This window comes from Bubalus kerabau, chromosome 10 (genome assembly GCF_029407905.1).
Source record: "Bubalus kerabau isolate K-KA32 ecotype Philippines breed swamp buffalo chromosome 10, PCC_UOA_SB_1v2, whole genome shotgun sequence".
Lineage (NCBI taxonomy): Eukaryota > Metazoa > Chordata > Mammalia > Artiodactyla > Bovidae > Bubalus > Bubalus kerabau.
Window position 1 is genome coordinate 64,304,863 of NC_073633.1, and position 128,367 is coordinate 64,433,229.

Genomic DNA, 128,367 nt, shown 5'->3' on the forward strand with positions numbered 1-128,367 from the left:
CTAGGAAGCTGGAGAAATTATATAAAATTGTTACTTGTTGAGACATTGAAAACAACCAGCACAAAGCAAATTCTCCTAAGAGAAGGGAAACAAAAGCAAAGCAAGCCCCGTAATTGTTGCGCCTTACTATCTGGAAGCAGTTTTCAAAGCACAGGACAGGGAGGAAAAGTTCTAGTAGCTCAGGGAGGCCAGGAGGGCTAGATTTGGGGATGGAAAGAGTTTATGTTTCCACCAGCCAAAGTGCTCGCATGATACAGAAGTACAATCCTCAAAAAGGTGTTCCTTTAGGGGAGGATAATTTAACCCTAGACTAAAAACTGTTCTGGACGAAGCATAATAAGTCTTTAAGGCAGATCTTGAAAAGATCAATCTGATTCCAAGTACCTTAACAAAACACATCCCAACACCATGTAAAATAATACAGTAAAATCCAGCACTCAACAATGTCTAGCATCTAGTTAAAAAAAAAAAAAATATATATATATATACATACACACCAGACATGCAAAAAAGCAGACAAAATATGACCAATAACAGAAGAAAATACAATCAATAGAAACAGACACAGGCCCCATATACATTGGTTAGCACTCTGGACTCTGAAACAGACACAGAAATGACAGAGATGCCAGAATTATCTGACAAAGACATCACAACAGCTGTTAAAAATATGCTCCATATGTTCTAGAAGAAGAAAACCTGAGCATGATGAAGAAAACCTGAAGATATAAAAAAGACCCAAATGGCACCTCTATAGAGAAGCAAAATATTATGTCTGAATTTAAAAACACATTAGTAACATTTTAGACAAAGGTAAGTTAGATATAGGAAGGAGACAGAGACATGAACAAATACATAACAAATTCTTCTAGAAGTTGAGGAAAATTCTTCCTTTTAAAAAGACATAATTCTGAGGGATGGAATGGGGAGGGAGGAGGGAGGAGGGTTCAGGATGGGGAACACATGTATACCTGTGGCGGATTCATTTTGATATTTGGCAAAACTAATACAGTTATGTAAAGTTTAAAAATAAAATTTAAAAATAAAAAAAATAAAAAAATAAAAAGACATAATTCTCTTGGAATTGCCATCAAAGATTAAGAATAACAGATTTAATGTTAGGATTAGCAGCAAGGAAGAAACTATTACAGATTGTTTTTTCTAGATTAGACCTTTGTAGGTCTATAAATTGAGATCTTGGTTGAATGTTACTTCCAAGACAGCACTGTCCTATAGACAAATAATACAGTCACACATGTAAGTTTAAATTCTCTAGTAGCCACATTAAAAAGAAATATGTAAAATTAATTTTAGTAATATATTTTAGTTAGCCTAATATATTCAAATATTATTTCAATATTATTAATAAACAATTTTAATATTTTATATTTTTTGTACTAAATCTTTAAAATCCAATGCCCATTTTATACTTAAAATACATCTCAGTCCTGACTAGCCACATTTCAAGGGTGCAGTTACCACATGTGGCTACTGGCTACTATACTGGACGGCATAAGTTTAAGCAGTTGCATTAGTCAGGGTCATGCTAGGTATTGTAACAAACTCAAAAATCTCAATGGCTTAACACAATCCAAGGCTTATTTTCAATTCAGGTTACAGTCCAAGGAAGTTAAAAAGGAAAAGAACTCTACCTCATTTCAGGGACTCAAGTTTCTTATAGCCAGTGGTGCCATTGTCTCCTTTCTGGAGACTTTCACTGGATTCTCTTTATCTAGTCACCTAAAAAGCAAAGAGTAAGGGCATCCCACTAAAGCAGCAGCAGCTATGGGTGCAAACTCTCCCCACAGCAAATCACCATCATACAAGTCACATTTACACTTAAGACCTCCGTTTGTATTACATGTGCTAACATTCAGTTGGCCACACCAACAAGAATGGAAGGAGAAATGAGAAGGGCAATGAAATAGGCTGAACAAAGATCTATCACAATGTGAACGGTTCAATTTGAAAAGCCTCTGGAAGAGGAGAAATTAAAGCTGAGCAACTGATGTGTTTCCCTCTCCACTGGTAATGGTAGCCTTGCTGCTCCCATATTCTCTAAGATACAGCATACACTAATAATAACCAAAAATATGGTGTGAAAATATGGATCATTACAGAAAATGGCTCAGACTGCATTACTAGGGGCCTCTTAATGATCTTCCTTTGTTAGAAAACCCTGTTTTAAACTGTAAAATAAAACACAGACACAGAAAACCATACTATACAAATGGATAATTTCATACATTATTTTTTCAAATTTTATCGAAATACAGTTCATTTACAATGTTGTGTTAATTTCTGCTATATAAAGCAGATGTGATTCAGTTATACATATATATATATATTCATATTCTTTTCCATTAAGGTTTATCACAGGATATTGAATATAGTTACCTGTACTATACAATAGGACCTTGTTTATCCATTCTACATATAAATAGCTTGCATCTGCTAATCCCAAACCCAATCCTTCCCTTCCCCAACCCCCTCCTCTTTGGCAACCACAAGTCTGTTTTTTGTGTCTATGAGTCTGTTTCTATTTCACAGATAGGTTCATTTGTGTCATATTTTAGATTCCATGTATAAGTGATATTATATGGCATTTGTCTTTCTCTGACTTACTGTAATATGATCATCTCTATGTCTATCCATGTTGCTGCAAATGACATTGTTTCATTATTTTTCATAGCTGAGTAGTATTCCATCGTGTATATATACCACATCTTCTCTATCCATTCATCTGTCAATGGACATTTAGGTTGTTTCCATGTCTTGGTTACTGTAAACAGTGCTATGAACACTAGGGTGCATGTATCTTTTTGGATTATAGTGGGTTTGTTTTTTTTTTTTTTTTGCACACCAGGCTTCCCTGCTTGTTCTCTATTGCTAGATAGATCAATTTTCGTAACTTCCTCATGCATTGAAATGGGATGTGTAAAAATCCAGAGGGTCTTTCACAGTGGTGCATCTTCTCAGACTCTTGACCAACTGATACCACTTCTTCACAGCACTCAGTGAGCCTCACATGGGCAGGCAGAGTCGGCCGAGCCTTGGACCTCCTTCAGCTTCCTCTGGGGTTGACACCTTCTGCTTGTTCTCAGAAAAAATATTCATGAAGGACTATCACTAGTGCCAAGTACGAGGCCCACATTCAAAACAACCTTCAGACTAGTGATCTCTCTGGAAGAGCGTCCTGTCCACAGAGGCTTATAGGCCACTCCATGTCTGGAGTGAAGGGACCACTGAACCAAGTTTCCTGCTCTTGGATTGAAACAAGGGAAAGCAGACTCTTTCCCCTTCCCGGATGGGGAACATGAATGCCTTGAACAAGTCATTCCCAAAATCTAAGGACTGTTTCGATCATGTCCTTGGTAAGACAGAGAAGCCACTCACTTTCGTGTAGGAGGGGACTTTGGAGTCTGAGGTCAGACTCTGCGATGAGCGAGCAGAGCTATTGCTTTCAGTGTTCATGAATTATAGTTTTGTCTGGGTATATATCCAGGAGTGGGACTGCTGGATCATATGGCAACTCTATTTTTAGTTTTTTGAGGAACCTCCATACTGTTTTCCATAGAAGGTGCACCAATTTATACTCCCACCAACAGTGTTAAGAGGGTTCCTCTTTTCTCCACACCCTCTCCAGCATTAGTTATTAGTAGACTTTTTAATGATGGCCATTCTGACTGGTGTGAGGTGGTACCTCATTGTAGTTTTAACATTTCTCTAATAATTAGAGATATGAATGTCTTTTCATGTGCCTATTGGCCATTGTTTTGCATATCTTCTTTGGAGAAATATTTATTTAGGTCTTCTGATCATGTAGTCAATTGGGTTGTTGGTCTTTGTTACAGAATGGTATGAGCTGTTTGCATATTTTGGAAATTAAGCCCTTGTCAGTCACATCATTTGCAAATATTTTCTCCAGGTTCATAGGTTGTCATTTCCTTTTTTGTTTTTTTTCATGGTTTCCTTTGCAGTACACAAGCTTGTAAGTTTGATAAGGTCCCATTTATTTTTGCTTTTAACTTGAAAAAATGATTAACAATAACAGGGAAACTGTTACAATACCACCCAGGTCAAGAAACCACCACCACCAGGTCAAGTTTGCCAACCACCCCAAAAAGCCCCTGCATGCATGCTAATTCACTTCAGTAGCGTCTGATTCTTTGTAACCCTATGGACTGTAGCCCACCAGGCTCCTTTGTCCATAGGATTCTCCAGGCAAGAATACTGGAGTGGGTTGCCATGCCCTCCTCCAGGGGATCTTCCCAACCCAGGGACTGAACCCACGTCTCTTGGGTCTCCTGCAGTGGCATTGTGAGGCATGCTCTTTACCACTAGCACCACCTGGGAAGATACTCTCCCCCCAAAAAAGTCCCTCAGTGGGCCCAATTCCAATCACAATCTTCCCCCTGCCCCAGAGTAACATTTATTACAATCACTTCCTTGCATTTCTTTTAAATACCCAACTGTGCATCCCTAGACACTACAGTTTAGTCTAGCCCATTTTTAAGAAACTTGACATGTTTCTTTTAATGTGAAAACTCCATCCCATCCCTTTCTTTTCCTTATTTGTTGAAGGTCTCTAGAATTTTCCACAGTCGCAATTTTGCTGACTGCAAACATGTGATGCAGTTTAGCTTATTCCTCTCTCCTCTGTATTTTCAGTACCAAGCTGGCAACTTCATCCAAAGACTTGAACAAACTCAGATTATTCTATCACTTTGGTTAAGACTGTAGGTGATCTGTACTCTTTTATCGGGAGACACAAGTTAGCTACTGTGTCCTTTGTTGTGACTTTAGTGGTCTTTGATAGATTCTTTGCTATCTGGTATAAAAAATATTTCAGGCTCATCTTGTATAATTTCTGTCCCCGACCTGGAATCAATAATTTCTCCAAGAAGCCTTGGTTTCTTTTAGGGGAAAATCCAACTAAGCAACTAAAACCACCAAACCACCACAGTATAACATTCCAGGACCACATTCTAGGCAGCAGGGGCATATGTGTATGTGTGTATCCTCAACATAAAATGAGAACTACAGAAGTTATTCACCATCTTCTATATTATTTCTGTACTTACTTTCTTTCACTCTGAGACTCCTGGTCTCAAGGATACAGACAATGATAAAATTGGAATATCCCATCATTAATCTTTTGTTTTATCCTACATGGTATCAGATAATGCTACCACTACTGATATAATTACAAAAAATATTTTTGATTTTGCATATGCTTTTTCTATTTCCCCCACTTCTTTCAGCTGTACTGTATCTGCATTGTCAGTGTACACAGCCTTTACATACTCTTATCTTCTCCTTTTCACTTATTCCTAGTTCTACTAACAGCCATAGGTTTAATGCTTACAACCAGCCCTTATGAATCTCATTTCTAGTAGCTTCCTCAGGAAGAGTTCATAGGGCTCATAGGAACCCTATAGGATTCCTATAGGATTCCATAGGAACAATATTCCTTGACTACTTATATGTTGATAGCAGTTTGTGCTTGTTAAACTTGGGGATTAGTTTTACTGAGCATAAAATTCTTGGTTCACATCTTCGAGTATCTAAAATATATTATCCTATTTTCTTCTGGCATATAGCATTTGTCAAAGTTTGATGATAATCTATTTTCTTTATAAGTCACTTGCTATTTTTTCTTAGATGGTCAAGGAATTTTTCCAATTTTTATGAGCTTAGTAATCTTACTAGAACGTCTTGTCTTGGTATTTATCAGTTGAGTCTCAGGTACACAGTGTACTCTCTCGTTTCAAATTTTTTTTATTGTACTTTCGGGAATGTTCCCTTGAGTTACCACGTTCAGGATTTGTTTTGGTCCTGTTTTGGAATTTCTTCTTCAGGAGCTCCTATAATCCATATATTGAATCTTCTTTACCTATCTTCAATATTTGTTGCTTTCTCTTGAATATTCACCATATTTCATTTATTTAAAAAATATATCATCTTCATACTGCATTTCCCTAAAGCATTTTTGTGTGTGTTTATTCACACTTGTGATTCTTCTAGTTGCTTTTAGTTCTGAGTTTTTTAAAATTTTATTTCTTCCCTAATTTATCACTTCGTTTCAGAATTTCTACAGCACTAATATATGTTGTTTTCTCACATCTTAACTTTTAACATCTCATCTAGCTTGTTTTGCAACAGTAGGTTAACAGTTTTGATCTATTTTGTGAGCATGTTATACTAGTGTACTTTTATTTTCTATAGGGATATTATCCCACCTCTTAATATCACCCTCTCTCTCATAATAAGTTTATATGGGATTTGACCATAGTATTTTTCTGATGCCTACATTTCTATAAAATTATTTTCCTAAATATTTAGGGACATCATTGAAAACAGCTTTCCTAACTTCATGAAGCTTTCCTTTTTGTTTTTTTAATTATGTTAAAAAATTTGGCAATTCACCTTCTGATGTTTCCTGGTTCTGCTAAATTCTTCACTTTTATCTGAACTCCTTCTTTCATCTTTACTGCCCCCTCTTTTTTCTTTTTTCCATAATGATGTTAATAAACTCATACTCTAAGACACTGACAGATTATAACATGAACCACTATGTGTCTTACATCATCTCACAGTAATCCTACAAGAAAGGTATTATTATCCCCCTATACAGAAAAGAAACTGGGGCACAGAGTGTTAAGTATTATGCCCAAAAGCACAAGTTAGTAATTAGTGAAGCCAAGAATTAAAATTTGACAATCCAACTTCAATTCACATTACCTAACAATTTCTACAGTACTTTCCTGCTTGGATGTGAGGGACTCTCATTTCTCAAATCCCACCATGCTACCATTTTAAGAGCAAGCCTAAGCTTGCTAAATTCAAACACTAAGCTGCTACTGTCATAGAACCTACAACTTTTTATATATTCACACAAGATTCCTCCTGTGTACCTACCCCAATATTTCCAAATAATGCCATTACTTACCTTCCAAATACTCAATAGCTACTCTTAATCAGTCTCCATTGCAGGAAGGAGTGTGGGGAAAACATCACCAAAAATAATCCCATTGAGGAAAAGTAGGGTGAGACAGACAGCATTTAAAACAGTGGTTCTCAAACTTGACTGCATGTTGTAATTATCTATGGAGTTTAATAATAGCAGGAGCCTATGTCTGATCCCTCAGAGAATCTGATTATGGTCTAGGGTATGGGATTTTAAAGTGATCCCCAGTCTCGTGGATTGCACAGTGATTATATTTGTGTTGTGTTGTATATTAGTTGCTCAGTCATGTCCGACTCTTTGTGACCCCATGGACTACAGCCCACCAGGCTCCTCTGTCCATGGAATTCTCCAGGAAAGAATAGTGGAATGGGTTGCCATACCCTTCTTCAGGGAATCTTCCAGACCCAGGGATCAAACCTGGGTCTCCTGCATTTCAGGCAGATTCTTTACCATTTGAGCCACCAGGGAAGAATACCATATTGTATATTTGAAATCCGCTAAGACCCTAAGTGTTCTCACCACACACACAAAAGTAACTGTGTGAAGTGATGGATACATTTTAATTAATTTGACTGTGGTAATCATTTCACAATATATATTAAAACACCAAATTGGACAACTTGAAAAAAAATCACATTGCACAATCGAAATTTTTTTGTCAATTGATGCATTTTTTCCCCCATGCCACCAAGCAATTCTGAGTGGAGGCACACTGGCTTGTCCTACAAATTAATTCAATTCTGTCACTATATACCTGGAAACAGAATCAGATCTTATAAGTTAAAGGCTTAGTTCCACAAGACTGTTCCACTTTAGACACCAACCACAAGTCCAGGCTGTCAACTACACTGCTGATCCAATGACTGTAAACTGGAAGGTCCCACAAACCACTTCTCAGGTTCAATTAATTTGGAAGAGCAGCTCACAGAATCCAGAGAAACATTTACTTATGTTTACCAGTTTATTACAAAGGATACAAATGAAGACGTATAGAGGGTGAGCAACAGAAGGGTCCCAACCACAGGAATTTCTGTCCTCACTGGAACTGGGATGTGTCCCCTCCGAGAATGTGATGCATTCACCAACACATAAGCTCATCAAATTCCTTTGTTCAGTAAAAAATTTTTTGAGCTTAATCTCCAGCCCTCAAATCTTTCCCTTCCTTGAGGTCAGTGGGTAGGGTTGAAAGTTCTAACTCTCTAAGTACTTGGTCTCTCTGGTGACCAGCCCCTTTCTGAGACTATGGGTGAACCACAGGCCAAAGTCTTTTCATTACCATTAACTCAAGTGTGTTCAACAAGGCTTCATATAAATAAGAAAAGACACTCCTATTGCTTCTGGAGGTGAAGACTTGTCCGATGTTTGGGTTCAAATAATTTCACCTTTCTCTTCAAGGCTCAAAACTGTTCTACTTAACCCCACTAACCATCAACCAAGATGAAAAAACTAAATTCTTATACATTGATATCCATGATCAATGAGGACCAGTTTGTTCTAGTCACAGATACTGCCCTTAACTTCATTAAATTACAAGGCAGCAAATCAGACTAAATGCCTCTCCCTAAGAATATATATGCCTTGCCTCTGTTCCTATTTGTCATATAATATAAAGGGCAGAGTCAGCCACTAAGTATGCACACACTTAAAGTGTGGAGATGTGCAGTTAAACTTCTAATTACTTTTCTCTCATGGAAGCATGAATAATCTCTAGGCTCTAGTCTCTATCCATTTGGCCTAAGTCCTGTCAGACCCTGTCAGGGAAAAAACGTCCTGAGGTCAGCCATTTAGTCACAAAGGCAACTTAAAGTTTAAGAAAGGAAAAGCACTCATCCACTTAGGAAAATAGTTTAAACTAACTAAAGGAAATTGAGTCCTTCTCTTGGAGAAAAGCCCACAATCTAGCCACAATCAGTTATGAGGACCCACTAGTTTTCTAGCGTTATAAGTGTTCCAGTAAACTTGTTTGGACTTTCCACACACACAGGCCGATCCTCTCTGCATCCAGGCCACAATCTTTAAGTGCTCGTGGTTCTCTGGGATTCATTTCTGGGGGTATCCTCTTATCTTGGATCAGTGTACCTACCATAACATTTCCTGTGTGATGCAAATGAACATTTCCTTTTCTTGTGCCCTATCCCAGGCGGCCTGTTCTTTCCCAACTTTCCTGATGCTATTGACCTTTTTAATATCAATATAGTTGATATTAAACTATATTAACTCTCCCATTAATAACTATTAAACTCTCCCCTTACCATAGTTCTCACTTTTCTAAAAAAACAGGTGATACTAATTTAGCTGGTAAATCTGCCTTATACTCATTACCTCCCTATATTTAATTTCACTGACCAAATGTCTACCATTTTTCATCCTAGAAAAAGTTCTTCTAGACCAGTAAGAACTCATGAACATCTGACATATTATAGAACAGTACCCATTCTCCAAGTCATAATTTCTATCTGTAATCACATTTCCTTTGCAGAGAGATCTCTTAAATGACATGGCACATTTTCATGGGACTGAGGCTGGTAAGGGTCTTTTCAAGTGGTCATATTTCTCCTCTCCTACCTGGTACAAACTGGCACAAGTTATTTCCATTGGAACCCTTTTCTGCTGACTTCTATCTATAAGCCAGATCAGTCCCTTTTCTTTATTTCTAGGACAGCCACAGGATTACTAAAATCAATCCCTGGATATTACCTGGTCTCAGATAGCTCAGTTGGTAAAGAATCTGCCTGCAATGCAGGAGACCCCAGTTCGATTCCTGGGTCAGGAAGACACCCTGGAGAAGGGATAGGCTACCCACTCCAGTATTCTTGGGCTTCCCTTGTGGCTCAGCTGGTAAAGAATTCCCCTGCAATGCAGGAGACCTGGGTTTGATCCCTGGGTTTGGAAGATCCCCTGGAGAAGGGAAAGGCTACCCACTCCAGTATTCTGGCCTGGAGAATTCCATGGACTGTATAGTCCATGGGGTTGCAAAGAGCTGGACACAACTGAGTAACTTTCACTTCAGATTACTTATTTTTAGGGAACAGGTCTTTTTAGTCATTCATTCAATACAATGTTAGGTACCAGGCAAAAGGGACATAAAAATATACACCTGGTTCCTAGCTCTAAAAAGCTCACAGCCTCTTATTATGCACACACATAACAAGTAAATTTCATATAATCATTACCCCTGGCCCATTTGGCTGCAGGCCATCCTTCTTTTTAATTATTGCAATGGGTGTGAGGCATTTAAACCTCCTTTACCTTCTGTGCCCCAAATATCAGTTTCAAGCCCCAGAACATTTTTCCTACTATGCATTATAGCCAACAAGAGGCATCTGTAAGTGAGATTTAAATATCACTTCGTTGTGTCTTAGGATACACAATGCAGAGATGGCCAGGAGATTCAGAGTCTTTAGATAAGAAGTCACCACCTGACTTACCATGTTTCTTGCATCTTGAGGAGAGGCAATATGGAAACAAAACACTGCTTTGAATGCTCTGGTAAGGCTAGGATGAAAGCAGGGGATACGGACAAGTTCCTAAGGATCAATGCATGCTCTAATCTGTCAGAAGCCCATAAAGTTTTCTCTGAACATCATACAGAAAGAGCAGTGTCTTTACTTTTAACCAATTATATGACATGCTTTGGGGCTATAATAAGTAAATCACTTTTTTCATCCCATTCCAGTTGCTTCTGCTCTTTTTAGCTAATGCCTATCAAATTACTGAATAGTATTACTTTTAGATGATAAAGAATTTATAGACTGAAGAACAACAACATAGATCACTTTGCATTTATTACATGTTAAACTGAATTTTTTCAAATTACAGAATTCAATTCCAAAATAAGGCAACTAATGCCTGGTAAGCTGTTATTCACTTGCATTTTTCCCTCCTAACATTTTAAAACAAATGAAAACAACACCTTAAAAGACATGTGAATAGGTTCAGTGCACTTTCAGTGGCTCACAAACATGAGATAAAGACCACATTAATCCATAAAAAAAAATTGCTCGATATTTTAAAACACAAATGACATGAACTAAAATAAAGGAAAAAATAAAACACTGCATTTTAACCAAAATTGTTTCCATAGATTATAGAATATTTTTTTAAAATACTGCTCCTCTGCAGAGCACATGCTGTGCTTGGCATGCTTGGCACATTAGCACTTGGTAACTGTTCAGCTTCCATCTGCAGTTTTTTTCAGAAGGACCCATTCTCAGGGCCCACACTCCCCTGCGACTAATCTACTCCTCTGGTGGAAGCCTGCTCCTTCTTCCTCCACTGTCTCTTAAGGCTTTCCTGTCTTCCCTTTATTCTCCCGATTCACACTCATTGCCACCTGTGTTCTCAGCAAAGATGCCCAGCAGAGAACTCACCAGCTGCATCTCCCCTCCACAAGAGCTCTCACTCCAGATGTCGCCCCTTTACTTGACTGAACTATAAGATAAAGAGACAATCTTGCCCCCAAAAAGTTTGTTCTTCCTACTTCATCGTCACATCTCCTACAATGCAGAAAAGGCTGGCGATGCCTCATCTAGAACTTAAAACATTCATTAGTTTAGGCAGAATTTATACTGCTCTGAAGTTCTTTAAAATCTACTCCTTCCTATTATTTTTAAAAACCATAAAAATATAAAAATGTAAACATTCTATTAAACATTCAGCAGAAATCCTTTTATCCTACTTTATGCAGTGGGTTCAGAAAGAACAAAAGTGACAGCATGTTCCCTCTGACAGACCCAAAATCATACTCCCAGCCCTAGCCTACCATTACACATTTCCCACCATTAGCACTGTGGGCCAAGCGTGTCTCTCATGACAACTGCTGCTGCCACCCATGAACACCCTGTAACAAAGCAGCACAACAGCTACCTGTGATCTCTCCCAGCTAGCTGTCCACCTGCTTGCTGGGAACCTTACATCCACTGCTCCACACTCCACCCAGCCGTGGTGACCACACAAACTAATGGAAGCAGGGACACAAAAATATGAAGCACCTCTTTTGCTACACTTTACATTCCTTTGCCAAGTGCGAGGGCACTTCCTATCTCTTTGTCAGAGTATCAACAGAACTAGGTGGGGTGGGAAGGTGCTGCTGACAGAGGCAGCACTAAAGAGAAAGCCAACGGTGTCCACACTCGCCCAACATTCATATTCCTGTCGTCATGACACTGCTGGGAGCTTGAGGATGAATCTGGTATTCTATTCAAAAGGAAAAACCTACTCAGGAAATTCTAACCACTTCTCATTGCTCTTGTAGCAAGGTTTTACTGCATGCTTTTTAGAAGTATGAAATTAACAAGGTATTTTTTTAATGAGTAACTTAAAAATCAATTTCTTAATGTGGCTTTTGTTTTTAGGGAGAGATATGCTAAACACAATAACTAGTGAAGCCTATCAGCTTTGGGGAATTCCCTATAAGTTATGACTAATGAGACAACCTAAAACCACAATTCCACACCCGGGTGATAAACAGTACCAATTAACCAGAGTATTAACTACAATGACTTAAAACTATATTACCTGAATAGTTTCTACCATGAAGTATCAGAAAAAGTGAAATAATAAATATTTTCCACAGCACCATAAGGTTTTATAAAATACTCTGTTTTTAACATAAATGTATAATCATAAGATTCTGGTCTATCATTCATATTAGGCTTAACCTCTTTTACTGATAATAGTTCTCACAGAGGTCATATAGGCACAACTGTAACATGAAAATCATATATTTTACTCAAGATTCTGTATGGTAAACTTAGACTATCACTCTTCTCGTTGCATCCATTGAGTACTAGTGGATTCAAAGGCCAGGAAAGATGGTTTTGCCATTTGTACTCTATTCACATATTTTAATGTGCCAAAAAAATCTAAGTGGTAACTACGATATTTGCCGTTAACTGAAAAGTCCTTTTATACCTGTTTACTTTAGTACTGTGTGCTCTTAACAGGTTTTGTTTCTAAATGATAATATTATGTAAATGGCTCTGAGTTTTTAAAACAAGAATACAGTAATTCATTTTGAATTTTAAAAATTAATGCAAGTGGAAAACAAATTTTGTAGCCAAATTGTTTGCAATTATGTGTATCAAGTTATAATAAAAACTCTACCATAGATTGTGGTGGTTTAGTCGCTAAGTCGTGTCTGACTCTTTGCGAGTCCATGGACTGTAGCCCACCAGGCTCCTCTGTCCATGGGATTTTCCAGGCAAGAATACTGGAGTCGATTGCCATTTCCTTCTCCAGGGGATCTTCCCAACCCAGGAATTGAACCCAGGTCTCCTGCATTGCAGGTAGATTCTTTACTGACTGAGCTGTGAGGGAAGTCCATCTACCATAGATTGGACCCCCCCAAAATCCAACGTGCTTATGGGTCTCCTGAAGTATTAGTGTGTGCTGTGCCAACTTAGCTCAGTACTGATCTAAGCAAACATTATTGAAAGTAATGACTTGCTGACCAAAAAGCATATACTGCATTCCAAAGCCAAATATGAATTTGATTTAGGATTATTAAGTCCATGTCTCCCCTCCATTAACGCAGAAAACTGAGACCTGGCTTTACTATAAATCAGCTTTAACACTAGAGTAAATCTGCTATAAAATTATTTATAACAAAATAAATTATTTTCAGACCCTCTACACTAAGTGATATATATAAATCTTTAGCAGTTTATAACATTAGCTTAGGCCACTTTTTTAGGACCCAAACCTACTGTACAATCCTGAGTAAAAGGTTAGGGGTACAGTTTCTTGGGGATCTTTCTTGACCATGAACCATAAAGAAAACACATAAAACCATAACCTGTAATAATCCCCATTTTCATTAGAAGTACCATTAATTCTTTTTACTTTGGTAAATAAGTTTATCTATGTAAACCATTTATTCTGATGGAGTAAAATATAAGCAGAGCTTTTGCTAGGATCCCTCCATCACTTTTTGACACTGATAAAGTAAATAGTCAGGAAGAGTAGAACAGGAGGATCTGAACCACAGGGCTAACGTGTCACCATGAACTCGGAAATGCAGCAAGCAGGGGATGGATGGGAGCAGTTGACAGGCCAACAGCCCTTCATTACCTACAACAAAACAAAATCAGAAATTCTTTAATACAAAAAGACTTCAACAGACAGTTCTACAAAGAAGATATACAAATATCCAATAAGCATGTGAAAAGATACTCAACATCACTGATCATTAAGGAAATGCAAATCAAAACTAAAATGACACACTACTCATACCCGTTAAAACAGCAATTATCAAAATTCTACTTTGGGGTATATAACTAAAAGAACTGAAAGCAGGGACTCAAACACAGATTATTTGTATATCCATGTTCAAAGCAGCATTATTCAGAACAGCCAAAAGGTGGAAGCAAACCAAATGCCCATCAAAAGATTAACTGACAAATAAAATATGGTGTACTCATAAAATGTGACTGTATTTAGGCTTACAAGCAAGGAAATTTTGACACATAACATGGATGAACCTTGAAGACATTAAAGTGAAATAAGCCAGTCACAAAAGGACGAATACTGTATGAGTCTACTTAGATGAGGTACCTAGAGTAGTCAAATTCAGAGACAGAAAATAGGATGGTGGCTGCCAAGGGCTGCAGAGGAGAGGCAATGGAAAGTTAGTGCTTAATGGGTACAGTTTCAGTTAAGAAAGAGGAAAAGGTTCTGAAAATGACAGTGGCAATGGCCGCACAACAAAATGAAATATATTTAATGCCACTCACCAATACACTTTATGATCAAAATGGTAAAATTATGCTACATATACTTTACCACAGAAAAAAATTCTTTAATAAAGTCTGCACAACACACTTATCAAAAAGATGTTCATAAAAAAAAAATGCTCATAACAGCATATACATCCCTAAGAAATTAGATATTTTTAAGAGTTTGCCTTCTGATTGTAAGAAAGGCCCCATAAACACAGACTGCCTTCTCAAAAACTCTACAAACCTATAATGTCAACAACATGAAGTCTTAGTTCCTGTTGCAGGGCCTTTAAGGTAGAACGCAGAGCAGCTTGAGATTCTGACATCTTTACATTTTGTTTCACATCATTTGCAAAGGATAACCAGAGTTTACCAAAGTCTTCAGTCGAGACTTTTAATGGCCTGAAAATAATTGTGAAAATTAGATTTATGTCCATAAGAATGAAATGATTCTAAACAAATACATTTCAACTGATTCATGGGAATAAAAAAAAAAAATCATTACAAATCTAAATCCTATGAAATCTATGTTTTTTAAACCAGACATGACCAGAATGCTGACCATCCTCTAACTTGAAGACAATGCTGAAAACAGATGTTATTACAGAACAACTGTCTTTTCAATAAATCACCCAGTTCTTTTTCTGCACATTAGTCATTACAGTAAAATTTCACCAAATAATTTCATGAATCATTCAAATATAAAACTTTTCTTTCATGTATACTTTAGACTGGGGATTCCCAGGTGGCTCAGTGGGTAAAGAACCTGCCTGCAATGCCAGAGATGCCAGAGATATGGGTTCAATTCCTGGGTCGGGAAGATCCCCTGGAGAAGAGCACGGCAACCCACTCCAGTAGTCTGGCCTGGAGAATTCCATGGAAAGAGGAGTCTGGCATGCTTCAGACCATGAGGTCACAAAGAGTCAAACATGACTGAAGCAACTGAGCACACATACTTTAGATTTGGGGACGAGATACTCTATCAGAGTCATATACAGAAGTACGAATACAAAGATCCAGCACCTTAAGCAAAATGGACCAAGAAAGAATTTTAATAAATACAGTTTTTAAATGGTTCAAGCAGCTAAAGATCAAATAGTTAACACTGGGAAATCTCCGGGGGAATGGGAAATTTTTATATTCTACTTACATTTTTCTATAACATTTAAATTCTTATAATAAGTACTGATTTTATAATAAGAAAAAAATTTTTTAAGATACAGAGGATTTTACTCATAAGAACAGAATTGTTTGTGGCACATATGCTGTGCTTCTTCAAGTTACTAATGTTCACCATGGGACATAACCTTCATAGTCACAGAATGTAAGTTTTTTGAAGGCTGGATTTTATCTTTTCAGCACAGCAGGCATAAATACATACTCTTTGACAGACTGATAAACATGTTCTTACTAGAAGACTTTGAAGAATGGGCAAAAATTATAGATGGATATGGAAGGTTAAAAAATTTTTTTTACAGATATTCATTGGTATTCTACATTCTTGCTTCAGGCATGCTTCATTTTAAAAAATGTTTTAACACAGTACAATATATTCATAATACTAAATGAGAGCAGAAGGGTTAAAAGATTGTTTTCAATTATGCGGGTAGCACTGCACAATGCTAGTACAATAACTAAATACTGTATGTCTAATAAAAGCTTAATAACTTTACTGGTCATAGCAAATACCTCTTCCAACAACACAAGAGAAGACTCTACACATGGACATCACCAGATGGCCAACACCGAAATCAGACTGATCATACTCTTTGCAGCCAAAGACGAAGAAGCTCTATACAGTCAGCAAAAACAAGACCGGGAGCTGACTGTGGCTCAGATCACGAACTCCTTATTGCCAAATTCAGACTTAAATTGAAGAAAGTGGGGAAAACCACTAGACCATTCAGGTATGACCTAAATCAAATCCCTTATGATTATACAGTGGAAGTGAGAAATAGATTTAAGGGACTAGATCTGATAGACAGAGTGCCTGATGAACGATGGATGGAGGTTTGTGACACTGTACAGGAGACAGGGATCAAGACCATCCCCAAGAAAAAGAAATGCAAAAAAGCAAAGTGGCTGTCTGAGGAGGCCTTACAAATAGCTGTGAAGAGAAGAGAAGTGAAAAGCAAAGGAGAAAAGGAAAGATATAAGCATCTGAATGCAGAGTTCCAAAGAATAGCAAGGAGAGATAAGAAAGCCTTCCTCAGTGATCAATGCAAAGAAATAGAGGAAAACAACAGAATGGGAAAGACTAGAGATCTCTTCAAGATGATTAGAGATACCAAGGGAACATTTCATGCAAAGATGGGCACAATAAAGGACAGAAATGGCATGCACCTAAACAGAAACTGAACATATTAAGAAGAGGTGGCAAGAATACACAGAAGAACTGTGGAAAAAAAGAGCTTCATGACCAAGATAATCACAACGGTGTGATCACTCACCTAGAGCCAGACATCCTGGAATGTGAAGTCAAGTGGGCCTTAGGAAGATTCACTACGAACAAAGCTACTGGAGGTGATGGAATTCCAGTGGAGCTATTTCAAATCCTAAAAGATGATGCTGTGAAAGTGCTGCACTCAATATGCCAGCAAATTTGGAAAACTCAGCAGGGGCCACAGGACTGGAAAAGGTCAGTTTCCATTCCAATCCCAAAGAAAGGCAATGTCAAAGAATGCTTAAAATATCACACAATTGCACTTATCTCACATGTTAGTAAAGTAATGCTCAAAATTCTCCAAGCCAGACTTCAGCAATACATGAACCGTGAACTTCCAGATGTTCAAGCTGGTTTTAGAAAAGGCAGAGGAACCAGAAATCAAATTGCCAACATCTGCTGGATCACTGAAAAAGCAAGAGAGTTCCAGAAAAACATCTAATTCTGCTTTATTAACTATGCCAAAGCCTTTGACTGTGTGGATCACAATAAACTGCGGAAAATTCTGAAACAGATGGGAACCAGACCACCTGACCTGCCTCTTGAGAAATCTGTATGCAGGTCAGGAAGCAACAGTTAGAACTGAACATGGAACAACAGACTGGTTCCAAATTGGGAAAGGAGTACGTCAAGGCTGTATATTGTCACCCTGCTTATTTACCTTATATGCAGAGTACATCATGAGAAATGCTGGGCTGGAACAAGCACAAGCTGGAATCAAGATTGCCGGGAGAAATATCAATCACCTCAGATATGCAGATGACACCACCCTTATGGCAGAAAGTGAAAAAGAACTAAAGAGCCTCTTGATAAAAGTAAGAGGAGAGTGAAAAAGTTGGCTTAAAGCTCAACACTCAGAAGACTAACATCATGGCATCTGGTCCCATCACTTCATGGCAAACAGATGGGCAAACAGTGGAAACAGTGGCTGACTTTAATTTTTTGGGCTCCAAAATCACTGCAGATGGTGACTGCAGCCATGAAATTAAAAGACACATACTCCTTGGAAGGAAAGTTATGACCAACCTAGACAGCATATTAAAAAGCAGAGACATTACTTTGCCGACAAAGGTCCATCTAGTCAAAGCTATGATTTTTCCAGTGGTCATGTATGGATGTGAGAGTTGGACTATAAAGAAAGCTGAGCGCCAAAGAATTGATGCTTTTGAACTGAGGTGTTGGAGAAGACTCTTGAGAGTCTTTTGGACTGCAAGGAGATCCAACCAGTCCATCCTAAAGGAGATCACTCCTAAGTGTTCATTGGAAGGACTGATGAAACTGAAACTCCAATACTTTGGCCATCTGATGCAAAGAACTAACTCATTTGAAAAGACCATGATGCTGGGAAAAACTGAAGGCGAGTAAAGGGATAACAGAGGATGAGATGGTTGGATGGCATCACCGATTCAATGGACATGAGTTTGAGTAAACTCCGGGAGTTGGTGATGGACAGGGAGGCCTGGTATGCAGCAGTCTATGTGGTCGCAAAGAGATGGACATGACTGAGCGACTGAACTGAACTGAAACATTAACATTAGTTTCTCTCAGAAGTTTTCCATAGGTTAGCCAACCCCAACCTATACAGGGTCCCCCACACTATAATCATCCATCACACCATTTACTTCCTGTTCATAGCACAATTCACAGTTATACATGCATCTGTATGACTGTTCAATGTCTCTCCCTAGAATGAACCCTCTCCTCCCTTTGCGGTGTTATACTCCCTAGCACCTAGTACAGTGCTCTGTCCAGAGAAGAGCCTAGTAAATACTTGCTGAATGAATGAACAACTTGAATTAATATTCCAAAAAATATTTACCTAATGAAATCTAACAGTGATAAGTTTACTGAAAATTCAAGCTGAACAGAGTGAGTATCCATCACTTGATAAGTTATAAAACCAGACAGATTTCCTTCTGTAAATGGTTTTTCCATCTGCACACTATATTGAAAATTTTTGGTGCTTTCTGCTTCTATTATGGGCAAACAGCATCCAGGATGCTCAGTGATCTGTAAATAAAAGTAAAGTAAGTACTGAAGAAGGTATCAATACAGACTATCACATGAATACCAATATTCTATTTAACTGAATTGGTACAAAAGCATACTATAGTGAGATATCAATAACAAGCCACAACACTAGGATAACTGACAACTTCACTTGAGAAAAATTCACTAGCATAGATAATTAAGAAATAACAACACATAGGTCAGAATTATGCAACAAACAGCATTACAATGAAAATGTCTGTGTGGTTTAACAACAACCAAAAAAAAAAAAAAGACAACAGTCCTGTGGCTCTCAATACTAACTAGTAGCAGGTTTTTAAAGCTAGGAGAATTTAAAGAAAAACAAAAAAAGCAGGTCTATCTTTCCCTCTCATTCTCCACCCTTACTCAAATCAAGTTCTGGTGGTAAAGCTCAGACAACTGAATTGGGTTTTGGTTTGTGTTTTTAGGTTTTTAGAATTAGGTGATTCTAATGCATATCTATGGGCTTCTCTGGTGGCTTAGCAGTAAAGAATCCACCTACAATGAAGGAGCCGCAGGAGACATGGGTTTGATCTCTAGGTCAGGAAGATGCCCTGGAGGAGGGCACGGCAACCCACTACAGTATTCTTGCCTGGAGAATCCCATGGACAGGGGAGCAGGGCAGGCAACAGTCCATAGGGTCACAAAGAGTCAGACACAACTGAAGCGACTTAACACAGCATGGCAGCACAATGCACACATCTGCATTAGGAATTTCTGCCAGGTCAGGCCCAGGTAATATCCCACTCAATGCATTCTAGCTCAGAGAAGAAATTGGACCAGTTTTCTCAGTCTTCTCTAATACAATCTTTATTATGTTCCCTTGTCTCCTTTGAATGATTTGTCCCACTTAAAATAATTTTAAAAATCTGTCACACCTTTCACTGTTTTTGCTAAAGAAGAAACAAGGATGTGGGAGAAATTTATAAGCCATCAGAAGCATCAACAGTAGAAACACTAAGGAAGCACTGTCCATTTAAGGCAGAAAAAATAAACCATTCATTGTCTTACCTTGAAATTTTCTGCAGGAGCAATTTCTAAGTTAGCACTTTTCAGTTCCAAACCACTCTTATTAAAAACTGACCAGACCACCAGCAAACAATCATCTTTCCAAATTTTGTAAGAAGACACAGATATGGCTTCATTATTACAGACCTCCATAAGATCTGAATGTATGTGTTCAGTAGTTTCTTCCAACAAAGAAGAAGCTAAAGAGATTTCACTGGCAACTGAGGCTGGAGTGGCTTGAGGAGGATGAAAAACTTCCATGTTGTTATCAGCAAACAAAGAGGGTATAGACAGCCTGCAATTTGAGATTTTCTCAACCAAGGGCAGTTCTGTCAGTGACTCAGAATCCAAAAGTTCTGAACTGAGAGAAAATTTCTTTAATTCTTTATCTCCTCTATCCTGCAAATTATCCAAACAATAATCTTCTTCATAAGTCACATTTGATGAAGAACTAAAGGAAGAACGGATTATATTTTGATCAGTGGTTGTTTCCTCACTTTTGGTTTCTTTGATTTTTGATTTCCTTCTAAACTTGTGAGAAATGGTATCCGCTTTTCCGAGCTGCAAAGATAAAACATAATAATATAAAAAGAAACCATTCTACTACATCATGAGTCAAACTTTTTTTTAATCATTTCAAATGAACAATGTAGTAACTAGCTAAGGTTCTACCTATTAGAGATGAATAAAATGTTAAGCCCTAAAATTCTGAAAGCTACATAAGCTAAATCTACTATTAAGCTAAATCTACTTCTCATTAAAAACACGTAAAACCAGAAAAAGAAATAAGGTGAAAAAGTCAACAATGAACAATTCTAAATCTTGTTAGACTTCAGAATGCTAGAGTACAGAATTGCACAAATTAAAAACAGTGAGAAAGTTAGCAATTTTTTGTTTCCAGAGTTGTCCTGTAGAAGCTAAAATACCCTTAAACATAGGGATGGCTCAAACTTTGGTTCAGTAATCTATAATAGTCCTATTTTTATGGCCTGTGAGTCAATAAACAGGGAAGAAAAACTGACTTTACCTTAATAATCAACTAGCACTGGCTAACTAGAACTCACAGAAGGAAAGAATTCTAAAAGTGACTAGTGAAGTATGTTACAGACTCAGGGGATGGGAACAGCAAATTTGCTATTCTTGAGCTAAGCCTCCCAAGGAAATGGCTGCGAATTCATGCAAGAAGATTGATGGCTCAAGCGCCCTCTTGCCTCACAAAGAGATGACTGGATGGCATCACCAATGCAATGCACATAAATTTGGGCAAACTTTGGGAGATGGTGAGGGACAGAGAGGCCTAGAATGCTATGGTCCATGGGGTTGCAAAGAGTCAGACACAACTGAGCAACTGAACAACATTATTACATGTATTATTAAAAAACAATACATGCTAATTTTACGTAATTATTTGCTTCCCCTCCTTTCTGCAAGATGCCATCTGAGTTATAACACAGTTCCTCACATAATTCAGAACCCCCCGAAACAAGGAAATACACTCTTTTTACACTTTTTCCAACTAATCTAGTGACAGCTGAAGAAAAAAGAAAAGTGTGAGGGGTAATGCAGAAAGGATTTAACCTAACTTAAATAGAGAAACATCCTACTTACATTTCTTATTTCGAGCCCACCGAAAAAAAAGAAAAGTCTAATTAATTTATCACCCTGAATGTTCTCCTGAGAAATACTCTGAAAGCTATGTACTTTGTTGAGAAGGTAGAAATCCTTCAACACCAGGAAAAAGGCTGACCAATCAGGGCTTCGTAAGCCTTGGAGCACCCTGACCCTGATGCTCTCTGACCACTGAGAACTTGCCCTATTAGTGACAGATCATTCAATGGAAACCACCACAGCCTGCTGGAACAGCCCACGGACTCAAGATCAGTCACTCTGCTGCTGAACTACACATGCTGAGACAACATTAAGATACATTAATTACCTACTAATACTTTTAGGATGAATTCAATTCACTTTTTCTGATTATCAAGTCTGACAAAAATAAGCTCTGGAAAAGAAAGAGATACAGGCAAAGAATGTAGCCTAGAGACTTGACTAGTGTTGACAGAGATGGAGGGAAAATTGCACCAAGGGAGGTGAAGGATGAAAAAAACTGTGATATAAAACTGAAGAAAATATAGCTCTAATCATAATTTTGCACTAGGTGGGATCATTTGCCCATCAAATGGAAAATTACATATGGAATACGCAGACACTCAAAAATAGCACCTGTCCTTCACTCCACAGTTTATTCTTTTACTAAGAGAATAATATATCAGCATAAAAATTTTTGCAAATCATAATCAAAATTTCTGAATATAATTATTACTTTTGTATAATTCCTTTCAATCTCAATACACGTTTATCTTAACAGTTACAAGCAATATAAAAAATTAATATTCTGGGGTTTTTTTGCTTGATATACGTAAGTATTTTTAAATTTTACAATGCAGTATTTATCATTTTTAATGACAAAGTCATATTCAGTGCTAATATAATTTATGTACCCATTCTCTTAAGACATCTAAATCGATTCCTATTTTTCACTATTAAAAATAACCATTTTAAGAAGTACTTTTTCCACAGACACATCAATATTGTTAACTATTACTATTTTTAATTTCCATCAAGTCCCCTTTCCACTGAAGCCTGTCCTTTCCACCCAAGGGGGTGATAATACACATGGTCATATTTGCAACTTAATCTGGACTCTGACCCTTGCACTGAGTAAAGAGAACACCTGACTGAAACTGAGCCAGTAAGATTTTCTCCTTCAGGAATATAAAAGGTATGTCACTGATGGCTTTGGAGCTGCGGGAGCCATTCCCACAATGTGTATAGATTAACAGTCATGAGCTTTTATAGAGCCAGTTTTTTTGTTCAAAACAGGAGACATAAGATTCTCAGAGGAATATAACTGACTACTTACCAAATTGATTGTATTTTCTGATCCTAGCCCAACAAACAATGATGATGCCAGCAGCCGCTTTTCTTTCTCCTCTTTAGATTGGGTAAGGACTTGAGATGGATCCTTTTTTGTTACAGTTTGATCTCCATTCTCCACCATTATACTCTCCTGAGAAACTGGTGGAGCTTCTGTTTCATCACCAGTTTTGCTTTCTTTCTTGGGAAGATAGCCCTCTTTCCCCCACAATTTCTTTATACCTTCCAGCTTCAAGCCATTTGTCCTAAGGAGATTTATAATGAAATCAAGTCAGTTTAAATAACTGCTAAACAGTTACCTTCATGAGGCATTTTTTTAAAAACACATCTTTGTTGTCATCTTTTAGAAATAGCTTTCAGATTATATTCTATATGCCAGAAATAAAATTGAGATCTGCAGTTTTTATTTTAGTTAAAGCCAACCTTCACCAACCCTCCAGCCAAAATATTTAATGCAACAGAACTCAAGGCTTAGTTTAAAATTTCAGATCATTTAATTTTCATTTAATTGTTTGAATAAGATGTCCAAAAACAGAAATACTATAAATCAGTTCCTTTCAATGTATGACTTTTCAAAATTATCCTTACTTCTGATGGGTTAAAGATCAGAAATGACATAGTTTCATGGCTATAATCACTTAACGAAGGAATTAACACTCTATAAATTTACTACATAAAATCCTGTGGAAAGCAAAAAAAAAATTCATTCAAATCTACTCATATGTGTAAATTTACCTTTAATCCAAAAGACTTTATTAATGTGAACACAATCTACATTTTCACCTATTATTGCTGTTGTTTAGTCACTAAGTCGTGTCCAACTCTTTTGAGACCCAGGGGACTGTAGCCCACCCAGCTCCTCTGTCCAAGGGATTTCTCAGGTAAGAACAATGGAGTGGTTGCCATTTCCTTCTCCAGGGTTCTTCCTGACCCACAGATTGAACCCACATTCCTGCACTGGCAGGCAGATTCCTTACCACTGAACCACCAGAAAAGCCCCGTTAACTATTATAATGTACATTAATAAAAATGAATGAGGTTTGATCTATAAAAGAAAAAAGTATTAATGATACTTTTGGAAAAAGCATGAAAGTTAGGAGTTAATACCTGAGGTGAAGAAGAATAAAGCAGTGATTAGGATTAAGACTCATCTACTGTTGTCCCAAAAGCTACAGCTGCAAATCATAAGTGTAGGCTCAAACAACCAAAGACTGCCTCTATTGTTTTCATTTAAGAACCATGTGTCCTTGGCACCAACTCATGTAAGTATCTCTGCCATGATCTAAAACTGCATTTTTAAAATTTGTGCTACAATACAAGATAGGCAGATCATGAAATGACTCTAAAATAAGATTTCAGAAATATCTGTACTGATTGTTATTCTACTTCATTCTACTTAATGATTTGTTGGAATCACAGTCAGTTTGATTTTCTGTAGTACTCCAGGAACAAAAAAAGATCATTATACTTCATACTGAGTGAAGAATTAATGCTATTAAGTACCAATTGTCTAAAAGAAAGTCTAACACTAATAAAGAACGCCCTACAGGAAATCAGTCCATTCAACAAATGTTGAATGTTCCTTTATAAATATCTTCATTTCTCTCTTTCAGATACCAAAGAGTTTTCTTAAAAGTTAAAAAACAAAATCCTGTTATTTATCTATCAAACGTTGCAGAAGAAAACTGGTTGATCTTGTGTGAGCAGATAAAAAAGTCATCATGGGAGCCACTAAAATGACCCTAGCATCTCTAGGATGCGCAACAGCAACAAGGGATTCATGAATCCCCCAGGAGAATGACAGTGTGTTTTTTAACCTTGTTTACCAAAACATATCCTTTAATTATTAAGGGGTAGTTTAAAAAAAAGAGAGAGAAACTCTCCAAATGATTCAAATATTAATTTAATAAAAAAAAAGAAAAGTAAGCGTAGTAGATCCTGGGATGTTCCATCCAGATCCCCCTTCAATGAAGGAGTCACTGGTGCAGCTGCTGGGAGTGTAGAACCCTTAGGGATTTGAATCAGTTGCAGAGTCACATCAGTTGCAGAAAATGCCCTTTTCCCAGGCCACCCACATCCAATAATTAATGAGCAGACATATAGAGTCCTGGCCACCCATTTCAGCCCAACTCAGGACAGCTCTGATGGGCCATTCTAGCTCCAAAGCTTCCAAGCGAGTTGGCAGACACTGTTGTTGGCAACAACCCACAATAATGGGCAAAAATGAGAAAGGGAAGGAAAATGGAGCCTGCATTATTGTTGTTCAGTTGCTAAGTCGTGTCCAAATCTTTGTGACCCCATGAACTGCAGCATGCCAGGCTTTCCTGTGCTTCACTATCTCCCGGAGTCTGATCAAACTCATGTCCATTGGGTCAGTGATGCCATCCAACTATCTCATCCTCTGTAACAGGCACACACACCTATCAGTTCAGTTCAGTCACTCAGTCATGTCCAACTCTTTGTGACCCCATGAATTGCAGCACGCCAGGCCTCCCTGTCCATCACCAACTCCCGGAGTTCACTCAAACTCATGTCCATCGAGTCAGTGATGCCATCCAGCCATCTCATCCTCCGTCCTCCCCTTCTCCTCCTGCCCCCAATCCCTCCCAGCATCAGAGTCTTTTCCAATGAGTCAACTCTTCACAAATCTCAGCTTTAGCATCATTCCTTCCAAAGAACACCCAGGACTAGTCTCCTTTAGAATGGACTGGTTGGATCTCCTTGCAGTCCAAGGGACTCTCAGGAGTCTTCTCCAACACCACAGTTCAAAAGCATCAATTCTTCGGCGCTCAGCTTTCTTCACAGTCCAACTCTTATATCCATACGTGACTACTGGAAAAACCATAGCCTTGAATAGATGGACCTTTGTTGGCAAAGTAATGTCTCTGCTTTTGAATATGCTATCTAGGTTGGTCATAACTTTCCTTCCAAGGAGTAAGTGTCTTTTAATTTCATGGCTGCAATCACCATCTGCAGTGATTTTGGAGCCCAAAAAAATAAAGTCTGACATTGTTTCCACTGTTTCCCCATCTATTTCCCATGAAGTGATGCCATGATCTTCGTTTTCTGAATGTTGAGCTTTAAGCCAACTTTTTCACTCTCCTCTTTCATTTTCATCAAGAGGCTTTTTAGTTCCTCTTCACTTTCTGCCATAAGGGTGGTGTCATCTGCATATCAAAGATTATTGATATTTCTCCCGGCAATCTTGATTCCAGCTTGTGCTTCTTCCAGCCCAGCATTTCTCATGATGTACTCTGCATATAAGCTAAATAAGCAGGGTGACAATATACAGCCTTGACATACTCCTTTTCCTATTTGGAACCAGTCTGCTGTTCCATGTCCAGTTCTAACTGTTGCCTCCTGACCTGCATACAGGCTTCTCAAGAGGCAGGTCAGGTGGTCTGCTATTCCCATCTCTTTCAGAATTTTCCACAGTTTACTGTGATCCACACAGTCAAAGGCTTTGGGATAGTCAATAAAGCAGAAATAGATGTTTTTCTGGAACTCTCTTGCTTTTTCTATGATCCAGCGGATGTTGGCAATTTGATCTCTGGTTCCTCTACCTTTTCTAAAACCAGCTTGAACATCTGGAAGTTCACAGTTCACATATTGCTGAAGCCTGGCTTGCAGAATTTTGAGCATTACTTTACTAGCATGTGAGATGAGTGCAATTGTGTGGTAGTTTGGGCATTCTTTGGCATTGTCATTCTTTGGGAGTGGAATGAAAACTGACCTTTTCCAGTCCTGTGGCCACTGCTGAGTTTTCCAAATTTGCTGGCATATTGAGTGCAACACTTTCACAGCATCATCTTTTAGGATTTGAAATAGCTCAACTGGAATTCCATCACCTCCACTAGCTTTGTTTGTAGTGATGCTTCCTAAGGCCCACTTGACTTCACATTCCAGGATGTCTGGCTCTAGGTGAGTGATGACACCATCGTGATTATCTTGGTCGTGAAGCTCTTTTTTGTACAGTCTTCTGTGTATTCTTGCCACCTCTTCTTAATATCTTCTGCTTCTGTTAGGTCCATACCATTTCTGTCCTTTATCGAGCCCATCTTTGTATGAAACGTTCCCTTGGTATCTCTAATTTTCTTGAAGAGATCTCTAGTCTTTCCCATTCTGTTGTTTTCCTCTATTTCTTTGCATTGATCACTGAGGAAGGCTTTCTTATCTCTCCTTGCTATTCTTTGGAACTCTGCATTCAGATGCTTATATCTTTCCTTTTCTCCTTTGCTTTTCGCTTCTCTTCTCTTCACAGCTATTTGTAAGGTCTCCTCAGACAGCCATTTTGCTTTTTTGCATTTCTTTTCCATGGGGATGATCTTGATCCCTGCCTCTTGTACAATGTCACGAACCTCATTCCATAGTTCATCAGGTACTCTATCTATCAGATCGAGTCCCTTAAATCTATTTCTCACTTCCACTGTATAATCATAAGGGATTTGATTTAGGTCATACCTGAATGGTCTAGTGGTTTTCCCTACTTTCTTCAATTTAAGTCTGAATTTGGCAATAAGGAGTTCATGATCTGAGCCACAAAAATTTTCACTATCATGCATTACATATAGAAAGTCTAAATAGGAAGTATATGAGAGCAGCATAAAACCATTTCACACACAAAGTATGCTTCTTTCTGATACGAAACATTGTAAAAAATTTTAAACGTCAGTCATCTTTGCCTGGATTTTGACAATAATAATATTAATATAATACATAGTTTTATATGGTATACCTTTTGTGCTATTTTTAATTAGGCCATTCAAAGACAGATGTAAATTATGGCCAAACAATCTTCAAAACTGCTGCCTGCCAGGCTCCTCTGTCCACGGAATTCTCTAGGCAAGAATACTGGAGTGGGTAGCTGTTGCCTTCTTCAGGGGCTCTTCTCAACCCAGGGATCAAATCCAGGTCTCTCACATTACAGGTGAATCCTTTACAATCTGAGCCACCAGTGAAGCCCAATGAAGCAATCTTTAGAAGGGGATTCCCTGGTACCTCAGCTGGTAAAGAATCCGCCTGTAATGCAGGAGACCCTGGTTTGATTCCTGGGTCAGAAAGATCCGCAGAAGAAGGGATAGGCTACCCACTCCAGTATTCTTGGGCTTCCCTGGTGGCTCAGCTGGTAAAGAATCCACCTGCAATGCGGGAGACCTGGGTTTGATCCTTGGTTTGGGACAATCCCCTGGAGAAGGGAAAGGCTACCCACTCCAGTATTTTGGCCTGGAGAATTCCATGGACTGTATAGTTCATGGGGTCAAAGAGAGTTGGACACGACTGAGCGAGTTTCACTCACTCACTCAACATTCAAAGACTGGGAATATACTTTGAGCTCCAGAAATTCCCATTCGAGCTATGGTGCTGCTCTACAATAGGACTTAAGGTAAGAAATTCTAAATTGGCTTGCTATACTTTATTCTGGCTCAGACGGTAAAGTGTCTGCCTACAATGCGGGAGATCCAGGTTCAATCCCTGGGTCAGGAAGATCTTATGGAGAAGGAAATGGCAACCCATTCCAGTATTCTTGCCTGGAAAATCCCATGGACAGTGGAACCTGGTAGGCTACAGTCCATGGGGTCGCAAAGAGTCGGACACGACTGAGCAACTTCACTTTCACTTCACTTTATTCTCAGCTTGCCAGAGACCGAAGAAGAACCATCATCTCCTCTCTAAAGCTGATTCACCTTGCCAATTACCACACAGGTTCCTAATCTGAAATAATGTGTGAGCTGTGGTCCTCTTTAGATAGAAATTTTAAATTCACCCCTCACACTGCATTTCATGATAATACGGCATATGTATAATTCCTTAGCAGCTTTGCCAAATGTCTTTTCTCTGTGTGCAGTACATGTATACATATAGGATTCACAAGGTCCTGTCAAGTCCCCCAGACCCTAGTTCCAATACTAAAAAAGCAGGTGCCATCATCTGTTGTTCAGTAAAAGGGACTACATTTCCTCCCTGGATTGGGAGGGTTTGGGTTTTCTGTTTCTCCTTGCCTTGCCTCTCTATTCGCTGTCTAAGGTACTTAAATGCTATCACCACCACCACCATCATATGTTCATGGACCATATCTGCACCCCATGCTTGTAATGCTGACATTAAATGTCTGGGAAAGAAAAGGGTGTCAACAGAGCAGGGGAAAAAAAGGCTAGGAAAGAGGTTTTGAACTTATGCCTTTTCACTCAGCATATCATTCTATGTTTCTCATATTCTGTCATTCTTCTGATAAATCCTTCTTATAACCATCTCACTGGAAGGCTGACAAATACAAAGATAAACATAAAATAAGGTCACTGAGTCAATTCAAATGTCACCTTTCATATGAGATTTTATCATTTATTTCAACAATGCTGACATTACACAAAATATTTTTGAATTCTTTTAGAAGAAGCTCCTTCACAAACAAGAATGCCATTTTCATTATTTTATGTCACATTGGTATACCGACCAGTTATCCAGATTGACTACTACTTTTATGTAGTAAATTCAGCTTTTAGTTAATAACAATAATGACAGCAATGACAATTATTAATTATATTAGCTACCATTTATCAATCATTTATTATGTATTGGGTTGTACAAGGCACTTTGCATACATTATCTCATTTTATTAACTTGATCATAATTTCTAATTTAGTCATATTTCAAAAATAAAAATTACCTAAAAAGGATGGAGATTTGGTTCCATGTTTAGACGTTTAGACAAATGTATCACCAAATTTCAAGGTGGCTGTAAAGAGGCTCTGAAAGCATTCTGAACAAAATATACAGCTTTATCAAGTGAAGTCTGTCACCTGTCACCTTATTTTATGTTCATCTATGTTTGTCAATTTCCAATGAGATGGTTTTAAGAAATAGATTATGAAGAATGTGGAATGATATGTTAAATACTCACCTGGGTATAGAAGTTCTGATACACTACTTTAAAAATGTGTTTGTGTATACATGGTATATAGTAATAACATACACAAAGCATGTATACTTTCTGTACTGTCTTGGAAGCAAGCTCTCTTAAAGTATAACGACAGTCTGTACACTATCAGTACTTTGAAAGCAATAAATAGAAACAACAACCCATGCAGAATTTAGCTTTCAGGAACCCTTCAACATTTAAAGACATTTAAATACTCCCATGTTCTCAATTTTAATAAGAAAGGAACTTACTCTTTTAGTCCGATCTCTGTACTATTCCCAGATATATCTGAACCAAGAGAAATGCCAGCAGGAGACTGCCGTCCAGTGAAGCCAGATGAAGAAAAAGAGAGTCCATATGGTTCAAAATTGAGAACTAGAATTTTAAAACAAAAACAGAGGTTCAAAGCAAAAATTATGAAAAAAGCAAAAATTATCAAAGGCACCATTTAATACTGAAATAAAATAACTGAATACTAGGATTCAGTGACAATTTTTAAACTGAAAAGCGTCTGGGAAATAATCTAATCAAATATTTATAGTAATAATAATAACAAAGCAGCTATTATTTATTGAATCTCTACTACAGTTTTCAGACAATTAATTTATCAAAGACAAACAGTCTTTCATTTTTTTAGCTCCCTTCAAAGCTAAAAACAATTCAACCAGGAAAGACAACTGATAAGTCAGGTCTACTGAAAAGTTGTTCTTCTCATGCAAAAATGTTTAATGAACTATGAATGAAGATCTCACTGTGTTTTTGTTTCACAAAATGCTCTTAGGCACATTCCTGTACCAACTGGACTGATGGAACCTTCAATGTAAAATCTCCCTTACTGTCAAAGAACAAGGTTTACCCAGGTTCAGATTCCTTTGAGTCTGTATACCCAAATGACTCATCCAGAGCCACAAAATTCATATTGTGATTGTGGCAGAGCACAGATCGATATCCACTCTCCTCTTCTTTATAAGTTATAGAACCCTCCATTCTTAACTAGGTAAATAGCCACCCAGAAAAGAGATAACATTTCCAGACTCTTCTCCCATGTGACTGAATTCTGACCAATGAAATTATATGCACATTTTGTGCACAACTTCTGGAAGGAATCCTCCTGGAAGAAAAAAATCTTCCTCTCTTCCTTCCTCTTTTATGTTCATAAAGCCATCATCAATAGTAGGCTGCCTATTTCCAGATTTCTTTAATGGGAAAAAGCAATACCCTGTGCCTTGCATAAGGCCCTGTTTTCTAATATGCTATTTAACTAAATTTAATCCTAAATGGCACATTAACTCTTTGGATTGCCTATTTACAATACAAAGTGAAGCTGCTCAGTCGTGTCTGACTCTGCGATCCATGGTCTGTAGACTGCCAAGCTCCTCCATTCATCGGATTTTCCAGGCAAGAATACCAGAGTGCTTTGCCATTAAAAACCTTCTTAAATAATAAAAAGTATCTCAGAAAATAAAATGTAAACTTCTGCAACTAGTATTCTCTTTTACAAATGACGAAACTGCAGTCAAGAGCCTACAATGAAGACACCCAGAGTACCAAGACAAGAAATGAAAAAGGCAGATTCAACATCAGATACTCTGGTTCCAGAACTGCACCCTCAGTCATATTACACACTGGCTCCTTCAAAGGAAACACCACCTAAAGTGTACTAAATAAATCAGGCTGTTTGCTAGCTAAATGAAAGCTACAGAAGAGAACTACTTCTCAGTAGAAAATAATAGTGGGCTCATTAATAGTAGTCAAGAGAACCAGTTCTTGATGTAGATTGTGAAAAAGAACTTTCTTTTGTCTGTAAAGTGAAGATCAGCAGTTTCCAAGATAACCAAGAATAAGCTGACTTCACAGAATCTACAAATCTTTTTATACCTACAACCAGGCTTTCAGAGACACAGATACAAAAGGTACAGGAGTAAGACTCAAAAATCTGTATCATTTTTTCAGAACTCTCTTTGTGTTTCTGATTCTTAATCATGTTTGGAAACCACTTGTCTAAGTCTTTCTAAGGTGCTTTTCAGCTAGAATATCCTCTCATTTTAAGCTTTCAAATCATCTGTTTAACCTTCTATTCCATATTGGCCTCTTTTAAATAGCATCTGTGACAGTCAGCCATCCAGCCTCTGCACTGACACTTCAGTAATAGCAGAGCTCAAGAAATGTTTCAAGAGTTTAAGACAAAGAGCACATTAAGATAATGTTTAAGCAAAGACCAGAAAGAATTCAAAATTAGAGGTAAAAAGTTGAAAATAGAGGGGAAGAAAAGACTAGACATGAAAGAGGACAATATCTGGAGAACAGTCAGATAAAATTCTGATTGTGATACAGAAGAATTAAAGACTGTCATCTAAGAAAGGCTAAGAAAGGCTTAACATTGAGAATAACATTCAAACCACATTATTTTCATTAAGTGAAAATTTCCCAAGATTCTTACAGAGATAAATGACTAGAGAGACAAAAATTAGAGAGAGTTAACTAGATGAATATGTGCAAACTGAGGAGCAGGAAGAGAATAATGCTATACAGAGAGTCAGGAGAAGACAGAAGATGGCTGAATTGAAACTTAAAAGATATGTAGAAGTTAACCAGATGAAGGGCAATTCATACAGAAGAGAAAGCATGAGCCAGAAGCAGAGAGAGTCCTTGGGAGTTGGGAGCTACCAAGAGTAATCCAGGTGAGAAATAAAAATATAAACTATCCTGGGCATAAGTAATTCAATATTTAACTTGTTTGTATCCTTCACAACTTTAGAGGCCTTGACTATATGCACATTCCTTCTTTATCATTTGGCTATACTTCTGTGACTACCCCCAGATCTTATTAATTTTATTTTTGGAGAGACCAACATTCTCAACTTGATGTGGTTTTCAAAAATCCTTAATTTTGTAGACAGGAGTTGCTGCTGCTGCTGTTCAGTTACTAAGTGGCATCCAACTCTTTGTGACCCCATGGACTGCATGCAGCATGCCAGGCTTCCTTGTCCTCCACTATCTGCTGGAGTTTGCTCAAACTCATTGAGTCGGTGATGCTCTCTAACCAGCCCATCTTCTGCTGCCCCCTTCTCCTTTTATCTTCAATCTTTTCCAGTATCGGAGTCTTTTCCAATGACTCAGCTTTTCACATCAGATGGTCAAAGTACTGGAGCTTCAGCATCAGTCCTTCCAATGAATATTCAGGGTAGAATTCCTTTAGGATTGACTGGTTTGATCTACTTGCTGTACAGGGGACTCTCAAGAGTCTTCTCCAGCACAATTCAAAACCATCAATTCTTCAGTGCTCAGCCTTCTTTAAGGTCCAACTCTCACATCTGTACAGGACTACTGGAAAAACCATAGCTTTGACTACATGGACCTTTGTTGGCAAAGTGATATCTCTGCTTTTTAATATGTCGTCTAGGTTTATCATAGCTTTCCTTCCAAGGAGCAAGTGTCTTTTAATTTCATGGCTGCAGTCACTGTCCACAGTGATTTTGGAGTTCAAGAAAATAAAATCACTGCTTTCACTTTTTTTCCTATCTATTTGCCATGAAGTGATAGGACTGGATGCCATTATCTTTTTTTTTTAACAGAATAATCCACACTGATTCTTCAGTGTTTCTCTTGGGTACAAACTGGTAGTAAGTTTGTTCCTCACTATCCCACCTATTTTTGCCAATTCTTAGTATCTTACAGTATTTTCCTGAAATTTGTTAATATGCTTGGCATTTTTCTACTCAAGAGAGTGAAGTACTGTATCCCTCATAAAAGTGAAATTTAACTATAAATTATTTACAAAAATTTCAAACAAGGTCAGCATCAGAACCAATTGACACTTGAAAGATTCCAGAATTAACAACTTTTTAGGCTGAAAATACCTATTTTTCACCAACTTTTTACCTCCTGTCATTGCCAACAAATCATAAGATACATGATTTTATAACTTACCCCTCAAGTACTTACTAAGGCACTTACTATGTTCTGTCTTGTAACTGATTCCCTTTCCATGATGTCGAGGCTCATGAAATTTTAATTCTACCTTAGAGAACTTTTAAGAAATAGATTTGGAAGGAGAGGGGAAGAGCCTAATTTGACAGTTTAACTCCATTTATAATGATGAATCTATGATTAAAAATGTACTTGGCAAATTAATACACTAGCTTGGGGAGTTTCAGGGCTATTATATTTGTCTCAGCCGCTTAACTTATTTTAAGAAAGAAGTCAGGGAGTACCAGAAATTAGGCTCCTTGTCCTACCTCCCCTTCCCTATTCTAGCCTTGAATTGCAGTAATAAGAGCAACTGATGGGGAATTCCTGGTGGTCCAGTGGCTAGGGCTGCACGTTTCTGCTGCAGGGAGCACAAATTCAATCCCTGATGGGGAATTAAGATTCCATATGCCACAAGGCACAGCCAAAAAAAAGAGCAACTTAAAACCCCCAAACATTTGAAAATAAGGAAATATGGCAACTGGACCGTGTTTCCCACTCTGGAACTCTGCATTTTTCATCCTGTGCCTCGGATATCATAAGACATGCACTCGAGTCAGAGGTTGGGCAATTATAATGTAAAATTTTTATTTCCCCCTCTATATATTCTGTCAATATATGAGAGTTAAATAAGAAGGAAACTGATTACCCTTTGACAGAAAATTGAACTTTCTACGCCATTAGGTATCATTGTACCAAATAATGTATTAAACTATAAAGAGAGCTGAGTGCTGAAGAATTGATGCTTTTGAACTGTGGTGTTGGAGAAGACCCTTGAGAGTCCCTGGGACTGCATGGAGATCCAACCAGTCCATCCTAAAGATCAGTCCTGGGTGTTCATTGGAAGGACTGATGTTGAAGCTGAAACTCCAATACTTTGGCCACCTGATGCGAAGAGCTGATTCATTGGAAAAGACCCTGATGCTGGGAAAGATTGAGGGCAGGAGGAGAAGGGGATGACAGAAGATGAGATGGTTGGATGGCATCACCGACTCAATGCACATGGGTTTGGGTGGACTCAGGGAGTTGGTGATGGACAGGGAGGCCTGGCGTGCTGTGGTTCATGGGTCACAAAGAGTTGGACACAACTGAGTGACTGAACTGAACTGAAACCTTAAAAGAGAAAATACTTCTACTTCTGCAAAAAAATACCATCAAGCCGATTATATAAATGTTTATACTTTTTGGTTTCATTGTAGGATCATCCATTTACTTGAACTTATATGCCTAGCACAGAGCCTGAATTAACAAGTACTCAACAAATCATTAAAGAATGAATAGAAGGCAATGGCACCCCACTCCAGTACTCTTGCCTGGAAAATCCCATGGATGGAGGAGCCTGGTAGGCTGCAGTCCATGGGGTCGCTAAGAGTCGGACACGGCTGAGCGACTTCACTTTGACTTTTCACTTTCATGCGTTGGAGAAGGAAATGGCAACCCACTCCAGGGTTCTTGCCTGGAGAATCCCAGGGATGGGGGAGCCTGGTGGGCTGCCGTCTATGGGGTTGCACAGAGTCGGACATGACTGAAGCGACTTAGCAGCAGCAGCAGCTGAACAAAAAAAGGACTTTCAGCATTAAACTTTTTAGTATTAACATTCTGAATTCCTATATATATAAGTCAATGGTCTCCCTTTATTCATATCCCATCCACCATCAAATATTTCTATAATCTCCTCTTGACTAAAACCATGAAAGAAGTCTTTCCCTGAAACCCTGCATTTTTAAAATATAAGTTATTATTTCCTTTCTTGGCCATTACTAAACTCACTGATTAGATATACAAGATTGTTCAGAATGAAAATGAAACTCACTAGTCCATAGTAACCAGCATTTTTTTTCTGAAGCTTTTCTGCAGGTATGCTGACAGGAACATCTGTCAGCCCTTTAGCACAGTGACCAACATGATAATTCTACCTTCAAGTTCTTTTAAAATTATAAGATGATCTGAGGCACTTATGTACATGAAACCTACGACTTTTGGAACTCCTCTTTTTTTTTTTTTTCTGTTTACCCCAAATAAGGCCAGGGTGAACAAGTCACAGGCAGATTTAAAGAGGGATAATAAATCTTCTCAGTTATATACTTACATGACTATGATACCAATTGCATGAAAAAGTGATGTCCCTACAATGTAACTTATTATAAACTCATGAAAAATTACCTTTTTCCTGAGAAAGCTTTTCCTCCTGCCGTTGGTGGTGAGGTTTGTAAGGCGCTGCCCCCTGTGTTAGTTCTTCAGCCACAAAACCATCCAGAAAAGATAAGGAAGCATCTACCTAAGTAAAGCAAAAATTAGGAATTAAAATACTTACCCTACACAGTAGACTGCACAATCATATAAGTAATTTTAGCCCACATTTCCTAAAAATAATTTTTAAGTGAAAAACAGAACTTCAATTCTAAAATTGCTACTCAACTCTCTAGCTTTTTAAAACATCAATAATCAAATCCCTCAGCTCTAAGAATCTAACAATATAAGTCATTTGCACTTATTATTAATTCACTGCACTGCAGAATACATTTTTGAGCATCCAGTATATTAAAGAATCATGTTGGATGCTAATCGTTCAGAAAAGGGAAGACACAAGACCTGCCCTCATAAGACTTGTAACTTACTAGAGGAGAAGACATATACACTACGAGCTATGCTGTCTTCATTAGTTTCCTCCTGCTGGGGGCTAAAAACAACGTGGTGGCAAAGGCTAGTTCCTTCTGGAGGCTCCAGGAGAGAGCAGGTTCCTTGTCTCTTTCTAGAGGCATTCCTCGGCTTGTGGCTATATCACTCCAATCTCTGCTTCTATGGTTACTTTGCCTTCTCCTCTCTGACCTCTTGCCTCACTTTTATAAGGACACTTCATGATTATATCATGCCTACTCAGATGATCCACATTTATCTCCCCATTACAAAATTCTTAATCAAACCTACAAAGTCCCTTTTACCACATAAAGTAACATATGCATAGGCTCTGGGCTTCTCAGGTGGCACTAGTGGTAAAGAACCCATCTGAGAATGGAGTTGTAAGAGACACGGGTTTGATCCCTAGGTCAGGAAGATGCCCTGGAGGAGGGCATGGCAACCCACTCCAGAATTCTTGCCTGGAGAATTCCATGGACAGAGGAGCCTGGTGGGCTACAGTCCATGGGGTTGCAGTCAGACACAACTGAAGAGCCTTAGCACACACACACACATGCACAGGCTCCAGGGATTAAGATGTGAATATCTTGAGGAGGGCTGTTATCCAGCCTCCCACACTGATTTCACTATCCTGTTCCTTTCAACAGCAACAGTTCAATAGCAACAGTTAGAACTGGACATGGAACAACAGACTGGTTCCAAATAGGAAAAGGAGTACGTCAAGGCTGTATATTTTCACCCTGCTTATTTACCTTATATGCAGAGTACATCATGAGAAACGCTGGGCTAGAGGAAGCACAAACTGGAATCAAGATTGCAAGGAGAAATATCAATAACCTTAGATATGCAGATGATACCACCCTTATGGCATAAAGTGAAGAGGAACTAAAAAGCCTCTTGATGAAAGTGAAAGAGGAGTGAAAAAGTTGGCTTAAAGCTCAACATTTAGAAAACTAAGATCATGGCATCCGGTCCCATCACTTCATGGCAAATAGAGGGAGAAACAGTGGAAACAGTGGCTGATTTTATTTTTCTGGGCTCCAAAATCACTGCCAATGGTGACTGCAACCATGAAATTAAAACACGCTTACTCCTTGGAAGGAAAGTTATGACCAACCTAGATAGCATATTAAAAAGCAGAGACATTACTTTGCCAACAAAGGTCCATCTAGTCAAGGCTATGGTTTTCCAGTGGTCATGTATGGATGGGAGAGTTGGACTATAAAGAAAGCTGAGCACAGAAGAATTGACACTCTTGAACTGTGGTGTTGGAGAAGACTCTTGAAGTCCCTTGGATTGCAAGGAGATCCAACCAGTCCATCTTAAAGGAGATCAGTCCTGGGTGTTCATTGGAAGGACTGATGTTGAAGCTGAAACTCCAATACTTTGGCCACCTGATGTGAAGAGCTGACTCACTGGAAAAGACCCTGATGCTGGGAAAGCATTGAGGGCAGGAGGAGAAGGGGACGACAGAGGATAAGATAGTTGGATGGCATCACCAACTCAATGCACATGGGTTTGGGTAGACTCAGGGAGTTGGTGATGGACAGGGAGGCCTGGCATGCTGTGGTTCATGGGGTCGCAAAGAGTTGGACATGACTGAGCTACTAAACTGAACTGAACTGATTCCTTTCTACCTAGAAATGTTTCTTCACAAATCTGTGGAATATTAACTTAATTTCAACAAAGTACAAGAATAGATAGGTTAAATGAAAAGAAATAAAGAGATGAAAAAAGAGTAAGAGGAAAAGGACAAAAAGAGAAAATTAAGCGAGAAAGGAAAACAAGATACACAAGAGGATACAGCAATAACAACCTCAGAAACCACAGATCTGCTTCTCCTGATTTAGCTAAGTATATACAACCAGCTCTGGAGAAGGCAATGGCACCCCACTCCAGTACTCTTGCCTGGAAAATCCCATGGTTGGAGAAGCCTGGTAGGCTGCAGTCCATGGGGTCGCTGGGAGTCGGACACGACTGACCGACTTCACTTTCACTTTTCACTTTCATGCACTGGAGAAGGAAATGGCAACCCACTCCAGTGTTCTTGCCTGGAGAATCCCAGGGACGGGGGAGCCTGGTGGGCTGCCATCTGTGGGGTCGCACAGAGTTGGACACGACTGAAGCGACTTAGCAGGAGCAGCAGCATACAACCAACTCAGATAATTTAGAAATGCAGGTAATTCTCAAAAATTTAATTGGCATCTCACACTCTGAATTTGGAAAAGTTTTGTTTTGATAAGATTCTTAAATAGATGAAGCTATGTCATCATCATTATCTTTCACTGATAGAAAAAGAAGTAGAGTTACTAACTAGCTTAATAGCATATGTATTCATACAGCCTCAGGAATGTTAAACCAAGGCCTCTGCCCATGAGGAGCTAATGAAAAAAATTAATGAACAAAGGTTCAAAATGAATACAAGCCATGAATGTGCTCAGTCACTTCAGTCATGCCCGACTCTTTGCGACCCTATCGACTATAGCCAGGTTCCTCTGTCCATGGAATTCTTCAGGCAAGAATACTGGAATGACATTTCCTCCTCCAGGGGATCTCCCCAGCCAGAGATCAAACCTGCATCTCCATCTGAATCATAATTAATGGGAATGCCCATCCTCTCCTGTAGAATATGACATCTAACATAAAAATCTGAAAAATCTGACTTCCTCCTTGAAGTTTTCAGATTTACACCAATCTGAGGGAGAACTCAAAGTGAAATGTAACTAAGTGCTTTGCCTAAAAGGGGCAGGTGCTGAAAGCAGGTGGGAGAAGGAAAGGTGAGTGATCAGGTTCCAAAGTAGTAAAGATTTAGATGGTAGATGCATAAAATAAAATGGAGAAATTTTTTTCTTACATTCTCAAAGACAGTAATAATAAAATGATATATTAGAGAAGTTTGAAGAAGATAAAATTTTTAATTTCTCAAATTATTATATGTTAAAAGAGATTGTCACAGAATATAAACCCCTTCCACAGCAGTTGTCCAGAACAGATTAGTCTTCCTTACTATTTAGGATCACTATTGAACTAGAGGAGAAGCGGGCAACAGAGGATGAGATGGTTGGATGGCATCATTCACTCAACAGACATGAGTTTGAGCAAATTCAGGGAGATAATGAAGGACAAGGAAGCCTGGAGTGCTGCAGTTCATGGGGTTGCAGAGTCAGACACAACTTAGCGACTGAACAACAACAACTGAATAGAAGCTCTCAAATCCTTTCTCACACTAACATGAGAAAAACACCAACCTTCATCTTAAGTGCTACAGAAATTACATTTTGGTACATTATAGATATATCTCAAATGCAAGAATTATTCTTTTTAAACACAATGCAACCCTTAAAAAGACAGAATGCAGATGTCTTACCACCATGTCTTCACAACTCTTATCAAGTGGAAGTAAGCTCTTCATCAATTTTACATTCTCATGCAAGTGTTTTAATTCAAATGCATGCTGTCTCAAGCAAGTATCCAAAGATGTGGTAAATTCCTGGATTAATCTCTCAACTATATCAGAAGAGTGTGCTTGGGGTGTCAACTTGGTCACAGCAGCTATTATCCAGGCTTTTGTTTCTGAAGAAACAGAGTCATTCATAAGTAACTTGTAGAGCTTGGTTATAACTTCCTCTGGTGTTTCCTTATTTAAGAGATAGGAATACTCTCCTAACACCTGTAAGTAAAACAAAGAAATGAATATATGCAAACATCAAGTTAGATAGCAATTATACTCAGAAATCTAAACAAAGTGTCTGCAGAGTAAATTTAATCTATACTAAGCATATTCTCACAGTAAAAAATTTATTAAAAATAAAATTGCATATTTTAGGTCAAAATTACACCATGAATTGGGGAGGAGGAAATGGCAACCCACTCCAGTATTCTTGCCTGGAATGTTCCATGGACAGAGGAGCCTAGAGAGCTACAGTCCATAGGGTCACAAAGAGTCAGATACAACTAAGCAACTGAACAACACCACCATAAACTGGAAGTGAATACAAGGACTTTCACATCTTTATTATTAACAATATATAAAGCATTATATCTTTACAAGTTAGCTTTCTTCTGAACTTCCAGGTTTGGATGTTGGTTTTTACAAGCACTTTCACATTCTGTTACTATTTTCCAATAACCATTTAAACAAGTGGTTACCACACACTAGCATGCAAAAGAGCCATCTGAAATGTTTCACAAAAATACAGATTTCTGACTCTACACCCAGATAATCTGATTTAGTATGTCTGTGGTGGGGATCTACAATACACATTCTGAACAAATACCATCTGATTCTAATACAGATGATCCACACAAGAGACTTTGAGGAACACTGATCTATGTTACACATTCTCTTTTCTACATCTAACTTACTCAGGTCTCAACACCATCACCAAAAGAATTTAATCAACATCTATAGAACACACCACCCAACAATAAGCAGAATACTTTTCGAGCACCCACAGAACATTTAACAAGACAGACTATATCTTAGGCCATAAAATAAACCTCAAGAGACTTAAAAGAACTGAAATCATAAGAGTATTTTCTCTGACAACAAACTAAAATCAGTAACAGGAAGGACAACAGGAAATTTTAAAGACACTTAAAGACAAAACAACTTCCTATCTTTCCATTAAATAAATGAGGAAAGAATACTCCCAAACAGTCTATGAAGCCAGTATGACCTTGATACTAAACCCAAAGAGTAGGAAAACAAAACAAAACAAAAAAAAAGAACATCCCTCATAAACAGAGATGCAAAAATTCTTAACACAGTCTCAAGAAATCTACAAAAAAAAAAAAAAATTCTAGATTAATAAGTGAATTTAGCAAGACTGTAGAGTATAAGATCAAAATACAGAAATAAACCACTAATCTATGAAAAAGGAGGCAAGAGTATAGGATAGAGAAAGGAACAGTCTCTTCAATAAGTGGTGCTGGGAAAACTAGACTGCTACATGTAAAACAGTAAGATTATAACATTTCCTCACATCATATACAAAATGAAACTCAAAATGGATTAATGATCTAATTGTAAGACCTGAATCATACAACTCCTAGAAAAGAACATTCTTTAACATAAATTGTAACAATATTTTCTTGGATCTGTCTACTAAGGCAAAAATAAACAAATAGGACCTAATTAAACTTAAAAGCTTTTGCACACTAAAGGAAACCATCAACAAAATGAAAAAACAACCTACAGAATGGGAGAAAATATTGCAAACAATGCAACCAGCAAGGACTTAATCTCCAACATATACAAACAATCCATACAACTCAGTATCAACAAAACAACTCACTGAAAAAATGAGCAGAAGACCTGAATAGACATTTTTCCAAAGAAGACATAAAGCTGGCTAACAGGCACAAGAAAAGATGCTCAACATCACTAATTATTAGAGAAAAGCAAATAAAAAACCTCAGTGAGATATTACCTCACACCTGTGAGAATGACTATTCTCAAAAAGTCTACAAATAACAAATGCTGGAGAGAATGTGGAGACAAGGGAACCCTTCTACACGATTGGTGGGAATTTAAATTGGTGAAGCCACTACAGAAAACAGTATGGCTGTTTCTTTAAAAAATACAAAAGAGCTGCCATATAATCTAGCAACTTAACTCCTGGGCATATATATCCAGAGGAAACCACAATTCGAAAAGATACATGCATCCCAATGTTCAGTGCAGCACTATTTACAATAGCCAAGATATGGAAGCCACCTAAATGTCCACTGACATACTGAAAGGATAAAGAAGATATGGTGTATGTATATATACATATATATATATACACACACACACACACACACACATACATACACACACGCGCGCAATGGAATACTACTCAGCCATAAAAAAGGATGAAATAATGCTATTTAAAGCAACATGGATGGAACTAGAAATTATCATACTAAGTGAAGCAAGTGAGAAAGAAAAAGACAAATACCATATGATATCACTTATACGTGGAATCTAAAATGTGACACAGACCAATTTATCTAAGAAACAGACTCACAGGTAGAGAAAACAAACTTATGGTTATCAAAGGGGGAAGGAGATAGGGGAGAGATAACTTAGGAATTTGGGATTAGCATATACAAACTACTATATATAAAATAGATAAATAACAATGTCCTACTGTATAGCACCAGGAACTATATTCAAAATCCTATAATAAATCATAATAGAAAAGAATATGTATGTATATGTATAACTGAATCACTTTGCTGTATGCTAGAAATTAACACACACTGTAAATCAACTATATTCAATAAAATAAAATAAATAATAAAAAAACAAACCAGTGGTTACCAGTGGAACAAGGGAAGGGGAAGGAGCAAGTTAGGTATAAGGGATTAAGAGATACAAACTGCTATGTATGAACTAGGTGAGCAATAAGGATGTACTGAATAGTACAGGAAATTAGACCCATAATCTTATAATAACCTTAACGGAATATAATTTGCAAAAGAATGAATCAACATGCTGTACACTTGAAACTAATATAATATTAATACTGTAAATCAACTATACTTCAATTCAAAATAAAGAATTTGAAGTTTCTCCTAAATTTGTATCACTTTCGCATCGCCAGAACCCTAACCCTAACCTGAACTATCTTAAATCAGGGACCATCTGTATCTAAGTATAAATCTAACAAAACAGGGACAGGATTTGTATGCTGTAGAAAAAGAAACACTCTAAATATACGAACATATACAAATGGCTACCAAATACAGCAATCAATTTAGGCAAAGATTATCAATGCTAAAAACACTGATAAAAGACAGCTGAAGAACAGATGCTCACACAGTCTCATAGAATCACCTCACAGATTAGTTCTAAATTAGTAAGAAGAAATGGCACCTTTACAATGGAGAGAATATGAAGATCACTATCTTAACCAAAGAGATTAACAATCACCAATAATTGGAGGAACTGATATTATATGCATCCTGATATGATGTAATGGGAAGTACATATTGACAATGTTGTATTCTTGCTAAAAATGTTTACCTGAACCACACATAGTCCAATTCAGAATGCTGGACTTTCTACAAGTATTCATCCAAAAAATAACAATGTCATGAAAACAAAAAAACAAACAAAAAAAAACCTGAGGTCACTGTAAAATAAAGAGGCTAAAAGAAAAACTAAATGCAATTTGTGAACCTTGACTGGATACGGGGTAAGGAGGAATAGAAAAATAGTCATAAGAGACATTTTTTGGACAACTGGATTAATATGAATATGGACTGTATATTGGGTGACATTAATGAATTAATTAAGGTCATGTCTTTCAGTTGCAATAATGGTTTTATGGTTATCTAGAATGTGACTCTTGGGAGATTTATATTGAATTCTTTTATAGGGGAAGCAGCTATATATAGAGATGTAGATAAAGTAAAGCAAGGTGGTTAAAAACATTCACTGGGAATCTAGATGAACAGTACAGGGGTATTTATTATGCCACTTTTTCACCTTTCTAATAGATGAGAAAAGAATTCTTAAATAAAAGTCTGGGTAAAATTTAATTTAACATACTAACATTTGACAAAACCATAAAATATTAAAGTGTGAACATCCTATGACCCAGAAAGGCACTTCTCCAAATCTTCCCCTACAGAAATGCTCACTCACATGCACAGGAAAGAATATACGAAGGTGACAGGATGTATATGATTATGTAAGCCTTATACTCTACAAAATTGTAACCTCACTTTGCAAAGAGATGATCTCCCTTGCAGGCTTTGATGAAGCAAGCCTCCATGTTGGGAGGCCCACATGGCAAGAAATTGAGGACAACTCTTGGAGCCAAAGGCAGCCAACAGTCAACAGTCCGAACATCAAACCTTCAGCCTTAGAGCTACAAAAAACTGATTTCTGCCAACAACCACATGTGAGCCTGGAAGCAGATCCTTTACTAATCAAGTTTCAGATCAAACAGCAGCCCCAAGGGACACCTGGATTGCACCCTTAAAAAACCTTAAGCAGAAAACCCAGCTAAGCCATACCTGAACTCCTAACCCACAGAAACTGTGAGATAACAAATGTATGTTGTTTTAAGTTTGTGGTAACATGATTATGCAACAATAGAAAGCTAGCATACCACAGCTTCATGAGTATTCACATATTCATATATAGATTCACAACAAATGCATTGTACACAGACAGGCATCTAAATAAATACCCATATTTAAAAGACTATTCAAGTGAGAGGGCAGAGAGAATGAATACACAAGTAAATAGGTAAGTGATAGAAGGTAGCCACTGGGAAAGAAAATCGGCAGCTGAAGGAGTTAACAGATCTGAAATAAATGATTTCTGAAGAAATACATTATTAGTATTTGTCTTTATAAAAAATAATATTATAAACATTTATGAGTCAATGTACTTTGCTTACCCAACTCATAACTTGAAGAAATCTCTGTGGATAGAACACATTTTCCACATCTAGTAAAGTAAGATAAGACTGAACTGCATAAAGTCTTAGTTGTTGATTTTCTGTTTCATCATCAAACCCTACAAAGGAATTGATATATCATTTTAATTTCCATTAAATTCTCCAAGGACTCTGTGATAAAAACATTTAATTTTAAAATCTTTACAGAATGCAATAGTTTACTAACCTTCTGCTAGCAGTCTCAGAAAGTTATTGGGAATATCAGGATGCATCACATCTCCTCCCACTGAAAATACAGCATTCATTGTCTGAATAAACCACGCATTATCAGGAGCATATGTGTCCACAGTGTTAAGAACAAGTACACTTCCAAATGCCAGTTATTAAAATTACCCTTCCTGAATCAATCTTTACAAAAATAACTCTCAATTCATCCCAGTTTGGCACTTATAATTTTAACTTCTGCCAATAAATTTTTCTATACTCTAGCTTTGTGTAAAATAGGTGTTCAGTAAAGCTTATTTAGTAAACTTAGTAAACCAATTCATGTTATTTTTTTTATCTAGCATCATATCTTAGACATAACAGGCATTCAATTAAATGTGAAATAACTGAAAGAAATATTCCAGCTGACTGTGGACAAATACATAATGGAAAATGATATGCACTTCAGAGAGGTTAAGTGTTGTGATATGTCTTTCTGAACAATTGTTTACCCTCTTTTCTAATCTGTTCCTCTTCAGTTCTAAAATTCTACCATTCTGCTAGCCAGGGCTATAGCACTGGCCAGGACAAAACTATACTTAAGCACTCCAAGATAATTTGACTGACATTACTCATTCATTCATTCAATCTTAGATTTAAACAACAAACATCTTAAAAAGAATGTTAAGTAACCTTGGGGCCTGTAAAGTTCCTCTGACTTTTTAAAAACAAATGTGAACATGTGTACCTGTGGCAGATTCATTTTGATATTTGGCAAAACTAATACAGTTATGTAAAGTTTAAAAAAAAAAAAACAAATGTGAAGAAAAGTAACACATGAATGGAGTTTGTGACCATTCCCAGTATAAGCAATCATGTAAAGGCTAAATTTTAGCATACTGATATCCTCACCAATCTCCCCCAAACAACAAGAACTTTTACTCAGGAAAGAAACTGAGTAGGAAGTAAAGTCAAAGACAAGGAGGGATAAAAGAAGAGTCAAGAGATTCCTGTATACTCCTGTTGATAATACGGCCCAGTAGAATAAAAAGAAACAGGAAAAAAGTTATCCCCCAGGAAGTCTACACAACTTTTTGTTTTTAACAATAGGAAAGGCTTGAACATCAGGAATGGAAGTTATTGCTGGGCCTCTGAATTCAACCTACAAGTGACTATATCTATACCAATCATTTTAAAGTCACTGTGTAACACACTGCTATATTTAAAATGGATAACAAGCAAAAAACTATTGTATAGCACATGGAACTCTGCTCAATGTTATGTGCCAGCCTGGATGGGACGGGGGTTTGAGGGAGAATGGATACATGTATATATATGGCTGAGTCCCTTCAGTGTTCACCTGAAACTACCACAACATTGTTAATCGGCTCTACCTCAATACAAAATGTTTTTGGTGATAAAAAAAATTTAGTTAAAAAAAAAGGAAAAACATTTATTTTTTGAAAAATAAATAAATAAAGTCACTGTATAACTAGAAAGTGTTTTATGACTCAGGGCCCAAAAGATATTTCTCAGCCAGCTCAGCTATTTTTCCAACCAAGTTGACGATAATATATTCTTCTTTGCTCTGATGTAAATATTCAAGCATTTTCTGGACAATCACTGTTATATTCTGTGCATTAGTAATTCTGTAAAGAAGTTCCAGAGTCTATTTAAGAAAGAAAAACAAAAGCAGTATTATAAAACTATGCATGATAATCCCAATAAATACTGTAACATAAAGGTTTATACCCCGCTTTGATTCCTGGGTTGGGAAGATTCCCTGGAGAAGGGGTAGGCTACCCACTCCAGTATTCTTGGGCTTCCCTGCTGGTTCAGCTGGTAAAGAATCCATTTGCAATGCCGAAGACCTGGGTTTGAAAGATTCCCTGGAAAAGAGAAAGGCTACCCACTACAGTATTCTGGCCTAGAGAATTTCATTGACAGTACAGTCCATAGGTTGCAAAGAGTTGGACATGACTGAGTAACTTTCACTTTCAAAGGTTTATAATAGTTGGTTCTTCTACTTTTATGTAGCTTTACTGGGCAGTTAACAGGCACTCAAGAAATACACATTTTAACCGGAATAGAACTTAAGAAAGGTAAAACCATTGTTGAAAAAAAGGAATTATAATCAATTCAAAAGTCTAAAACTCTTTGACTGATACAGATAATTATGATCTGACATCTCTACATTGACAGGCCATGCAAACACCAAAAAGTTAAAAGATTTATAATATATTTTCTAAAAATGTACTGAACTTCAATTCAGTTCAGTCGCTCAGTCATGTCTGACTCTTTGCAACCCCATGGACTGCAGCACGGCAGGCCTCCCTGTCCATCACCAGCTCCTGAAGTTTACCCAAACTCATGTCCATTGAGTCGGTGATGTCATCCAGCCATCTCATCCTCTGTCGTCCCCTTCTCCTGCCCTCAATCTTTCCCAGCATCAGAGTCTTTTCAAATAAGTCAGCTCTTCACATCAGGTGACCAAAGTACTGGAGTTTCAGCTTCAACATCAGTCCTTCCAATGAACACCCAGGACTGATCTCCTTTAGGATGGACTGGTTGGATCTCCTTGCAATCCAAGGGACTTTCAAGAGTCTTCTCCAACACCACAGTTCAAAAGCATCAATTCTTCGGTGCTCAGCTTTCTTTATAGTACAACTCTCGCATCCATACATGACCACTGGAAAAACTAGAGCCTTGACTAGACGGACCTTTGTTGGCAAAGTAATGTCTCTGCTTTTTAATACGCTGTCTAGGTTGGTCATAACTTTCCTTCCAAGGAGAAAGCATCTAAGCCTACTTTACACATGCCTGTATACTATGCGTGTGTTTAAGCATTTGGAAGACTGGACTTTTGTATACATACATATACAAAAATCCAGTCTTCCAAAATGCTTTTCCATACTTCCCAAACAGAAAAGTGCACTTGAGTGGATCTGTCAGCTAAAGGCAAATGGTGTCTCATGAATGGATAAGGTAGCGCAAGCACTTCAAAGTGCAGCAAGGCCTACTTTCAGAATCTCAGATATCAAGGAAGAACTGTTTTATGGCTTTCTCAGTGCTGAGGAATACACCTCTTGCTGCCTTAAGTAAGATGAAGAAAAACCATTACCAAAGTAAACTCCCATTTACCTGGCTTTCTGAGGCCCCTATATTAAGGTTCCACAAATACCATAGTTCCCAGAAATCAGTATGAAACAAAAGGCAGCAATAAGAAAGCATCCTTTACTAGCATTTCAGGATCAACAATATTAGCTGTAAGAGAATTTCTATGTACCCTACTTGTTAAATCTGTTCAGATTTCTTTAGGGTTCTTCCTAATTTTTCAATCCTTATACTCAGGACTTCAAGTACAAAGGATAACAGATTTTGAATTTTTTTTAAACTGTTCCAGTTAATCCTTAACACCATTTAAAATCTATAAATACATAGATCCCCCATCACTAGCTTTCCACTTATAAAGCTGTTTCAGACATCCTTCCTGTAGGCTCTGTAAGCCATGTATTTTAAGATAATCTACACCAAATTTAATTCCTACTCTAGGACTATGAAACTTAGCATTTCCAGGACTGAATGGGGCATGGTATTAGGAATTGCATGGCAGAAGGTCTTTTCTATTAACTCCCTCATGCTTTCTTTTGTCTTGTTATGAAAGAAAGGTAATACAATCAGGTAAAAGAGCATCCCAGACCCAAGCAACAGGTCACTCCATACCCCAGGACCAAAGTTCTTGCCACATAGTTACTGATGGAGGTTAGAAATGACAGTGGAATTAAGGAATCAGTACTACAGTGCCTTCTTTGGGCACCACTGATGCTCAGTATCCTCCCCAAAGAATTCAAACTACTTTTCTCACTGCAGACCAGACCTGATAATTTTAGAAGTTGTCTGTTTCTCTTTAACTCTCATTTTTAAATTAAATCCCAATAATTAAGCACAGAACTAAGAAAACTGTACCCAAGGCAACCCTGTTCAACATACTACTTAACCACACAAAGAAAATGCATGCTCTGTATCCATTCAAAGTAGAAAAGTCATATAATTATTTGTTACTGTCCCTTGGCATCTTTGCATTTTTCTACAATGTCTACACGTAGAAATTATCCATAAACTTTCTGGATTCATTCAAGGCAGGTAACAATTTTTTAGAAGATCAAAAATACGAATCCAAAATATATATGCATATATATTGCATATATGTAGATGGCAATTTCTCAGAAACATTATTTCAAAAATAGTACCTTTAGAATTCAACATTCATATTATTCAATGTAATAATGTTCTTTCAATGAACTTTTAATTCATTGCTTTTAAATAATTTAGATGTTTACTAGAATTTATCTTTTTATCTTCATTATTTTTAAAATCAGAAATAAAACAATCACTCTTCTTAATTAGGTCCCATAAACCATTTTAAATGAAGGTATAGAATCATGTCTCTACATGAGAATTACCAGATCTATCTAGAACACCCAAGCAGATAATGAAGCAATTTTATAAAAGGAAAAAGTTGAAAAAAATTAAGTAGATTTATACACCTAGTAAAGTAATGCTCAAAATTCTCCAAGTCAGGCTTCAGCAATATGTGAACCGTGAACTTCCTGATGTTCAAGCTGGTTTTAGAAAAGGTAGAGGAACCAGAGATCAAATTGCCAACATCCGCTGGATCATAGAAAAAGCAAGAGAGTTCCAGAAAAACATCTATTCCTGCTTTATTGACTATGCCAAAGCCTTTGACTGTGTGGATCACAGTAAACTGTGGAAAATTCTGAAAGAGATGGGAATACCAGACCACCTGATCTGCCCCTTGAGAAATCTGTATGCAGGTCAGGAAGCAACAGTTAGAACTGGACATGGAACAACAGACTGGTGCCAAATAGGAAAAGGAGTACGTCAAGGCTGTATATTGCCACCCTGTTTATTTAACTTATATGCAGAGTACATCATGAGAAACGCTGGACTGGAAGAAACACAAACTGGAATCAACATTGCCGGGAGAAATATCAATAACCTCAGATATGCAGATGACACCACCCTTATGGTAGAAAGTGAAGAGGAACTAAAAAGCCTCTTGATGAAAGTGAAAGTGGAGAGTGAAAAAGTTGGCTTAAAGCTCAACATTCAGAAAACGAAGATCATGGCATCCGGTCCCTCCACTTCATGGGAAATAGATGAGGAAACAGTGGAAACAGTGTCAGACTTTATTTTTCTGGGCTCCAAAATCACTGCAGATGGTGATCGCAGCCATGAAATGAAAAGACGCTTACTCCTTGGAAGGAAAGTTATGACCAACCTATATAGCATATTCAAAAGCAGAGACATTACTTTGCCAACAAAGGTTCATCTAGTCAAGGCTATGGTTTTTCCTGTGCTCATGTATGGATGTGAGAGTTGGACTGTGAAGAAGGCTGAGCGCCGAAGAATTGATGCTTTTGAACTGTGGTGTTGGAAAAGACTCTTGAGAGTCCCTTGGACTGCAAGGAGATCCAACCAGTCCATTCTGAAGGAGATCAGCCCTGGGATTTCTTTGGAAGGAATGATGCTAAAGCTGAAACTCCAGTACTTTGGCCACCTCATGCGAAGAGTTGACTCATTGGAAAAGACTCTGATGCTGGGAGGGATTGGGGGCAGGCAAAGAAGGGGACAACAGAGGATGAGATGGCTGGATGGCATCACCGACTCGATGGACGTGAGTCTGAGTGAACTCCGGGAGTTGGTGATCGACAGGGAGGCCTGGCGTGCTGCGATTCATGGGGTCGCAAAGAGTCAGACACGACTGAGCGACTGATCTGATCTGATCTGATACACCTTTCCTTCCAAGAAGTTCAAAACAGTTTAGGGATATCTTTACTAATTCTTTTTATTTTTTGGCCACACCATGCAGCATGTAGGATCGTAACTCCCTGAGCAGAGATTGAACCTGTGCCCCTGCAGCAGTAGCATGGAGTCCCAACCACTGAAACTCCAGGGAAGTCCCTATCTTTATTAATTCTATCAACATTCTTACACATTCAATAAGGAATAGAGTAGCCCATTTTATAGATGTTAAGGAAAATTATGAAAAAAATTAATTATCATAAATTATTTCTTAAAATTATACTAATAGGAAGAACTGGAAATAGAATTCTGGTCTTCTATTGATACAACCCTTGGACCAGTAAGATTCCTTAATAAGGGATCCTACACAGGTGTGTGCATGCATGTGTGCTGTCACTTCAGTTGCGTCCAACTCTTTGCAACCCTATGGACTGTAGCCCGCCAGACTCTTCTGTCCACGGGATTCTCCAGGTAAGAATCCTGGAGTGGGCTGCTATGCCCTCCTCTGGGGGATCTTCCTGACCCAGGATCAAACTCATGTTTCTTACGTCTCCTGCATTGGCAGCGGGAGTTCTTTACCATTAGCACCACCTAGTTACACCTTCCTAACTTCTCTAACTCACAATTTAAAACCATTCTTGTGGTTATTGATACAAGTACTTTTTAGAAAAGTCCCTTAAACTTCAGTAGAAAAAATAAAATGCATTCAAAAGTTAAAATACACACGTGTGCACATGCCCATAATTTTCATCTCTCTCCATAAGACCAACAAAATGTTTAAAAATTTTAACATTTCACATACAGTACTCAAAATACCAGTTTACCTCTCTTTTAATAATAGGATCAGGATGATCTAAGCATTCAATTATTGTCATCTGATGTTGAAGAGCCAGAGTGGGATCCTGTTGGATAACATAGGTAAGAGCCTTCAGTCCTAGAAACCAAGATTAAATAACATAAAGTGACTTAAAATAAATATTCAGCAAATTTCAAAAAGCTCTCTTGGTAATTTCCATCAAAAGAACCAATCATCTTACCTAAATATTTGAGATTTATTTTAGGTGACAGAACAAACTTTCCAATGCATTTGGCAGCCTTCTCAAGCAATTCCGATTTAGGATAAATAGAATAGACTGTATGTACACATTCAAACAGAATAGCTAGAAAAATAAAATATTGTAACTTCAGAGATCATAGTAAGCCATAATAAAAAATATATCTGTGCAGAACTCCTAACAAAACAAACTAATCAGAAGGTCAGTTTTAGTCAAAAATCTTATGGAAATTTTTCAAAGGTAAGAATTTTACTATTTTCAGGCTTTATACAGTTGTTAGGATTATGTTGCCACAGTACAATTTAGAGAGAACTATATATATTAAAAGATAAGAATGATATATTCATCCATGCAACAAGTATTTTCTGAAACCTCCTATGAGTCAGACATTGTTCTACTAGTATGGATACAGCAGGGACAAAAACCCTTACCCTCAAGGAACTCACATTCTAATGGGCACATAAGTAATATATTCATTACTCCTATATAAATAGATACTTCCAACACTCCTTGAATGCTTCAAAATAAGTTATTCTCAGGCAGTTTCTACCACTTACACACAAAAACTGGATATGTAGTTTATTTCCATGTGATTTCAGTTCAGTTCAGTTGCTCAGTTGTGTCCGACTCTTTGCGGTTTAGTTCAATATAATCATTTTAGGGTGCTCTAGCATTTATTTCAAAATTTTTATACTCAAAACTCAAGTCACTTTTTAAAAATTAACTTAAAAATTAACCTCCAAGGTTATAGAAAATCTACTGAACATCTTGATAGTGTTCAAATTCGATTTTCTAGTCTCATCAAAGATCTGATAACTATAACAGATGATTAAAATGGACACTAAAATATTTTTCAAACTCTCTTAAAGATCAAGAGTGAAAGAGCTGGAGCTTTGTCATGTAAAGAAGAATCATTTAGGCACCATTAAACAAAATAAGCAGACTTAAAAACAGTTCAACTGAGGGCTTCCTTGGTTGCTTAGATGGTAAAGAATCTGCCTGCAATGCAGGAGACCCCGGTTTGATCCCTGGGCCAGGAAGATCCCCTGGAGAAGGGAATAGCAACCTGCTCCAGTATTCTTGCCCTGGAGAATCCATCCCATGGACAGAAGAGCCTGGCAGGCTACAGTCCATTGGGTTGCAAAGAGTTAGACACAACTGAGCAACTAACACACATGGTTGAAGAATATCATATCTTTGAAAGAATCACTCCTGCTCTTTTTCCAAAAGTTTAAAACACAATAATCAAACATTTATTCGTGTACAAGATATAAAATAGAGCCTGAATATTCAACTAGCTATGTTTTTACACTGCTAAGTTGCCTATAAACTGATACACATAAACATTTTGGGTAAAAAGTTTTACTAAAATAAATACTTTCTAAATAGGGAGAGAAAAGAAATTAGAAATAAGCATTTTTTAAGAAATAAACATCTCTTTAAGAAGTGAATCGACTTTAATTAAAGGAAAACCTATAAAGTCAACTGAACCTAAAAAGATCATTGCAGATATTATGCTGTAAAGTCTTTACTCTGTGCTATGAAAAAGAGTTGACTTTGGACTTCCCCAGTAGCTCAGTGGTAAAGAATGTGCCTACCAAACCCCTGGCCCAGGAAGACTACATGCTGCAGAACAACTAAGCCCCTGCACCACAACTATTGAGCCCGTGCTCCAGAGCCCAGGAACTGCAAGTCCTGAGCCCACATGCCCCAACTACTGAAGTCCATGCACCCCAGAGCCTGTGCTCCCCAACAAGGGAAGCCACCACGATCGTAAGCCCTCCTACCGCAACTAAAGAGCAGCCCTCACTCCCAGCAACTAGATAAAAGCTCTCACAGCAATAAAGACCCAGCATAGCCAAAATAATAAATAAAATTCTTTTTTTTTAATAGATTTGTTTTCAAAGAAAAATTTTTTCAAAAAGTTGACTTTATGACTTCATGAAGTAAACAGAGAAAGCCTTGGTCAATTAACTAATCAACTAAGGCAGGAGTAGGCAAAATACCATTAAACCCAGCCTTCAGCCTATCTTTGTAAACTGTGAACTAAGGATGATTTTTATATTTTTTGAGATATAACTGATATATAAAATTATTAGTTTTAGGTGTACAATTACATTTTTAAAGGTTAAAAAAAAAGGAGAATATATGACAGAAACCTATACGACCTACACAAAACCTAAAAGAACTGCTAGTTTAGGTATAGAATAAAATTAATAGTTCAAAAAATACACTTATTTGTCAACTTAGGCATACACACAGACACAGAAGTCGCTCAGTCGTGTCCGACTCTTTGCGACCCCATGGATTAAAAATAGGTTTTTAAATTATTTTAAAATAATTTAGAGATTTTAAGACTGTTTTTACTCCAACTCTACAAAAGTCTAAGTCCACAGATAAAAAAGCAGTCACTCCACTGTCTCCTCACTGCAGTGGTTAAAACGAAAGTGCTCTGAGGACTTCTAAAGGAAAAAATGCAATGTGGAGTTTTGCTTACTCCTCCAGAGCAACCCAGGTCCTAACCAAAATATCATTAAGTAAAAATTACCAAATTTTAATAATGTCCTAACATTTGTGACACACTATGGCTTTATCATAGATATTTTGGGTAGGATTATGTACAAAATTTGAGGAATTCTACTGATTACTCTATCCTTCAGACTAGACTTTACTTACATTTTAAATAAGTTATCTACTGTCACCACTCTGGCAAGGAGATGGGGGTACCAGCCAATGAGGGTGGTAGTCCAGTTTCTCCATTCTGCTTCCTTTAACACTTGGAATGGCAGGGGATGCTGCATCCTTCTGGATGGGGGATGAGGGTACTCTGTCTGGGAGAGGAAGGGGCACCCTAGTACTGCTCCCAATGTGACCTGTACTGAGAACAAGGGAGTGGCTCTAGTGTACCGGACCAGTAGAAAAAGCCCTGTCACTCCACCAAGTTTCCTCTACCACCACCCCAGGAAAGATGGGAGGGGTACCTCAATTGTTCTCTGTTCCTTGATGATGTAAAACCCAGGATTCCCACATCATCTCCACTGGCAATGCCAGGGAGGGTCCCTCTTGACATACGGCAGGGATCAAACTGCAGCTGCCCTCTTGGTCTTCATCACTGAGCTCCATGGGAGGGTTGGGGTACCTCATTACACCTGATGAGGATGGAAATCTTGATTCTTCATTCAGCCTTTGCTGCTCTGGGTAGTCCATAGTTTTTTCTATGTGGTGCTTGACTGCAATAGAAAAACTATTGTCTAAAAGTCTTCCATCTTGCTAGTCTGCCCTTTTTGCCTGAGTCCTCTGGCTAGAAAGTAGGCATTTTTCAGGGCATTTTTATCTGCACCTGTTGGCATTTTCAGACTGCTGGCTCTCTAGTACCCAGTCTGGGGCATACAAGGCAAAAAGAAAACCCAGGGTACTAACCTTGGAGTTGTTCCTTACATGCCAATGTCCCTAATCAGTCTACCTTCATTTATTCATGTTTCAGAGTCTCATGTGTTTATTTTACATATAATGTTCAAAGTTTTTAGATGTACTTAGTGGGTAGAGTACACCTAAAGTACTTCTATCTACTTTCAATGGTTCTATCCCTTATATTTCATTTTATATTATCTCTCAGTTTATTAAATAGTTTACTAAAAATGTCCTTCTCATCTTATCAGTTTCCTGCCCAAAACAATCCCATATCTCCATATTTATACAGTATAAAATCCAAACTCCTATGGCTGCCATAAGGAGGACGTCCGCAATATACTCTTCCCACTGCTCCCACTATTAACTGTCCAATCAAGCTGGCAAGTCACTGTTTTCTGAAACAGTGGGGGGTTTTAAACACTCCCACTTCTGCACCTTCTTTCATGTTCCCTTTGCCTAGAACTGCTTTTAACCTCCTTTCTGGCTATCTCAATCCTATCTTTCAAGGTCCTATTACATCAATAAATCTTTAGGTGCCCTGAAGCCCACAGTGATCTTAACCACCTCTGGAATCCTGTAATATTTACTCCCTTTACCTCCCCCTTTACATTCTGCCTTATACTGGTATTATGCCTTCATAAGTAAGTTATCTCCTCCATTACACTGTAAACTCCTTGAAGGCAAAGCTTACATTTTATACTTCCTCATATCCTCTATATCACTTTACAATGCCTGGCACATAGCAGATACACTCTAAATGCCTCTGATACGATTAATTTCTTCCTTTGACACTAAGGTAAGTTATAAAAATGAAACTTTAATTAAAATATGGTTTGGACTGAAACCCAATGAGATAATTGATTAAAAGTAAAATAACTTTCTCTTCTATTAATTCAATTAAAACATATTACTCACTGATTAACCCAGTGCCAGATACTGGGATATGCTAGCCAATAAGACAGAGATAGTTCCAGTCCTTATGAAGTTTATAATTTAATATTGATATGTTTAAGCAATAAAATATTTATATTAAGTTTACTAGAGAATACTCTACCACTGATAAATGTAAGCTATAAACTGTATCAGTACAAATATGGGGAGAAATGCAGAACAAAGAGAAGTAAATAAAGGAAAAAAGAAAACAACAGAAACTAAGTTTCTCTGGCAAAGTTAAACACTGGACCAGTAGACTACAAAGAAACAAACTGTTAGCATTGGTCTCGTCAATCTTAATAAAAGAAGGATGTCCTAATGGAGAACATTAAAACTATTTCCTCGGGTATACAGTATTCTCTACATCGAAAGGAACAGGTAACAGCAGTTATCTACAGGAGTAGGCGATAAGGGTTGAAGGGACACTTTACTGTTCACTGTATACCCTTTCATGCCTTTTGATTTCTGAACCATGTGCATATATTGCCTATCCAATAAAATAATTATATCTCAAACAACTTTTTAATTTACTTTAGCTGCCTGGAAAAATTCTGACACTACTTTGGATTATTCCGACAGCTCCTAGCCAAACCACCCGCCTCAATAAGGATCATCCTTACCTCTGATGCCTTATTCTTCTCATTACATAATAAGATCCTATGTGCGTGCTAAGTCGCTGTCATGTCTGACTCTCTGCGACCGTACAGACTGTAGCCCGCCAGGCTCCTCTGTCCATGGGATTCTCCAGAATCCAGGAGTGGGTTGCTATGCCCTCTTCCAGGGGATCTTCCCGACCCTGAGATCGAACCTGCAGTCTCTTACATCTCCTACATTGGCAGGCGGGTTCTTTACCACTAGCACCACCTGGTAAGTCCCAGTAAGATCCTGCTGCTGCTGCTGCTGCTGCTAAGTTGCTTCAGTCGTGTCCGACTCTGTGCGACCCCACAGACGGCAGCCCATCAGGCTCCCCCGTCCCTGGGATTCTCCAGGCAAGAACACTGGAGTGGGTTGCCATTTCCTTCTCCAATGCAAGAAAGTGAAAAGTGAAAGTGAAGTCGCTCAGTTGTGTCCGACTCCTAGCGACCCCATGGAATGCAGCCCACCAGGCCCCTCTGTCCATGGGATTTTCCAGGCAAGAGTACTGGAGTGGGTTGCCATGCCATCAACTGTTCATTATACTATACACTTAGAAGGGCAGGGCCTGTGTCTACCTTATTTTTCCTTTAATCTCCCACATTTAGCAGGGAGGAATATGTAAGTAAATCAACTCTTTCCTCAATCTGTATCTAGTTTAAAAATTAAGGTTTTGTTTTGTAGGAATTCAATAAATACTGGTTGAACAAATGAATACCATGCTTGTTACCTTAACTACCATTTATACATGCAAAACATAAATCTATCCTTCAAAATTTACTATCCCAATTCACTACCATGTACATTACTTCTTCTATACTAGTCTTACAGATGCAATCCTTTATTCAATCCTTTCTTCAGTTTTATTACAGTTAAAACCGGTTCAACTTCTGCCCTCTAGTCTACTCTACGTTTCTACAACCATTATTCTTTAAGATTTGCAGTTTATCATTGCCTGAAAGAACAAATACTCCTCTCTATCCCCTATTTCATGGTATTTCACCAGATTAAGAAATGACTTCTTATTTGAGTTATATTTCTCAATACCTCTTCTACTGCTCATCTCCAAGGTAGGCAAAATTCAAACTGTTTTACTTCTATCTCTTAAATATCTCAAAATATCCCACTTTCTTCAGTAAGCTTTCTCAAGCTGATCAATAAAGAACTAAGAGTTCTTCCCTCTGGCTATTAAGACTAGTTACTTTTCTCAGTTCTTCTCCCTCCTCCCCCATTTTACTCTTGTTTCCTATCACTAAAAGACTTTTTAAAATTGTGTTTAACATAAATAGCTGCTGTCTCTTCATTACAAAGTTCATTATTCCATATCTATATATTCTTATCTATCTCAAATTCAACCTTTAGTTGTCTTCTTAAGTATCACTTTTTGAGAAAAGCCTTCCTTATCCTTCTGCTCAACTAAGAATAGCTGCTATGTGCTCCACAGTACCCTGTAACTTGCCTCTGTAACATTCATGGTACCTGTCCCTTTCCATCTCCCTAGGCTATGAGCTCAATGATAAGACTGTTTTGTTCACAACTGTATTCCAAGCATCTTGCACAAGGACTAATAAATAATAAAACCTTAAATATTTGGTGACTAGATGACAGATTGCTTTATTTGAAAACTGTTTTCTTAAGTACGGAATAGACCTACTGGGTTATCTTCACTGTCAGATGCTTGATTGTTGAATCATCTATTGAACATTTTCAATAAAGAGACAATTTCTCTTTAAAAATGAAGTCTTTAAAAGAGAGACAATTATAATAGTCAATTTACATCAACATTTAAAACAATGTCATAATTCCAAATTATTTTTATTAGTTATTCAATACTTTCAATGAAAAATAATCACCCAAAACCACCTTAAAAATTAACATTTAAAATTTACTGGAATTCACAGTATTCTAACACAGATTTAGCTATAATACTGAAAACATTATTAGAGCAGCATTTACACAAATATTACCTACCATATGTGACATTGTGATTTAACTCAGCTCTTCGTAAGGATTCATCAAGAACATCATACATTAATTCACTTGTCCTGTTTAAAAGATATTTTATTTGCAGTAGAATTATAGTATTATAACCCAATAAAACATAGTTTTTCAAACTTCTCTCTCTTTAAAACTGAGGATCTACAGAAAAGAAGTGAAAGAAATTCATTTTATGAAGTTATGGGAATTTCACTTCTTAAATATTCCACTTTCACTTTTTTAAGAGTTTAACCTTCTGCTCTATCAGACTAGCCAATGAGCAAAGTCAATCAACTCGTTCCTCAATCTGTACCTACTTTAAATACGGTTTTCATCTGATTGAACACTCTTTTATCATTTTCTTTGTAATATAATATTTCTACCTGTTTAAAATTACTATAGTAATACTTCACATATCCAGATTATTCCAGACAATATATTATATGTATTTTAAATACTTATTTTTTTAAAAATATTCAAGTATCAGTCTTTCTTTGAGCAGCAGTAGGTTCTTCAGAGAGAAAATTTTAACTTTCATTTATGTTAAATATAAAGAAATTATATTTTTGTAAAATTAACAAATTAATACCATTCTATGTCTTTATGGTCACAGATTACAGTTACAGTAACTGAGTTGAGGTAGAAACTATACAAAAATGCAGTGCCTTATAGACCCCTAGCACTCTGCCACTATGCCTTTTCTCCAGGTAAAAGTCCTCTCTAAAAGGCCAATGGTGAAAAATATGGCTTCTCAGCTGATATTTTTGTATGTTTTGTAAAATCAAAAAGCACTAATAGAAAAAAGCACCATCAACAAAGAAATACACAGTAGTTTCTTATAGAAAAACTATACTACAAAACAAAAAGATCAAAATAATCTTGGGCTATACAAATTATTTATCATGTATGTTACAAGTTTCTGAGAAAATGTCTTCTTTTTTAAAAAACTATACAGCTATAAAACTCAATTTGAAGTGCATGTACTTTTATTGCACCTTAACTGAAGTATACATATCAACTGAAAATTCAGAACCATATTTTAAAATCCCTCATTTTATTACGTAAGCATTTCTTCCACAGACAACAATCATATAGTAGACATTACAAATATTCCCCCCCAAAAAATCTGGTAATTCTACACTTAACATTACAGCGTAACTTCCCAATTTAAAAAGCCAATGTAGGAGTTATATTAACCACACAAAATGTGGAAACATTTGCGGACATGATTGAGCTGAATGTTAATAACCTAAGAAGCAGAATGCTATAAAACACAAGAAAATATTCAAATAGATATAAAAGACCATAAACATAAGACTTTTCCAGTAAATTAATACTTACAATTAAATATATTAGAATCCTGTTATAAAATAACATTTTTACTTTGCCAAATTGAGCATATCATGTCTTAAGAAATACATGTTAACATAAAATCTCGTTAGAGTTGGGACAAAAAAGGAGAAAACATTTTAATGTCCATAACACTGTAAAAGAGATATATTCTTTACTCACTTAATTAAGCCTAATTTCTATTCAATTGAGCTCTCTGAACTCTGTAAACATATTCATTTTTGTATGTATTCTTCAAATTCATCCTTGAAGGAAAGGATGATAATGAGTTAACAAATTTAGTAAATTCACTAATGCCTACAAAGTAACTTTCTGACAACATATGATGGCATTAAATCTTTTTGGACCAATGAGATCTGAATGCATTACTATGAAATTAATGGTTTTAAAACAATTCTAGTGAGCTTCAACTAGAGCTCCACAATGGACAAACATTTCTAATGTGTGTGTCTGCTCCATCAACTCCAGGTTTTCACCCCAGGCTTCAATCAAGGTTGAGATTCATAAAGATAGAAAAAAGGAAAATAGCAATACCAAGAGTGATACAGCCCAGCTGGTGTTCATTAGAAGCTCACCAATGATGGATTCTGACTTGAAGCTGAGAGGGCTTTACTAGGAGCAAAAGCCTGGAGGATAATCCGGTAGTATGGCAAGACTAGAGAATTAGCAAATACATGTACCTTACTGTATAAAACAAAACCATATCTCTAAAGTCAGAATCTGATTAATAATATGCTCTAAAGATAGAAACACATCAGGGACTTCAGCCAATGGTCCTTGCTCTTGAGGGGAATAAATCGAGTTGCTTTCAAACAGCTCAGAAAAAAAATTTAAATAAAAATAATGTGTGCACACATGCACATACAGGAAGAGACAGAAAGAATGACAAAGCAAATATAAATAACTGATGAATCTAGGTAGAGAGCTCCCTGTATTATTCTTGGAAATTTTCTGTAAGTTTAAAAAACTACAGCAAAATTAAAAGTTATAAAACATATATGTAATTGGAAAGACATGAATAAAAAGTTTCATAAAATTATTGCCTAAAAAAAGTAATTCAGACAAAATGAATTGTTCCACTATAGCAATAGTGTCAGCAAACTATAGTCTGCATGCCTAATCTGGCCAGATGTCTGTTTTTATATTGGCTATAGGCTAAAATGGTTTTTACATTTTTAAATGGTTAAAAAAATCGAAAGAATTAGATTTCATGACACATAAAGTTTATATGAAATTCAAGTTTTAACGTCCATAAAGTTTTTTGGACTGAGCTGTGCTCATTTACATACTATCTATGGTTGCTTTTGAGCTATGTACCACAGCAGAGTTAACACGTTGCAATACACAACATATAGCTCCCAAAGTCTAAAATATTTATAATCTGGCTTTTTATAAAAAAGCTTTCCAACTTCCAAACTAGAATGATTCAGAAAGTTTCACAGAAGATACGGAGCTCCAAAGGTAACTTTTTCTGTGAGTGGACTTAGATAAGCAGAAAGCCAGGATTATCTCAACAAGCTGAATTTATACACTTCTTACAGTGGCTTACTTATCACTACTAAGTCAACGAAGCATTGGGAGAATCTGGTTTATCATGAACCTCTACATGACTAAAGCCTATCAAATTTACTTAGAAGAGTTTACCTTTGATCATCTTTTCCTAGAAGTCCTAGTATTCTCAACAACTGAATTTGTAACCATGGTGCTGGTACGCTGTGGTAATTGAAATCTACTGGGAGCTTTCCTCCAACCACTTGCTTCAAGATCGTTACAAAACTCCCAGTCAAGTCTTTATATGCAGATGAATTCTCCTATATTCAAAAAATAAAACAAAAAAACTTTCTGTTAATAACAATATCTCAAAAATAAAACAGACCTGCTTGAAATGCTATGCAGAATCTAACTTAGTATATGCTCATTTAGAAGTCTCATGTTCACATTTAATGAAACAGTCCTCTGATTTGTATAATTCCTTCCACAAAGAAACTCTTCTGGTGACCAGATTCAGAAGTGAATCATGCCCCTAAAAGTTTCCACCATTCCCTACTTGTCCTACACACCAGTTTAATTACCTTTCCAAAGTTCGATAATTATATCTTAGAACTTTTAATAGCTAGTATCAGCAATTAAAAATTGAAAAGAAAAAAAGCAGTAATCTCTCTAGATGAAAATCAAGGCCTGTTTGCAATCTCTGAATTTTGTTTGCAGAAGACTTCCCATGTAATTGAACTAAATTATCCTCTGGGTGGAAGAGCACAACCAACATTACTTGAACATTCAAAACTCCCCAAATCAGCAAGCCTGCTTATTAAAAATTAATTAACTCTATAGTATTTAAACATATTTGTGATTCTGAATGAGTGTGCCTTGATTATCTATCAGACTACTCTCTCAGACTTGGGAAATTTTTTCATCTTATATTGTTTAATGAAGTATAGTTGACTCACAATATTATATTAGTTTCAGGTGTACAACATAGTGATTCAACATTATATATATTACAAATTGATCACAACTATGGTCTAGTAACCATCTGCCTGAATTAGGGAAAGTAAATATGTGTTCCTCAAAATGAATGTTAGACTCTTCACTGTAATTTTTATATGTATCAAGGGCAAATTTTTGGAAGGGAAATAATAGCTCTCTCAGAGTTTAATAAATGTCAGAGGAAAATAAGATTTAATGTCAATTATCTATTTATACCATACTACTTTGGAACACACAACACATAAAAGTAAAGACAACTTTCAGTTTGTATAATTTTAAATTTATTTCAATAGCATTATGAGGTATGATGAAATCTCTCACAAATATATACTTTCAGACACAAAAGGTTTCAGGCAATACACTGGGGCTGAATTAGTATATACCCATATTGCCATTTAGAAAAAAATTTTTACTATAACATTTAATCCTCCTTCCTCCTCTAACATAGAATCAATGTATGGAATCAACACAATAGACCAGGGGTCCCCAACTCTGAGATCTAATGCCTGATGATCTGAGGTGTAGCTGATGTAATAATAATAGGAATAAAGGCAAAATAAACATAATGTGCTTGACTCATCCCCAAAATCACCCTCCCCGTCCCCAACCCATCCAAAAATTGTCTTCCACAAAACTGGTCTCTAGTGCCAAAACAATTAGGTACTGCTTCTGCAGACTGTGCCTTACACATTCCCCACCAGCTCTCCTCACTTTAGAAGCTGTTGTAAGTATCCCATGAAGCTGTATAAAAAGGAGCCACTTCTTGAAAATCCACAAATCTGCAAATTTCAACCACCTTGCAGAGCTACCATTTTTCCATGCTTCTTTCATAACATGAAAAACTTTCAGGCATTTAAAAAAGACTAAATCTAGAATGTGTCTGCAACTCATGCTATTAACAACATGCAAAAATCACTATTAAAGGGTCAATACTACAAACTTAAATGTGATGCATTTTACTGAAAAATATGCGTTTTCTTTTAATTACATAGTTACATAGTTATATTTTTCTAATGATAGCTACTCAGTAACTTCTCAAAATGTCAACTTACCTTAATCATCCTAAGGTATATGTGCAAGGAAGCAGCCATGACTCCAACATCTCTATCACAAAGTGCTTTCCGAAACTTAACATGGATATGCTGTACTTGATTAGGAGCAATGAGATAAAATTTATATAAGGCCAGAACAGCTTTTCTTCGTATAATCTCCCTAAAGATAAAAAATAAAATCTAAATAAACCATCTGGAAATATCAGACATTTAGGCTGAAAAGATTATGGACCAGATGATTTCAAAATACCAGCTATTACTTTAATCTAAAAAAAGAGAGAGAATTACCCATTTATTGTTAATTTTTATTCTAATTTACCAAATTATAAAATAGTGGTTATCTCTAGGAGGTTATCTCTAGGACGTTACCTCAAGAGACTTTAAGTCTCCATGTTATGTATTTCTTTAGTTACAACATTCGTTGATAACAAGCATATATTACTTTTGAAACCAAAACAAAGCAAGAAAGATAAACAAATTTCTTAATCCCCAAATTCCATTTCTGAAAGCCATATCTCTAAAGATTGGGAAGAGAATAAATAGTAAGTTTAAATGAGTAAGAGGTAATTTCCGCTAGTAATATTAAACAGTCTCTTCATTAACATTAAAGTCTCCTTAACATTTCAGCTTTTTATATTTCTTTTTTTATATCATGGGTAAACATACTCCAAATACTTAAGTGGGGCAGGGGAGTATAAGGGGGACTTACATTAAAAGATGTTACTCCTCTCCTTGCCCAGCTCATGTTTCAAAAACCTCATTACAATGAGGAGGAAAGTATATACAAGTCGTGCACTTCATTTGTAACAGATAATGTCTAGCACACAAGAAGCAAAAATAAAGAGTTGCTATCCTGTGAACACAATGTCATTTTCAAGGAATTATATTCTTGTTTTTCCCTCTCATGCCTGTTTCCACATGGCTCATATCTGCAGATTGCGCCGGCAGTGCTCACAACAGCCGTAGTGAAGTATTTACTTTTAGGATTCCTTAAGACATATTTCTGTTACCTAAAAGCATAGAATCTCAAAATTGAGATTATTCAATTCAATCCTCTGTGTTCCATTCAAGAATACCTTTTATAATATTCCTAACAAATGGTCATCCAGCTTCTGCATTAACAAGCAACCCACTATCTTCCTGGGTAAACTATGTCATGAGGGAAAATCCTTTTCACATAAAAAGAAAGCAGATTAACAACAGATTTGCCACTAGTATTAACACTATGGTAACTGGAATCTACATCCCAAAGTGTTGCTATAGGGTATTAACCAATATGAGTTCCAGGACACAGTAAATAAATGAGGTGAGGAAAAAAAATACAGACCCTTATCAGGCTCAGGAATCCCTTGGTCTGGCCCAAAATGGTGGCAATAACACAAGGTATCAAAAAACCTGGATTTGGGCTGTAGGTCTGGCATGTGGAAATATAACCAAGGATTCAAAAGTCAAGTCCAACCCCTGTCTCACAGCTTCGTCGTGACATCTACTGGCCTATCTGTAGCTGTGGCCCACAACTCTGTCTTTAGCTCTTTACTCCACAGCGAAGAAGTAGGTATGGCCATAATTGCAAAAGCAGAGTTTCAGAAAGTCTAAATTCTAACTAGTACAAGACAGGAAAGGCCAGGATTTGAAATGAGAGTAGATGGGAAGCAATACGGAAAAAATTGAGAGGGTAAATGGGAAGCAACAAGGGAAAAATTCAAATCTTTTTCAGAAAGATTTCATACAAAGGTTAAGTATGGCTACCACAAAACAGTGGTGGTATGGAAAAATTTCATAAAAATTTGCTCAGCTATGATCAGATCAACTTCTAAATAAAGAAAGGCTAATATTTTATTTCCAGTAGTTAACTGTCCATGCCCATCATTTGCTCTAAACACCGATTCAACATAAACAAAACAAGTCTGAAAAATCTATGAAGTTACTCCATAATTCTCAGTAAGAGCTATCATTTTTAGCTGGAAGATTCATGGCCCAAGATTTCTTAAAGAACACAAACCATAAGACAACATTTTATAATCTTAGAACACTAAAAATGTTGACTTAAAAAAGCATAGAAATAAAGAGATATTATACAGGTAACAAAAAAAAAAATCTTTAACAAAAATATGTATACAATAAAGTACCGCAATCACAAAGGAAAAATGGCTAGTGACTAAACATTTTCCTAGCTATGAAGGTTATGAAATCAAGGGGCTTGAGCAAAAACAAAATAATTCCAAGTTTGGAAAAAATACTAATCAAGTTAATAAGGAGAGAGTTGAGGAATCATTCAAAATTAGCAAAATACTACAAGTTAAGGTTCATTTGTACATATCCTGCTAAAGCTGCAGTTTTGATATAAAAGCATTTCCAGTACATTGAAGCTATGTATTCATGGCATCTGAACCACTTCCAAATGTTTTCCATTATTTCACTTTATAAAACAACTTTGTGAGAACTAAGGAGCTTCAATCAACCCCATATAGCCAAGGGAAAAACAGGACACTGAGAGTAAGCAGCAGAAGTGGAAAGAGAGCCAAGGATTCCTGATGGTAAGCCTCACTGTCTCAGTTTTACTTTAGAAAGCTGCCTAACATTTTTCTAAACCCACATAAAAATAAAGGACAGTGCTATTGGGGATTTTTGTATTATACCTGGCAGTCAAAGAATATCCTCTATCCTGGTAGCATTAAATCAAAGTTAGAATAAAATTTTTAGTATAAATTTTTCTTTTGAAATACACAGTGTAGACACCTATCCAAAAAAGAATTTACTTACTTAGAATGTTGAAGTTTATCTTCTATCAATGGAAGAACAGCTGGAATCATTTCTCGGGGGAAAATCTGGCTGACGATAGTAAGTGCCATACATACTTCTACTAGGTTAGTGCTCTGCAAGTCCTGACATAATTATTAAGCAAAGAAAACATTCAGTGCAAATTCTGAAACTAGGGACAGTGAGCTCAACATTGCAATGGTCCTATACACTTAATACTGTAGTTTTCAACTAATTTGTCCATTTAGGAATACCTTGTATTTTATAGGAATACCAGTGTTTCACTTGCCTTAATAGAGTCAATAGATAAAGACAGCCCAAAAGTAACCGATCTAAAGGAAACTGTATTTCTGTTCTGACACTGACCAAAGTAGTCTTCTTTATTACAGCCTTTAAAACTTTTCTAAACCAGTAACAAAAAAATTTTTATCAATTTTTATTGTTAAAGCAATGAGTGGAAGTTTAAAAGGAAGCAATTTTTTAATACATACTATAAAATGTATGCATTTATATATACTTATATAAGCACAAAGTTTATAAACTATTTTAATAGAAACCGAAACTACATTTTTGAAAGTTTGGAAAGGTTTAAAGCCACTAGTAACCTTAAGAGAGTATATGACTTAAAATTCAGAAAGTACTACACACACATACACTCTCTCACATATCAGAAGAAATAAGATAAACACAAAAAAGCTCAACAATTCAGTTATACTTCATTACCAATTTTGTCTAAAAGTTAAACAGAAAAAAATATTGCATGTGGATTAAATTGTTTTTATTATCATACATTTCGGTTACCCAATTATACTCTATTCTCCTTTAAATTGACTTTTAGAGTTTAAAAGACTTCAATTATTCAGTTTATATTATGTCCCTTTAAAATAGATCCTAGAAAAAAAGACAATAGCATGGAAAATGCATCTGACTAAGAGTCTGGAGATCTAAATTATAGTTCTAGTTCCAGCTCTGCTTTTTTTATTTTTATTTATTCTTTTACTGAAGTATAGCTGATTTACAATATAGTATTAGTTTCAGGTGTACAGCATAGTGATTTAGAAAATTTTTGCAGATTATACTCCACTGTAGGCTATTATATGATAAATGGGTATAATTCCCTGTGCTATCCCTTTCCTTATCTATTTTATATACAGTAATTTGTTATCTATTAATACCATACTCCTAAGTTGTTCCTCCCCTCTCTCCCTATGGTAACCCCAAGTTCATTTTCTGTCTGTGAGTCTGTTTCTATTTTGCATTTCCATTCATTTGTATTATTTTTTAGACTATACATATAAGTGATATATACTGTATTTGTCTTTCTCTGTATGACTTATTTCACTAAGCACAATATTCTCTAGGTTCATCCACATTGCCACAAATGGCAGTATTTCACTGTTTTTAATACCTGAATAATATTCTATTATGTATATATACCAAGTCTTTTTAACCAACTGTCTGTTAATGGGCACTTGGGTTGTTTCCATGTCTTGGCTACTATAAATAGTCCTATGAACACTGAGGTTATGTACCCTTTTAAGTCAGTGTCTTTGTTCTGTCCAAATAGAAACCCAGGAGTGAAACTGCTGGATCATATGGTAGTTCTTTTTAGTTTTTTAAGGAATCTCCATACTGTTTCCCATAGTGGCTGACCAATTTGCATTCCCACCAACCATGTATAAGGGTTCCCTTTTCTCCACATCCTTGCCAACATTTATTTTTCACAAACTTTTTCACAATAGCCATTCTCAATGAGGTGATACCTCACTGTGGTTTTGATTTTACTTCTCTAATAATTAGTGACATTGAGCATCTTTTCATTGCCTGTTAGCCATTTACATGTCTTCTTTGGAAAAATGTCTATTCAAGTCTTCTGCTCATTTTGTGACTACGTTATATTGAGTTGTATGAGTGTTTGTATATTTTGAATATCAAGCCCTGTCAGTCCCATCATTTGCAAATATTTTCTCCCATTTCGTAGGTTGTCTTTTCATTTTATCAGTTATTTCCTTTGCTGTGCAAAAGCTTTTAAGTATAATTAGGTCCCATTTGTTAATTTTTTGCTATTTATTCTGCCTTAGGAGACTGATCCAAGAAAACCTCGCTACAATTTATGTCAAAGAGTATTCTACCTACGTTCTCTTCTAGGAGTTTTATAGTTTCAGGTCTTACTTGTAGATCTTTAGACCATTGTGAGTTTCTTTTCCTTAACTCTGCTTTTTTAAATGAAACCACTATAACAGCAGCAGTAGCAAATGATATTCTGTACAGTGTTTCATTCGACCCTTACAACTTGGTTAAGTTCTATTATTATCCTCATTCTACAGATGCAGAAACTGATCTAAAAGATCTTTCCAATAAACACATTCTGCAAGCCTACATTCTTTCAAAAATATAAAAACTGTCAAATGCCTGACGGAATAATTTAAGACTTTATATTAACCAGCATACAATACAGTACCTTTACAACTGTGTTCACAAGGAGAAGCAACAGTTCATGACTTTCATGTAGAAATAAAGATACAGCCAAATAACCTTAAAATTTGAGAGAAAAAGTCTCATTAACACCCGTCAAAAATTAACTCTTCTTAAGAAGTTAAACAAAGCAATAATATATTCCAAAGTTTGAATGTCAAAGACAGAGTTACAGGTAAATATTAAAACAAATAGTAAAATAAGAAGGTTCAAAAAAATTCAGTAAGGAAGATTTCAGGTGTTCTTCATCCTGAAGTCTTTCATAATTAGGTATTTCACAGGATATAACTAAAATGGAAAAAAGGCTATGTGTACCAGCTTAAAGTCCTATAAATGACATTAGGAATATATACCTTCTATCTTCTGTGCAAATTTCTACATAATCAATCAAAACATTTTGTCTTGTAGCCAAATACAATTATCCAAAAACTAACAGCTGTTATAGTTAATAAATAGTGAGTTACCAGCTATTTGTATTACTGAATGAGCTATTTAATACCAAACCAAATGACATAAATCATACATTAAGCCACAAGAAACACCTTGTTTTCTCAGTTTGAAGATCAACTATTGAGTGAATAGATGTTGAGGAAAAAAACACTGTCTACCACATTAAATATACTCATTGACTTAAGCACTTTTAATAATATCAAAACATTAAAAAGTACATCTTAAAATTGAGGAAGTACTTTAATACCATGACAAATACAATGTGTATGGAATCTGGATGCCCCATTTCATTTTCCTGTCACCCTTCATATTGATAACATTTGTTAGACAGTTGCTATGGGTCAAATACATTACAAGCTTATTGAATCTTTACAATAACTATATGAGGTAGATATTATTATTATCACCAGTATAAAAATGAGGCCCCAGAAGGATAACTGCCCAAGGTCTGCAGCTACTACATGGTGGAGCCAGGACTACAACCAAGCCAGTAGGAGTTAGGTCACATTTTTAACCCTTATGCCATTCTGTTTCTTCAGTCTCCCTTGAGACCCGATTCCCTGTTTCCCATCCCCGTTGTTTTTCATTCTTTTCAATTCTTTCAACCCTTTTATTAGGGATTCTAAGGTTAACTATCCCTATCACTACCCAGCATTCATACTGTCTGTGCCTGTTGTGGAAAGTGGGAAAACTGTCAGAAATTTCCTGTTCTCATAACCAAGCATCTTCACTGAAGGTCAGAGGAACAGAGCTATCACTCCCATAATCAGGACAGAGAAAAAAGAACAAACCTGGACCAGGGAAGAGAAAAACCCTAGACAGCATTTAAAGCAGAGATTATAGGAGTGGGGAACACATGTATACCTGTGGCCGATTCATGTTGCTGTATGGCAGAAACCATCACAATACTATAAAGTAATTATCCAATTAAAATAAATAAATTTTAAAAAATAAATAAAGCAGAGATTACATCTTATCAGACTACATCTGTTCAGCAAAGATATTATCCACACTTAAGTTACTAGTACCACAATGCAAGAAGATCAACAAACTAATCCAAAGACCACCTTGAAACCTTACAAAAAACCTTAAATCTGTGTCAAAGAATGTCCTATTTTGACAACCAGAAAAAACAGGGAAACTATTTTGATGATCCAGAAACAGGGGGAAAAGATATTCTGTGACTCAAAAAATGAAAAAGACTTCAGGAAAAGAAGACTTCCCTGGTGGCTCAGACGGTAAAGCATCTGTCTACAATTCAGGAGACCCAGGTTCAATCCCTGGGTTGGAAAGATCCCCTGGAGAAGGAAATGGCAACCCACTCCAGTACTATTGCCTGGAAAATCCCATGGACAAGGAGCCTGGTAGGCTACACTCCACGGGGTCACAAAGAATCGGACACAACTGAGTGACTTCACTTTCACTTTCTTTTTCAGGAAAAGAAATAACAACAACTATGATTATAAAGTACATTTGCTATGATTAAGAGTGAGCTATAGGATAAGAATACAGGCTTTGATTCATAGAAACTTGGGTTCATATTTTCGCTCCACCATTTAATAGCTCTATGACCTTCGACAACTGACTTGACCTTTCTGAGCTTCAGTTTTCTCCTCTGTAAAGTGAAATACCATCTCACAAGATAAAGCACCTAACATAATACTTGACTTAGTGGATACTGAGATTTATTTATTCAACAATATTCATATGAAAAACAATAAGGCATTATCTATCAGACAAAGCACCAAAGTTGTCCATAGAAATCTCAGAGGAGTAGATGATGCAGAAGTACTAAAATCAAGATATAAAAGATTTAAATGCTACCTTACAAAACAAGGGCTTCCCTTGTGGCTTAGCTGGTAAAGAATCTGCTTGCAATGCGGGAGACCTGGGTTTGATCCCTGGGTTGGGAAGATCCCCTGGAGAAGGGAAACGCTATCCACTCTAGTATTCTAGCCTGGAGAATTCCATGGACTGTATACTCCATGGGGTTGCAAAGAGTCAGACACGGCTGAGCAACTTTCACATCACATTAAAAAACAAAACTTCCAGTCATTAGCACACATAAAGAACATCTGATACCCACAAACATGTCTCTCTAGGTGGCAAGAAAATACTTTCCTAAGAAAGACCATGAATCTCAATGAATCTGGGGTCTCCTTAGCCACTTTAACTATGAAATAACACATGTACAAGGTCATTCACTGCAACATTGGTTATGAGAGCAAAAAACAAAAGACAAACTCATATGTCCACCAATAGAGACTTGATTGAAAATACTGTGGTATATCCACCCACCCAATGAAAACTATGCAACTGTATAAAAATACAAAGATATCAAAACAAGGTGTAGAATAATCTCTACAGCAAGCCATTTTTTGTGTAAGAGAGAGTATATAAATGTGTACTTGTTTGCTTATTTTCAAAAAGAAGCAATGGAAAGATTAATCAGAAACTAGTGAAAATAGTTATTCATGGGGTAAGGGGCAAACCTCATACAGGAGCTAGAAATAAAAGTAAAAATTTGACAAATCAGAAATTTGTCTGATTATACCTTTTTATCAGGTCTTAACTTTGGACCATGTAACACAAGTAATTTTTACACATTTTAAAAATAAAACTTAAAGAATTCCCTAGTGGTCCAGTGGTTAGGACTTGGCGCTTTCACTACTGGTCTGGATTCAAACCCTGGTCAAAGAACTAAGATCCCGCAAGTTGCACAGCATAGCCATAAGTAAATAAATTTAATTGAAAACAAAAAAATTACATGAAAGTCTAAAAAGAAAAAGACAGCAACAGATGTACAAAGTATTGACTATCTATTGTTTTCAAAATCTCCTGCTGTCAGAGATTTTACAATTAGGTTGGAGAAGACAAACAGATGGTAGGAGCCACCTGAGTGATCACAGTAGAGTTAAAACTTGGTTTGAAATACAGAAAGGGAGAGATAGGCTGCCAGAGGCCACTGTACTTGGAGGGAAGAATATAACGAAAGACAGAAGAGTATTTTTGGTGAAGTGAGGTTCAACAAGTAGAATGCTGTGTGAGGATAGTCTCAGAATCTTTTACCAAGACATCTCCACCCTTCCCCATCACCTGACAGCAAGGGTCAATATAGCATAAGAAGGTTGGTCCCCAACAAGGTAACAGTAGCAACTTCTTTGAATAAAGAATATGTTCTACTCCTATGTTATTCTAAAGTGCTTCCTCCTTAAGTTTCTGATATGAAGCTGAAGCTATAAGAAAACAAGCTTTAAGTCTTTGAAAGGAGTTTTACTAATAGCCTTGAAGGTTAATTATAGAGATAACAATTTTTAAAAGATACCTGAAATCCTTATAGCTAACATTTGTGAAACTAAGAGCAAGATAGCTAAAATTATTCACAGCAATTTCAGTCTTATTCTATAAAAAACCATATCTGATCATTAAACTGATGAAACTGAATAGACTTTTTAAAATCAGCTTTACTGAAATATAATTTACATACAAGAAAAGTCATCCTTTTAAGGGTATAGTTCAGTGAGTCTTGACAAAGTCATCTAACCACCATCCTAAGAACAAACAACTTTTAATCTTCTATGTAACTCCAAAATGCTATGAATAAGGAAAACTGATTTCATTTATAGGCTGTAAGTTTTTGAAGCGTTATCTTTGAAAGGTAAGGAAATCACAAGGTAGTGTTCTAAAAACATACTACATATCAGTCATCATTCATTTTACATACTAGTCAGAACTTTTAAGGACAAGATAAAGTACAAAAGTCTTAAACGCATACATACCTACTCTTTTTTCTAAAAGATTTCCTTGTTGTGCCAACTTGATTGCATGTATATAGCCAAAGGAAGCATCATATCCAAGCATTTCACAATATATAAGTCTTACCATACATTCCTTCATCATTTTCTGAAAAAAAAAAAAAAAATCCAGTAATCATATAAAGAGAATGCTTTGACTCTTTCTTTAGTATGTCTGTAATCTTTTAACAGCAGAATTCTTTAATCCTGGCACTGAAGAAACAACATATGTAAATTACCACCCAAAGTCAGACTTTGTAAACAAGTTTCTCCCAAATTTAACTATCAACAGTACTCATTTTAGTAAAATTGTTTCAATATTTTGTTAGAGGCAACAATATAAAATAAATCAACTATAGCTATTTCTAACTCTAGGTTCCCCTCCTGAAAAATTTGGTCATAATGTGGGATGCATGGTCTCAGAAAAAACTTCAGTCATAGTACTCTAACTTGGCTTCTAGAATGCAGCACATCATTTAATACACTTTGTCAAATGAAAATATCCATGAAATCCCCATAAGTTTGTAACAATTTCTGTAATGAAAATATTTTTCACACTTAAAGACCAAATTGCATCTGGAGTTTCTTCAGAATTATTATGCTATATATGATATGCAATAATTTATTGTCTAAGTATTACTTTTTCAACAACTCTCACAATTATTATGACTTTATTAATGGTATGTGTATGTGTTAGTTGCTCAGTTGCATCCAACTCTTTGCGACCCCACAGACTGTAGCCCACCAGGATCCTCTGTCCGCAGAATTCTCCAGGCAAGAATATTGGAATGGGTTGCTATTCCCTTCTCCAGGGGATCTTTCCGACCAAGGGATCGAATCCAGGTCTTCTGCATTGCAGGCGGATTCTTTACTGTCGGAGCCACCCAGGGAAGCCCTATTAATGGTAGAGTCATTCCAAGATTAAACTTAACTGAGTCTTTCAAAATTTACAACATAAGCTAATAACTTGTTTTAAGAGATTGTATAAATTTATTAGTATGAGAATATCTGCATTCTCAATATTGACAGCAAATTTTAATCAAGAATTAAAAATATAAATAAATGTGTTTCAAAATATGTAAAGCTCAGACTATTTTAGTATCTAAAAATTAATTAGGGTTAATAAATTAATCCTAATATATAACATAATTATAGAATTCCTAAATCACAAAATGCTTAAGAATAGTAAAATAAAATGTTTTAAACTAAGGACAACATTTAATATTTCATATATATTATATATAGATAGATATACACATACACATTTAAATATGAAAAGTTTAAAAATAAATCACAGGAAAATCTTAAGGGAATAATATTTAATGATTTAATTTAGTTCACTTGGGTTTAAAGTAAGAGAAGTTAATTCATTACCACATTAACTACTAAATACTGAGAAATATTGGTTCCAAATTGGGAAAGGAGTACATCAATGCTATATATTGTCACCCTGCTTATTTAACTTATATGCAGAGGACATCATGCAAAATGCCAGGCTGGATGAAGCAGAAGCTGAAATCAAGATTACTGGGAGAAGTATTAATAACCTCAGATATGCAGGTGACGCCACCTTTATGGCAGAAAGTGAGGCTGAAGCTAAAGAGCTTCTTGAGGAAGGTGAAAGACAAGAGTGAAAAAGCTGGCTTAAAACTCAACATTCAAAAAAATAAGATTATGGCATCTAGTCCCATCACTTCATGGCAAATAGATGGGGAAACAAAGAAAAGTGACAGACTATTTTCTTGGGTTCCAAAATCCCTATGGATGGTGACTGCAGCCATGAAATTAAAAGATGCTCGCTCATTGGAAGAAAAGTTACGACAGACCCAGACAGCAAATTAAAAAGCAGAGATGTTACTTGGCTGACGAAGGTCCATACAGACAAGGCTATGGTTTTTCCAGTAGTCCTGTATGGATGTGAGAGTTGGACCATAAAGAAGGCTGAGCGCCAAAGAACTGATGCTTTTTAACTGTCGTATTGGAGAAGACTCTTAAAAGTCCTTTGGACTGCAAGGAGATCAAACCAGTCGATCCTAAAGGAAATCAATCCTGAATATTCACTGGAAGGACTAATGCCGAAGCTCCAACACTTCAGCCACCTGATGTGAAGAGCCAACTCACTGGAAAAGACCCAAATGCTGGGAAAGATTGAAGGCAGGAGGAAAAGGGAACATCAGAGGATGACATGGTTAGATGGCATCACCAACTCGACGGACTTGAGTTTGCACAAGCTCTGAGAGATGGTGAAGGTCAGGGAAGCCAGGCATGCTGCAGTCCCTAGGGTCGCAAAGAGTTGGACATGACTGAGCAACTGAACAATGACAACTGAGACAACGTGTAAAAGATACTGGACGCTTCTTCAAAAACTTCTGTATCAGGACTTCCCTTGGGGTCCAGTAGCTAAGACTGCATTCCCAACGCAGGGGGCCTGGCTTCAGTCTCTGGTCAGGGAGCTAGATCCCACATGTCGCAACTAAAAATCTTGCAAGCTGCAACTAAGACCCATCACAGTAAAATATATATATATATATATATATATATATATATGCAAAATTCTGTATCAATGAGGAGCGAAAGTGTTCATTTAAGCCCTTAAATATCAACCTTGATTTTGTAACATTTTATCTCATAGGTTCTCAAAAGTCATTAGGCCCTTCAAGTAAAATTCTATTGCATACACTATTATTCTCTTATTTTTGGAGAAGAAAATGATTCTCCAATGTAGAAATTCACTTCAGAATTTAACAAACTGTAATCTAACTTCTACATGACCACCTCAAGGATAGACTATTCTAAAACGTACACTCAGAGTGATTGGCCATAATTATTATAAAATCTTCCTTCAAACTGTTGCTCCTTAACTTCTATCTACTTATCTAAATTCTGTCAACATCAGGTTTATACTGAATAACATGAAAAATTGTACTTAATACTGCCAACTTAACATATCTTTCAAGTATCACAATGCGCAATGACTTTATTCATACACATATAAACATATACATATCTATACACACACACACACACATATATATATACATTAATACACACAGATATATCACATTGGAGGCTTCCCTGATAGCTTGGGCAGTAAAGAATCTGTCTGCAATGCAGGAGACTTGGGTTCAATCCCTGGGTGCAGAAGATCCCCTGGAGAAGAAAATGGCTACCCACTCCAGTATTCTTGCCTGGGAAATCCCATAGACAGAGAAGCTTGTGGGCTACAGTCCATGAGGTCACAAAAGAGTCAGACACAACTGAGAGACTGACATTGAATACTGTATCACATTAATTATGCTTTGAGTTTCATTTGTCCACCTGGAAGAGTAACTTAGGCAGGTTGACAAGGAGTAAGTAAGGCCCCTTTAAGGAGCAAGTAAACATTCTTTCTTTATCACATACTTTTGCCTTAGACAAGTAGGTCTCATAGGCAGCAGCATCTCTTGTTCAAGGACATGCCTTTTTTTTGAACTTTGGATGAATGTTATGGGAGAAGGCCTGGGTAAAACTTCCACAGTCTTGAGCTCTGGGTTAACCTGTTCCTTCTGGCTAATCTCATCCTGACATGCTGATGTCATCCCAGGATGTATGTTACAGGGAAGGGTCTGGGCGAAATTCTCACAGCCTTGAGGTATTTGTTATCTATTCTCAGCAGCTGGTTGAGAAGTATATAAGGTCCTGCTTAGTGAGGCAGGTACTCTCCTGCCCCCTTCTGATATCTATGCCAGAAGCTTTTTCTGTCACTTTCACTTTAAATAAAATCTATACAAAGTTCTGAGTGACTGTGACTATCTTTGGTCCTGGAGTTAAATCTTCTCCTTTGGAGACCACGAATCCGGCAGCACCATTCACCGTCCTTTATTATAACCAGAAAAGGAAATACATATATTCTCTCAGACTTTACAAGTGTTATTCACACACATGATCATGTGTACAAGCAAAATGATCACCCTAGTATCTTTATTAGAAGTGTATGCCACAGCAACTTACACAAAGAAAGCACTCACTAAATCTTTGCTAAATAAATGTTGCTTATAAAATCTCATTATTTAAAACCACGTGAAAATTAAAAGAAAAAAAAAACCTAGGCCTTAATCTAACCATGTAGGGACAGTCCCACCGTGGCCACTGCTTAATTGCTGAATGAATGCTATTTGAAAATCAAATTATAGGGAATCAATTTTTTTTAAACTAGATCTTGATTTAGCTATTATGCAATATACTCAGTTTTACAGCAAGAAAATCATTTTTCTACTCTGTCAGTCAACCTATACTCCAAGATGTAGAAATGCAAAAGAGGAGATTTTTACAACGTATCAATTCAGGTCTGTAAAGTCTGTATTAAAATACTATTATTTTAATAGTATTATATTTTATATTTTTATATTTTATATATTTGTATATTTTAATATTCTATAATGGATATTATCTATATTTCTATTTAATGTATATTAAATATTATATATTTTAATAGTATTAAAATACTATTTTAAATTATGTGTCCTAACCTTCTTTCGGAGAAGGCAATGGCAACCCGCTCCAGTACTCTTGCCTGGAAAATCCCATGGACGGAGGAGCCTGGAAGGCTGCAGTCCGTGGGGTCTCTGAGGGTCGGACACGACTGAGAGACTTTTCTTTCGCTTTTCACTTTCATGCATTGGAGAAGGAAATGGCAACCCATTCCAGTGTTCTTGCCTGGAGAATCCCAAGGACGGGGGAGCCTGGTGGGCTGCCGTCTATGGGGTCGCACAGAGTCGGACACGACTGAAGCGACTTAGCAGCAGCAGCAGCAGCAACCTTCTTTCAGTGCACAACATTAAAACAATAAGATCGGTTATGGGGTCCCAGGAGTATTACCACATTTATGTAACTATCATCATGTTGGCACTGAACTGACATCAGTCAAGCAAGTTTTGGTCTGGTGCAGTCAGTCGGTAATAAAAGGCCAAAGTTAACGTCTGACTTATTATCATCCATAACTGATTTTGACTGTGATATATTAGATTTTAGCAACTCATCAGTTAATGCCACTACTGAGTCAATTGTAGACCAGATTTCAAATTGAAAACATGCTGACATCGCCTATGTAAACTTACTAGGGTTGTAGTAGGAGCAGAAACAGTTGCTTTCAGATTATTCAGCTCCTGCTGGATTAATTTCTCTTCTTCCTAAAAAAGTGAAAATATTTGACTCATGAATAACAGTCTTTTTAAACTGTAATAGTATTTTTAAAAGGGAAAAATACAATTCACAATATTATAAATAAGAAACATTATTTTAAAGGAGAGTTATAAAAAGTATGTGCTTCAGATTTGCCTAAAAGAATTTCTCCAACCCTCAGAAATCATTCCTGGAAAGAATAAATATTTTCATGCTAACTCACCACTCCTCTTTTCTTCAGTTACTGTCCCCTTAAGGACAGTTTAGCAGAAATTTTTTTTTTTTTAATTAACACTAGAGAATAAGTAGAAAAGAAATTCTTCATGTAGTGGCCCAGAATAAGGTTCTCACACCTTCTTCTTCATGGAATGGAGAAACAGGGTAAGAAGACAAACAAAAACCAATCCTTTTCCCTTAAACTATATTCTTCTTCCCTACCTTTTTTTCCCTTTATTCCTTGCAACCCCTCCCTACCCTTTCATCTCTTTCTCACACACACAGAATAAATTCACAAATATGGCTACTTCTATCGTCTGCATTGTATTTAACCTCCTTAAGCACTTGAAAATTGGTCCAAATTTTGCCCAATACAATGCTATCTCTAAGTTACACAATGAACTAGCAGATGCCCATTAAGTAACTAACCAAAAAATACTAGTGAAGTACTGTCACATTTAGATACCTTATATACAGTTTCAAACTGCAATTTAAAACCAAAAATATTTTATTTCATTTACCATCTCATAAAAATTAGCAAAGGACAAAGTGTTAAACAATATTAAGTCCACAAATAATTGTTTTCTGTGATTTCTGAATGTGAAACAGATCCCCTCCAGTACATCATCCTATTTCAGTTTACAAACAGTTTTTAAACCCTCAGAGCACTTTGAAGAAAAACCTCCTTTCTCTTTTCTTCTCTCCTGACACATATTTCACCATATACTGCTTAGACCTGTCTTAAGCCCAAGATGAAGGACCAATTCTTTGGAAAAAGTAAATGTGTTTTAGACTATTTCCTTAGGGTTTAACACACAGCTTCTTCCATAAGTATTTTCTGAACAAATAAATTATGCTATACCACATGATTTTTAAGATACAAAATCCTTGACGCTTTTTATCAGCATCTTACACAACCCATGCAACTACAGAAAGTTTGTGGGAACTTAAAATTTTCCATTATAAATGCTCGTTTTCAAAGCCCATCGGAGGCAAAAACTTACTCAGCAAATACTGAGATTGGGAAGAATTACGCTTTTTCTTTCCCCGATCCAGAGATCTAACCTAAGAACCTCGAGCTCCCCAAACATATTCAACAGCAGGTTCAGATGGCAGGGTCTGTTCTAATGTATGTTATCTAGCATACACTGAAGAACTGGGACAGAGCAAGAATCCGAGTTAGAAACTTTTGAGAATAAAGCTGACACTTCCATGGCACCTGGTATTTTCAACTGGTTGGTGTCTCTTCTAACCCTCGAAACAATCTATGAAATATGTATCGGTACTTTGACACTTCAACGTTCGAGAAACACACGGAGGCTCAAATAATAAACACTTTGCCCCAGATAATAATGAGTCAACGTCAGGGCCAACTGTGGAAACCTGGCCTCCTAGTTGTCTGTCTGTCCGGGCAGCCCAAGTGACGCTTCCGGAGAGAAGCCAGGACCGACAGACAAATCCGCCGGAGAGCCAGTTCCAGGGGTTCACCGCGGGATCAGAGCCTCCCAGAGAGGGGGCCTCCCTCAGGCGCCCCTGACCTCCCGGCCCGACGGACACCTACGTGCTTGGAGGTGAGCGCGGTGATGCCGCGGACCAGGCCGCCCAGCCGGGAGGAGAAGGACGCCTTGGCGGCCGTAGGCCCGCCAACCGACTGGTTCTGCAGGAAGAGTCCCGGCAGCGCCGTCAGTGTTTTCTCCACTATGTCGCTCATCGCCGCCGCCCGCGATCCGGTCGCCGCCCGGCCTCATGCCCGGCCCCTGACCCGCCGCCGGCCCGGCCTCCGTAGGCACTTCCTGTTTGTTTGAAGAAGAAATCTTTATTAGCGTCCCGCGCGGACAAGTACAGTGTTTTTCTCGAGAGACGCCGCTAGAGGGCGCGAGAGTCCGCGAGCGAAAGACCGCGCTCCAAGCCTGCGCGGATGTTGTCTTGTGGTGGGGTAGAAGGGACGAAGAATTGGTGCTTTTGAACGGTGGTGTTGGAGAAGATTCTCAGAGTCCCTCGAACTACAAGGATATTCAACCAGTCCATCCTAAAGGAAATCAGTCCTGAATATTCATTGGAAGGACTGACACTGAAGCTGAAACTCTAGTACTTTGGCCATCTGATGCAGAGAACTGGCTAATTGGAAAAGACCCTAATCCTGGGAAAGGTTGAAGGCAGGAGGAGAAGGGGATGACAGAGGATGAGATGGTTGGATGGCATCACCGACTCAATGGACATGAGTTTGAGTAAACTCCGGGAGTTGGTGATGGACAGGAAAACCTGGTGTGCTGCAGTCCATGGGGTTGCAAAGAGCCGGACACGACTGAGCAACTGAACTGAACTGAGAAGGGCCGGACGCTCCCGGTTTCCATGGCAACGCCAGAGTCTCGCGAGTCTCTGGCTCCTCCTAAGGTAACTGCTGCCGCCGTCCTTCCCTCATACTTCGCCCGCCAACGTCTCGCTTTCCCTTTAGGCGCCTCCGCGCTGCTGGGGACACCACAGGGAGGTGGACGTTCCTGGCCCTCTCTCGGCCACCGCTCACTGCTTGGGGACTACCGGCAATCCCTACACCTCCCGCCGCCGCAGCCTGAGGGGCGACGAGGGACCGCGGCACCACGCGCCTCCCTGGTCCTGGCGGTGCCAGGGACCCTGGTGGAGTTGAACGACAGCGCGGCTGTCCTATGGACTCATCCTGCCGGGTTCAGCCCACGCCGCGTACAGGGACTCTTGGCCAGTGTCCCTACCCTTCCGCCCCTCTTCTTGGATCTGGGGAGGCAGCCAGCAAGGGGAAGTGGTCAGGTGGCCACCGCCACCACCGCCCCCGACCTGTCGTCTCGCAATGTTCTGTTATTTTCTGTTTTAAAACGGATGACAGTTGCCACTACATCAATATTTTTCTCCCTGTACTGAGGATGTCTTATTCATTGCTGTTATCCCAACTTCGGTCTGGAACAGAATCTAGTACAGTGGTTTTTAGAATGTGGTCTGATGACTTCTGAGCGTCTCTGAGAGAGGATCCAGGAAGTCGAAACAATAGTCACAACATTACTTTAATGTTATTTGCTGTTTTCATGCTTATCCTCTCCAGAGTGTATAGAGATTTTTTCAAGAGAGTAGATGATTTACAGCCTCTACTGGCTGGGGAAATACGTGTTTGAATACTCCTCTTGTATTTTATAGATTCAGCTACGGTTTAGGATATGTTGGTAGATCAGTGTATTTTCAGAGATTAGCTCGTTTTATCCTCAGTACTTCTAGTACTTCTAGTGTGTTCTTATAAGCTATCTTCCTGATGCAATAAAAAATTCATATTTTAAGGCAAGACAAGAGAAATTTAGACATAAAATTTTTCTGTGCCTATTTGGGTCGGTCCCTCCCCTCTAATGTGCATTGTGCAACTGTATTATGCATTAACCAGACTTCCCCAATGGCAGAAATACCTACTCCACCATAAACATCAATTTTTCTTTTCCTTTTTTTTTTTGGCACTAGTTATCTAACTCTTAGAAGATAAGCTTGCTTTCTCAATCTTGTAAGGGGTCACAATGCTCCACCATTCACCTTGTACCTGTAGACAACTTTAGTGAACTGTATATACAATGCCAGTGTATCATTTCCCTTACAAATAGCCAATGGTGTAAAACAGACTGGTGAGATGACCAGGGGAGATTCTGGGTCACACCTAGTAGAATTTCTTAGCTTAAATATTTATTCAGAATGTTACTAACTATATTAATTGTATTCTCATTGATTTTTTGCATTATCAACTGTGTGGCCACGCCTCAGAAAAAATTCATGATAACCGTTATTGTTCACTCGCTCAGTCAGGTCCAACTCTTTGCAACCCCGTAGACTGCAGCATGCCAGGCTTCCCTGTCCCTCACCATCTCCCAGAGCTTGCTCAAACTCATGTCCATTGAGTCGGTGATGGCATCCAACCATCTTGTCCTCTGTTATGCCCTTCTCTTGCCCTCAATCTTTCCCAGCATCAGGATCTTTTCCAGTGAGTTGACTCTTTGCATCCGGTGGCCAAAGTATTGGAGCTTCAGCCTCAGCATCAGTGCCTCCAATGAATATTCAGGACTGATTTCCTTTGATTGACTGGTTTGACCTCCTTGCTGTCCAAGGGACTCTCAAGAGTCTTCTCCAACACCACAGCTCAAGAGCATCAATTCTTCAGCGCTCAGCTTTCTTTATAGTCCGACTCTCACATCCATATATGACTACTGGAAAAACCATAGCCTTGACTAGACAGACCTTTGTTGGCAAAGTAATGTCTCTGCTTTTTAATATGCTATCTAGGTTGGTCATAGCTTTTCTTCCAGGGAGCAAGCATCATTTAATTTCATGACTGCAGTCATCATCTGCAGTGATTTTGGAGCCCAAGAAAATAAAACCTGTCACTGTTTCCATTTTTTTTTTCACCATCTATTTGCCATGGAGTGATGGGACCGGATGCCATGATTTTTGTTTTTTGAATGATGATTACGTTGTTTAAAACAATTGGTCAAATATGTAGTCCTATAAGATCAATCATCTTAGTAGTGTAATTCTAGATATGGGAAGAAGCAACAAGAGGGAACCATTTCCTGAACTATAACAAACTAATAAGACAGGCAGTCCAGAGGCTTTTGGTTACTGTTAACAATGCCTAGTCCAGCAATAGTACACAGTGAGAGACTATCAATGGAATCTGTGCCTGACCTGGGGATGAGCATTCCTCAGTTCAGTTCAGTCGCTCAGTCGTGTCCGACTCTTCGCGACCCCATGAATTGCAGCACGCCAGGCCTCCCTGTCCATCACCAACTCCCAGAGTTCACTCAGACTCACGTCCATCGAGTCAGTGATGCCATCCAGCCATCTCATCCTCTGTCATCCCCTTCTCCTCCTGCCCCCAATCCCTCCCAGCATCAGAGTCTTTTCCAGTGAGTCAACTCTTCACATGAGGTGGCCAAAGTACTGGAGTTTCAGCTTCAGCATCATTCCCTCCAAAGAAATCCCAGGGCTGATCTCCTTCAGAATGGACTGGTTGGATCTCCTTGCAGTTCAAGGGACTCTCAAGAGTCTTCTCCAATACCACAGTTCAAAAGCATCAATTCTTCGGCGCTCAGCCTTCTTCACAGTCCATACATGACCACAGGAAAAACCATAGCCTTGACTAGACGGACCTTTGTTGGCAAAGTAATGTCTCTGCTTTTGAATATGCTATCTAGGTTGGTCATAACTTTCCTTCCAAGGAGTAAGTGTCTTTTAATTTCATGGCTGCAGTCACCATCTGCAGTGATTTTGGAGCCCAGAAAAATAAAGTCTGGCACTGTTTCTACTGTTTCCCATCTATTTCCCATGAAGTGATGGGACCAGATGCCATGATCTTCGTTTTCTGAATGTTGAGCTTTAAGCCAACTTTTTCACTCTTCACTTTAACTTTCATCAAGAGGCTTTTTAGTTCCTCTTCACTTTCTGCCATAAGGGTGGTGTCATCTGCATATCTGAGGTGATTGATATTTCTCCCGGCAATCTTGATTCTAGCTTGTGTTTCTTCCAGTCCAGCGTTTCTCATGATGTACTCTGCATATAAGTTAAATAAGCAGGGTGACAATATATAGCTTTGATGTATTCCTTTTCCTATTTGGAACCAGTCTGTTGTTCCATGTCCAGTTCTAACTGTTGCTTCCTGACCTGCATATAGGTTTCTCAAGAGGCAGGTCAGGTGGTCTGGTCTTCCCATCTCTTTCAGAATTTTCCACAGTTTATTGTGATCCACACAGTCAAAGGCTTTGGGATAGTCAATAAAGCAGAAATAGATGTTTTTCTGGAACTCTCTTGCTTTTTCCATGATCCAGCGGATGTTGGCAATTAGCACCATGGAAAAAATTCATCACGAAATTACTCCCAAACCTTAGTCAAAATTAAGACCAAAGGAAGATATTGTAAAATAAAAAATGTTGCTCACCATCCAGTTCTTCAAAAATCAGGTCATTAGCCATGGCAGTTGCTGACCTAAAATATACCCTGGAAGGAATTCAAGGCAAAGATCAGGATGAGGCGCTCTGTGCTCTGGAAATGTGACAGAACTGGCTCTTGGATAAATATTTGTAGGAAAAAAATTTACAAACCTAGTTTCTTACATCTTCTTATACTTAAATGTAAGAAAATTGGGAAAGGGATATGTCAAGACTACATATTGTCACCCTGCTTATTTAACTTCTATGCAGAGTACATCATGCGAGCTGCTGGGCTGAATGAAGCACAAGCTGAAATCAAGATTGCAGGGAGAAATATCAATAACCTCAGATATGCAAATGACACCACCCTTATAGCAGAAAGTGAAGAGGAACTAAGGAGCCTCTTGATGAAGGTGCAAGAGGAGAGTGAGAAAGCTGGCTTAAAAAAAATAAGATCATGGCATCCAGACCCATCACTTCATGGCAAATAGATGGGGAAACAATAGAAAGAGTGACAGACTTTATTTTCTTGGGCTCCAAAATCACTGCAAATGGTGATTACAACCATGAAATTAAAAGACACTTGCTCCTTGGAAGAAAAGCAATGACAAACCTAGACAGCATATTAAAACTCAAAGACATTACTTTGCCTACAACAGTCCCTATAATTGAAGCAATGGTTTTTCCAGTAGTCATGTATAACAATGAAAAAGGCTGAGCACTGAACGGTCGATGCCTTTGAACTGTGGTGCTGGAGAATACTCTTGAGAGTCCCTTGGACAGCAAGGAGATCAAACCAGTCAATCCTAAAGAAAATGAATCCTGAATATTCATTGGAAGGACTGATACTGAAGCTGAAACTCCAATACTTTGACCTCCTCATGCGAAGAGATGAGTCATTGGAAAAGACCCTAATGCTGGGAAAGATTGAAGGCAGGAGGAGAAGGGGACATCAGAGGATGAGATGGTTGAATGACATCACAAACTCAAAGGACATGAGTTTGAGCAAGCTCCAGGAGATGTGTGAAGGACAGGGAAGCCTGGCGTGCTGCAATCCCTGGGGTGGCAAAGAGTCAGACACAACTGAACGACTGAACAACAACAACAATGCTTAGAAAAGCATGAAACCCATTAACTAATATATTTGTTCCTCACAAACACTGGTAACCTTCTACCAAGATGAGTGCTTGACTGCACATACCCCTTCATCAAACTCATATATACTACTGGCCTCCCCCTGTACCTCTTCAGAACTGTTCTCAGAGCTCTCTGAGAGACTGTCTTCCGGGTTTTAATCCTCAGTTGGCTCAAATAACATTTTCCATTTCCTCTAAGAATTTTGTCAACATTTATTTATATATTATTTCTCATTAATCATCCAATAAATGGTATTTTGAAATCCCTAAATTGTGACTGTGCTTATGCAAAAACACAAGGAAAAACATTTTGTTTTGCAAGAATATTTTTAGTTTATTGAAAACTTTTCTTAATATTTAAATTTTATCAAAAGCTTTTTAGAATTTAATATTTTATTCTAAAACAAAATTTTATTTGTAATTTTTTTAATTTTAGGTTCTTTTATTGACACACAAGAGAGAAATTAAAAGATCTGCTTTCTCAATCTCCCACATGTAAAGATGCTAAAAAAGATGATACATCAGTATCAGAGGATTCTGACTCAGGTAAAGGGAAAAATCTAAGTGAACTGTAAATAAGAAAGGAAAGTGTGACCAAAGCTTATTTCTTTTCCTTGACTTTAGAGATATTAATGGTTTACCTCAGTCAACAGAATATTTTCAAACACTATTATGGCACCAGGAAGGTTGAGGCATCATTTTGAAACCAGTCATTCTCAGTTTAAAGAAAAGGAAATTGAATATTTTAAAAATGATAACCTCTCTAGAAAAACAAATATCACATATTAACACATATATGTGGAATCTAGAAAAATGGTACTAATGAACCCTATTTGCAGGGCAGGAATGGAGACCCAGTTATGAAGAATGGACCTGTGGACACAGTGGAGGATGGAGAGGGTGGGACGAGCTGGGAGAGTGGCGCTGATGTATATGAGCTACCACGTGTAAAGTGGATAGCCAGTAGAAGCTGCTGTGGAGCACAGGCCTCAGCTCGGTGCTCTGTGACAACCCAGGGTGAGATGGGCGGTGTGGTGGGAGGGAGGCTCAAGAGGCAGGGGATATGTGTATACTTATGGCTGATTCACGTTGTTGTGCAATGGAAACTAACACAGCATTGTGGAGCAATTATCCTCCAGTTAAAAATAATTTTTTTAATGTAGAAAAAAAGCCTGCCAAGAAAGGTGAGAAAACTTTAAAAATAATAATAATAAATAAAAAGGTAAAATCAAAATGACAACCTCTTTAAAAGCCAAAGCTTTTTTGTTACCACTTTTCAAACTAGAAATGAATAGCCAGCTGAAGCATTTTACAGGTTAAATTATTGTATTGGCCTGGCTGGAGAAGGGCATATGATAGCTGAGAGACTAATAAAGCCTGCACATAACTGAATGAATGCTTGCTAGGTGAAAAATCTGTCAAAGAAATCATGTTTTCCAAAGATGCAGTTTATAAGTTTAGTTACAGACATAAAGATTTTTAATTTAATACCCTATCTGCAGAATTATACTGTCAAGATAGATAAAAATTATGTAATTATAGATGTAGCTAGACTCGTTGCTTTGCTTGTATCTATCAAGTGTCAGCATGAGCTAATCCTTGAAGATCTTTTATATAAATGCCTAGCATTAAACTAAAGGGATGCTAAAATAAAGCATTTTACAATTTTTTTATCTCATAGTTTATGCTGGAACAATTGTACTGATATTTGCACTAACTGTGTAAAATTAGCACTGGACAAAACTGCTGGCACCTTGGCACAAATCAAGGCAGAGGCTCCCAACTGTACTCTTCACCACCAAATACTCACATTTTTTTAAAAAGCCAGTTATACCGAAGAATATATTTTTTTTAATTTATTTATTTTTTAATTGAGGGATAATGGCTTTACAGAATTCTGCTGTTTTCTGTCAAACCTCAACATGAATCAGCCATCAGTAGAAGCATATCGTTAATGAAGCAGTAAGAATTTTTAATTTAAGTCTCATTCAATTTAAGTGCATTTTACCTAAAATGCATATGGACCAATGATTTTAATGTAACCCTATATGAAAAGTTCACTGATATATTTTCAAATTCCATATTGCAACAAACCTTTAAGAAACTACTGCTTGTTGAGTTTTGGTATGGTGTCAAAGAAGAATATCCTCAGTTATTTGAAAAGGCTATTAAAATACCTTCTTTTTTCCTGAACTACATAATCTATGTGAGACTAGGATTTCTTCATAAACTTCAAACATACCAACCTGTGGTAGGCTGATACTGTCTGCCAAGGATATGGTCATATCCTAATCTTTGGACTTTGTGAATGTTACCTTATAGAGTGAAACTTGCACAGATGTGATTAAGGGTCTTACAAGAAAGAAACTAAACGATCCTGGTTTATCTCAGGAGGCCCTAAGTGCCATCATAAATGTTATAAGAGAGAGGCAGAGAGATTAGCCACTACACATGAAAGAGGAAAATTTGATGTAAAGATAGAAGCAGAGATTAGAACAAGTCATCATGAGTTAAGGAGCACCAGCAGCCACAAGAAGCTGGTAGAGGCAAGAAATAACTTTTCCTCTAGAGCTTCCAGAGGGAGTACTTCCTGGCACACACCTTGATTTCTGTCCATCGAGACTGATGTTGAACTTCTGGCCTCCAAAACCATTGTGGTTGTTTAGTTGCTCAGTCATGTCCGAGTCTGCTACCCCATGAACTTCAGCACACCAGGCTTCCCTGTCCTTCACTATCTCCCAAAATTTGTGCAAACTCATGTCCATTGAGTCACTGATGCCATCAACCATCTCATCCTCTGTCACCCCCTTCTCCTCTTGCCTTCAATCTTTCCCAGCATCAGGGTATTTTTCCAATGTTTCAGTTAAAACCAAAAGGGATTACATTTCTGTTGTTTTGAGCCACGGGTATTTGTTACAGCAGCCCCAGGAAACTACTACAAACCCCAAAGTGACGGATTAAATGCAGTACCAGGCATGAGACTATCCAGCTATCTTATATTCAGCCTGACGTAAACAGATATGCAAATTTGCAAAACAGAGCCACTCCTCTCACTTTTTTCATTTTTAAATATATAGCTTTTTTTTTAATGTTGCTAACATGTAATATGTTTATTGTTGCTATTTTTTATTTTAATTTTTCATTTGACTGTGTCAGATCTTACTTGTGGCATGGGGGATCTTCTTGTGTCACTCAAGATCTTTCATAGCAGACCCTGGACTGTCTGTGGCATAAGGGCTTAGCTTGCTCCGTGGCATTGGGATCTTAGTTCCCCAACCAGGGATCTGAAGGATCAAACCCTGCATTGCAAGGTGGATTCTTAACCACTGGATAACCAGGGAAGTCCTTATTGTTTCTATTTTAAAACCAGCTATTAGCTTAAATTTTTCTGTTTTAATTTGTTAATTCAGTAAAAGACTATATGCTGCTGCTGCTAAGTTGCTTCTGTCATGTCCGACTCTGTGCGACCCCATAGACAGCAGCCCGCCAGGCTCCCCTGTCCCTGCGATTCTCCAGGCAAGAACACTGGAGTGGGTTGCCATTTCCTTCTCCAATGTGTGAAAGTGAACTCGCTCAGTCATGTCCAACTCTTTGCGACCCCATGGACTGCAGCCTACCAGGCTCCTCTGTCCATGCGAGTCTCCAGGCAAGAGTACTGGAATGGGGTGCCATTGCCTTCTCCGAAAAGACTATATATGTAACCCATATTAGCAAAAGCTTTGAGGGGTCTTCAATAATTACGAAGCATGTGGAGTGGTCCTGAAACCAAAATGTTTGAAAACTGCCTATGTAGTACTTAGTAGGTGCTCATTTTGTTGAAGTAATCATTATATTTATAATTCAATCATAATTCAGTCAATAGATGAGTATAGGCTAGTGAACAGCAAAAGAATTTAGAGGTAAGGTGAATGGTTACAAAGGAAAAAGACAAAAGAGTTCTCAGAAGAGAGAAAAAATTGGAAAAAAAATACAAAATTATCTCCAGTTGACTAGGTTATGAACAGTAGTTGCTGAAACATAAAGATCATTGAATATCCACCAATTCCTACTATGCTCCTGCTAGCTTCCACCTCCCAAAGCTAAAAATTGAAAGTAGAGCTAAGAAACAAATGTCAAAAGCCCATAAGTGAAATGCCTGTTAGGAAAAGATGTAGAACTATACGGCAGGCTCTGTAAGATTTAAAATTATAAGATGTGGGAACTGTAGAATATTTGGAGTTCACCTACACATCCAATTACTAATTTTGTAGAAAAGGATACTGATACTTAGATTGTGGAAGCCACTTGTCTAAGATCATACAAACTTAGAGGTAGAACTGAAATCACATCCCTAAATCTAGACTCTGCCTGGAACAGTTCTCCTGTACTCTCGTAGTATTGATGGTGAAGAGGTTGTCCGTGGCTTCCTGTTCTGAGGCTCTGGCTCCAAGTCCTGCCCTGAAATGAAGGGGATGTGGATGTTCTTTTTTAAGCTTGTAATTTAAGACTATACATTTTTTTCTGTAAATATGGGCTGTTCTTTCTCTTTTCCCCATCTCTACCTCTGTCCCAGGTAATTTCATTCAGAATGACATACCATCACTGGGATTGAACCTTTTCAATTAAACCCTCAACAACTGGATTTCCTCTGTCTCTTCTTCCAGTCAGGGAGGAAGGTGGCTCTCATTGAGCTGAAAATAGGGCAGAGAAGTGACTCAGTACATTTTAGTAAGGTGGTCCTAGGACAGTAGTGGGCAAACTAGTTTATTCTCCACAAGAATATGAGCAGCCCCACCACAAACTTTCTAAGCAGGGCTGTCTCACCTGAAAATATATACAAATGTGTGAGCGGGTGATAAAATATTTTTCTCCAGTATATTTCCTCAGCTTCTTTCTTAAAAACTTTTATTTTGAATAGATGCTAAGCTCACTTTATTCAAAATTCATAATGTACAAAAAGTTATTCTAAGACAAGACTTGTTCACTTCCCATTCCCAGCCACCGACTTCCCCTCCATAGAAGCAACTGTTATGATCTATTTCTTCAGAAACATTTTGTACATGAACATTAGCTTTTGCTTTGAAAGCCTTGGATTCCACCCCCATGCCCACAGAGAATTCAGCCCCCTTCTTTTCAGTATTTATCTCCAGGGAATCATTCCTTCATCTAACATTTTTCAAAAAATTTCTGCCCTCAGTCAATGGGACTGTTGAAGACAGACAACAGTTGTTCACGATCTCCTGTTCCAAGGTCCCCATGCTGTCCTGCGAATGAGCATGGGAAATACCTGAAAGAGGAACTCCAGGACATGCACCCCACACCCCCACTGCCCACTTCTCACTCGCTATCCTTGGCTAGACTCCTGTCTAGACTCAGTCATCCATCCAGTCTCCAACCCCGTCAAGTTCTAAACTCCATTTAGCTTTCTTCATCACCTTGTTCTCTGTATTTCACATTTGGCAGTATTTTCCCTGAAAAGACCTTGTCAGCTCCCAACAATAATTGTGCTTTCCCACTCAAGCTAAATTGCCTCCACTTACCCCGATAACATGCTTAAAACATCCTCTTGCTCCATTTCCCCTGCCATCTTGCTTTAGTATCTCATCTCTGTCCTGGATTATTTTAAAAAAAAAACTTCTAATTAGTCACTTAACTACTACCAATTCTCTTTTCAGCTAAACCTTTAAAAAGAGCTTTCTCTTTCAGAATCTGATCTTATTATTCTCAGTTCAAAATAGTCTGGTAGATAAATTGCAAATATTATTCATAAGAGCCAAAAGCTGGAAACAATCCAAATGTCCATAAACTGATGATAGATAAATAAAAAGAATCCATACAATTCACTACTTTTCATACATAAAAAGAAATGAAGCCCATACTGCATGGATGAGCCTCAAAAACATGCTCAGTAAAAGAAATCAGTTACAAAACACTATATATTGTATGATTCTATTTATGTATGATCAGAAAATGCAAATCTGCAGCAACAAAAATCAGATCAGTAGTTGCCTGAAACTGGAAATGAAATTGACTGCAAATACTCATGAGGGAACTTTATGGGGTTTTGGAAATGTTCTAAATCTAGGCTGTAACAGTGGTTGCACAGCATTATAAATTTACTAAAAATCATTGACTGTACACTTATAATGGGTGAATTTTATAGTATGTAAATTGCATCACAATGAAACTATAAAATATTTAAATGGATTTTAGAAATGCTCATTTATTGATTGATTTACAGTTTGCTACAGGATCTTTTTTGCCTTTTCATAATATTCATGGGGTTCTCAAGGCAAAAATACTGAAGTGGTTTGCCATTTCCTTCTCCAGTGGACCACATTTTGTCAGAACTCTCCACCATGACCCATCCGTCTTGGGTGGCCCTACACAACATGGTGCACAGTTTCATTAAGTACATGAACCATGAATTTCCAGATGTTCAAGCTGGATTTAGAAAAGGCAGAGGAACCAGAGATCAAATTGCCAACACCTGTTGGATCATGGAAAAAGCAAGAGAATTCCAGAAAAACATCTACTTCTGCTTTATTGATAATGCCAAAGCCTTTGACTGTGTAGATCACAGCAAACTGTGGAAACTTCTTCAAGAGATGGGAATACCAGACCACTTTACCTGCCTCCTGAGAAATCTATACGCAGGTCAGGAAGCAACAGTTAGAACCGGACATGGAACAACAGACTGGTTCCAAATCGGGAAAGGAGGACGTCAAGGCTGTATATTGTCATCCGGCTTATCTAACTTATATGCAAAGTACATCATGTGAAATGCCAGGCTGGATGAAGCACAAGCTGGAATCAAGATTGCTGGGAGAAATATCAATAACCACAGATATGCAGATGACACCACCCTTATGGCAGAAAGCAAAGAAAAACTAAAGAGCCTCTTGATGAAAGTGAAAGAGGAGAGTGAAAAAGTTAAAACTCAACATTCAGAAAACTAAGGTCATGGCATCCAGTCCCATCACTTCTTGGCAAATAGATGGGGAAACAATGGAAACAGTGACAGACTTTATTTTCTTGGGCCCCCCAAATCACTGCAGATGGTGACTGCAGCCATAAAATTAAAAGACACTTGCTCCCTGGAAGAAAAGTTATGACCAAACTTGACAGCATATTTTTTAAAAATGGCAGAGACATTACCAACAAAGGTCCATCTAGTCAAAGCTATGGTTTTTCCAGTAGTCATGTATGGATAGATGAGAGTTGGACTATAAAGAAAGCTGAGCGCCAAAAAATTGATGCTTTTGAACTGTGGTGTTGGAGAAGACACTTGGACTACAAGATCTTAAAGGAAACCAGTCAATCTTAAAGGAAATCAGTCCCGAATATTCATTGGAAGGACTGATGCTGAAGCTGAAACTCCAATACTTTGGCCACCTGATGTGAAGAAGTGACTCACTGGAAAAGACCTTGATGCTGGAAAAGACTGAAGGCAAGAGGAGAAGGGGACGACAGAGGATGAGATGACTAGATGGCACTGACTCAATGGACTTGAGTTTGAGCAAGCTCCAGGAGTTGATGATGGACAGGGAGGCCTGGCATGGTACAGTCTGTGGGGTCGCAGAGTCGGACATAACTGAGCGACTGAACTGAAATGACAGGATCTTTCTTGGACTTAGTTACCAGAAGAAGTGAAGTGAAGTGAAGTCGCTCAGTCGTGTCCAATTCTTTGTGACCCCATGGACTGTAGCCCACCAGACTCCTCCATTCATGGAATTTTCTAGGCAAGAGTACTGGAGTGGGTTGCCATTTCCTTCTCCAGGGGATCTTCCCAATCCGGGGATCGAACCCAGGTCTCCCACATTGCAGGTCGATGCTTTACCATCTGAGCCACCAGGGAATCCCAGAGATGCATGTTACCAGAGATGCATGCCAAATGGAAAGAAAGAATTTGTTAGAAAAATGAATATATTGAGGAGGGCATATAGGGAGTGGCCAGAGAAAATCTTCAAAAGAGAAGCCTTGGTAACGGCCAAATATTGGTCAGGAAATGCTCCACACTGAGAGGCAAGGTCTTGAACATTCTGGGTAGAGTACTGGTTCAATAGTGGGGATTTACACGACTGAAGTAACTTAGCAGCAGAGCAGCAGGAAACTTAAAGTACACAGTTCCACTCTTATGCCCAAGGGGGCACCAGAGGAGCACATCCCAGTCCTGACTGCAGACATTCCCGGCTAAGGGAAGGTACTCTCCTGGTTTCATTCAAAACCGCACCCAGGTTCTTCAGAGACCAGGACTCTCAATTTCATTTTATTTTCTTTCTTGGGAGGAAGGGGGGATTTGCCTGAAGATGGCTTCCTTTTAAGTCTGAAAATGGAGCAGAAAGAGCCAGATGAGGCCCTTTGACTCTCTCCGGGGGAGAGGCAACTGTTACAGCCAAAAGAAACTGCTCTAAGAGGAACTTTTTCAGAATGACACATACTATTTTCTTCCTCTCCCTCTGTGACTCAGATTCGCATTTCACACAGACCTTTGCCTGTGTTTTCTTTCCTCTGCCTTGACTGCTAGCCAGCAGACTGTGTCCACAGTGTTTTCCCACTCCTCTTCCCCAGTCTGAAACAGCCTGCTGAAAACATTAGCTGGAGAGATCTGTGTTTACCAGGTAAATTCCTCTACAACAAATACATTTGCAGTGAGAATCTTTATTCAACCAAGAATCCTCCACAGCACAGTTTATGTCTAACCTAAGTCATAGTCAATGAAGCAAAATTCTAATCCATACCATGTATTTGGACAGTCCAGTGGAGCTTACTTGTAAAAAGATTTGACCTGTAATACTTTGTTTTCCCTGAGGAGCTTGAGAAATAAGTAGAGGCAAAAACAGAGCCCCTTCATACTTGGAGAATATTTTCCCACAGATACTTGTTTTAAAAATCCAGTTCCCAGGAAATCTTTGTGAGGACTTTTCCCAATAGTCTACCAGATCCTGGACAAGAAAAAGAGATAAACTCTAGATTCAATAAGCAGGATCTTCTCAGAAGGAAGCTATGGGAACTTTCTGAATCTTCAGGCAGTCTCTGATCCAGACCATTGTAAAAGATAATCAGGAGATCAGAAATGAATCAAGGAATGAAAAGTAGCATTCTGAAGAGATGATAGTACTGTTGAGGCCTGAGGCTATACTAATATACTAATGAGAATAGAATCTTTAAAAATACAGTACCTAGGTCATATGGAAGAATCAATTACATCACTTTTTCCTACTGCTGCTGCTGCTGCTAAGTCGCTTCAGTCGTGTCCAACTCTGTGCGACCCCAGAGACGGCAGCCCACCAGGTTCCCCTGTCCCTGGGATTCTCCAGGCAAGAACACTGGAGTGGGCTGCCATTTCCTTCTCCAATGCATGAAAGTGAAAAGTGAAAGTGAAGTCTCTCAGTCGTGTCCGACTCCTAGCGACCCCATGGACTGCAGCCTACCAGGCTTCTTCGTCCATGGGATTTGCCAGGCAAGAGTACTGGAGCGGGTTGCCATTGCCTTCTCCTTCCTACTTCTAAAAGCAAGATATTCCTCAAAGAGCATTATTGCAAGGGGAGGTCATTTTCTCCCTCTCCCAGCTCCACAAAATAAAAACTTCACTTCTTCAAAATTCTGAAGAGCATTAACCTTCCTGATAGTTCCTTTTCAGTTCTCCCCCAGGCAGGAGGGACTCAGCTGACTGGGCCAGTGTAGAAGGAATGAGCACACTTCTGTGTCTTCTCCTAGGACTAGCCTGTCCATCAGAAAGATGTCTCCAACCCTGAGCCTGCACACACATGCACCCACCCCTGCCTCCTCAGAAGATCTAGGGGGCAAGTGTTGGGAAGTCCGGTTGTAAGCCCTGACCTGCGGGGCTCTTCCTCTGTGCCTTACCCCTATTAAAGTTGACACTTTTATCTCTATGTGTCTGACTAACATGTCTGTTTCTCATAAGGCTCTGAACACAGAGGGGCTAAGAGATGCGGTTTGTTGGCATATTCAAAGCCCCCAAATTAAGACTTTAAGTAACTCTGCCATCGAAGAGTTCAAAAACCAGTGAATAACGCAAAGAAATGACTTTAGCAGGAGGCTAAATTCACCACGTGCCCTTGAGCAAGAGCTGAGCTCTGCAGTCAGGAAGGGAGCCACCTTTCCCAGAAGAGGATGCAGCATGAGGGACCTGACATGGGACAGCAAGGACACTTCCCGGGGGCTGAGGTTGGGAGAATGACATCACTGCGATCCCCTTGTGTCTGAGGTGTGAAGTGGTGGCAACGAACTGGGATCCAGAAAACCTGTACTGAAGTCCCAGCTCTTATCAGATGTGCAGCCTTTACTATTTTGAGCCTCAGTTTTCACATTTGTAATGAGCATAAATATCATTCCCACCTACCCTGTAGAGTTACTGTGAGAAACACATTATATCAGGTATGTGAATGTTCATGTACGCTGGAAAGCATGATAAAAAACATAAGGTAATATGAAAATATACAGTGAGGACCAGTTACTTGAAGATACTATCGAGTGGAAGTGCTGGTATTTTCCACTTACTTTTCCAGATCCACTCTCCGCTCTAATCTGTGTCCTAGAGGCTGAACTTTCTGAACTGCATCAGTAAATAGGCCCCTTTGCCTTTTGGCTACTGGTTGAGTTTGGTCAAAGAGTCCACTGTCTCCTGCCTGCTGGGTCTCCTCAGGTTGGCTGCATCTCTCTATGGGGGCACAGCTGGAGTCCAGCTGCCTTCTCCACAGTTTTCTCCCCAGAGCAGCAGCATTGCCATCACCCAGGAATCTGTGAAAAATAAAAATACTCCAGTCCTACCCCAAACCTACCGCAGCAGAAAATTCAGGGTGAGGCCCAGCAATCTGTTGTACAAGCCCTGCAGGTAATTAATTCATACACAGTTTGAGAACCACTGCTCTAACTACTCTTTTTTATCTGCTCACAGCTACTAACAGTGATACTGTCCAGTCCTTTGTGGTTTCCCCTCCAACTCTCTGTACTTTTGACAATAGTCCTTTTATCATACTCTCCTCAAATTACTCATTTTGTGTATGCCATGCTTTTCTTCAGGACCCTAACACTGTCTACAGGAGCTTCTTGGGATCCAAAAGAGACAACTGATTTTTTGTCCTCTGCCTGTGAAAAGCACAGGCCTGCTGATCAAGGTGAAAGAAAAAAACCTGCAATGGGATAGCCAAGTAATGAGATCTAGTTACAGGTCACCCCCAAAATCCTTTAGGCAAAATCTTGCAGTGGGTGTCTGTGTTTCAGGAAATGTCTCTGACGGGTAAACTAAGAAATGATGTAATATCCTTTTGAGACATATGACTAAAAGCTGAGGTTTTCGTGTAGGCTTAGGCTGTAATGCTGGTTTCTGCTGAGGGCTTTAGTCTGAAGAGGGAAAATGCTAAAATAAGTTGCTACTTGCAAAAGGAAGCTGCTGGAATTTCTTTCCTTTGGCTAAGGCCAAAACTTAAGCAAGGTAAATTCATACCATCTATCATTCACTATGAAAGTCATATGGGCCAAGATGTAACATTTGAGCACCAACAGAGAATAAACAAGTTCAAAGGGTCAGTTTGACTAGAATGTGTAATACCTAAGACAAAGAGAGACTGTTTCTAGGTGTTTGTTTCCTCAGGTCTCTTGTCACAAAAACTCGGCTTGTTTCCAGGGCATAAATCCAAGGGAGAAATACTCAACAGAGGTCAGGAAGGCAGCCATGAGTAAAACTGAGAAGTCCCACTCCAGCAAGTCATTTCCTTTGGAAATGTAACAGGTTAATAAGCCTGGAGTCAGAATAAGAAAGAGGCTTTGGGGAAACTTAGCTTAAAGCGCTAAACTAACCCAGGTTTTTCTTAGCTTTGTGGATTGAATATATTGCTTCTCCTACAAATGAAGAAACTCGTTTTCAAAGTAGCGTTTCTTATTTATGGCTTATGCTTTATAAATTTTGCAAGTAATAACTGGACTGTGAAAAATGGTGAGGCACGCTAAGCTTGTTTTCAGATTTTGTCTTTAATTCACTTTTTAAAAACAATTCCCCTCCATCTGCTCCTTCCCTTCTCCCTTTACCAAAATCTCTGCCCCAGAGACCCTTGGTATCTTCAGGCTGCAACCTGTCTGTTCACAACCTACCACGTGAACAACCTTTCCAGATTTTCCCTTCTTTGAACTTTTCCAGCACACACTCAGAATTTAAAGGAACTGGGCCCTATCCCTCAGGACCTAATGCAGACAGAGGTTATCTAATTGCCTAGTAACCCTCTTCCCTGGGGCAGCTACTGGAGTAAACAGATCTCAGAGACAGAAAGCCTTGCCAATTAGTAGCTGTGAGATCTTGGGAAACTTACAAAGAATGATGCAAAAAATCATAGATTCTTGGGGCTGGAAAGGATCAATGCCTGAACAGAAGCCAACATCTTACAGAGGTGTTATCCATGTTCTATTTAATGTTTTACTGAAAAAAACTTGTATTAGTTATTGAGCACCTCCTATGGACCAAGCCCTGAGCTAGGTGCCTGTATATTGTATACATTGTCACTAATGCTGAAAATATCCCAGCAAAGAAGTTAGCACGTGCGCATGCTCGTCACTCAGTCGTGTTGGACTATAGCTCGCCAGGCTCCTCTGTCTGTGAACGTTCCCAGGCAAGAATATTGGAATGGGTTGACATTTCCTACTCCAAGGTAGTTAGTACTAGACACATTTTACAAATATGAAACTGAGACTCAGAATGACATAGTTAGTCCAAGTAAGTGCAAGGCCAGGGTTCATACCCGTTGCAGTTAGCCTGGAAGTCAATGTTCTTCCGCTTGACTGTGTGATCTTCTGCGAGATCCCATTCTAACCACTGAAGCATCCTTTACAATAAGCTGAATTTGTCTTTCTCTACCTCCCACCCACCACCACCTTCAAGTTCTACCCATGTGGGTAGAGCAACCACTCTTTCAGGCATTTAAAGACTGCAAACTCCTTTGACCATCCTGAAAATATTCAACTTTTCCTCTTATGAAAGTTTTAAATCCCTTCACTCTCCTACTGATTCCTCTCCAGTTCATCTATATCCCATAAATCAGCAACAAAAACGTGAAGTTTAATATATGTACAGAAAAGTGCACAGATTACATATGTATATAATGCAGTTATTTTTGCAATTTTTGCAAAGTAACTCCTTGGTCAAGAAACAGAAGCATTACCAGAACCCTAGAAGCCCATGCTGTCTTGTCTCTGCGTCCCATAGAGGTGACTTTTAACACATGGATTGTACAGAGGGAGCACAAAATTCTTCATCCTTTTGTGTCTGCCTTCCTTTGCTCAACATTTTGGGAGTTTCATATCATATTGTGTGGAGCTATCATTGTTTATTCTCATTCCCTTCTGTGTACTTTTTTTTTAATGTGGTAAAATATATATAACATAAAATTTACCATGATAACCATTTTTAAGTGTTACAGTTCAGCATTGTTAATTATATTCACAATACTGTGCAACTGTTACCACCATCCATCTCCAGAACTTTTTCATCTCCCAGAACTGAAACTCTGTGTTTATTAAACAGTAACTCCCTATCTGCCCCTCCTCTCATTTCAGTTCAGTTCAGTTGCTCAGTTGTGTCCGACTCTTTGCAATCCCATGGACTGCACCATGCCAGGCTTCCCTGTCCATCACCAACTCCTGGAGCTTGCTCAAACTCATGTCCATCGAGTCGGTGATGCCATCCAACCATCTCATCCTCTGTCATCCCCTTCTCCTTCTGCCTTCAGTCTTTCCCAGCATCAGGGTCTTTTCCAGTGAGACAATTCTTCACATCGGGTGGCCAAGTATTGGAGTTTCAGCTTCAGCCTCAGTCCTTCCAATGAATATTTGGGACTGATTTCCTTTAAGATAGACTGGTTTCCTTTAAGATCTCCTTGTAGTCCAAGAATCTTCTCCAACACCACAGTTCAAAAGCATCAATTTTTTGGCGCTCAGCTTTCTTTATAGTCCAACTCTCACATCCATACATGACTACTGGAAAAACCATAGCTTTGACTAGATGGACCTTTGTTGGTAAAGTAACATCTCTGCCATTTTTTTAAATATGCTGTCAAGTTTAGTCGTAACTTTTCTTCCAGGGAGCAAGCGTCTTTTAATTTTATGGCTGCAGTCACCATCTGCAGTGATTTGGGGGCCCAAGAAAATTAAGTCTGTCTTGCCATGAAGTGATGGGTCTGGATGCTATGACCTTAGTTTTCTGAATGTTGAGTTTTAAGCCAACTTTTTCACTCTCCTCTTTCACTTTCATCAAGAGGCTCTTTAGTTTTTCTTTGCTTTCTGCCATAAGGGTGGTGTCATCTGCATATCTGTGGTTATTGATATTTCTCCCAGCAATCTTGATTCCAGCTTGTTCTTCATCCAGCCTGGCATTTCACATGATGTACTCTGCTTAGAAGTTAAATAAGCAGGGTGACAATATATAGCCTTGACGTCCTCCTTTCCCGATTTGGAACCAGTTTGTTGTTCCATGTCCGGTTCTAACTGTTGCTTCTTGACCTGCATACAGATTTCTCAGGAGGCAGGTAAAGTGGTCTGGTATTCCCATCTCTTGAAGAATTTTCTACAGTTTGTTGTGATCTACACAGTAAAAGGCTTTGGCATAATCAATAAAGCAGAAGTAGATGTTTTTCTGGAACTCTCTAGCTTTTTCTATGATCCAACAGATGTTAGCAATTTGATCTTTGGTACCTCTGACTTTTCTAAATCCAGCTTGCTACCATTCTATTTTTTGTCTCTTTGAATATGACTCTAGGTACTTCATATAAGTGGAATCATACAGTATTTGTCTTTTTGTGACTGGCTTGCTTCACTTAGCATAGTGTCTTCAAGATTCATCTATGTTGTAGCATGTGTCAGAATTTCCTTCCTTTTTAAAGCAAAATAACATTTCGCTGTAAAGATATACCATGTTTTTTTTCTTTTTATTCTGTGTGCTTTTTAAAGTGTGTAGCCTTATATGGGACCAGTGTCCCCCAGTGGATTTGACATGAGAAGGTCCTTTGCACAGCTTTACCACCGCACTCCCACACTCTTTTGTCTTGCTTTCAGGTCTGGCTCCCCTCTAGACAGTGTGCTCTTTGGACCTTACTCTTTGCTTCCCCAGCACCTAGGGCCAAGTAGAAATTCAGTGAACAATATCTGCTAATACGTGAATGAAAGTATAACAGCCCCATGCAGTTCCTGTTGTTTACCTCTCTGAGCCTCAGTTTCCTCATTCTTGAAATGAAGGGTTCTGACTATTGATTTCTCAAGTCTTGCCTAGCTTGGCACTCCTGATTTTATGACAGACTTGTGTTGATGACCTATTCCAAGGGTTTGACAAACAAACACAACAACAATAATTTTTTAAACTGTATTTATATGTTTCAGTTTATATAGTTTCAGGTATCCCCTTGGTAACAGTGTTAAGTAATATGACATTTTAAGGCTCTGTGAGAAATATTTATGGACAAATTTCTCTTATTCTATGTTTTAGTTGAAAAACTTCCCAGGGCTGGGGTTGGAGGTGGAGATGGTGCTTAGGGAAGCTGCAGTTCCCAACTCAATCACTAGGCAACCATTTAACTGCACCCAGAGGGAACAGGTGAGGAAAACAACTCCAGCCCCAGGGCCAGAATGGTCCCAAAGTGGCAGGAAACCAAATATTAGGCTTTTTCTAGGAGGCTTCGCATGTTTTAAATGGTTCAGTTCAGTTCAGTCACTCAGTTGTGTCCGACTCTTTGCAACCTCATGAACTGCAGCACGCCAGGCCTCCCTGTCCATCACCAACTCCCGGAGATCACTCAGACTCACGTCCATCGAGTCAGTGATGCCATCCAGCCATCTCATCCTCTGTCATCCCCTTCTCCTCCTGCACCCAATCCCTCCCAGCATCAGAGTCTTTTCCAATGAGTCAACTCTTCACATGAGGTGGCCAAAGTATTGGAGTTTCAGCTTTAGCAGCAGTCCTTCCAAAGAAATCCCAGAGCTGATCTCCTTTAGAATGGACTGGTTGGATCTCCTTGCAGTCCAAGGGACTCTCAAGAGTCTTCTCCAACACCACAGTTCAAAAGCATCAATTCTTCAGTGCTCAGCTTTCTTCACAGTCCAACTTTCACATCCATACATGACCACTGGAAAAACCATAGCCTTGACTAGATGGACCCGCGTTGGCAAAGTAATGTCTCTGCTTTTGAATACGCTATCTAGGTTGCTCATAACTTTCCTTCCAAGGAGTAAGCGCCTTTTAATTTCATGGCTGCAGTCACCATCTGCAGTGATTTTGGAGCCCAGAAAAATAAAGTCTGACACTGTTTCCACTGTTTCCCCATCTATTTCCCATGAAGTGATGGGACCAGATGCCATGACCTTCGTTTTCTGACTGTTGAGCTTTAAGCCAACTTTTTCACTCTCCTCTTTCACTTTCATCAAGAGGCTTTTTAGTTCCTCTTCACTTTCTGCCATAAGGGTGGTGTCATCTGCGTGTCTGAGGTTATTGATATTTCTCCCAGCAATCTTGATTCCAGCTTGTGCTTCTTCCAGCCCAACGTTTCTCATGATGTACTCTGCATATAAGTTAAATAAGCAGGGTGACAATATACAGCCTTGACGAACTCCTTTTCCTATTTGGAATCAGTCTGTTGTTCCATGGTTGCTGCTGCTGCTTGCTGCTAAGTCGCTTCAGTCGTGTCCAACTCTGTGCGACCCCATAGATGGCAGCCCACCAGGCTCCCCCGTCCCTGGGATTCTCCAGGCAAGAACACTGGAGTGGGTTGCCATTTCCTTCTCCAATGCATGAAAGTGAAAAGTGAAAGTGAAGTCGCTCAGTCGTATCCGACTCCTAGCAACCCCATGGACTGCAGCCTACCAGGCCCCTCCGTCCATGGGATTTTCCAGGCAAGAGTACTGAAGTGGGGTGCCATCGCCATGGTTAGGAGGCCCCAAATATTCTGAAATATGCTATCACTGACATTAGACTTAGAATGCCGCCCATTCTGCTCCTGGATAAGTTGAAATACAACAACAATATTTTATCCTCCATCTTGTGACTTCTCTCCTCTCTTCCTTCTCCCTCATCCAGTTTATGAGAGGCATGAAGCCAGATTTTGATGGACCCATGACTGAAACACACTGACTTAAAATGTCTCAAGGGACAGTTTACAGGCAGATCAGTAGCTCTCCAGCTGGAATTTTTAAAGGAGACTGAGCTTACTATCTTTTGAAGAACACTCTTCACACATATTTCGAGAACATGTGGAAACTTCTGTGTGAGATCAGATCAAGATCCATACAAATATTCTCTTCTTGACACTTGCTGCTAATAAAGAGGTGTATATGCCTCCAGATGCTTTTTCCAAAGTACATATAAGCATATGTTTCTTCTTTGTAAAAAGAAAATCTAGCACTTTCAAATGATCTTTAAAACTTTATTATAAAAAGGACTGTTGATTAAATCATGACATCTGTTAACCTCACTCCCTATTCTCTTCTCTTACTTTGAATATTCATGGATTTTGGTAAAGCTGTGTTCAATTATTTCTTATTTAATCTTTAAAAAAGTTATATTTTGGGCTCCTTCTGAATTCTTAAGTGCTATTGGCATTTCTGATATAAAAGTATTTTTGCCAGTTCCTACCAACTTTATCTTATCCTTTCAATTTACAAATTTAATGACTGAACCTAGGTTATATTTTTTTAGATTAATTCATAACTTTTGAAACATTTGTTGCTCTATTTTGTTATTGTTACTTCCTTAGTTTCAAGCACTGCCAACTTAAGGTGAGCTTACGGAACACTCCTATTCTTCATTCTATTATCTTCAAAAAAGCTTTGTGACCCTCATGCTCTATTCATTCTTTAACACTTGCAGTGTTATGGTGGGTTAAAAACAGACAGAAAATCCAAGACTAAATAAATAGCTGTTTTGGGAGACCACAGAGAATAACTTCAGCCTACACATTACTGTCATATTGGGATAAAATAAAATAATGAACACGAAAGCCCTTTGAAAAATATAAAAGCATGCTATGTACATGTAATATTTGGCTTGACTTCAAGAAGAAACCAAACTGAAATGGCTTATTAGGATTTACCAAATGCCTGGCATCAGATATCTGGGGAAAGAGTTTGGAGACATAGCTAGCATTGTTTTTTGAATTGGTTGAATACTCTACATTGTTTACTTACAAATGTTCTGCCTACAATTGTGACTTAACATGCAACAGAGCAATGGGGAGCATTTTGTTTGTTTGTTTTTTCTTTTTTTTTTTTTTAACAGTAACCTAGACATTCCAGTAAATATCAGGGGATATAAATCAGCAGAAAGTCTTAAAAGTGGCTGTTCTGACAAGAAGGAGCCAGTGTAATGTGGCTTTTCTATTAGCTTGGCTATAAAGTTGGCTATTAACTTAGCACTTAATTGGATCCTCCTACAGTGGAATCATAAAAGCATTTAGCCCTGCAGGCTAGAGAACATGTTGTGCTTGCTGAATGGTGTTTAAAGTACTTTAAAAGTCTGGTTGTAATTGAGTGATGACTAAACACAACTTTATTATATCAGACATTTTATATCAGACATTTAGAGGTGGTAGGCATGATGTCTGCCTATATAGAATTGTGTCTGAAGGGCTGCATATGTACCCTAGCTCTATTGTTTACAAACTGCATGATTTTGGTCATGTATTTTAGCCTTTATGAGACTCAGTTTCTTCATCTGTATAGTGAGGATAACAGTATCTGTCTTTCTTACTTTGTAGAGTTAAAAGAATTAAGTTAAACCAGGCACAGGAAAGAGCTTTACTTATGGTGGCAGAGGTCAATTTAGAACACAGATCTCCACAGCCTCTTTCTTTTTACAGTATATCAATCAGTACTGTTTTTTTGACATTTTCTACAAACTAAGGTCTGTATCCATGACTCATTTACATATCATTTACTGCCCAGCTATAAAAGATCATTAAAATTTAACTTAAAGCTTGTTAGAAGTTAGATTTAATTACCATGGATGTATAGATGCATTACTGAGCTTCCAACTAAAACTATAGCTAGGCTAGTCCCTGAAGGAAAACATTTTTTGTTTTTGTTTTGCATGTCAGTGCTTGGCTAAAACCTCTGTTTTTATAGAAGAGTCACATGAGATGATCTAACTTAAATCTAATTACAAAGAAGAATCTACAAAACAAATTAAAATCTTGTATAAAAGCCAAAACTTTCATTGTACTTTGATGGTCTTTGTAACATAAATTTCTTCACCTTCAGCCTAACATATATATTTTAAACATGTAATTTTACCGTTAACATAAAAGGGGAAGTCATATTATGGCCTCAGAGACAGCCTATTCTAGTATTATTTTTGTCTCAATAGATTCATTTGGTGATAATATGTTATGTGAAAACATTTTTTTCTAAAGGTACTTTTTTTGTTTCAAATAAGACAATTCTGGATTTTCCTTTATACTTAAAATTTATGATAGATTGGACTAAATAATGTGTAAAATTTGCTTATAACTTTAAACTTCTAAGATCTAGAATTTAGAATTATAGGAAAAAAATGAGATCAATATTTATTCTTCCAGCTATAGTCACATGGAAATTTGGGGCTAGTTTCTTTTCCACACATACACACAATACATAGGGGAATGTTCAACCTTGGGACCTTATTAAGAAATATCTCTCAAATTCTTTGTAAGTTTATAGCAGTTTAATTTTATAGTGTTCTATGATGGAAAACATATGAATTTATGTCTAAAATTTGAGCATATATCTTGCCTGATCTTAAGGATATCAAGTCTATATAATCTCAGTTTTCTAATCTTTTAAATGGGCTTGTTTTGGCAGGATGCCTAGAACTGATAAGTTGGGGAGGGTGGGAGGTGACTGGAAGAAACTAGAAGAGCTATTGCTTCAAAGCTAGAGAATTTTTCAGTTTGGAAAGAGGTTAAAACTTGACTATTCATTGTTGACACATTTTGACCTGGTGAAATGACCCAACTAACCCCTTTACAAAATGTAAAACTCATAGCTCCCTGGGTAGTGGAAAGCACTTTGAGTAAACCTAAGCACAGATATTCTCAGTGGAGGACTTAGCTAAGTATTCCCATTGGTAACAACTGTTGTTAGCTTCCAAGCCTGTGCTTTCTGTCTGCCTGCTTTGTCACTTTTGAGGTGGAGGCAATGCTTCTTTTCTTTTCGTATGAATCTAAATGAATCAGGGCAGCCCTGTTGCTTGTCTCTGGGGAAACATATATTCTTGAGGGAGAAGGAACTATCCAGAAATCTGAAACTGGGGCCTCGGAGAGGGCAGGGTGTTTATATCTAGAAAGTGAGGACAATGAAACTTACTTTGGAGTGTGGTTGTGCAAATTAAGTGAGCGAATGTGCGTAAGGCTTCTGGCACATAACAGATACTCAACCAGTAGGAGCTAGTTTGAAAATGCCCAAGATTGGTTTCCGAGTCCTACCACTGTCTCTTCATCTGGGATACATGGCAGATGTGGCAGAAAGGAGGGCAGTAGTATACAGGGGCTGGCCTGTACGGTTGCACCCCACCCCTGGGAAATGAACCCGCAAACCTTAGGCAGGGCTCTGTGTGGCAGCTGGACAGGGTTCATAGCAGTGAGAATTGAAAGCAGCCTGTACCCCTAGCATGCCCCCAACGCTGGCCCAGGAAGACAGGCTACCTGCAGTTCAGCAGAAATGTAGCCCCGGGCTTCCCAGCTGGCACTAGTGGTACAGAACCCACCTGCCAATAAGAGACACGGCTTTAATCCCTAGGTCAGGAAGACCCCTTGGACGAGGGTACGGCAACCTGTGCCAGTATTCTTGACTGGAGAATCCCATGGACAGAGGAGCCTGGTGGGCTACGGTCCATAGGATCACAAAGACTCAGACATGACTGAAGCAACTTAGCACCCAGGCAAGGGTCATATGCTCAGTCCCTAGTTTACACGGGCTTGCATTCACTTACTGAAACTTCAAACAGAAGAGACACAGCAATACGGGCAAAGGGACACTACTGTCAGGGAATGTGCCCAGAACAGTGCTATGTTGATGCTCTCTGATTATTTTAACCTCCAGTAACTACTTTTAAGTAAACGACAATTAGAGCGTGAATTCAATGCTGAGCATCATCTTCCAAGAGTTTAACAGATATGAGCTGTAGGGGGATTAGGGTAATGGGAGCATATGGAACTTTTCTCTAATTTTGCATATAAGGAAATAGTAAGCAAAGTGACCCACAGAGTAAAAAGGAGCAAGCATGAACTAGTTATCTAGGGGAGTGGAAGATGCAACACAATAGGCAGGCAGCATGGAGGGAGGGCCATGGGATGCCTATGACCACAAATTTAAATTGAGCCCAGTTGGCATGGTTGTATGTTTCTCCCCAACACTTTTAAGCGTGAGGTAGCCAATGTGTGTGTGTTAGTCACTCATTCATGTCCAACTGTTTGCGACCCCATGGACTGTTGCCCACCAGGCTCCTCTGTCCATGGGATTCTCCAGGCAAGAATATTGGCGTGGGTAACCATTCCCTTCTCCAGGAGATCTTCCCAACCCAGGGATCGAACCCAGGTCTCCCACATTCCAGGCAGATTCTTTACCATCTGAGCCACCAGGGAAGCCTGAGCTGGTTTTATTAGAGTTGAGAATTTGCCAGGCAAGGAGAAAGGAAGAAGAAAGGAGAGAAGGCAAAGAAATTGAGGGTTTATGCAAGGGCTATCAATAGAAGTTGGGTAAGGAGGGAAGTAAGGACACAGGAGAAGAGTGGGGGATGAAAGAGGTGTCAGGGTCAGTGGATTCTAGGTCCCTAGTGGGCTTGAGGAAATTCTTTAAGCAAATCTTGGCATTAAAATCTTTATCCATTTTTTAGATGTTTTAAGAGTGGGACAATTCCTTGCCATCTTCCCAATTTACCTTTTTCTTTTTGCTCAAGTATTTATTGAACACCTACTATGTGCCACTGCTGTTCTAGGCACTAAGGATACACACACACACAAAATTATTAAGTAGATAATGTATCTCTGCATACATATTCTCATTTTGATACTTAAAACCACCACACAAAGTGAGCTGGTGAGGCCAGAGATGTCAGACTTTACCAGGATCAGAACAAGTTCCCACTTTACCTTTTTTATTCTCATTTGTTTCTTCCCCTTTCCACAGTTTAAATAGTAAGTTCAAGAGATGTTGCTTTACTGAGGGAGAGACATTTTTCCTAGTGCAGATTGTTGCATTTCTGGCAAAGAAGGAGTTAAATGGTGTTATTATGTTTGGAAGTACTTTAACATTATCCAGATTTGGCTTAAAGATAGGATTATACTGATGTCCTTTATTTTTCTCTTTAATTTACAAAGAGCTCTTTTATCTCAGACATTCTGGTGCTTTATTGGAATTTTCTAAGTAATGCAGCCTATCACAGAGCAATTTTTTTGGGAGAGCTGCAATCTGATCCTTAAATTGGGGCAAGATTCTAGCAAAATAGAGGCCTCCTGGCCAGAGCATCTGCTCGGACTCCTAGCAGGAACACAGTTCTCATCAGGAACGACTGCAGAAGATCAGATGACAGAGGCCTTTTATTGGTTTGTTGCACTGGTCTTTCACCTACCTGAAATCTTAAAACGATTGTTTTCCAAAGACAATGATACAGCAGTCTGTTTTCTAGAGACCTTACACTCAATGAGGTCCTTGCTCAGAATGTTTGCCCTGAATATTCCAGAGCTTTCAGGTAGAACAAGTGGTTCACAAAGGCTCAGCAAAGACAGAGAATAATAGACTGCAAGATTCTGAAATCACAAAAGGTGAAAAAGTCTCCCGAATGTCTATCATCCCTGCTTTGCTGGAAGGGACCCTGAATGGTCTCCATGTCCATCTTTCTGCATCTACTGCTGCTGCTACAGCTAAGTCGTTTCAGTCATGTCTGACTCTGTGTGACCCCATAGACGGCAGCCCACCAGGCTCCTCTGTCCCTGGGATTCTCCAGGCAGGAATTCCAGAGTGGGTTGCATTTCCTTCTCCAATGCATGCATGCATGCTAAGTCACCTCGATTGTGTCCAATTGTGCAACCCCATAGACAGCAGCCCACCAGGCTCCTCTGTCCACGGGATTCTCCAGGCAAGAGTACTGGAGTGGGCTGCCATTTCCTTCTTCCTCTGCATCTACATGGGACCACAATAAAGCTTTTAGAAAGACAGCTTTCTGCCCACTTAGAAATCAGGTCTCACATTCTGTCAATACCTCAGTAATTTTTTAAGGTTGATCTTATATTTATCTTTTAACAGAGTTGCTCTTCTTTACCTTTACTCATTCTTATATTGACTATTAAAAGCTATTTCTAATTCAGAAGATAATTCGCTCCTTCTTCCTATAACAGACACACCTAATTTTTAATTTACCTTATTACCCCAAGAAAAATGAATCACGGTAATCTAGGGTTTAAGTCTTGACTTTCTGTGTTTTTAATCGGTGAAGAGCATACCCTTTTGTAAAGTGACTGGGATTCTCCCTCAGTACACCCCCGCTCACCTTTCCTAGCATCATGGAATGGTAGACAGAGAAATACAGCTGAAGTCAGAAGCCTCTACCCCCAACTCTGCTATTACAAGCTGCATCATCACAGTTTATATTATTCTTAATTTATAGCCCCAGTTTGGTTATCTTCAAAATATGAAGCATACCTATACTCCAGATAAATCAGGTAACAAATGTAAAAAGCAATTTGTAACTGGTAAAATATTGTACAAGTCCATCTATTTTTATGATTTACTCCCAAACGCTCCATGGTAGCTTGTTTGGGGTCCTCCCAGGACCCCTCTCCTTCCCTCTTCTCTTTCTTTGCCCACCCCTTCCCCTCTCCTTTCCCTAGTGTCCACCTGTCCTCCATGAATGTTGCTGTAGCAGAAATCTCAGAGACTACAGAAAAACTAAAAATCCAGTCAAAGAAGAAACTGATACCAGAGAACAGAATCTTTCCTGTTAATCATATTTCTTAGAGGGCACAGTAAGACTGGGCAAAGGAGGAAAGAGAGAGGAAAAAACAGACTGGTAACAAGAGCAGGAAAGGAGTGAAGAAGAGAAGAAGCAGAAAAGAATCCACCAGAAGTGGGGAAGCATAGAACTCAAAATCCCCTCAACCCTCTGAACCCGGCTGGGAAAAGAAGGTAGAAGGACAGAATTATTCCAACAAACCATGAGACTATAACAAGGGAATTTGAACAGAAAAGAGAAAAGGAAGCCCAAAAGAAGAAAATTATTCTCAGGGAGAAGAGTATCAGGTAGCATTGCAGTAGGCACTGTGATAAACTAAAGTTATGATACAGTATAAACTGCTGAAATAGATTAATAAGAGTATGTGATTCATACCAATTACTGGAAAGTAATATAAATCACTGTTATAGATTGTATTGCCAATAAATACTCTATGGCCAATAAAATATAGAAAAGATATTTGTTTAAAATGTAGTTGACTTCTGTACAGCAGAGGAAACCATAAACAAAACGAAAAGACAACCCACAGGATGAGAGAACATATTTCCAAATGAAGCAACCAACAAGGGATTGATCTCCAAAATATACAAACAGTTCATGCAGCTCTATGTCAAAGAAATAAAAATAACAACCCAATCAAAAAAAAAAAAATGGGCAGAAGCTCTAAATAGACATTTCTCTGAAGAAGACATGCAAATGGCCAAAAAGCACATCAAAATTACAGAGATCACTTCATGCCAGTCAGGATGGCCATCATCAAAAAACACGTACAAATAATAAATGCTGGAGAGGGTGTGAAGAAGGACACCCTACTACACTGTTGGTGGGAATGTAAATTGGTATAGCCACTATGGAGAATAGTGTGGAGGTTCCTTTAAAAACCAAAAATAGAGCTTCCATATGATCCAGAAATTCCACTCCTGGGCTTATAGCCAGAGAAAAACATGGTTCAAAAGAATATCAGTTCAGTTCAGTCACTCAGTCATGTCCAACTCTTTGTGACCCCATGGACTGCAGCATACCAGGCCTCCCTGTCCATCACCAACTCCCGGAATTTACCCAAACTCATGTCCATTGAGTTGGTGATGCCATCCAACCACCTCATCCTCTGTTGTCCCCTTCTCCTCCTGCTCTCAATCTTTCCCAGAATCAGGGTCTTTTCACATGAGTCAGCTCTTCAAATCAGGTGGCCAAAGTATTGGAGTTTCAACTTCAACATCAGTCCCTCTAATAAACACGCAGGACTGATCTCCTTTAGGATGGACTGGTTGGATCTCCTTGCAGTCCAAGGGACTCTCAAGAGTCTTCTCCAACACCACAGTTCAAAAGCATCAATTCTTCAGCGCTCAGGTTTCTTTATAATCCAACTCTCACATCCATACATGACCACTGGAAAAACCATAGCCTTGACTAGACGGACTTTTGTTGACAAAGTAATGTCTCTACTTTTTAATATGCTGTCTAGGTTGGTCATAACTTTCCTTCCAAGGAGCAAGCGTCTTTTAATTACATGGCTGCAGTCACCATCTGCAATGATTTTTGGATATATGCACCCCAATATTCACTGCAGCACTGTTTACAATAGCCAAGACATGGAAGCAATCTAAATGTCCATCAACAGAAGAATGGATAAAGATGATGTGGGACATATATATAATGGAATATTACTTAGGCTTAAAAAGAATGAAATAATGCCATTTGTACCAATTGGATGAACCTAGAGATTATCATACTAAGTGAAGTAAGTCAGACAGAGAAAGACAAATATCATAAAATACCACTCATATGTGGAATCTGATTTTTTAAAATGATACAATACAAATGAACTTATTCACAAAACTGAAACATACTTACTGATACTGAAAACAAACTTATGGTTACCAAAGGGGAAACGTTGGGGGGTGAGATAAATCAAGAGCTTGAGATGAACATATACTACAATATAAAAGACAGATAATCAACAAGGACCTACTGTATAGCACAGGGAACTCTACTCAGTATTCTGTGATAACCTATATAAGAAAAGAATCTTAAAAAAGAATGAATATATGTATGTGTATGTGTATATATATATATATAATTGAATCATTTTGATGTATATCTGAAACTAACACAACATTGTTAAATCAACTATACTTCAATACAAAAATTTTAATGTGGTTGGGTCTCATGCTTTTACACTCTATCCATGTTGTAGAAAGAATGAATGTAGGAGATGAAGAAACACACATTACAATCTGTCTGTTCCCACCTCTAAGGAATCAAATGGCACTCTGCAATCACTTGTAAGTAGGAAGACAAGCTTTTGATGGACACCAGGTATGGGAGTTGGAAAAATGAAGGAATTGGAGGAGGAATCACAACTAAAAGGTATGGACTGGGATTCACAGAGGGAGAAGAGTAGCCTAGATGGAGCAGCAATCCTATAAGGGACCAGTCTTTTTCTAGTGGAATTTCTTTAGCAGTAAAACTGCTAATTCCTAGTCTAACTTGTAATATACACAAGCCCATTTGCCGACCTAAATTCCTATGGAAATATCACCACCCAAATCCTCAGTCTCTTCTGACACACATATAAGATGTCTTTCTCTGAACCTGGCTAACAACAGTAGTAGGCTACCTTATGTCTTGATCTCCCATCCCCACCAAGACTATTTCAGAAACTAACACAAGGGCTAGCAACCAGGATAGTGAGCTAAGTTTGAGAGAATTATTTTCTGCATCTTCAAACTCCCCAGAAAACCACAGAGGTAAACTATTTCTGTTTCATATTCCAAAAGTACCCTATGACTCATTCCATTCTTCTTTCCTGATTGGTCCTCTTTCTGCTTACATCCATCTCAAGCAAATTGAACCTTTGTTCCCCACTGTGAGCATGAATATAGGCTTCTCGTGTAGTACTCTTTTGAGATTCATCAAGATAATTTCACTCCTGTCTTGCTGCTCTGAAATTATCCATCTTATGGAAAATTGAATGTAGGTGCATTATCTAAAGGTTGAATAAGGTGCCAGTGAAAAGTGAGGCCATCTTTTGTTGGCTGGGGATACTGGGCTTTTTTCTCATATGATTCAGGTAAATACCTCTACCACCAGGCTTCTAGGCAGCTTTTATGGCCATAGGTTATCTGCTTATGCCCTGTCCAAACATATTATTTGTTCAGTTGGGTCCAAATCTTTGTGACCCCATGGACTATAGCCCACGAGTCTCCTCTGTTCATGGAATTCTCCAGGCAGGAATACTGGAGTGGGTGGCTGCCAACAAAAAGACAAAACACACACCCAAAAAAAAAAAAAATTCTAGGCTCCTCCATTGACCTCAAAACTGGCACTTGATGACTTCTGGGTTCTGACCTCACTTGCAGGTTCAGAATCCTAAAGCTGTAGATTCTACCTTCACATCCCATTCAAACAGTGAAGCAACATTCAAGTCTCCATTTTTCTAGATTATTGTGTAAAGCAACTACAGAAAGAGAATTCTTGCCTACAGGGCAAAACCCTTCAACTTTCACTGTGAATAGAGCCAGTGAGACTGAGCAGAGAACATCTTCCTCTGCTACTTGCTAGATTTTATAACAAGAAGGTGAACGAGGAGAGCCACAGGGACCGGTACTTTGTATAAATCAGGAGCATCTGGTTTCTTGAGATTGGAAAGCAAACTTGGGAGAGCCAATATTACACTTACAAATACTCAAATTCAGAATAACTAGTACACAGTGAACCTCTATGTTATGGAGTTAAGAGGGATTTATCCTTTTGTTTGTATGTGAAAATTAAATAATAACAAATTCTATTTTGTGCACATGTATGAGTGCATGCTAAGTTTTTTCAGTCATGTCCTACTCTTTGCAACCCTGTGGACTGTAGCCTGCCAGGCTACTCTGCCCTTGGGATTCTCCTAACAGGAATTCTAGAGCAGGTTGCCATGCCCTACTCTAGGGGATCTGTCCCACCCAGGGATAGAACCCGCATCTCCTGTGGCTCCTGTATTGCAGGTGGATTCTTTACCTCTGAGCCACCAGGGAAACCCTTTGTGTACATATTACCAAATAATATGTCCTAAATACAGCCAACTATATTTCCCTTGAATTTTTAAATAGGCAGCTAGGTTTCATTTCAGTAGCTTCCCTTAGTATAAATATGCTCACAGCATTACATCCACACTTCATTACTGGACACTTTATCATTTTGTTCTTGATTTAATAGATTAGAATTTAACTGTTCCTGTTTATTATAATCCTCCCCCCCTCTAAATTTGAAAGAATAAAGAGTATACAGAGAAATGCATTATTTTAAAATAACAACAAAGATTGTAACTTCCAGTCAATGAAAACACCTTTCCTCCCATCCCAAACATATAGGAATAAAACATGCATAGCAATACAAAAATATGAAGTATAATACATCAATTTAGTTCAGTTCAGTCACTCAGTCGTGTCTGATTCTTTGTGACCCCATGGACTGCAGCACACCAGGCTTCCCTGTCCATCACCAACTCCCGGAGCCTACTCAAACTGATGTCCGTCACCATCTCATCCTCTGTCATCCCTTTCTCAACACACCTTCAATCTTTCCGAGCATCAGGGTCTTTTCCAATGAGTCTGTTCTTTGTATCAGGTGGCCAAAGTATTGGAGTTTCAACTTCAACATCAGTCCTTCCAAGGAATATTCAGGACTGATTTCCTTTGGGATGGACTGGCTGATCTCCTTGCAGTCCAAGGGATTCTCAAGAGTCTTCTTCAATACCACAGTTCAAAAGCATCAATTCTTCAGCATTCAGCTTTCTTTATAGTCCAACTCTCACATCCATACATGACTATTGGAAAAACCATAGCTTTGACTAGATGGACCTTTGTTGGTAAAGTAAGGTCTCTGCCTTTTTTTTTTTTAATATGCTGTCAAGGTTGCTCATAGTTTCTCTTCCAAAGAGCAAGCATCTTTTAATTTCATGGCTGAAGTCACCATCTGCAGTGATTTTGGAGCCCGAAAAAGTAAAGCCTCTCATTGTTTCCATTGTTTCCCCATCTATTTGCCATGAAGTGATGGGACCGGATGCCATGATCTTAGTTTTCTGAATGTTGAGCTTTAAGTCAACTTTTTCACTCTCCTCTTTCACTTTCATTAAGAGGCTCTTCAGTTTTTTTTTTTTTTTTTTTTTTTTGCTTTCTGCCATAAGGATGGTGTCATCTGCATATCTGAGGTTATTGATATTTCTCCTGGCAGTCTTGATTCCAGCTTGTGCTTCATCTAGCCTGGCATTTCTCATGATATACTCTACATAGAAGTTAAATAAGCAGGGTGACAATATACAGCCTTCACTTCCTCCTTTCCCGATTTGGAGCAAGTCTGTTGTTTCATGTACAAGTTCTATCTGTTGCTTCTTGACCTGCATACAGGTTTCTCAGGAGGCAGGTAAGGTGGTCTGGTATTCCCATCTCTTTAAGAATTTTCCACAGTTTGTGGTGATCCACACAGTCAAAGGCTTTGACATAGTCAATCAAACAAAAGTAGATGTTTTTCTGGAACTGTCTTGCTTTTTTGATGATCTAATGGATGTTGGCAATTTGATCGCTGGTTCCTCTGCCTTTTCTAAATCCAGCTTGAATATCTGGAAGTTCACAGTTCACATACTGTTGAAGCCTGGCTTGGAGAATTATGAATATTACTTTGCTAGCTTGTGAGATGAGTGCAATTGTGTGGTAGTTTGAGCATTCTTTGGCATCACCTTTCTTTGGGATTGGAATGAAAACTGACCTTTTCCAGTCCTGTTGCCACTGCTGTCTTCCAAATTTGCTGGAATATTGAGTGAAGCACTTTCACAGCATCATCTTTTAGGATTTGAAATACCTCAACTGGAATTCCATCACCTCTACTAGCTTTGTTCACAGTGATGCTTTCTAAATCCCACTTGACTTTGCATTCCAGGATGTCTGGCTCTAGGTGAGTGATCACCTATTGTGGTTATCTGGGTCAGGAAGATCTTTTTTGTCTAGTTCTGTGTATTCTTGCGCCTCTTCTTAATATCTTCCGCTTCTATTAGGTCCATACCATTTCTGTCCTTTATTGTGCTCATCTTTGCATGAAATGTTCCCTTGGTATCTCTAATTTTCTTGAAGAGATCTCTTGTCCTTCCCATTCTATTGTTTTCCTCTATTTCTTTGCACTGATAGCTGAGGAAGGCTTTCTTATCTCTCCTTGCTACTCTTTGGAACTCTGCATTCAAATGAGTATATCTTTCCTTTTCTCCTTTGCCTTTAGTTTCTCTTCTTTTCTCAGCTATTTGTAAGGCCTCCTCAGACAACCATTTTGCCTTTTTGCATTTCTATTTCTTAAGGATGGTCTTGATCACTACCTCCTATACAATGTCATGAACCTCTGTCCATAGTTCTTCAGGTCTAATCCCTTGAATCTTTGTCACTTTCACTGTATAATTGTATAGGATTTGATTTAGGTCATACTTGAATGGTAAGTGGTTTTCTCTACTTTCTTCAATTTAAGTCTGAATTTGGCAATAAGGAGTTCATGATCTGAGCCACAGTCAATTCCTGGTCTTGTTTTTGCTGACTGTATAGAGCTTCTCCATCTTTGGCTGCAAAGAATATAATCAATCTGATTTCAGTATTGACCATCTGGAGATTTCCATGTGTAGAGTCTTCTCTTGTGTTTTTGGAAGAGGGTGTTTGCTTTGACCAGTGCTTTCTCTTTGCGAATCTCTGTTAGCCTTTGACCTGCTTTATTCTGTACTCCAAGGCCAAATTGCCTGTTACTCCTGGTATTTCTTCTGGAAATGCAAAATATTTCCTACTTTTGCATTCCAGTCCCCTATAATGAAAAGGACATCTTTTTTGGGTGTTAGTTCTAGAAGGTCTTGTAGGTCTTCATAGAACCATTCAACTTCAGCTTCTTCAACATTACTGGCCAGGGCATAGACTTGGATTACTGTGATATTGAATGGTTTGCATTGGAAATAAACAGAGATCGTTCTGTTGTTTTTGAGATTTCATCCAAGTACTGCATTTCAGACTCTTTCCTTGACTATAATGGCTACTCCATTTCTTCAAAGGGATTTTTGCTCACAGTAGTAGATATAATGGTCATCTGGGTTAAATTCACCCATTCCAGTCCATTTTAGTTCACTGAATTCCTAAAATGTTGATGTTCACTCTTGCCATCTCCTGTTTGACCACTTCCAATTTGCCTTGATTCATGGACCTAACATTCCAGATTCCTATGCAGTATTGCTCTTACACCATCAGACTTTACTTCCATCACCTGTCACATCCACAGCTGGGTGTTGTTTTTGCTTTGCCTCTGTCTCTTCATTCTGGAGTTATTTCTCCACTCTTCTCCAATAGCATATTGGGCACCTACCGACCTGGGGAGTTCATTTTTCAGTGTCATACATTTTTGCCTTTTCATACTGTTCATGGGGTTCTCAAGGCAAGAATACTGAAGTGGTTTGTCATTCCCTTCTCCAGTGGACCATGTTTTGTCAGAACTCTCCTCCATGAGTTCTGACATCATCCATCTGGGATGGCCATCTTAGGTGGCCCTACATGACATGGCTCATATTTTCATTGAGTTAGACATGTGATCAGTTTGGTTAGTTTTCTGTGATTGTGGTTTTCATTCTGTCTGCCCTCTGATGTATAGGGATAAGAGGCTTATCAAATATCATAAATGGTGCTGCTGCTAAGTTGCTTCAGTAGTGTCTGACTCTGTGCGACCCCATAGTCGGCAGCCCACCAGGCTCCCCCGTCCCTGAGATTCTCCAGGCAAGAACACTGGAGTGGGTTGCCATTTACTTCTCCAATGCATGAAAGTGAAAAGTGAAAGTGAAGTCACTCAGTCATGTCTGACTCTTCGCGACCCCATGGACTGCAGCCTACCAGGCTCCTCCGCCCTTGGGAGTTTCCAGGCAAGAGTACTGGAGTGGGTTGCCATTGCCTTCTCCAAAATATCATACCTAGATAAGTTCAAAAGCAAGAGAGGGAAGTCTCTGGATGCTAAAACTGAAGCAGAAACTAAAAACCATGACAAGAGAGAAGTGAGGGCAAAGGCAGTTAACTGTTTAGGTGTCTTTGCATAAATGAGAAAATGGACCACCCTCTGAGTAGATTCACCCACAGGGCCGTAGGACTCAATGCATGGAGCTCAAGCCTGATTTTGCCCTAGTACACCACTTTGCCCAGGTGCCCTTGTGTAGGACATAATCTGTACAGTTTTACTTAGTGGCCCTGATGAGTGGAAGCTGAAGCTAAATCACTTAGAGGGGTTCTGAAACTGGAAATTTCAAAGGGGGGTTAGAGGGATAAAGTAAGCTCATCTTTGACGAAAGGCCCCTAAATCTTAAGTCATAGAGATCAGGAAGCTGATTGTAAATCAGTGCTCATAGCAGCATTATTCACAATAGCCAAAAGTAGAAGCAACCCAAGTGTCCACTGAGGGAAGACTGGAAAAACAAAATGATATATACATACATAGAATGTTATTCAGCCTTGAAAAGTAAGGAAATTCCTGAAGGAAATGCTGCTACATGAACAAACCTTGAGGACATTATGATAAGTGAAATAAACCAATCACCAAAACACAATAGTGTATGATCCCTTAAAATAGTCAAGCTCATGAAAACAAAAAGTAAAATGGTCACTTCCAAGGGCTTAGAGGAAGGAAAAACGGGGAGTTATTGTTAATGGGATGGAATTTCACTTTGGGAAGATAAAAGTTTTAGAGATGGAGGTGGTGATGTTAGCATACCAGTGTGAACATAGTTAATGACATTGAACTGTATGCTTAAGGACTGTACACAACTTTAGAACTGTACACAACAGTTAAGAGAGTAAAATTTTGTGTATTTTTGCCACAAGTTTTAATAAAAATTATTTTAATAAATAAATACAAACTTTAAAAATAAGATCATAATATTAATAAAAGAAAAGGAGCTGAAACCTAAGTCCCCACATAATGCCAGGAGCAAAAAAGAGGCTGCCCTTGAAGTAAATCTGAAGTACTATGGGCTTTAGCAGAAGTAACAGGGAATCCTGCTGTGAGCCTGTGTGTGCATACTCAGTCACTCAGTTGTGTCTGACTCTTTGTGACCCCATGGACTGCAGCTTGCCAGGAAGGAGGGATAAAGCACAGAGGATTTTAGAAAAGTGAAACTATTCTGTATGATACTACAATCGTGGGTACATTTGCCAAAACCAATAGAGTGTTCAACACTGAGAATGACCCCAAATGTAAACTCTGATCTTTGGGTGATAATATTGTCACTCATCAATAGTAACAAACATACCACATGGTGTAGGATGTCAACAATAGGAGAAGTTATGGGTGTGTGGGGACAGAGGGTATATGGGAACTCTGGACTTTTCACTATAAATATAAAATAGTTGAAAACTAAAATGTATTTTATTAAAATAAAAAAACTACCAGAGAGAAAAAAGAAAATACTTATGAGAATGTCATCTGAGAGATAATAGACTCTTCATCAAAACAGTAGATTTTAGAAAACAATGGATTAATATCTTCAAAGTACTGAGGAAAAATAATAGTAATGTAATCTATATATGGAGAAGGAAATGGCAACCCACTCCAGTGTTCTTGCCTGGAGAATCCCAGGGACGGGTGAGCCTGGTGGGCTGCTGTCTATGGGATTGCACAGAGTCAGACACAACTGAAGCTACTTAGCAGTAGCAGCAATCTATATATATATATCCTTAATCAATAATTAAGCCAAAATAAAGACTTCTTCAGACATTTAAAGACTAAGGTAATTTACTGCCCAGATCCTCATTGAAAGAACTGTAAAACTTTCTCATTTAGGAAAAATAAAATTAAAACTTTAAGAAGCTCCCATTGGCCAAATATAGGAGAAAAAGTGGGCATCAAATAAAATATTGACTGCATTAGATTAAAACATACTAAATGTATAAAAAATACCCAAGTTCATAATTTTTCAGAATCAAAATCAAATAAGAGATACAATCACACACAATTTTCATGCATTGGTCATTAGAGAAACCTAGGGTACAAATGCTTACTTTGAAAATTGGCAATTAAAAATAATAAGATTTATCCTGCCTTTCCTGAAGGAGCTATGCCTCATGATAACCAAATAGTTGATGAGAGAAATTTCTTCACAAAAAACTTCAGTTAATAAATATAAAGCAAATATAGAATTAGAAATTCTCCAATTTTCAAACTAATCAAATAGTTGATACAAGCAAAGCTAATCAATGGTTGAAACCCTAAATAGAAGGTTGATGGAGAACTTTACAATGAAGGGATCAGACTGTCTCACTCTAAACCGACTGATCAATCTTAGCACCACTGATAATGATACAATCAGACATGTTCAGTTCAGTTCAGTTCAGTCGCTCAGTCATGTCCGACTCTTTGCGACCCCATGAATCATAGCACACCAGGCCTCCCTGTCCATCACCAGCTCCCGAGTTCACTCAAACTCATGTCTGTCGAGTCGGTGATGGCATCCAGCCATCTCATCCTCTGTCGTCCCCTTCTCCTCCTCCCCCCAATCCCTCCCAGCATCAGGGTCTTTTCCAATGAGTCAGCTCTTTGCATGAGGTGGCCAAAGTATTGGAGTTTCAGCTTCAGCATCAGTCCTTCCAGTGAACACCCAGGACTGAGCTCCTTTAGGATGGACTGGTTGGATCTCCTTGCTGTCCAAGGGACTCTCAAGAGTCTTCTCCAACACCACAGTTCAAAAGCATTAATTCTTCAGCATTCAGGCAGCCCAGCTTTCTTTATAGTCCAACTCTCACATCCATACATGACCACTGGAAAAACCATAGCCTTGACTAGACGGACCCGCGTTGGCATGTCTCTGCTTTTGAATATGCTATCTAGGTTGGTCATAACTTTCCTTCCAAGGAGTAAGCATCTTTTCATTTCATGGCTATAGTCACCATCTGCAGTGATTTTGGAGCCCAAAAAAATAAAGTCTGACACTGTTTCCACTGTTTCCCCATCTATTTCCCATGAAGTGATGGGACCAGATGCCATGATCTTCATTTTCTGAATGTTGAGCTTTAAGCCAACTTTTTCACTCTCCTCTTTCACTTTCATCAAGAGGCTTTTTAGTTCCTTTTCACTTTCCGCCATAAGGGTGGTGTCATCTGCATATCTGAGGTTATTGATATTTCTCCCAGCAGTCTTGATTCCAGCTTGTGCTTCTTCCAGCCCAGTGTTTCTCATGATGTACTCTGCATATAAGTTAAATAAGCAGGGTGACAATATACAGCCTTGACGTATTCCTTTTCCTATTTGGAACCAGTCTGTTGTTCCATGTGCAGTTCTAACTGTTGCTTCCTGACGTGCATACAGGTTTCTCAAGAGGCAGATCAGGTGGTCTGGTCTTCCCATCTCTTTCAGAATTTTCCACAGTTTATTGTGATCCACACAGTCAAAGGCTTTGGGATAGTCAATAAAGCAGAAATAGATGTTTTTCTGGAACTCTCTTGCTTTTTCGATGATCCAGCAGATGTTGGCAATTTGATCTCTGGTTCCTCTACCTTTTCTAAAACCAGCTTGAACATCTGGAAGTTATCAGACATGTTAGGCCTTCTGATTTGATACAATATGAAGTCCAGTATATGGCACCAACTCTGAAGTATTTTTGCCAGAAGTATTGAGTCTAACTTTGCCTCCCTTGGGCTTCCCTGATGGCTCAGACAGTAAAGAACCTGCCTGCAATGCAGGAGACTTGGATTCCATCCCTGGGTCAGGAAGATTCCCTGGAGAAGGGAATGGCTACCCACTCTTAGAGTCTTTACGTGGAGAATTTCACAGATGGAAGAGCCTGGCAGGCTATAGTCCATTTGGTTGCAATGAGTTGGACACAATTGAGAGACTCACATTTTCACTTCTTTTTTTTTGCCTCCCTTAACCTAGTTTCCAGAGACAGGAGTACATGACAGATTAATAAGGTAGATGATCCCAGGTGCCAGCAGACAAATTCAGAATGTGGGACATTGTACAAAACAAGTCATCTAATTTATTCTGTAAATTAATGTCATATTGAAAAGAAGAAGAAGGAGGAGGAGATGACTTATTAAATCAGTTTTCTCAACCGAAGATGATTTTGTCCTCAGTGGGGGTAACAATGTCTGGAGAAATTATTGATTGTCACAATGTGAGGGGTGCTACTGGAATCTAGGAAGCAGAGGTCAAGTATGCTGCTGTACATCTTACAATGCACAACACATCCTCCACTCCCATCCCTATAAGAATTATCTGGTCTGAAATATCAATAATGCCACTGTCGAGAAACCCTGAACTAAATGAGATGTTTTAAATTAATTAATTATTTTATTTTGGCTGTGTTGGGTCTTCATTGCTGCTCAAGAGATTTCTCTAGTTGCAGAGAGCAGGGGGCAACTCTCTAGTTGTGGTATGTGCTTCTCCTTGCAGTGGCGTCAGTACCTGAGGCATACAGGCTTAGTTGCTCTGCAGCACGGGGGATTCTCCCAGAGAAGGGATCCATCCCGCGTCCCCTGCATCGGCAAGTGGATTCCCAATCACTGGACCACTAAGGAGGTCTCTAAAGAGATTAAAGAGACACCAATCTAATTTAGTGTCTGGGTCTTTTTTGAATCCTGGTTTAAACAAACCAAAATCACAAAGAGACATTTTTTAAGTACTCAGGGAAATTTGAATATAGACTGGGTATTAAATGATACTGAAGAATTACTTTGGTTATGATACTGATATTGTCTGTTGTATATAAGAAACTGTGTCTAATTTTTAGATATCCATACCAAAGTATGTAGGGATAAAATGGTATGATATCGGGTATTTTCTTTAAAATATCTCAGCAAAGAGAGAGAGAATAGCTAGGTTATCTATGTATAATAAAATATTGATAATTCTAGAATCTTGGTGATGGCTTTGTGAGAGTTCCCTGTATCTTTGTGTATATTTGACAAAATTTTCACATAAACACAAAGGATATTCTTCAGAAAGAAGGAATTTAGCAAGGAACAATGGTTGTTATTCATGGAGGAATCCTACTGGAGTGTAAGGATTAATAGGATTCCAGTTCAAACCTGAATGAGTAGAGTAAGCAGTTGGTGCCCTTGCAGATCCTCATTTGGCATAACAGTGGCCAGGTGCTTAGAATCGCAATTCAATGAGAAGAAACAAGGCCTCCATGCTCACCAAAAATATATCTGAAAAAAATGGATTATGATGGGTTCATTCTAATTCAGAAGCAATGGTTATACATATCTGCTGAAGAATTTTTCTCACTTCACTTCTGTAGTAGAGGCTTTTGAGAAATTTGAATACTCTTAAAAATTTTCAATATTAGGAAAAACCATTGAGCCAGCAAGGAAGGAATCTTCTAGTGTGCTTCTTGTTTCTCTCTATTCTCAAAGAAACTGTCATTCTTTACATCTTAATTTATTTGATGACTGTACCTCTCAGAATATTAAGGACAGATGATTTTGTATTTGTGATTTCCCTTAGCTTGTTACCATGCAAGGTCCAGACACTTAATATGACTTCAATAGTGTGGGTGCAGTGTTCCTCATGATTGATGGTAACATGGATATCAAGTCAAAGACACACTTGCACTGGCCAAATAGAATCTTACTGTCTGCTGTAAAGTGTGGAAAAGTTCATTTACCTGCATTGCGTAACTCAAGTCTGGACCATAGTATGAGTGATTTTCACTGGTGCAATGTGTTGGATAATAGCCTGCAAAATGAGCTTTCCGAGTTCTAATCCCAGTCAGTACCTGTGAATACAATTATTGGAGGATGGAGGGAATGAAAAGTACCCACCAAACTGAGAGGATGTCTTGAGACCAGAAAAGGAGGCAGACAGCTCCATATAATGAATAGATCAATATACCATTGGGTAATTTATAGGATGACTTCCCAGGTGGCACCATGGTTAAGAATCCGCCTGCCAATGCAGGAGATGCAAGAGACTTGGGTTCGATCGCTGGGTTGGGAAGACCCCCAGGAGTAGGAAATGGCAACCCACTCCAGTAGAATTGCCTGGGAAATTCCATGGTCAGAGAAACCTGGCTGGGCTACAGTCCATGGGGTTGCAAAAGAGTCAGAGATGACGCATCAACTAAACAACAACAAAAACAAACTTATAAGATGGGATTGGCTGGACAACGATTTGAAACATTTGCAGCTGCACTCTGCACTGTGGAGAGGGCACTGGGACATTTTATAGTTAACCTAGGGAATGGGGATGCCTGCTTGGAAACAGGAAATGCATTCCAGGGTCAAGATGACTGAATGAGTAACCAGTCTTAGGCGCACCAGGAATATGTCAACAAGTCTTCATCATTGTTTGGGAACTAATGAAACATGGAAGCCACCTACTCCTGATGATTATTAAACAGTATCTATTAACTACAAAGGTCTTGACAACAGGGAAGTGATTTACCACACAGTACAGTCCTGAGTAGGGTCAGCAGGGGAACAGGAGAAACTGCATGGGCCTCAAGATGCCGTCAGTTATGCTCACACCCATATAGCAACCTTATTTGGAAATATGGTCTTTGCAGATGTAATTAAGTTAAGAATCTTGGGGTAAGATCATCCTAGATTGAGGGTAAGCTCTAAATACAATCGTTGAGCCCTTACAAGAAAAAAGAGAATGAGATTTGAGACACAAGAGAGACACGGGAAAAGCCATGTGAAGATGCAAGCAGAGGTTGGAGTTATACACCTCAGGCGAAGGAATTCCAGAATTTCCAGCCACCATGAAGAGCTGCTAATAAAAGAAAGGAATTGGGCACAGAACGGACGCTCCCTCAGAGCTTCCAGGGGAAACCAACCCTGCAAATACCTTTGATTTTGGACTTTGAGCCCAAGAACTATGAGAGCTAAATTGCTGTTGTTTTAAGCAAACCAGTTTGTGGTAGGTAATTACAGGCAGATTCTCACAGAAATACCCTGATGAATGAAAACAAATAACTCTTAGATTCTTAGATGACCTCCATTTGGTCATGTATTCACTCATTTTCTCATTCATTCATTCATCAAATATCTATTATATACTTGGCTGTAAAATATGACTGAGACTTTCTAGATTCTTTGACACTTTATTATCCAGGGTAAATCTGGTTACTACTAACTCTGTAGGTGGGAGAGAGCTTACTGTAGATATTTGTACTTCAAAAGAGCTGTCATCTTCTAAATTCTGCATAAGTTACCTTCATATCCTGCCTAACAGTTGGCTAACAAATGGCAATAACAAGAAATAAAATGAGATTTTTCTGTTTTCTCAGAATGTCCTTTAAGGGCATAAAGTTGAAAACAAGGGGTAATAAATACTCCCACACTGAGAGGAAAGGTGCTAGATACATCTCTGCAGGATTATGAAAAGATAAAACCCTTACCACATATACTCTAAATATAAGGGAAAAAATGTTCGTTAGAAAAACATCACTGAAAGGAATTCATAGACTCAAAGGTTTCTGTTCTTGGGAACACTCCCTACAGCTGTGCTAAGTGTATATTGCACAACCACAGGGGCACGGTTCACCTCACAGTCAATGGAGATTTGTATAGTACTACACCAGTTTACCAGCAGATGGAAGCAAAGTATCTTGAGGAGTAAGACATTTTTCCTAATTCTCACAAGGGTGTATGCCCTAGCAAAGGTGCTATTTCTTTTCAGTCTTCTCTATACCCTCCCCCAAGCCAGCTATGTAGAGTTCAAAGAAAATTTCACAGAAGTCAGGATAGCCTGCAACAGGAGAGACTAACATATCAGTCCCTGAATGAATGCTGGCTAAGTTACAGAAACTCTCAGGCCTGCACCAAGCTGTTTACTATCAGAGCAGAGCCTGGGAGTCCTGGGAGAGTCTGATAAGTGTCCCAGGAGTCTTAGGCTTAATGCTTGCTCTCTATCTGGAGGGGTCTGAAGGCAGGAGACTGGCTAGAGCTACCATGATAGAAAGTCAAGGGGAGGGGAGTCAGAACTTGTCAAAAGCTGCTCTTCTACCATGTGGCATGGCAAGAATACAGGAATTCACCAGGCCAAACGGACACCTGGGTACAGGTAGCCAGGTGTGAGCTATCTGAAAGAACCTTGTCTGAGAGAAGTGACAGATCTCTGAGTGACAGTCCCCACCTCACCAAAAAGAGGGAATGCACAACAAGAAAACAGAAAAGGCGAGGGGAGATCACCAAAGGTCACCCAGAGAGATCACCTTTGGCACAGAAAAGTGTGAGGAGGTCCAACGCAGGTTTGCCAAAGAACCCATAAAGTGCCGAAAAATATTTGGTCACATACTGTTATAGAAGGCATTCCACAGCCAAGAGAAAACTATAAACAGCACCAGCCTTTGCTCACTGACCTGTCATCCATTCATCCCTCCCTGTTCTGGAGAAGTCAGAAACTGCAAAAGAGTAGGGGCAAGAAAAGTGAAAAATAAACCATGTCCCACCTCCCCTTCCTCAGTGTGGGTTCCCATGGCACCAATCAAAGCCTAAGGAACTACTTCTCACTGTATAACCTTTTGTTCTGTCTGAAGAGAATCTAGATTTTTATTTGTTAGTCTCCTTTCCCCATGCAACTCATGTGCATTAGGGGAAGCTAAAGATCTCACTACCAGCAACAACCTACACTCCACCATCCTAGCACTAGCTCTCATACTCTGAAAACTACAAAACACTGTTAAAATAGATTTTTTTAAAGGTCTGACTAAATGGAAAAACATCTTATGTTCACGGATAGAAGACTTAATGTTGTTATCAGTAAGCAACCCTCAGGACTTCCCTGGTGTTCCAGGGTCTCCCAATGCAAGGGGCCTGGGTTTGATCTCTGGTCAGGGAACTAGATTCTACATGCTGCAACTAAGAGTTCATCCCCCATGCCACCATGAAGATTCCGCATGCCACAGCTAAAAGACCCAGTGCAGCCAAATAAATAAGTTAAAAAAAAATTTTTTTTTTAAAGAGTAAGCTATTCTCCTCATACTGATCTACAGATGCAACATAATCCCTATCAAATCAAAGTTGTTTTTTTTTTTTTTTTCAGAAATTGACAAGTTGATCCTAATTTTCATATAGAAATATAACGACCTGAAATCACTAATCTTTGTTAAAAAAACAAACTTGGGGGACTTCACTGGTGGTCCAGTAGTTAAGACTTGTCACTTCCACCACAGGGTAGGTGTGGGTTTGATCCCTGGTCTGGAACTAAGATTCCCACATGCTGCCAGGTGTGGCCAAAATTTAAAAAAAAAAAAGAAGTTGGAAGACTCATATCCTGATTTCAAAACTTACTACGAAGTTATAGTAATCAGACATTGTGGTACTTGTAAAAGAACAGACATAAAGATGAATGGGATAGATGTGAAAGCCCAGAAATAAATCATCTCATTTACAGTCAGTTGATTTGGTACAAGATGACAAAACAATTCAATGAGGAAAAGATAGTCTCTTCAACAAATGGGGCCAGGACAACTGGATATCCACATGTCAAGAGTTAAATTGGACCTCTTCCTTATACCATATGTAAAAAATAACTGAAGATGAACCATAGACATAATTATAAGAGCCAAAATGATAAAAACTATTAGAAGAAAATAAAAGAATAAATCTTTATGACCTCAGATTTTGCAAAGGTTTCTTTGATATGACACCAAAGCACATGCGGCAGAAGAAATGGATAAAATTGGACTTCATCAAGATTAAAAATCTTTATGTTTCAAAGGATATCAACAAGAAAGTGAAAAGACAACTGACAATATAGGAGAAAATATTTGCAAGTCATATATATGATAAGAGACTTGTATCTAAAATATGCAAAGAACCTTTACAACTCAATGAAAAGAAAACCACCCAATCTTAAAATGAGAAAAATCTGATGTAAACAGACATTTCTCCAAAGACATAAAAATGGTCAATAAATACATAAAAAGTTGCTCAATATCATTAGCCACCAGGGAAATGCAAATCAAAACCACAAAGAAATATCACTTTACAGCCACTAGGATGACTACAATAAAGAAGACTTAATTATTGACAAGGATGTAGAGAAATTCAGAGCACTCATATATTGCTGGTGGAAATACTAAGTGGTTCAGGCACTTTGGAAAACAGTCTGGAAGTTCCTCAAAAGGTTAGGACTAGAGTTATCACATGACCCACCAATTCTACTCCTAGGTATATACCCAAGAGAAATGAAAAATATGTCCACATGAAAGCTCATACACAAATGTTCATACAACCCAACTGTCCATTAACTGATGAATAAATAAAATGTAGCATTCCATACAATGTAATATTATTCAATCATAGAAAGGAATGAAGTACTGATATATGCTACAACATGGATGAATCTTGAAAATGTTATGCTATGTGAAGGAAGCCAATTACAAAAGCCCACATGTTGAATAATTTCATTTTTATGAAATGTCCAGAAAAGACAAATCTATAGAGAAAGAAAGATTAGTGATTGCCTAGGACTGACAGCTTAGGGGAAATGGGGAATGACTATTAATAAGAGCTTTTGGAGGTGATGAAAATGCTGTAAAACTGA

The 128,367-nt window shown here is 38.3% G+C and overlaps 1 protein-coding gene across 1 annotated transcript; it reads right to left on the bottom strand.

The window, feature by feature from the left end:
- Positions 1-10,735: 10,735 nt before the first annotated feature.
- AP4E1 (adaptor related protein complex 4 subunit epsilon 1) lies at positions 10,736-80,606 on the bottom strand. Its single transcript, XM_055537977.1, has 21 exons — positions 80,376-80,606; positions 78,535-78,606; positions 73,424-73,547; positions 69,181-69,254; positions 66,723-66,844; positions 63,960-64,119; positions 62,065-62,231; positions 59,065-59,138; positions 52,099-52,221; positions 51,886-51,995; positions 46,765-46,904; positions 45,258-45,370; positions 45,032-45,150; positions 39,997-40,299; positions 36,156-36,270; positions 30,275-30,398; positions 23,094-23,352; positions 20,174-20,731; positions 18,951-19,141; positions 14,933-15,090; positions 10,736-14,041 (listed from the first exon to the last, which is right to left on the bottom strand). The coding sequence occupies exons 1-21, from the start codon at positions 80,523-80,525 to the stop codon at positions 13,881-13,883; spliced, it is 3,417 nt and encodes a 1,138-aa protein (XP_055393952.1). The 5' UTR covers positions 80,526-80,606; the 3' UTR covers positions 10,736-13,880.
- Between the last annotated feature and the right edge of the window lie 47,761 nt (positions 80,607-128,367).

What these genes read in the sequence shown, in the direction of transcription:
- AP4E1 (XM_055537977.1), bottom strand. Translation starts at nt 80,525, where the DNA reads ATGAGCGACATAGTGGAGAAAACACTGACGGCGCTGCCGGGACTCTTC. An exon ending in AGAGTTGTGAAGACATGGTG is followed by an intron (nt 36,271 to 39,996) that starts GTAAGACATCTG and finishes TGCTTTACTTAG; the next exon opens with GTAGATGCTTCCTTATCTTT. An exon ending in CTCCTGCAGAAAATTTCAAG is followed by an intron (nt 19,142 to 20,173) that starts GTAAGACAATGA and finishes TTTTATTTACAG; the next exon opens with ATCACTGAGCATCCTGGATG.